The sequence below is a fragment of the Primulina eburnea genome, chromosome 9, assembly GCF_022965805.1.
Source record: "Primulina eburnea isolate SZY01 chromosome 9, ASM2296580v1, whole genome shotgun sequence".
NCBI classification, from domain to species: Eukaryota; Viridiplantae; Streptophyta; class Magnoliopsida; order Lamiales; family Gesneriaceae; genus Primulina; species Primulina eburnea.
In genome coordinates, this window is record NC_133109.1 from 31,849,245 (window position 1) to 31,958,229 (window position 108,985).

The following is a 108,985-nucleotide window of genomic DNA, read 5'->3' on the forward strand; positions in this document are numbered from 1 at the left end:
CCTAATAAATATTTTGAAACTTTTATTTGATTGGGGACCAAAACCAAGCAAGTAGGACATTAGTCGTTAAATGTTTCTGAACACTTGGTACGGCAGACAGAATGGTTTAATTACATTGGGCTCCTTTGAGATTTATCAAGTTAATAAAAAATCTCGATTTTATGTAAATATTATATGCCAGAAACTTGTGTGAGACGATCTCACGCGTCGTATTTCGTGAGATATATCTCTTATTTGAGTAATCAATGGAAAAATATTACTTTTTATGCTAAGAGTGTTACTTTTTATTGTAAATATTGGTAGGGTTGACTCGTCTCAAAGATAAAAATTCGTGAGACCGTCTCACAAAAAACATACTCATATTATATATAATTCTTTAAAATTTTTAAGAAGTAACAAATAAATCTGATAATTTCTAAAATTATACATAATTGTCAACTTCTGAAGTTGTATTTTTCTTATATTTAACATTTCAAAAAATATAAGATATAAATACAAACATGGGGATGTTTATAATTTTAGAAGCTATGAAATTTATTTGTTACCTTTCACACGCAATTTAAAAGTCATATGTAGTTTGATTTTTGACAAAACTTGTCTGAAACGGTCTGATAGATCATATTTTATAAGACAGATCTCTTATCTGGGTCATCCATGAAAAAATATTATTTTTTATGCTAAGAGTATTATTTTTAATTGTGAATATCGGTAAGGTTGACCCGTCTCACAGATAAAGATTCGTGAGATCATCTCACAATAAATCCACTCTTGATTTTTTGGTAATCATAAAAAACATGAGGGAAAATAGATACGGAGAACTAGGTTTTTTTTAAGTTAAAAATTAAAGATGTGTATAAGTGCATTATACACATCTTCCTACTTTTTTGAGAACTAAATCAATATATATTTAAATAAATAAAATACATTATTTAAAAAAAAAATGCACAAATACAGCAATTTAAATACAAAAATTTCAAAAAATTTCGCATTCAAACTATTATTAATTATTAATCATATTACTATTAAAAATAAAATAAAATAAAATAAAATAATAAGTTTTTCAAAAATTAAATCAACACATGTTTAAATAAATAAATAAATTTTTAAAAATAATAAAAAGAGTACATTTTTTTTGAAAGATAAATCAGCTAATATTTTACATATAAAGAATTTTGATTAATCCATCATTTTAAGGTGATCTATATAAATTTGCTGCAAAGTAACAGCATCTGCGGCTGCGGCCGAGAAGAAAATATGACGTCCTCTTTTATTTTTGGTGGATGGAGTTTCGTAGATTAATTCTGAAAATTTATTTTTAAAATTTATTTTTAAAATTTCAAAAACCCTAGTTTTGATACTATTTTGGAAAGTGATACCTATTTAATTATTTGTAGCAGTATACATATTCAATTTTGGACTATATATATTGAAAAGTGTGATTTCCATTTGTCTCAACTCTCTTATATAATTATATATATATTTCTTTGTTTTTTTTATAAATAACTATACATTAAAAATTTTATAAATATCTACTGAATAAAATTATTTTAATAAAATGTAACCTACGACAAACCACTGTAAAACGAAGAAAGGACAATATGTTACCGACAGCAATTAAAAAGAGTAAAATGGCGGGTAAGTTGGTAAAAAATCCTCAATCAAAATATTTTTTTGGGTTCACTCCCTATCCACAAAATTGTGGTACTATGTCATACAAAATGTGGTACACTTCATGTGGAAATGTGGTACTAAAAAATTACCCAGGGACTGAACATAAAAAAATCAACGGCTGAAGACTGCAGGCCAATTTCCCGTAAAATGGTAATCTTTATAAACCAATTTAATCCATGAAATACGAATAATTCCATTCATATGTTCGAAATTCATTGCAAATTTTCATGAACTATATTTTTTTTTTAAAATAAGAAATAGGAAAGGAAAACGATTAAATTTTGTTATTTGATCTTTTTTGGTAAGTAGACATATAAAACTAAAAAACCGACAACATATAAAACAGTAAATCAATTCAAAATCATTTAATAGCTATAGACGCGCGAAGCATCAATATTCAATAACAAAGATAAGAGTATATCTTTTATGAAACGGTTTCACTTCTTTAGCTAAGAGACGTGTCAACCATACCGATATTCACAATAAAAAGTAATGTCCTTAGCATAAAAAGTAATATTTTTTCATTAATGAACCAAATAAAAGATATGTCTCATCATAAAATACGATCTGTGAGATCGTTTCACACGAATTTTTCCCAAAGGACAATGAGTGTTCATAGTTTCAATAAAAATCATTACTGTCGATTGCAACGATACAAATGAAATCTTTTGAGCTTACCGTTGTCTTGTTAGAACGCATATTTTGATTGTTTTCCTGGCTAAAATAATTGTTGCTCCAAACAGTAAAATTTTTAGATTTTTTTTTTTTTACAATTTGAGAATTAGACTCCAAAACTTGTAGGGTAAATGTAATATGAAAATTGGGATGTGAAATCTAATTAGATCTGATTCTACGGAAAAAAGTACCTTAAAAAATATTATACTAAATTATTTTTATATAATATCTAATACACTATTAATTAAATTTAAATAATACTATGGAGTCAAATAATAAGAGTTTCTAAAAAAATTTATCATTTTATTCCCATGGTCGTAACGTAAAATACTTAATATTAACAACTATTAATATTTTTAAAATTTTAGCATTAAAGTAATAAATATAAAATTGTAATTATAGTCTTACCATTAGTCTGTTTGAGTAGGTCTCTTGTGAGACTGTCTCACGGATCTTTATCTGTGAGACGGGTCAACCCTACTCATATTCACAATAAAAAGTAATACTTGTAGCATAAAATGTAATACTTTTTCATGAATGACCCAAATAGATATCCGTTTCACAAAATACGACCCGTAAGACCGTCTCACACAAGTTTTTGTCAGTCTGTTTTGAGTTTTAGTCATGTAATGTGGATCGTTATCCGCTAACTTATATATTTGTTTGTTTTTGGTCTTTTTTGGCCAAAAGCTAGTAACTTTTTTGAATATTGTTTATTATTCTTTTACGTAACTTATGTAGCAAGAATAAATACATATTTAACACATCACAATAAATCTAAACAAAAACTAATAGAAAAAATAAAGCATAGACGTCCAATATTTTAAACGAAAGGAAAAAAAACTCGCCTTTTCTTTTTATTTTTGTTAAGAGAGATTTTAACGTGTTTAATATATGTTTTATTCTTACTATATGAGTTATGTATGACAATATCAATTTCAAATAAACAATATTTGATAGATTTAATAGTTTCACGTGAAAAAAAGACCAAAACCCTTCTTTAATTTGGTTAGGGTTGTAATTTTGTTATGAATTAACAATAATTTGGTTCAAAGTAGCTAAAAATCTTAACTTGTCCCACACAAAAAATTCATACAAAATAAAATAAATTTATATCACCTTCTATTATTTTTCTATATCAATCTTTTTTTTATATCATTTATTTATTAATCATTCAATAATCTCATGTTCGGACTTAACCAATAAATTATCAAGTCAATTTATCTGATTAAAATGACATTTTTCTCAATAATAAATAATAATTTTATTTTCAGGTTTCGCCATCAGTGTTCTATATATATTATATAGTGTATTCTTCTGTTCTCTCTTTCGTTGTCATATTGCTGACTTCATCACTCTGAACCATCACGTTCTTTCTTCCCACTTTCTTTGACTTTCTTGCGTGGAAGTTGGAGAAAAATCTTCGACTCGAAAATCCCAAGAAAGCGTTTTAACGAAATCGGAAAAAGACCACCCACAAAAGAATTATTGCAAAGGCGAGAAAGTTGGCGTTTTGGAGAAATGGCAGAAGAAGGGCAAACGCATAGTGGAGGTGGTTCTGGGAATGAGGAGATTTCTGGTCCGATTCGTGGGGTTCTTCTCATCTCTGCTGGTGCAAGTCACTCTGTTGCCGTACTCGGTGAGTTTATGTTCATATTTCATGCGTGAAACTAGGCAGCTGAGCTTTTTGTGTCTGTGTGTGTATATTTGAAGTTTGTATTTTTCGGGGAAAAATGGAAAATTTTACAAGCTCGTCGTTATGTGTTGGGCTTGAGTTTGTCCAAATCCCAATCTTAACATATTTTGCAAGATTCTGCACATGATCCATGTCAACAGGGACTAAATCCATGTTTTGAATCAGTGAAAAATTTAAAATCTTGGGTTCATGTTCACAATATATTTGGAATAATTGTAAGTAGAACTTGTTGGTATTTTTACACAGTTAAGGGGACAACCAGTCGACAAATTTGCCGTTTCGGTCCCCACTTGCTCCTACTTGATAATAAATCGTGGTATTGCATAGGTTTGTGTCCGCAATTGATCTTCGTTTGGACTTTGACATTTCATTTATTTTCTTTGATATAAGATAAGGCTTTGATTTGATGTAAGTGCTTATTTAATTCATAGATATTTTTCTTCATGGACTGGAGTACTCCACTTAGACCATCTCCAACCCACTGCACCACATTCTGCACTACATTCTGCACTACAATAGTGTAACACTAAATTCATCTCCAACCTATCTACACTACATTCTACACTAAAAAAGAATATTCTCAGAATATTCTTATAATATTAATTTTAATTCAATAATAACTATTTATAATTCCATTACACAATTATACATAATAAATATAATTATATTATTTCATTATTTATTAGAAAATCGATTAATTATTTATATTCATTATTTATTAGAAAATCGATTAATTATTTTATATACATAAAATAATTATTTAATGATACAAATATTTTATTTCAATATAATCATTGAAAACGATATATATATAAGTTAAAAAAACATTGAAAATGATACAAATATTTATTTTAAGAAATAAATACGATACAAGCACAATATTAAACATTAGAATTACTATATTCTTCCCATAAGTGCTCAATTAACGCATTTCGTAGTTCATAGTGAGCATCTCTGTTTTTTATTTTTTTATACCGAGAGAGAAATTCTTTGAATCTTGTACTTTCGTCATTGACCACCATTTCCACATCGGCAAGCGGTGCTTCTCTTGCATCTTCAATTGGTGCACTGAGGTCACGTTCATCTTCAATAATCATGTTGTGCATGATAATGCATGCTGTCATTATATCATGCAAATTGTTTTTACGCCACGAACGTGCTGGATTTGCCACGATTGCAAATCGAGATTGAAGAACACCAAATGCTCGCTCCACATCTCTCCTACACGACTCTTGTTTCATAGCAAAATATCTTTTTTTCGGTCCAAGTGGGTTACTGATAGTTTGCACAATAGTTGACCACTTTGGGTAGATACCATCTGCTAGGTAGTAGCCAGTATTATATTCTTTGCCAAAAATAGTATAATTGGCAGGAGGAGCAATGCCTTGAGCCAAATTTGAAAATATATTGGATGCCTCTAAAACATTGATGTCATTATTTGATCCAGGCATACCAAAATATGCGTGCCATATCCACAGATCATAATCGGCCACTGCTTCTAAAATAATTGTTGGAGACCCACTTCGACCTGAATATTGCCCAGCCCAAGCAGTAGGACAGTTCTTCCACTTCCAATGCATACAATCCAGACTTCCCAACATTCCTGGAAAGCCTCGTTGTTTACCAATATGCAAGAGTCGAGCAACATCGTTGGCTGTTGGAGCTCGTAAGTACTGGGCTCCAAAAACTTCCACCACTGCTCGACAAAACCGTTGCAAGCATTCAATTGCAGTTGACTCTCCTATTTTGATGTATTCATCGGTCGCATCCGCGGCCATGGCATATGCTAACATTCGAATTGCAGCTGTTGCTTTCTGATTAGTTGATAACCCTGGTCGTCCCAAGCCATCACTGCGTTGTATGAAGTAGCTATCATGATTCTTGACACCATCCACAATGTGAAGGAATAGATGACGAGACATCCGAAATCGTCGTCGGAAAATACCTTCATGAAATCTGGGATTTTCAGCAAAATAGTCGTTGAACAAATTCTGATCGGCTAATTTTAAAAACAACAACAAACAAACAAAAAAATTATGATACAAACAATAAAATTTATTAAATGATATTTAGTAATCTGGTAAACCAAAATCTCATCTGTGTACCATCCGTCGGATGAGATTACCGAAATCTAATCCTACGGATGTTACAAGGATGAGATCACCATTGGATGAGATTCCTTATCTATGCCATTGGATGAGATTCCTTATCTAATGAAATCTAATTTTATGGATGAAAAGATTTCGAGATAGGAAATCTAATCCATATTATCTTTATAAATTCTATATAAACTCTAATTCGTGGTATACATTTTTCAAACAATTTATATTAAAAGAAATGAATTCTTCATCAGGCTCATCGTCATTATCCGATAATGAAGATGAAACTACTAATTATTTGATCGTCGATAAAGCCATTGATGAGATTCAAGGAGCGATCATTAGCCATATTCATGCACGCAATACGATACTACACACCTACATCAATCAACAAGTTAACGAAGGTCCGAGAAGAGGATCCATTCCAGGTCACATTGTAATTCACCGCGATAGAGAAATAGCCGATCAGAATTTGTTCAACGACTATTTTGCTGAAAATCCCAGATTTCATGAAGGTATTTTCCGACGACGATTTCGGATGTCTCGTCATCTATTCCTTCACATTGTGGATGGTGTCAAGAATCATGATAGCTACTTCATACAACGCAGTGATGGCTTGGGACGACCAGGGTTATCAACTAATCAGAAAGCAACAGATGCAATTCGAATGTTAGCATATGCCATGGCCGCGGATGCGATCGATGAATACATCAAAATAGGAGAGTCAACTGCAATTGAATGCTTGCAACGGTTTTGTCGAGCAGTGGTGGAAGTTTTTGGAGCCCAGTACTTACGAGCTCCAACAGCCAACGATGTTGCTCGACTCTTGCATATTGGTAAACAACGAGGCTTTCCAGGAATGTTGGGAAGTCTGGATTGTATGCATTGGAAGTGGAAGAACTGTCCTACTGCTTGGGCTGGGCAATATTCAGGTCGAAGTGGGTCTCCAACAATTATTTTAGAAGCAGTGGCCGATTATGATCTGTGGATATGGCACACATATTTTGGTATGCCTGGATCAAATAATGACATCAATGTTTTAGAGACATCCAATATATTTTCAAATTTGGCTCAAGGCATTGCTCCTCCTGCCAATTATACTATTTTTGGCAAAGAATATAATACTGGCTACTACCTAGCAGATGGTATCTACCCAAAGTGGTCAACTATTGTGCAAACTATCAGTAACCCACTTGGACCGAAAAAAAGATATTTTGCTATGAAACAAGAGTCGTGTAGGAGAGATGTGGAGCGAGCATTTGGTGTTCTTCAATCTCGATTTGCAATCGTGGCAAATCCAGCACGTTCGTGGCGTAAAAACAATTTGCATGATATAATGACAGCATGCATTATCATGCACAACATGATTATTGAAGATGAACGTGACCTCAGTGCACCAATTGAAGATGCAAGAGAAGCACCGCTTGCCGATGTGGAAATGGTGGTCAATGACGAAAGTACAAGATTCAAAGAATTTCTCTCTCGGTATAAAAAAATAAAAAACAGAGATGCTCACTATGAACTACGAAATGCGTTAATTGAGCACTTATGGGAAGAATATAGTAATTCTAATGTTTAATATTGTGCTTGTATCGTATTTATTTCTTAAAATAAATATTTGTATCATTTTCAATGTTTTTTTAACTTATATATATATCGTTTTCAATGATTATATTGAAATAAAATATTTGTATCATTAAATAATTATTTTATGTATATAAAATAATTAATCGATTTTCTAATAAATAATTAATCGATTTTCTAATAAATAATGAAATAATATAATTATATTTATTATGTATAATTGTGTAATGGAATTATAAATAGTTATTATTGAATTAAAATTAATATTATAAGAATATTCTGAGAATATTCTTTTTTAGTGTAGAATGTAGTGTAGATAGGTTGGAGATGAATTTAGTGTTACACTATTGTAGTGCAGAATGTAGTGCAGAATGTGGTGCAGTGGGTTGGAGATAGTCTTAATGAAGTTTACACTTGCTTATTTTATGTGGGGACAATGATGCATTCTTGCTTGGATATTTCCTTGACTAGGCGGCACCCTCTGTTTCGACAAATATTGGGATACACATAGTAGTTAATGCTGCGTGTTGTTTCTTGGACCAGGGGCGAATTTTGAGGAGATTGTTTGGTTATAGCTCATTTTTAAATTAAAAACTTTTCAACTTCTTAGATCTGTATGATATACAATATGATTTTAAAATGGTATAATCTTTCTGGATTGCAGTGACAAATATTTAAAATAGTTATGAGATTCCAATCTTTTTGTTAGACTTTTGTAATTTTTTCTTAGATGGACTGAACCATAACTACGACTTCTTTTTTTATTTATGATTACATTACTGATAAAAGAATTTGACTTATATGTATGCGTTTGACAATTTACTCTGGGACTCGGTTACCTGTAATAGCATTTTTTTAACTATGTTCCGAAAATTCTAAGAAAGTGACATGCACAGCAAATTTCAAGTGTGCCAGAATTCTTTTCCCTGTGTGCTTGAGAAGTTCAGGATAAACATTCCGAACAAGTTTAATTTCTTAATATTAGGAACAGAGGACACGGACTATAAAAGTTGGAAAATGAAGCTGATAAAATATAGCTAATCCTGGATTTGATCTGTTTACTTACCCCTTGTGAAAATAATCTTGGGGGATCACGTATGAACTTTGTGGCTAATAGTCGGTGAGCATTGTACATGTTTTTCTTATCTGTTGAATTTGGTGTATAAGACTGGGAAGTGATGAGAAACTAAGTTATAGTTAGTTCTGTGTTGCATTAAATGGACAATCTTGATGGTAGGGACTGAATGCAGTGAAATAATAATTTTATTCATATGTTGCAGCTGGTAATGCTGTTTGTTCTTGGGGAAGAGGTGAAGATGGACAGTTAGGACATGGAGATGCAGATGATCGGTTTTATCCCACTCACTTGACTGGATTGGATGGTAAGGAAATAGTGTCTGTGTCTTGTGGAGCTGACCATACAACTGCTTACTCGGAGTCACAAAAACAAGTATACAGCTGGGGATGGTATGTCTTCTGTTGAGCAAAATGTTTGTGTTTAAAGTTTTTTGACCCGTGCAAGAATGATGTCTTTTAGTTTTCACTTGCCAGAGAACTTAACCTTCAACTATTAATCTTAGCGAGTTTCTGTTCCTTTCACTGCCCAATCTTTGGTTTCTTGGGAGTTTTGAGGCCAAGAATGCTTCTAAACTATCTTAAATTATTGCATTGATATTGGCTCGCCATACAAAAAATGTAGGGGTGATTTTGGGAGGCTAGGCCATGGAAACTCTAGCGACTTGTTTTCTCCACAGCCAGTCAAAGCCTTACAAGGCTTACAGATCAAGCAAATTGCTTGTGGGGACACCCATTGTTTGGCAGTGACAATGGATGGCGAGGTTCAGAGGTTGGTTTCCAATGTCGTGGACCCTGTGCAATTTCACATTCGTAGTACTTCTCTAGCCAGATATATCGTATTTGCTCAATACTCTTACGAGCTTAAATTAAGAATCTGAAATTACAGAAAGGTTAAATACATAAATATCGATGAGTTACAAATAACTGCAGAATTTTTTTTTAGAATCACTTCTCTATTATAGTAGGATACTCAATTTCTCTATGATAGTAGGATACTGAATTTCCTATAGGGGGGCTGCTTTCTTCCTGGATGGGATTTCAAAGCTAGAACTTTCCAAGAAAATCTTTCTTTTTACCTTCACTTTCTAAAATTTTAAAGCAAATGTTTGTCCCGACTGTACTCTTCTGAACTATGAATCTTCCGAGTGGGGAGTATTGTTTTGCGCAATGGGTAAAACGTTTGAGATACAAACAATTACATGTCGTTCTAAGTCACATATTATATTATTCCAAGCGACGTATGAAATATATCAAATTATTTAATCATTGTGATATAATTTGCAATTTTTTTACAATATGCAGTTTAAAGTACTTATCCTAGAAGATTTATGTATATATTAGTTTTGCACTTGGATCTTACTTCTACTTAACTGCAGTTGGGGAAGGAATCAAAATGGTCAACTGGGGATTGGGAACACGGAGGATTCACTTGTACCTAGGAAGATTGAAACTTTCCAGGTATTGTCAGTTAATCTCGTAAAGGAACTTTTCAAAGCATTGATTACTTTCAGGACTTAACTTTTTAATAATAATAAATTAGGAAAGCAGGTAACTGTCCTCACACTTTTGTGCAATATTATCATGTGTTAATAATTAACAAAATATTAATAATATTATTTATTAAGGATAATATTGTAATTTAAATTCAATGATTTAATTAATGTAATTACTTATATGTGACTTGAAACTGTGCCTTAATGAAAAACACACCATGATCTTAGGACTCGTTGCACATATATATTTTTTCACCTCCTAATGTTTCTTTCAAAAACTATATCTTGGGCAAGAACAAGTTAATATATTTAATGTTGCAAATAATTTGATTATTTCATTTAGAGATAAAAGAAACGTTTTACGCATTTTGTAGGGAATATCTGTTAAAATGGTTGCTGCTGGTGCTGAACATACAGCTGCAGTAACAGAAGATGGCGAGCTTTATGGTTGGGGCTGGGGTCGATATGGTAATTTGGGATTAGGTGATAGAGATGATCGTTTACTACCAGGGATAGTTTCATCTGTGAAGGTATACTGCTCTTAATATATGACTAATGTTGCCATAATTTTTTCATTCTAATATCATAAGATCTATGCATGCACATGTTCTCACCGTAAAGGATTAAGGCATAAAGAGTGTGAGAACATGCAATTCGAGAAAATCCTGTTCTTGCTAACCTTGACTCTTAGTTAGATGTTACCTCAATGTCTTCTTCCTATACGTGCTATGTTAGAAGGTCAGAAAAGGGCATACTTTTATCTCCCAGTTTCTCAGTTTTTACTTCACAAAGAAGGCGATTACTGAAAGGAAGCGAACAAGCAGAGGAAAAATTATATAATATATACCCTGTGTTATTCGAACATAGATCTTCAGCTTTGGGAAAGTAAGTGAGCAACTTGTCCATGGAAATAAGATCTGACTAATAACTTGTTGAAAGAACTAATTCTTAACAAAGCCATCAAAGTAGTGTGAGGTTCATATGCTGTGCTGATAAAGAAAAGTGCCTGAGACATAATTGCATGCCCGAAGAAATCTCTTTTGCTCATCATTTAAAGGGGGGTCTACTATAAAGTCGCTTTTCGTGGGTCAAATAACATTTTTAATTCTAAGTTTAATTGACTGCCTTTCTCTTCCTTTCCCTTACCATTATAATAGTATCACTTTGCAGGGTGAAAAGATGGTTTTGGTAGCATGTGGATGGCGACATACTATATCAGTCTCCTCTTCTGGTAGTTTGTATACTTATGGATGGAGCAAATATGGACAACTCGGACATGGGGATTTTGAGGATCATTTAATCCCTCATAAGCTTGAATCCTTGAGTGGAAATTGTATTTCTCAAGTAAGTTATCTCTCTGCCATAACTTGGGAAGCAGAACCTTTTTTTGCTGATTTGTTATAATATTCAATCTATTGTAAAATGGAAACAGCCCATGTGGATCCTTGCAGATTCCTCACATTTCTTGGTCGACTGTTGACTTGAAACAAACTATTTCTGATAGGCTTTATGGACTCATTTCCGACACTCTTGTGGCTGTTATTTTGTCAGATATCGGGAGGTTGGAGACATACGATGGCACTGGCAACAGATGGAAAACTCTATGGTTGGGGTTGGAATAAGGTTGGATATCTTCCTATTTTATGTTGCACAATTAACAAAGCTAAATATAACAATAAATAGACAACCTAGAACTTAAACAGATATACAACAATAGATAGAGAACCTAGGACTTGAACAGATATATAACAAGCAATAGATAACCTAGGACTTAAACAGACAATACAATTGATGACCTAGCACAACACTTGTTAATTTAAACATAAGCAAATACTAAGTAGATAAATGTCCTTTCTTCCCCAAAGCAATCCCATCAAGCTGCAAGATTATATAAAAGAATTAAACCAACCGAGAATAATAATCATAAAGTAATGAAATATGATCATATATACCATCACCATCACTAGGGTAATCGAGGTTATAGTCAGTCTCGTCTTTTTCATAGTACCCGGTTATTGAAATCGTGATGATTATTCCCTTTCTAAAAACTTCTCTGCTTCACAGTTTGGACAACTTGGCGTCGGCGACAATATAGATCATTGCTCACCAGTACAAGTCACGTTTCCACTTGATCAGGCATATAATTTCTTGTCTCAATTCTTTCAATATTCACTGGTTCAACTTTTCAACTTGCCATTTTCCTGAACTCTTTCAATAGTGAAGCTTTATATGGAATTCTCTTTTCATTAACTTTTCCTATTCTACTTAATTATTGCAGAAAGTTGAGAAAATCTCATGCGGTTGGAGGCATACCCTTGCCGTCACTGAATGGCAAAATGTCTTCTCGTGGGGAAGGGGTACTAATGGTCAACTTGGTCATGGAGACTCTGTTGACTTGTAATATCATATCACCCACCCTTCTATTTATTTATGTTCCATTGCTGACATTTTTTTAACTTACAAAACGAATCGAATCTTGAAATTAATAGCTGCCATATGAAACTTGTAGAAATGTTCCAAAAATTATAGTGGCCTTCAGTAGAGATGGATCAGGTGGACAACACATAAACATCTCAAAAGCGGACACATCGTCAGGTGCCAAATACACTTGCTGTTATTTATCTTTGCATCCATTGCATAATCTTGTAGTAAAGAAAGCTTTGTAGCAGAAAAATCTTCGGTTTCCCGGACAGAGAGATATGCAGTTGTTCCAGATGAAAATGTAAGTCACATGAATATTTTATGGCGTTAAATTACCTGTGTTAGATTACCTGGAGTTGCATTGGTCATGGACTTCACAGAAGTGTAGAAATCCTATTCCACACTACAACACAGAAGAAAAATGCACCACCAATCATATACACAATCGATAACTCTAAAGTTTCTTGGACGATGAAGATAGTTTCGAGAAAGTATGATTCTTGTGCAGGTTCAAGGACAGCAAGTCGGATTATTAACCGACAACATAAGTGACGTAAATGTTCCTGCCTACGACGTGAAGAGGATGAAGATATCAGATAACCAAACCAGCCGGATACACAATCAAAAACTCTAAATGTCCCTGCCTACGACGTCAAGAGGATGAAGATATCAGATAACCAAACTTTGTGAATCAAACTCCACCCTTCTTAGTAGTTGTAGCTTTTGCTGATTAATAATTGAGAAGTAAGTTATGTGCTAAAAGCTTTATCTTCATCATGTAATGAATATTCAAGGAAATGTGTTGTCAAGTTGAAATAAATTGTAGTGTGAAGTGAAGAGAAATCAATTATGAGCTGTAGTTAATTTTATGCACTGATTAAACTGTTCAATTGGTGGTGTTCTTGAAGTATTTGAGGGATAAATTTTCATTTAAAAGAATATTTTTTGTGAAATTTTTTTCAAATTTTATAAACTTTCAATATTAAGTTTTACATTGTTTCCATATTGTGGTTTGTTTTTTTGTTAGAATTATATTTGTTTTACATTGTCTTTGGTCCGAAAAGTATAACTATTTGGAAATTGTTCAATGTCTTGTTTACATGTCTATTCTTTTCGTTTCCATTTTATTTAAAAGAGGTTGTGATCATATTAATATATATTAATATTATATTATATTCCTTTTTATTATATTTAAAAGGTAAAATAAGTCTGCAATCTTAACTTTAAATCTTCAAATCTAGGGTTAGTGGTTGGTCTCTATCAGAAAACACTTATGTTGGCACTCTTTTATCCACAAAAAATATTTCTACCTACGTTGAGATCACATTTTTTTTAGGATGACAATCAGTACAAGACGTGAAAAATATGATATTGATATAGAGTATATCTCTTGTGAGATGATCTCACGAATTTTTATTTATGAGACAGGTCAACCCTAACGATATTCACAATAAAAAGTAATACTCTTAGTATAAAAATAATATTTTTTCATGTATGACTCAAATAAGATATTCGTCTCACAAAATACGACCCGTGAGACCGTCTCACACAGATTTTTGTCATTGATATATAATATTTGAATATCAATTATTTTAGATTTGATATTAATATAAAATTTTTGAACACTCAAGTGCATATAACAAGTAATGATATGTTTTCAAAAAAAAAAACAAGTAATGATATTAATGACATGTCTTCTCTCATATGAAAATATGTAATGATATTAATGACATGTCTTCTCTCATATGAAAATATGTACAAAAAATTGAAAATATGATATTTGAATATCAAATATTTCAAATCTGATGCTAATATACGACATTTTAGAACCCAAAAAAATGTAGCAGGTGTTATTAATATTTTTTTTTTCTAATTTTATACTGAAAATTTTATATTTTCTATCAGATCTAAAACATTAGGTACTCAAATATCATATAGCAATATTTTAATTTTAATGTTTTGTACAAATTTTCATCCGTGATAAAATATATGGACCAGTTACTACAGAAATATTTCTTCTCTCATAAGTACTTGAGACGAAACTATGTTTAAATTTAAGGATTTAAAAGCAAGTTACTCCTCATATAATATAATATATAGTTGAAAAAAAAATCCCAACAATTAAAAATATAGTACAAGATGCGATGTGAAATGTGAACAAGTGATGATAGAGAAGATTCCAATGAATTTTGAACTATTTTTCTGCAGGACTTTACAAAAAATCTAGAAGAAAGTTGCATGAAACGATGATGTACTAAATTATACAATTAAATTAATACATTATTTAAATTCTTGCCAGACAATAATTTCAAATAGTACACGACTGACCATAGTTTTAAGACTTAATGTTTAAAAATTACATTTACAGTTAGAATTTTTTTTAAAAAAATTGAATTACATGTACTAAGTCTTGTACTCAGTTCTACTTGATATTTAATCTTCTATTTGTCCATCTAATTAAGAACTAAGACAAATAATGAGACATCGATTAATTACACATCTTAGTTTCATATAATGTTTGACTCGATTTCTATAAAGTAATAGATATATAAATCATTATATTAATCATATTTATTGATTCATCGTGCTCATATCATAAATTATTAATCATATTTCTCTCACGAATCAACCTGATGATTAGATGATTAAACGTTTTAAAGTAAATTTTTAAAAAATAAGATAAATTATATAATTTAAGCCAATAAAATTATCTGTCACTTATCTGTATTCTAAAACCAAAGGGCCAAAGTGAACTGTCCACCCTCCTTTTTGAAGCTTCTACGTTTATACAATAAATAAATATGAGCAACTTTGTCTTAACGGCATGCAATCTACCTCACTAACAAAACCAAAATCATGCCAGACTAGTGACACGGCCCAATATCTATTCGTGCATACATAATTAATTTGATTTTATAATTATAATTATTAATGTGTAGTTATCATCTAATTATAAAATTCAATTGTTGAAAAAAGACACATCAATATTCAACATTAAACATCACTTTACATGAATCAAGACAAGTACCTACGCATCCTTAAATCATCCATTTTTGCTCCCTTGAACTCCTACATGTTTTCTAACCATGCATTGATACAGTTTATCTACGCTGTTTCGAATCGTGTCCATATCCACGACAACGACGACGGTCTGATGGGGGTGAAAGTGAGTAAACTGAGCAGATTCGTGAGCTTTCCTCATCTAAGACAACTAAAATCAGGATCATCTTCAGTGACACCAAGAGGGTATATCCCTGTCGCGGTTGGAGTGGATGATGAAACTAGGCGTTTCATGGTTCACACAAGAGCATTGTGTGATTCGAAGTTCTTGGAATTATTGGGTAGATCAGAAGAGGAGTATGGCTTCTGTAATGAAGGAATTATCAGGATTCCTTATGATGCAAAAGCTTTTGAAAAGTGGATGAACAAAGGTGCCAAGAACAAGACTTTTTTGAGGGTTTCAGCCCAAATCGAGTGAGTATTGCATATCTCATCGTTTATTTTTAAAAATAACCTGTATCACTTGTTATACCAATATTGCATTTCTCTTGGCCTAGAAAAACTTGATTCAAGCTTAAACCAGGCTGTTTTGTTTGACAAAATATGGTGTACATGATGTGTATAAGAAATTTCATTTTTGTTTTCTGATTATAAAATATAATTCACTCAAGTTGTAGATTGATAAAAAAAGATTTGAGTAAGGGATATATTTGATATAACGGTATTTCAAATTTATACTCTCTAAATTTAAATTCATGTATTAACTTTTTTATAATATTTCAAGTGCATTAACCATATATCATCTGAAAATCCATTAGCAATAGTTGAATCATGTGGAATCACATGAAATCCTCACAGTTTGTGTATTAAAGTTGAAGGGTAACTATGAGTTCAGCATAAATAAGCTGATTGTAATACCACCTAGCTTCAGAACTAGCTCCTAAACTACAAGTTCAGCTCTAAGATTTTACCATCTATTTTACTATCCGAAAAAACTTCAGATGTGAACATTTGGTTAAGATTCCCAACCCAAAAAGAGTGATGCTCAAGTCCAACTCAGAACCTCATTCCGAAATTCATCTTTCAACAAGTAGACACAGACTTATTCTTTGATATGTTTAACCTCAAGAACTCCACTTAATGTGTTGTCTAGTTGTTCTATGACTGGACCATTTTCCACAATTTAAGCTCGTCCGCAATAACAGCCATCAAATACCATCAAGTTTTCAAATAATGACTTGGGAAGGGATCCATACATGCTACGCCGGTGATGTACATGATTATCATTGACGTGGTTGAGCATGAAGGACTCATTGCTCGCGCAGGACCACATGGTCAAACGATTATAGCAGAAATAACTTTCCAAACAATAGCACGTAAAAAGACTACTCAATGATTACGAAGTCATACACTATGAACAAAAAACCTGGCGTGTAGTCAATGTACAGGCCTATAATCTTGGTGGCTACAGCAAAATATTCAAAATATGCCACCATCAAACTAGGGATATTCATGGCCATGAAAGTCAGCACTATGATTCATGAACCTACTACAGTCTTGACTTCCCTAACTAAGGATAGTCATACTTATCAACCAAAGTTCATTCAGCTTTCATCATTACACCACATCATTCGATTTCAAGATAAATAAAGTTCCTTCCAGAAATCACATCAGAGAAACAATACTTCATGCTTTCCCTCCAACTTCACTGTCAATTTCATCCACATGATCTCTAAGGATATTCCACTGCAAATATCAGGTGATGAAAGAATTTTGATGAGCTAGAGATAATAAGTTGGAAAAGATTTGGCTTCGTTTTGATGGAAGGATTTGGAAATATAATATTTCCAGTCTTTATAGAAGTTCATTCATTCTACGTGGATAAATTCAAGCCCATAAATTTAAAAGCCTCAACCCACTATTTAAGCTATATCTTCCACCATGAGAACAAGTTTCAAATTTTTTATCATGCAAGTAATTTGGAAACCATTACTCGAATTAAATCAATCAAAACTCAGCCTGATGGAATTTTATCTCTTTAGTTTTTCCCCAAGGTAGGAATACGCAAAAAAAAAAAAAGCATACCTGGTCAATGCCCAATGAAATGCCTGTAGAAGAGGGTAAAACAAATTAGCCAAAATGAAACATAATTTGATTGAAATTTAAACAACATCAATAGAAATGAGAGAACCAAGTTTCATGTGAAAGGTACGCAGGGAAAAAATGCATCAGTTTTACAATCATTTTACATTAAATACAATTGATACCTGAAGAATGAGTCATTCAGCATGACCTGCCCACATGGAGCATACATCCATATTATGAAGAAAATAAATCGATAAATCCTAACTCGAACCCATATTCTCAAACTCCAGGTGGAAGGAGAATGGGCACATTTTTCGTGAGAATCTAAAGATTGAAAAATTTACCAACAATAGCTTAAGCTGAGGAGTAATCTATTCAGTAAATGCATCCTTAGAATCCCCATGTAAGTTGTTTCTCGATTGTCCATGAGCCGAAAAACCCATTGAACACCAGACAAACCAACATATTAACCAAGTCTTATTCTTTTCCTTCTAAGTTTATTTGAATGACACTTCTGTTATTCTGGGGTAGGTACTAGGTACGATTGGGGGCAGCAGTAACGACTTCACATGCTAGGAAACACATCTAGACACTTGAAAATGAAGTATATTAAAACTTACTTTACAGTTATAATTTGCAAAGTGAATTTTAAGAACTCAAATCAAAGCTAAAAGATGTAGTCTCTCTCAGAAAGCACACCGGGAATACTGAACCTCAACCACCCATATTTATTTATGTTCTGTAAATAATATGCTGATTTTCAACAAAAGACATACACATGATAAACCCCTCCAGAGAAGACAATAGAGTTGCTCGCACAAGAGACTATCCTACAAAAGGGCAAGACTTTCTGAGGTGGGATTCAAGTCATTCAATCATCATCACGACACTATGTAATCTAATTGTCTTTCTGCTTATTCAAACCCACTCTCACACACTCCCTCTCTAGTTTGGTCATCTGGTCAGGTATGTACCTGTCTTATCAATTTATACTTCTCACTCAATTCAAAAATACATCCGTGAATGCCATCCATTTAAACTTTAAAGACCTTTATACTGTAAAAAACAAGTGAATGATAAGCTTTCATTGTTTCTCAACCGATGTTATTAGCTATCACATATTATCTAACCATTCATTTTTCAATGCTCTTTCATTTTTATTTAAGAAATAAATTCTAGCACTTGAGTCCTAAGAATATGAATTTAGAAGGAGAGAAAATAGGGGACGATGCTTTCCGGAAAAAAAGCAAAGGCCACGCACCAATTTTCACGCTCAACCATACTCAAGAAGTCTTCGAACAAACTAAACAAGGTAAAAGACGAAATTTTGTTTATCGAATAGACTTAACATTCGATACAAACATTTGCCTATCCTCTAAATTGAAAAAGGGAAAATGAAAATTACCCTTTTTCCCAGGAAATTCCTTGCCATCTTTAACATAAAACTCCCTAATATCCACCACAATCTTCCCTTGCCAGTTCCTCACCGATACTTTCCGATTATTCGACAACTATAACGAAACATACGTTTTCATGGTCAGTATCAAAGATTCTAGAAATGAACCCTGCCCACCTAAGTGCGCAGAATACATTCTTTCCATAGTCAGAAAAGGAATTGTACATCGCACTTCAAACGCAAAAATAAAACGATGAAAGGAAACCGAGCTTACATCACAGATGTGTATATTGTCGGAATCATCAGAAACGCTACCGGCGGCGGCCGTTTTCGGATTCTTCCTCGGAGGCTCCTCATTTTGGGATAGTGTTTCATCCTCGTCCCTCTTGTTTCCCCTCTTCGACATTTTCGCTATCGAAATGCAAACCCACTGAGCCAGGCGAACTAGGGAGAGTTGAAGTCGAAGGGGTGGTGTCGCCTATTTATACAAACAAAGTCGTGTTGAACCCCAAGGCGATTTTAGTTTAGGACAATAGTAATCAGAATTTTTGTAAGATAAAAAAAAGCTAGTCATATCTTTTGATTTTTTGTTTAATTTTTCTTAAAAATATTTAGTGAACTAACAGTTTTCATATCAAATTTGAATAGTTTCAATTTTACACTTGACACCATGATGAAGAGTAAATTTAAAAATAGTATAAATAGTATTTTTGAAGATCACTGCTATTAACAAACAAATATCTTGAAGACACTTTTTTTTATCGCGATAAATTTACGCACAAGATTTTATCCTTTTATCCACCAATATCAATCAAATGAATGTTTTTAAAATTAAAGTAATAACATTTACAATTTTAAATTAATATTGTATATAAAGTTTATAGTTTTTATACTTTCATGTAAGGTTTATTTGTTTTCATTTTTTTAAAAAAATATAAATAAATTGGATCTACATAACATCGACTAATAATGTCATCAACTTCAAAAATCTAAATCTAGTGAGAAAATGTTTAATATGCCTACTTTTTTCCACTAAATTCAATTGGCCTTTTCTCTATTTTTCTTTCTCAAGTTTGAATAAATAACTAAAGTATTTTTATTTTAGTTTTTAAAAACAGAAAGGTCTAAAGTCGTGGTAGCGTTCTTTGCTTCATCGCTTCTTATTTTCTTTCTGGATGTTTCATCGAGAACTAAAGTTGCGTTTCTAAATGCATCCACAGCACAAATAGCCAAAAAATGGGATACAAAACAAAAATTTGGACAACGCATAGAAACAAAATGACCATCTTCTTCTTCCAGTTACTTGAATCTCGCCTTATTTCTTGTGTGTGAAGATGTTTCCGCTGAAACTTGTGAGATCCATAGTGTTCGGTGATAGTAGTATCCCCAGTAACCCTCTTCTTCTTGGCCAAAACCAACATTTTCTTCAAAATGCCAATCTTGATGATAATGGTGATGATCCCAGTAGCACCACCATTTCAGCGCATTCGAGAAGTAGAATCCCATTGATGCTATTTGTTCCAACGCAAGAACTGGTTAAAGATACTTACAGATTGGCCAAGATTGCCAGAGATATTGGAATGGATCTCAACTTTAATCCGTCTATCTCTCACGTAATCTTTTCATGGCCGTCACCGTCACCACCACCATCATCTCAATCCTCCTCTTACTCCTCGTCGTCATCTTCGTCGTCATCATCATGTGCATCAACATCATCATCATCATCACATTGCTGGTCATTGGCAAGCGACAGTGTTCCCCTGCCGTTCCCCTCTTTCGCCACTGCATCACTCTCCCACCTTCGCCTCCTCACTAAGCTCTCCAAAGGGTGTTTCAAGTTGGTTTTCTTGAAAAATGATTGCAGCCCACTTGAAAAAATCGAGTCTTTGAGCAATAATAACTGGCACTGCACCTCACTATCACTGATTTTTACACGCACAGGTGAAAAAATAGAGTCGATGGATGGATTTTCTAAGGCGTTGCTTGGAATGGGATGGACCCTTTTCAAGACTAATAATAATGGAAATGCTTCCCAGAATTCTTTGAACAGGGAAGTTTACTTGTATAGGAAGACAGATTTGAATAGACTTTGTATTGTCAAACAGCATCCGAGTGTGAATGGGGATTCTCGGGAGAGTTGTAGAGTCAGGGAGTTGAGGTTGCCGCTGTTGGATTTCAGAAATACACCTCTAAGGATTCTGCAGTATATTCTTCTAATGACTGATGATATTTTCTACCTTGCCTAGACTACGTGAGTGGGTTATCTTGTGTGGTCATGGTTCTTTGGTTTCTGTTGCCTCCTTATTCATGTACCGGTGCATTTTATTTTTGTCTGTTATCCTGTTTATGGTGGTGATATGCATTGATGGCTGATGAAAAAAAGTCTTCCTTCTCTTTAGTGGTGGAAGTTGAAGCTTTGAGGTTGTTCAGGGAACTTATGATTTTGGGATTGAGCTCTCAAAGATTTGTTGGGACATTTGATTCGTTCTAGTTGGATTACAGGTATAAGATTTTCAGTTCTTCCCAAAATGTGCTACTTAACCATTTGAGCCTTTATGAAGAGCACATAGTTTGAAGAACATAGAGCATGATATCTGATTTACTTTTGGATTCCATTCTGTGGCTCGTAAATCATGTTCCCGCTAGTTTTTATCTCATTTGGTCCTATTGTTAATCGAACTGGTGACATGAACCATTTTACTCATGAGGATAGGGTGGTGTCGATATGGGATTGTTCGGTTATTACCTGGTGAGCGAAACTCAAAAAATCTTAATCAAGTGTATTGTATTGTACACATCCATTCAATATTCTTCTTCTCCATACCCAAATTCAGATAATGCATATTATCTTCAGGCTCTACCAAAACAGTTGTGGAACGCCAGGAAGGTGGAATAAATAGTGAGTGTCTATTATGAATTGCCATGTCTGGAAATTGCTAGTCCTTGACACTTTCATCAGAAAATGACTTGGATGATGACTTGGTTTGGATGAGGAAGCCTGTATGGGACCTTGAGAGATTATGGAGAATCTTATAGTCTCGTGCTGTTCACCTTACTAATCTACTGGCCTATGAAGTGCAATAATGTGATGAATTATGTGGGACAATTTAGAAAGCATGGCTTTAAAGGTTGCAGAAAGTGACTAACTTTTCACAACATGCCAAGGTGGCATTCATTTCTAAATTGGCTTTGGGACCAAAAAAGTAGCTCGATTGTTTAAAATACCCATTTTCCTTCTGTATGATCAAGCGGGGAGAGTCAAATACCCAAATTCGTACTCTACTCGATATTGCTTCAGCAGTCTCAGCAGCTCGACTCACTCAGAATTTAAATTTTGTTGGCTTTTAGAGTGATAAATGATCATCTGCAGATTAAGGTTAGGCTCGGTAGAGTAGGAATTTTAGATGAAACTGAACCACATGTTGGACTTAATTCTTGCTTTATTTCACATCCTTAGTTGTTAGTGCGTGAAAGGATAATGGTAGCTCTATATGTCTAGTACCCTTGTTTTCGGTGGTTAGTTTGCTTCTTTACTTCTACATCAAGCGCTCTGAACTTCAGTTATTTTCTTGTGATTCAATACAAGGTTTCAAGACAAAGATCAATCAAAGTATACCAACTTTGACACACATTCAACGTGAAGATGGACACTTTCTCGTGCTGATTCGATGCGAGTATTCGACCGTACAGAACATCAGTTTGAAGTACAGCATTACTGCAGCCTGTATATAAGTTTGGGTGGAGAACATCGCTGATGCACCTACGTGGTTGTGGAATGTGGGGATGCTCTCATTTCCAAGGGGGTCTTGGCATATGACATACGTTTAGAACTGATCACTGTGAAGCAGTGTAGATTTCTTTTCACAGCATGCAGCCGCAACTAAAATTAGTTCAAATTTCATGTGTAATAACAATTTTGAGATATAGGTTTCACCCCCCTGGCTTTTCAATTTTGCTCGTGTCCAGTAGTATTCTATTGCTCCGATCTGTGGGTATAACTGGCTTCATTACTCCCAAAAGGTTGGTTAACTGTTGAGATGTTCGGCTTTCCTATGCTTATCTTGGTTAGATTTAGGATAACACCGTCCGGCTTTGTCATGGAATCAGATGTTATGATCACATAAAAGCCAAGTAATGTTTCGTTTGAGATACTAAACAGAATGAATTTAAAAGAGTTCGAAAATTTAGCTTTTTTGGTGACTGCTGATAAGTTTACTTCAACTTCCATAAACAAATAACTTACTAGATTCTATATTTACTAATACACCAATACAAAGGAATGGATTTCACTTTAAGGCAAAAGGGGAAACGTGAGGATCACTTTGCATGAGCGCCATGCGTTCGCGAAGCCCATATCCCAAACACAAGAAACCAGAAAACAAACAGTATCGCCCAGTAGCGTGCAGGCCCGTATTTGATTCGTGTCAGCACAAACTGCAGATGTATGAAAAGAGAATGTTACGGCTTGAAGAGACGAAAACTGATGACATACCAACAGTTGAAGCAAAACTGTAAAATGTAAATTTTGACAAATTTTAGAATCTACAAAACAAAGTAGCATGTTTGGGACATTGCCTTCTGTTTTTTGATTTTTGAATCGAATATTCCTTTTGTTTTCATTGTTCAGCCAGAGGATAACCTCAGAATAATGAATAAATCTCAAACGCAATGCGTTTTATTGACTCCTCAAAGGGTAACTTTATTCAAGAAAATAAAAGGTGCATGAACTTACAAAACGAAAGAAAACCACCACTGTCAATGCACAGATGCCTCCGAGAAGAATATGAAGGCCATTTTTGGCAGTTTTCTGCAAAATATGTGACAGAAAGGAGAAACAAGGCGGTCAGCTTGAATTGTCATATCAACAAAATCCAATTGAGAGCCACCATGATAAGCAGAATTAGTGACATTCATAAAGAAAAAAAATTATTTTGCTCTAGCTGACTCATTTTTTATGCATCAATTAATTTTCAACAAAAATGCGAAACTATTAATAGAACTATTAGCAAAACTTAGTATTTGCCAAAAGAAAATCTAAACATCACTTTGGCTTAATGAAGTTCACAACCATTGTTTGTGTCCGACTGATTGCACAGGCAAAACCTAATTTATCAAGTAATCGGACTTCAGAGACACCTGCCCACAAACCTGTCAGCATGGCACACAATGCATGGAGCAAGAATCTTAACCACTGAATTGAGTATTAGTAGTCTCAAGCGTGATTCTACTCAGTTAAACTATAAGATGTAACACATACACATGCATACAACCAGCAGACTCGGAGTTCTAAATCATGCTCAATCTATCATGTAATTAGCATCAGGTAGAACTAGCAATTAGAATCATAATATGGTGCAGGAAAAAATAAATATAAGAAAAAAAACATAGTTTTTCAGAACCCTAGGAAGGTACAGCCACTCCACCAATCACCTTTCCAACATGAGGAGCAATGAGCCATGCAAGTGTAACAGTCAGTAGGCCGGTAGCAAGCAGGATCCCACGACTACATTAGAAGCTGCAGGCTGTTGGCTGACCACCTGAGATGTAGTGACAGAGTAGCTATTATGAGGATTGAACCACAGAGAAATTTCACTTAACCTTTGCCTTCGAATAGCAGCAACAGCATCAGGATCCACACCCAAATGTGTTTGGGATGGTACTGGATTAGGTTGCCCATTAGCAACCCTTTCCATCAGAGCTTCATATTTTTTTAGAGAAACCAATATCCTTTTGAAGTCCGCCAATTTTATGTTTTTTGCCAAAGATCCACAAATTTCACACACTGTTGATCCATGGTTGATAAACCACTTGAGTGCACATGCATAATGCGCCAGGGCAAGGTCACTTTTGCAAGAACATCCAAGATCAACGAGTCTGTCATGAAAGTCATCAACACCCATTTCTACATCAGCTGTACAGAGAAAAACCTCTCCACTTGGGCTAATAAATTCAACCAACTCAGACCCCTTTAAATCATTTATGCAAGAGCGATTGTTTTCAGTATTTTTTATGCCAACTTTGAGATTAGATTTCACCTCCTCGTTGACATCATTTAGTTCACGTTGCGGAGGGTAGATACCCAAAAATTCTAGTGCAGCACTTCCCCTTCTGTCTGGTTCAACACATTGACAAACTCGACAAGTTCCCAAACCTACATCCTTATCTACTCTATGATAGGAGCCACTGTCCCTCGGTTCTTCATTCTCTATTGGCAAACAAAATTCTGTACCACCTTCACCAGTTTGACGGGACATTATTTCGTCTATAACCTTACAAGAGGTTGTCCAAATAACACATCTTAATTCCTTTCCCAACCAGTACGATCTTATAATAAAAAATGTGGATAAGGTGAACTCTGCAACTCACATATATCACTGCATAGGAAAGCACCAAAGTCCAGTCCAAACAAAGTTTTTGTTCAATTTCAACTTCAGGAATATAGGCAGTATAGCAGCGAGGAAAGATCTCCTTTGAACTTCGCAAAGAACTTCATTCAATCTCTTCCTCATTAAGAACAAAAAGTTAAGGTGCAGCCCAAAAAGTAGAGTTTCTTAGTTCTAAACCCTTGTTGATTTTAATAGTGCTAGAGAGACGACATTTATCGTTGCATACAGAGTTCCCTGGCTCAAGCTCTTTGAAAAAAAGGACCATCAAGGACTGTTCAGAAAAGCAAAGGCTGTAAATAAGAAAAAATTTACCATTAGCAATGTTCTAAATGGAGGCCGCCTTGGCGGGAGGCGACCATCGACCACGCCACCTTTGCCTTAGGCAGTTCTGTAGGCGGTAGAAGCCGAGCAGGGGAGGGTGAAGAGGTCAAAGTCAACAAAATTTTTAAAAAAACATAATTTTAATACACTTACACACTTTCTCCTCCAAAACATAATATCCCCACCATCCCAGTCACCCACAACCCTCGCATTCTTCTGCCTCGAACCGCCCACCAGCGCCGTCGCGAACCGCCCGCCACCAACCCACTAGGTTAGCTCTTGTATATAAAGAACAAATTCTTGTTCTAATTTTTTATGTTTATTTAATTGCTAGAGAATTATACGGAAAAAGAGGAACAACCGAAGGTAGAATTGAAGCGAACATCTGTCATCTAGGCATATATATTTGCACCTTATATAAATTGTATTGTATTGTATGAACTGTGAAACTTACTTATAGATAAAAATCATTTAATTACATAAAGAATGGTGTCTTTTTGTAAGTGTATTGCATGATTATATATAATTATGTATAAAAAATAGTTTAAAAAAAATCAACCACCTAAGCACTTAAGAATGATGGTTTTTTGTAATTGTATTGCATGATTTATAAAAAAAATAGTAAAAAAAAATCGACCACCTAGGCTAGGCAGTGCCTAGGCGGCCACTGACCGCCTACCGTCTTTTACAACATGGACCATTGCTGTAGGCTGTGTAGCTGCCAGGCATGCGATTAAGTCTTACACAACAAATCAAAAGCCGAAAATTCTAATGTTCTCTTAAATAGCTATAGATCTAGGTTAAAAGTATGAATTAAATAAGTAATTTATAGATAATAAATCAATTTGCAAGACATGCAAATGGTCCAGTCATGATGATGATCGATCCCACTGTTAACATTTAAAAATTAAAAGTGAAGTTAATTATCACTTCAATGTCATACACAACTTCCAACATCAGTAATTTCCTTCTTTTTATTACTAAATCTGTCAATCATCAAGAATCAATTGCTTCAGAAGATAATCAATCGTCTTTACTTCGAACCAAACATCTACCTCCTCACAGAACTATAACATATGTTAGTTGTTATTGGTGCAGCTCAAACCTTTTAGCCGTTTAATCATTCAGGCACCATGTTCACTAGAACTCAACATACCCAGAGTCAGATGAGGGCGATAGTGATAGAATACAAATATTTTAAACCTTACAACAAATTATGCATCGTGTTTCAGTCACTCTCCCACATCTATAATAGTAAAAGATAGTCGAGGCCAATTGTTGCTTACGCGGAACTAACAATCTATATAATGGCTAATTCGGTGCTCAGATAGCAACAACGATGGCTACTTTGTCCTCGCAGCCACAAATCTTTGATGGGACCAAAGTGCCAAACCTACAGAAACACTCCAACCACAAAGCAAAACCGTTTGGTCCTCTTAAAGCAAGATGATATATGATATCTAGATCCATTTAAAAGAATAGGACACAGTTAGGATATGAGAATCTAACCCACTTAATTTGGTTGCTAGGAGAAGCTCAAGCGAGACAGCACAAACACCTCGACAGGGTCTCACACCATAAAACTAGAATCTTCACTATATTCTAGAAGTAATTACAAACAAAACCCATGAATTAAACCTTTAAAAAAACGCTGACAAGAACTGAATGCAACCTATGAGAGATTTCACACAGTATATTACAGTAAAACTTCAGCAGCGTAAACTCGCCTTCTTATTCCAAGCCTCATAATTGCCCCATTTCATCAAATCAAACCCGATTGCTCAAGAACAAGGAAGAAAATACTCTCCACGAATATAAAATAAGCACACATACACACAAAAATTAAACAAGCCCAGATACACAAAAATTAGTGTAAAAATAAAAGCGACAGAATTAAGGAACCTTCACTAATTCAGTAAAGCAGAGAGCAGTTGCGTGGAACTTAGCTGAGCAGATGAGTGGCCAAGCAAAGTGTCCATCTCTCTCTCTCTCTCTCTCTCTCTCTCTCTCTCTCTCTCTCTCTCTCCCCCTATAATTTTGGATTTATTATTGACCTAAAATTGATTCCTCTGCTTTTTCTAAAGAGGTGCTCTTCTTTTTTCCTTTGCCTCAACTTTTAGGCTGTGTTTCAGGTCGCAGATATAATTTTTGATAAATAATTTATTTTATCTTTTATGCTTAGCTAATTTGACGACAGAGATATTGATAGTTTATTTCAAATCAAACAAGTTTTTTTCACTTATGGACTTTCCATAAATATGGAAAGGTCATGCCAAAATCTTGTCTCACGGATCGTATTTGTGAGACGAATCTCTTATTTGAGCCACCCATGAAAAAGTATTACTATTTATGCTAATAGTATTATTTTTTATTGTGAATATGGATATGGTTAATCCGTCTCACAGATTATGATCCATGAGACGGTCTCACATGAGACCCACTCAAAGATCATGACCCTTCCTCAAAAGTAGGGGTGTCAATCCGTAATCTCTGACTCGAATTTTATTTATATTTTTTTAAACAATTAATGAAATAAATTCGAAAAAATAAAAAATAATAATAGTATTTTAATTTAAACGTATAATAACAAAATTTCTGATTTAAATTTGAAAGTTTAATTGTAGAAAATTAAAAGTATATATACTAAATCAAATAAATAATTATTAAAATAAATAAATAAATATTAAATGATGAAAATTTATCATATAAATATATAATAAATTTTGTTCAAACATACAATATATAAAAATGTAGATAATATTTTCAAAAAAAAAATTCGAGTCAACCCGTGACTCAACCCGAAACCAGTCTGACATGGCACCAACCCGAACCCGAAAAACCCCTGCTTAAATGTCGGATTGACGGATCGTGTTGTATTTTGACACCCCTGCTCAAAAGGCTTCCCACTTGGCTCTGAAACGTTTCATCCACACGACCACATGGTTCCCACGTGGCACTGCCACACAAGCATATTTTTGTCCTAATGGCACTAACGTTACAATATATTTATTATAACTGAATCTCTCGCCTCTGAACTTGACACTATATGGAAGTCTTGTTCAAGAGCTCCCTCGCTTGATTCTTTGAAGATTTATTTTTAAAATTTAAATTGATATAATACATCATTGATACATAATTGACATGAACATGTTTATTATAAAATGTGAAGCAATTGGATTTGATTTATAATTATTGTGAAAAGTTAACATGGATATCATAATATAGTAATGTTTTTGTGCATGTCTCCGGCGGCCGTGGCGGCAGAGGAGGAGGGGAAAAGGTTTTGACTTTGGACCGTGCGAATTTGTCCGACGTCGTATCTAAACATGATTTCGTCGTCGTGGAGTTCTACTCTCCTTGGTATATCATACGCGTGGATGTGGATGTGTTTTTGCTCGTGTTCTTTTTATTGATCTTGATTTTTGTTTTTCACTGTCTCTGTAATCGGATTGATGCTTGTATCAGAATGCTTTGATTATGTGTTCATATTCCTTTCCTGCACTTCTGTAACAGGTGTGGACATTGTAAGGCTCTTGCACCGGAGGTAATTATTTCTGCTGCTGCAATTTTTTTGCTCCTGTTTTCCCTTTTTTTTTGCTGAATTTTTAGCTAATTTTTATAACCTCTTCTCGTTGATCATCTTTTTTTCAATACGAAAATGCGGCATCTGTTTTGAGCAGCCACGAGCCCCCCATTGTTCTTGCTAAAATTGATTCTAGTGATGAAGCAAGTAGGGAATTAGCCACTGAATACTAGATCCAGGGTTTTCTTACACTTAAGATCTTAAGAAATGGTGGGAAAAGCATTCAGGAATATAAAGGCCCGCGTGAGGCAGATGGCATTGTTCGTTATTTGAAGAAACAAGTTGGTCCTGCATCTGCTTAAATTAAATCAGTGGAAGATGCTGGAAGTCTTATTGATGACAAGAGTGTTTTCATTGTATATCTCTTTTCCTAATAGATATCGTTTTTTGGGGTGAAGGGCATGATTCTTAAATCTTTGTTAATGGCTACTAGGTTGGGTTCCCAAAATTTTCTGGGGAGGAAGGTGCTTTTGAGGTTGTCACTCTATCCATACAATACACCTTTTGGCTCTCCTTTTCTTATTGCATAAGCAGTTAATGAACTTATTATCATATTCTGGATGGCAGTACTTTGGACTTAAGGTGGAGCAGGCACCTTTGCTTATCACACAGAAAGGCAACTGACAGAAGTATCTCAATGCAAACATAAAACCCGGTCAAATTGGGTCATGGGTGAAAGATTATGCGGTATATGTTTTGCCTTTTGGTGGTAGAAACTAGAACTTATTGTGATTGAAAGCTGGTTTGGATTGGGATCGCCACCTCCTTGCGTATATCAATAATCACTCAGTGAATTTGAGTGTTGAATTAATACTTATGTTTTTTCCCTTCCAATGCTGATAGAATGGGCTAGTGAAGCCTTTCATCAAATCAGAGCCTATCCCGGAAGTCAATGATGAACCAGTCAAGGTGGTTGTTGCTGCCAGTCTAGAGGACATGGTTTTCAACTCTGGAAAGAATGGTTCGTATCGGCATCTAAATTGATTTTCATACTACTATTGTTTCATACTAGCTCTGATTCTCAGAGGAAATTGATTTTGCCATCTAATTCTCATTTGGGTTTGATTCATTTCTTGCATTGAGGAAATGCCGTCCTTGCTAGTTTGAACACCACCTAATCCCCTGGGAAAAGAAAATATTCCTTTCAGAAACAAATGAGCAATTTCCCATGGTCGGATATCATGATGAGCTTGAGCTTTTTACTACAGTGCTGCTCGAGTTCTATGCACCTTATGTGGACACTGCCAGAAGCTGGCTCCAATTTCGGAAGAAGTTGCTATTTCTTTTGAGAAGGATCCTGATGTTCTGATTGCTACATTAGTAAGATCCTCCCGTCGTACCTTGTACCTGTTTGTCCAAGTATGCCATAGTGTAATGGTTTCATGCATGGGCTCAATGGCAATCACTTGCCAATATACCCTGGGAAAATGGGAGGTTTCATTTTTTAAAGCTTTCTGATTCATGTAGGTTCAGTATGAAAAAAGCGTTCCATGCTTGCTTGTAAACACTTCCTAAATTTTTCCAACCTTTTTAAATGGTGAAGTTAGTTCAACATCTACCATAATTGATTCATCCATGGTCTCTTCTCCGGATGCTACAGCTAATGATGTCCCGAATGATTCCTTCGAAGTCCTAGGATTCCCTACTATATACTTCAGATCAGCAAGTGGTAACCTGTCGCAATATTACGGGGGTAGAACAAAGGAGGACATAATACAGTTTATCCAAGAGAATCGGGATAAGCCTGCTGAATCAACTTCCACTGAATCACAGGCTATCAAATCTGAGTCAGTAAAAGAAGCTGCTGTCAAGAATGAGTTATGAGAAGGTACCACTTTGATCTTTAAGCAAGCAATGCATGTTCAGTGGGAAAAATATATATTAAATTTCATTGTGGTAGTTCTGGGCTTCGTTTGTTTTGAGATTTTGACGAATTCTGAAAGAATTTCTTTTATTTGAAATCTCAGGTAATGGACATAATTTATCATCAATGATAGAGAACCTCTATGCATCTTCGGAATTTCATTATGGCTTAAAATAGAAAGCTTTTTTAATTTATTGAAAAAAGGCCGATTTTAACCATTACTAGGACAGCTTAGTTTCATGTTACTGGGCATGTTCTAATAAAAAAAACCAAGAACTTCATTTTTGCTAACAGCTGAACAGCAACCAACAGTTCTAACCAAAACACAACCTCAACAACTACATTCTGCAATTTTGCTGTAGATTACCATTCTAGGGAAAAACTGCGAATCCTAGCACATTACGTATTACTCATCCATACATCTACCTGTTCTCATCGCCTAGTGCTCCTGGCTGCTACCAACTTCTCTCCGCTGCTGATTTCTTGAATCCCGCCTTTTCCCCCATTCATGGAGCCTTAAGTGCAACTCCGCAGCAGCAATCAAGAAATGCACACCCTGTTTGGGGCTCAGGACGCCAATTATGTCTTTCAGAGTTTTCAACCTTAAGTTATCTGCTCTCTGTAGGATTCTACCCAGGCCTGCCTCCTTAGGTGCCAAAGTCGCATCGATGCGACCCTCATCCAATGCACTTCTCCCCTCCCTTATTAGCACTGTAGCAGAATGAGTTAACTCGACCATAGTTGAATCAGCCACCGTCTCCTGCAGCTTAGCTTGCTTCTCAGTTATCTCCTTCTCCTTTTGTATAGTCTCCTGCTGCAATTCATTCACTCGTTCCATCTGACTTGTCGAAAGATCGCCCAAGTCACCGGTACGGAGTCCTCTCATCAGTTCTTCGAACCTGGCCTCGAACTGCAACCCGGACTTAGAGTACAGCAAGTGGAAAGCCATACTAGGCCTCCACCCGCCAATCCACAGGAAAGCATCCTCAAGACTACTTCTCCACGACGGGTTAAACATCGCCACCACGTCGAGTTTCGCCCATCTCTCTTTAGCCGTGTAGTAATGCTCGTAATGTTGGATCACTCGTTCAATCACAGGGCGTAGAATCCTCTCGTCATCCCCTCCTCGCATCCCTGGCGGGATATTTCGTTCCCGCCCCTGCTGCTCGTGCTCCCTCAAGGCGGAGACAAGTTCTTCAAGATGCTGGCTTTGCTGGACGAGCCAACACTCGAAGAACTCCTGGAAATTATGGTATTCTCGGTTTATGTTTGGGAGGACATTTGCTATGTGTGCCCTGCTGCCGGTCGGGAATGACATGGCGACGAATGAATACTAAAGGTACAGCTGGTTCTTGGCCAACCACCAAGTGGCATACTCCCCTCGAGGGAACCAGTTTCCTCGACTATTTATAATCAGCAGCGAGGGATCGTTTACTTATGCATGAAGGTAAAGAAACTACGCATTTACCTTACTCGCTTCATCCATTTTTTTTTAATATCGAGGAGATATCATCATTGTAATTCTTCAGAACAGACGGTGTTCGGTGCTGATAACTTTTGAATATAATATCTATTTTTTCCCAGATACCGTATAAATTCGTGTAATAATTTAATGTAATCTAAGAGTTCTAGTTTTACACATCCACTTGTGCATTTTTCCCTCAATATTCACACTTGTGCCGATTTTTTTTTATATTTTTTTTGCACGTACCCATTTGTGCAACTGGCTTTGAATTGAGTTGAAAATCATTTACTTAGTTATTGAGTTCTATTTGATAAAACTATTTCGTAGGTGGTCTATGGTTTGTATTTAAAAAGGTGTAATAAAAAAAAAATGGTTTTCCCATATACCCATTTGTGCAGTCGACACCTTGAATTGAATCGAAAATAAATTGTTTTTTTAGAGGTCGCAAATATTTACTTCGAGTTCTATTTAATAAAATTATCTCACAGGTGTTCTATGGTTTGTGATACTTTATGGATGGACCCGCTACCCCTGATTTATAGCCTAAATAGAAGACAACTCATCAAGGGCAGCACCCTTAGCTGCTCCCCTTATATACTCAGTCTCTGACTTGAGCGTCGGAAGGGTTACGCCGGGACACCCTCCTGACCTCCTTCTAACGATCTTCTTCGTGATTTCAAGTTCATGATAAATTCGAAACATGCGTCTGGACTATTGACACTTGCTGGAGTCGGACCGTAAATTTCCTGTAAGTATCCGTGTGTATTTTAAAAAAGAAAAAAAAAAAGAGAATGGAAAAATTCTCCACCAATAAATATAAACTCGTCATTGGTGAAGTTTATCCCAGCACCGTGGCTCAGCTCCACAAGTTGCCAAAATTGCTTGCGCTGTTTGCATTCAAATACCAAGGCGGTGGGCGAGCCGTGTTGCTCTGCTGGCGGAAGCAATTTTTAAATGTACAACTGTGTGTTTGTGTATGGAGTTCATAACCCCTATGTTGCCTTATAGGTGTGTAGATTAAAATAAGACGTGAAAAATATAACTTTGGAATGTAATAAGAAGCTCATATATTCTCGATTATTTCATTTTATGATGTTAGCAATGTATAAAGGATCAAAAAGATTATTTTTTTATCGGGACCTGTTACTTTTTCTCATGTGTATATCGTTCATCATATTTGAAATAGTTGTTATTCAAATATCATATATCAGTATCATATTTTCAATGATTTGTTCTAATTTTCATCCAAAAAAACAAAAATTTCGTGTCATTAATACTAATTAATACATATTATATATGTTTGGGTACTTAAAAAATCATATATTAATATCATATCTGAAAAATTGATACTCAGATATAATATATTATGGCAAAAACTTGTGTGAGACGGTCTTACAGGTAGTATTTTGTGAGACAGATCTCTTATTTGGATCATCCATGAAAAAGTATTACTTTTTATGTTAAGAGTATTACTTTTTATTGTGAATATCGGTAGAGTTGACCCGTCTCACAGATAAAAATTCGTAACACTCTCTCACAAGAAACTTATTCATATATTATTATCATTTTTTAATATTTTGTATCATCAAAGAGAAAAGATATATAAACTCAGAGAATGCAAACACATAATTTTCCGATAAAAATCTCATACAAATTTGAAACAAAATTACCCTTTTTCCAATTGCATGGAAATGGAATTAGAGGTTCAAAATTTCTAGGTGGTATAAATGTGTCGAGAATTGCAAACCTTTGTTTTGACGCGAAAGACAGAGTATTCCAGTAACGCAAGCATATCAGAGTCGGGCCCGCCTTTGTGGATCTATATCTCAATTCTCACACCAACTTCGAGGCTGCATTTACATTCCGCATTTCCTAATTTTAGCAAACATATAAAATTACCATTATTTTAAGGATTTTAATGAAAATATCTTTTAAAAAAATTGTTTATGAAAACTTATCTCCTAAGTTTTAAATTTTGTTACCATGTTAGAAAGGATGGATTAGTTAAAATATCAAATTGTGTGTTGTATTTTTCACTCAATAAATGAGGAAAAATATAGAGTTATGAGTGTATGAAGATTTTTAAATTAATTAGGTTATATAAATATAAGATTCAAAACATATTAAATAAAAAAATTCAAACCAAGAATTTATGTGAAGTTGTCAAGTACAAACTTTTCTCGTCGATTAACTGGTAGAACACAGAAATTCTTGTGAAAAAGTTTTAAAGGTTGGTTTCATGTGTTTGATCTCTAACTCGACTCAATTAATAAAAAATATTACTTTTTATGTCAAAACAAGTATCACTTTTAATGTTAGGTATAGTCAGGATTCGATCGACTTCATAGATATAAATTCATAAAATTGTACGAGGAAAAAACAAACTAGAGACTGATCAATTGTAAAAAAAAAAAAAAAAAACTAATCGATCTTAGATTCATGGTAGAAGAATACTTTTTTTCTACCGACTTTTACACGAAACACAGATCGCTTTCTACATCCATTGATTTCTTCTCATTTGACGACAATATTTTGAATAGGATTTGATTAAATTCTTTGACATCATATTTGGAAAAGGACAAGACATTCAATATTTTTATACATCTTTAATTAGATTAAAAATTCTAATTAATTCATCAATATCAAATCCAATGCTGATTGGATTCCAATTCATAGATAATCCTATTTTCATTGAAGAATTAAGTTGGATTTAATAAGGTAACATTATAATTATAAATATTTATATAAGGGTAAAATTTTTTAAAGTATCAAAATACATAAAGGTAAATTTGATATTGAATAAAAAGACACACCGAGTTGTTTATCTTTGTCAAGTCCAAATTTAATATAAATAGTATTGATATAAAAACACCAGTAAGTTTCTTGTGAGACGGTTTCACGAATCTTTATTTGTGAGACGGGTCAATCCTACCTATATTTACAATAAAAATACTCATAGCATAAAAAGTAATACTCTTAGCATAAAAAATAATACTCTTTCATGGATGATCTAAATAACCGGTGTTCACAATAAAAAGTAATACTCTTAGCATAAAAAATATTATTTTTCATAGATGACCCAAATAAGATATATGTCTCACAAAATACGACTCGTGAGACCGTCTCAAACAAGTTTTTGCCTCATTAATCTATATCTATATAAATATACCAATTGAATTGTGATTTTACTCAATTGTCCTCAATCCTCATTAATTTTCCTCATTAAAATTGTACACATTGACACTTTGTCCTCCTCCTCTTTAATTAGTTAATTAATCTTCTTTAATTGAGCTTACTATTTTACCATTATATTTGTTTTACAATTTATCATTTTCTATATCTATATCTATATAAATAAATCTATATCTATATCTATATGAATATATGGATTGAATTGTGAATTTCCTCTATTGTCCCTATTGAAATTGTATTCTAATGACACTTTGTCTTCCTTTTATGAAATTAGTTAATTATTATTATTAATCCATTGACTAATTATTATTTATTACTCTTTCACTCACTTTTTCAAGAAAATCACTATTATAAATAAATACATGTTTATTTATTTTTTCATCTACTCATTTAACAATAATCATTAATATATTTTTATTGTTAATTTTAAAACTATTTACTTTAATATTTACATTGACATCTCACAAAAAATCACTATCATAATGTTAAAATTTTAAATAAATTGTTAATCTATACTAATTCACAAAAAATCACTATCAAAATGTTATAATCTATATCTATCTATATTTATATTTTATATAAATATACGGATTGAATTGTGAATTTCCTCTATTATCCTTATTAAAATTGTACTCTAATGATATTTTTTCTTCTTTTTATGTAGTTAGTTAATTATTATTAATCCATTGACTAATTATTATTTATTACTCTTTCATTCACTTTCATGGCATGACTACAAATAATATCAAAGTATTTATTCAACAACTAATGATTCGAATCAATATGTAATAATATTATTTATAAAATTAATTGATTTTGTGAAAATACCTTACAAATAATAATAATAGTGTTATACATTCTTTAATTAAAATAAATAATACAAAAAATTATGCTAACAGAGGTTTCGAACTTATTTTATAATTTATGTATTGATTATATTTTTCATAATCTTAGTTTTTTTACAAATAATACAAAAAAAATTATATTTAACAAAACAGCAAATAAGAAATTATAAATTTATATGTCGATATTTAATCTATATTTATATCTATATGCTAATACTAATCTAAATATATGAATGTGAATTGTGAATTTACATAAATATCTGTATCTTCATTTAATAATAATAATTTACATAAATATCTTTATTTCATTTAATAATAATCATTAATACACGTTTTCTTTTTCATATATTCTTTTAATAATAATCATTGCATTAATACATTTTTTATTTTTAAATTTAAAATTAAATAATTTAATATTTATATTGACATCAAATTCACAGAAAATCACTATCATAAATACATATTTATTTTTTGTTTGTTTATCATCTATTTATTTTATAATAATCATTAATATATTTTTATTTTTAAATTAAAATTAATTACTACATATTTTCTTTTTCATATATTCTTTTAATAATAATCATTAATAATTTTTATTTTTAAATTTAAAATTAATTACTTTAATATTTACATTGACATCAAATTCACATAAAATCACTATCATGATTATATATATATTTTTTTTTTTTCATCCATTCATTTAATAATAATCATTAATATATTTTTTTAAATTTAATTATTTACTTTAATATTTACATTGACATCAAATTCACAGAAAATCACTATCATAATGTTATAAATTTAAATAAATTGTCAATGTTACGAACATTAATGTAATAATGGGAAAACAAATAGAGATGAGTATGATTGAATAAAATTAAATTATTAATAAATATTAAGTTCATATAAAACATTTTTCCCCATTTAGAAGGTAGATATATATAGATTACTTATGTATCAACAAAATACGTGATTGAGAGAAAATGTTTGTATGTAAGTGATTTCATTGCAAATATTTAAGTTATTTAATCAATTTTCAATATATGATGCTAAATACATATTACTAAATAATATAATATCTATTAATTAATCTATTAAATATATGACTTTCATTTGTGAGCTTACTATTATATTATTTTTTTTTTGTTTTACAATTTGTCATGTTAATGTTGTTATTTAAGTCATTTTTTATCTTAGTTTAATAAGATCATTAATAGTGTATTTAACTCAATCAAACTAATTATTATTTTAATTTACTTTTAAATTTAATTTTAATTACTTAGATTTATATATTGCTGTCAAATAATAATAGGAAGACAAATGGAGATGAGTCGGACTGAATAAAAATAAATTATTAATAAATATTAATGTCATACAAAATTTCTTTCTCCCATTTAGAATAAAAATATTTTCAAACTCTTTATGTGTCAATATAGATATGTGATTGAGAGAAATGTTTGTATATAAGTGATTTCAAACACTGTTTTTAAGTTATTTAGTCAATTTTTTTATAAATGCTGCTAAATAAATATTACTAAATAATATGCTCCATTTGATCATTTTGTGTTCTTGCAATGAGAAGTTTTTTTTACCATAGCGTTAACATGTTTGATTGTTATATGTCATTTGTATTGATCATGTAATTGTTTTTGGATTGTTTATGTGATTTGTTTGTTTGCACGAAGAAAAGAGAAACAAAATCAAATATCCAACAAAAATGGTTATTTTTCAATTTTTATTGTTGAGATATTTTGTTAATTTTTAAACACATAATGCATGTTTTCTGTTTACTTAGATTACTTATATTATTTTTGTAATATTATTTATTATGAAAATAATAGGTGAACTACAAAATTTAGTAGGTCTAAGAGTCCTCTGATGAACGACAAATATGAATAAATTATTAAAATATATAATATCCAGTAGATTTTTGGCATGCGATTTTGTTCTAATTCAATGATTATGCATGATTCTAAGTTTTAATTATATCACAAGTTAACACATGCTTTGTTGTTGCTAGATATATTTTGTCAATAGTATAATATTTTTCTGTGGTTTAAGAAAAATTGTGTGACTTTGTATTATATTTTTACGGCTATTTTTCTAAATAGTTTTCTTATGATTTCAAGGCACCATTTTTCATTTGTGTTTTTTTAAAGAAGTGGAATGAATATCTATAAAACGATGACATTAATAAGGCGTCTTCTCTTTATTTGAAAAAAATATTGGAAAATTTATACAAATTATGAATAATATGAGTTAATATTTAATTTGAGAGTGATTTATGCTTTTCATTGCTCGTATATACTTCAATTTCTTTGTTATTGTACTAAATAAATTATTTTTAAACTTTGAGTTATCATTTTTTTTTCTTATCGAGGTTGTTTGTGTTATGATTTTTTTATTCGTTTTGGTTAGTATTGTTAGCGGTAATTGATTTTTCTGATATTATATGATGTGTCTTGTTGTTTATAAAATAAGTATGAGAGTATACCAATCAAAGCCACGTATTTTGGGTATTCTGTTCTACGAAGAGAATAATAAATGGTTTCTGTGAATTATATAATTTTTTGGTTTCTCATACATATTGTCTACGAAATGCGTCAAATTTTAAACAAAAAAATTAAGACAAACATAGTGAATGAAAAAAAAAATAGACATGTTAAATAAAAAAAAAATGTTGTGTATTACTATGTTGGGTGCAATAATTGTCCCTGCTTGGTAGAGCGGTCAAACCGTGGTGCTTGAGCTACTGTGCGGTTTAAAAGATTTGAGTTGCACCATTACTACTAGCTATAGCTTTTGGTAAAGCGGCAAGCGCTCGGCCCTACAATTGGTATCAGAGCCAAGGTCACGGGTTCGATTCCCATTGATTGCGAATAGTGCAATTATTGAGAGGGAGATTGTTGGGTGCAATAATTGTTCCTGCTTGGTAGAGCGGCCGAACCGTGGTGCTTGAGCTGCTGTGCAGTTTAAAAGATTTGAGTTGCACTATTACTACTAACTATAGATTTTGGTAAAGCGGCAAGCCCTCGGTCCTACATACTATGTCCTAATTTCTGTATGATATAATTCAAGCACATTTTTTTATAGATATTTGAAATTAGGTTCAACTAAGTAACATGAAACATATACATATATATTAAATCATATTTAAAGCAAAATATTAAGATCAAGAATGATTCACATTTAAATTTAAACAAAGCACAATGAAGAAGAAATTGAAGAATTGTATGTGTACATTAAGTGTTATATAATGATTATGTTGTTACTTCATGGTTGTCCGACATATGAATGTCATATAAAATGTCAATATTTCTCAATAAAATAGTTTTTCAAAAAGAAAAAATTCTTCATTCAGAAAAAAAATACATACAAAACAAATTGTGCATAATTCTCATTCTATTTATAATGGTATGAGAACAATTCTAAAACTTTGTTGACACAATATAATAGATCAATTTTGTGCATTTTATTGAGACATTAAGCCAGTTTCACTTTATTTCCTCCAATATTATCTCGATATATTTCGATGTGACTACGAGATTGTTTTTGTCTTCTTTTTTTTAGTCAAAGTGTCTAACCACTAATTCATAACATATATGATGGTAGCATAGAAAACTCCTCGTCCATGAAATCTAAATGGTTATATTATTAGATGAAATATTGAATAAGACAAATACTTTGACATATATTTGAATGATATCTCATATGCATATCTTAATTACATTATCGTATCTCTTCTCAAGATTTTTAAAATACAATAATTAAGTTTGTATATCGTTCCACGAGATATAAAATATTATAAAACAAAATATAAACTCGATAGAAGAAAATTTATTTTGTATCAATGAATAATATAATATTACGTTCTAAACGCAACAAATGAGATTGAAACTATATCATCCTCATGACATGATGCACGTAATCATTATTTCAAAGCTTCCAAAAAATGACGATGACTTTCTTGAATTGCGTCAAATTAAATGAGGACACAATTCAAAGATATAACCATTTGAAGAGATTTCAAGTATTTTTCTCACGGTGATTGAGAAATAGTTGTTAAAAATTTATTAACCTTATAGCTATATATTTATAATATCGATACTAAATATATAAAAATGATATCACAAATATCACAATATTTGAAGAAGGTGCAACACCATTCATTGGTTATGTTGTTGAAGAATATATAAGTTAATATTATCAAAATTTCGCACTTATATTTTCAGCAGTTTAAGTTTTTACGTGCAACGCACGTGCATTTTTCTAGTGAAATATAATATATCTAATAAGTGTAACCCATATAAGTTGATATCCACATAAATGTCCACAATGAATACTGACTATATCAAAACACATATATATATATATTTAAAAGGCGTTTTCCTTTGATGGTAAAGATTCAAAAACATTTTTGAGTACCCAATAACATTTTTGTTGATAATCAAAATTTTTTGAAAGCTTCACCAATGAGACAACTCTTGAATCTGATACTAAATAACCAATGAAATCAACACAATGTTCGCCAAAAAACAACATCAAGACATATTTATTTACTCTTGATAATAATAAAAAAGAGAAGACATTTTTACACTTGAATATACCAAAATGCTGTCTATTTTCTTGCTCATATCATATGCACATTTACAATGCAAAATAAACAGTACACATAAACATTATTTCTAGAGATGGAGACTTGGTATTTAGAATGAAGAGGGCATTTATCTTGCTTTGAGGATGCTTTAATATTCTATAAATTTATGTAAAAATTTTAAATCTTTTTATTATAGGAAAGAAATGACTGTATCTGCTTATATATGTTATAATCATATCAACTACTTCTCCACATCCACTTGTGAATGTTCTCTACAAGCACATCTCTTCTTGATGCTCTCACTAGCCTCCGTGAACCCGAACAAGTTTAAGAACATCCTTCTAGGATAGATTTTATGTGCTATTTTTACGAATTTGGCCCGGATTATTGGATCTAATATGTTTCTTGGGGACTTATAACATCAGTAGAGGTCAGCATTAAATCTTCGAATGTGGCAAGAGATTTCAACTGCAAACCAAGAGAAGCAATAGTCTTTTGGCACGCGGAAAATTTAGTCGCAGCAACAACCAGTTCTTTGTCCTGCAAACAATATGATAGCCTCAAGAACAACTTAAAAAGGATGAGGTTGAATCAAACATTTAAATTAACAAGACAAAAAAGAAAGGTAATTGGTCTTGTAGATAAACAATGTAGTTCTAAATGAACCTGATTGATTCTGAACTCTTCAGCTATCGTTGATCTCTGAAGTTGAGAATCAACTTTCAATCTTGAAATCTCAGTTTCTAATATGGCACATTTATCAACAGTGTCTTCTGAAAATTTCCTTTCCTTTTCGACATCATCTTGCAGGGTAGAAATTTTTGCACGTAAAGTTTCTTGTTCAAGTTCCATAACCCTGAGTTTGGACTCTGCTTCGGCTTTCTTTATGTTGGCATCCTCAAGCTGCAGCCCACACATGTTCTTTGCTTCATTAGCAATGGCCAACTGATTTTGAATGTGTACGAGTTTTACCTCAGCGTCATCAAAACGCTTCATTGAGTTTTTAAGCCTTAATTTAGTAACTTCGACTTCTTTTTGCAAGGCTTCCTTGGCTTTGTTAGCCGAAGACAGCTGAGAACTATGGTCGATCAACCCTGCCTCAATTCCTTTGAGTTGATTTTCGGATGTCCTAAGCTGATTTTGACACTTAGTCAGAGCTAGCTCCAAGTTTACTTTATCGTCATACACTTTCTCTAATATTCCTTCAAGCTCAGCCGTTCGGTTAATCATGACTTCGAGTTCACTTCTTAAAGGGTTTTCTCCAACTTGTTTTTCCGTGTTTCGGGTGCCTCCGCTATACATCTCTGGTGAGGCTGCAAGCCGCTCCATCTCGAGAAAATCATCCATTAGATTAATCTCATGAACTGAATGAATGGTGATACTTCGATCAACAGTCACTAAAGATGATGCCCGAGAATCATGGTGGCATGGCCCATAATAAATCATATCCAAACCACGATTTCCCCAGCATTCGTTTTCTATAACTGATATCCTCTCTCCATTATCCGACTGACTATCCGTGAAAGATTTAACATAAACAGATGGTGCAGTCACGGACTGGTTATCATTAACCATTGCCACTTTGCGTGCCACCATCTTTAGCCTGTTACATTCAGCCTCAAGCTTGGCTACCTTTTTTATGTTGTCAAGATGTTGTTTGCTAGCAGTTTCAGCAGCACGAGTACCGAGGTCTCTCTCGAAAATTCTTTGTTTCAATTCTTCAGATTTGGAAACAAGATCAAGCCTAAGATTCAAATTCTCTTTCTCCGCAGAATCAAGATTAGAGAGGGCACCTGTTTTCGCATTCAGTATCTGTGAATGGAGCTCACTGATCTGGCTCTCAAGTTCTGTCCTTTTTAAGTCCCACTCATGCGTTTTCTTGGCAATAGCTTCATAAATCTTCTCTTCTTTATGTTCTCTTTCTTGTCTCAGTTGTCTCAGACACTCCTTAAGTGCTCCATCAAGATGACCAATACGTTCTTCAAGTGCCGAATTCTTCAGTGTGAAGGCATCAACTTGTCTCTTCAGAAACAACACTTCATTTTCAGCCCTTTCCCATCCTGGTATTCAAGGCCAAATTCAGATTCATTTAGAGACTGGATAGCAAAGAATCCTATCAATAAAATTTGACATCTCCTAATATTTAACTAATTAAATACCCGAGACAGCTTCCTCCGCAACTCTTGCATGCTCCGCAACCAAATCTTCCTCGGAGGGAATATCAAGAAGAGCTTCAGATAGGTTCTCTGATACAGTCTTCAAATTATCATCGATTTTTTCGTCACTAAACACAGCTCTTGACGTCACTTCAGGGGACTGCGTGTTATGATTTGACAAAGACTGTAGCAACAACAAATCATTCATGATCCATATGGTCAGATTTAAAGTTAGTTGAAACATTTGAAAATTCATGAGCCACACGAGCCGGTTAAACTCACGAGTCACTTCAGGGGACTGCGTGTTATGATTGCTCACTCTTTATTTTCTTTAAATTGAACTGTTAAGTGGACGCGTGTTTATTTTTATCCTATGATTCTATCGATAACTCCAGTTTCTACAGTTTAAAAGGACCCAATTGTTTCACTAGCTGCTTAGCTACAGAATCAGTGACATATATTAATATTTACAGGTTTGTCTCTATCCCTTCCACCATTGGAGAGTTCAAGAAGTTCCATTTTTCCTATAAGAAAATCCACGATCTAGCACCATCTCCTCAATAGCGTTACTTAAGGAATATAACGAAATCATAACATATTCATACGTTCTTCAGAATTAGCACCGTGGATTCTATAAGAGGAAATATTTAAGAGAGTTTACATATCAGTAGCCACATGTATGGCTTATGCTGATGCAGAGAGACAAAGCAACAGGCTAAGAAAAATAATGAGTTTTCGAAGGATATGCAGTTCAATAATTGCAGAAGATCAGCCAAAGAGGCAGCTGGCAACAATGCTTTTCGAAGACTAAAAAGCAAAGTGGCTCTCAGTTGTGGTCCAACCACAGTTTTATCCACACATAGTGGTTTAATTTGTAAGAAATATGAATAATGACATGTGAATTGGGATTTTTGTCCTCGATCTAGACAACATGGTTTTCGAGGTTGTGAGTAAGACTTGAGTTCCAGAAGTTTTATGCATTCAAAAGTTTTAATTTTGATCGTGCCAACCACCAATTAACTCGGCGGCCTGGTAGCTAGTTTCCATTAGTTAAGTACCAATTAAAAATGCTTGATCATCGATTCAGCATGGTGAAAATCCGATTTAAAAGTATCCATTTCTGTCGAATTTATAGCCAAACACCTGAAAAAATAAAGCATATACGCGTGACCTGAGGATTAATAAACAAGAAGTGCTGTTTAGTCACTCTACTTTTATGTCTATCAAACCACATTTCCACATTAATTTTAGTTGAGTTAAGGATGCAAACCATAATCGTCACCCCATCCGTAAACATAAAAGGAAATGATTCTTAAGAACTTCAAACACGATTCCATGGAACATGGATCTTTATGAAGTTAAGTAATTCTGGCCTCACTATATTTCTCATGAAGTTCATTGTACTACATTGCAAGTACAAAAATTCATTTTTTTGACAAAAATCTAACATTGAAGCACCTTCAATGAGATAAAAACTTTCCGGTGAAAGACACATTATTTCCAAAACATAAAAAGAATCTGCGCAAGATGATGCTCAATTGCTCACTGCTAAGGATGCATACTCGATATCCATTAAATCTCAACCCCAAGACTCCTAATTTGAGAGACACTCATTTATAGAATGCAAAAGTATGAGATTTGAACCAAAAGTAACCAACCTGATCATCCGATAACCTTTCTGAACGTAATGAGATCGACCCAGAGCTTTCTGTTTCACCATCAGGACTCTTTTTTCTTCTCCACAGCCAACTTCTTCGGTCCATATAAGAAACACTTGCACGTTCTTTACACAGACTTCATCTTCACTTGTAAGTTGAAATTATGCATCAGAAATCAAGACATCCTCCATTTTTACATCAATCACCTTTAAATTTTTCGAAACTCATGAAAGCCCGTAATCGTTGTCTGAAACCAATTTTCTCAAGGTCATTACTTGACAAGTCATTTAGGAATGTAAAACAGAAACATAGTAATAAAGTAACTTAAAAAACTACTCTTCATCATCCTACATGAATTCACTTAAAACATAGTGATGGAATCTCCATGAGACCAAACGATTTCAATATCTGCACAAGATCACTGATCCAAAACTCTTCAAGAACTCATTCACAAACCGATAAGAAATGCTAAAACATTTAGCCTAACGCTGCAAAAGGCGGACCCGAGAGCAAGATTTCCTTAGAATACCCACCTTATCCCAAACAACTTTCAAGAAAAAAAAAAGCTAATTGATAAGAATCTGATAGATCCATTTGAAACCAGATACAAGATTCTAAACGCAAAATACTCCGGACAACAGCCCACGCATATATCTCAACAAAACCTAAGAAATAAAGGTGACCCACTTCCACGTAGCACGTATCTTCCATAAATCAAAGACCCATAAAAAATAACCATGCAAAAAAGCTACCTCAGTTAAAAAAAAAAAAAAAAAAAGCACGTTTCTTGGTAGTTCCAAACCCCATTATCGCACACAAAACGCACGCAAATGTAATGCTGAAACAGTACTCCAGTAAAAATCAATACCTCAATAAAAACACAGACAGCAGTCAGTAGGATTTCAGATTAATGCGTTACCCCGAGCAGACAGTGACCATATTAATTATTAACCATCTTGACACAGATTCTTGTCGAAATTTCTTATATTGGTGCGGGATGATTGTCGTGAATTTTGTATTATTCTTCACTCTCGTGGGGTTGAGTACAGACAGCGACAATGGTTGAAATTAGAAAGGAGATTTGTTTTTGTTTTCGGAACCAAGATTATGACATTCCCGCGCCTGTTAGATTCCAAGACCAACCGCCGGGAATCTGGTAATTATCTTCATTATTAGTGCAAGTTACCTGTCGTCTTTCTTTATTATTATTATTATTATTATTATTATTATTATTATTTGAATTTGAATTATGTCGACATTAAATAAAAACAATTAGAAAATGACGAGCTCCATTTTAATTTTATAATTTCAAATTTCAAATTTTTATTTTAAATTTGAAATTATATAATTTTTGTTTTAAAAATAAGTATATTTAATAAATAAACAATTAAATATCTAATAAATTCTAAAATTACGAAAGAAATTATATATAATAGTATACGAAGACAAAAACTTGTGTAAGACGATCTCACAGGTCGTATTTTGTGAGACAGATCTCTTATTTGGATCATCTACGAGAAAATATTATTTTTTATGCTAAGAGTATTATTTTTTATTGGAATATTGGTAGGGTTGACTCGTTTCACAGATAAAGATTCGTGAGACCGTCTCATAAGAACCTACTCTAGTATTAAAATTTCAATTTTCGATAACACAAGAAAGAAAGCTTCTCACATAACACAAGAAATTAAAGAAAATGAGTGATCAAGGGGAGCCGACGCAAGAATAAGACTCAAAAGCGCCTTTCCTCCGCCGTTAACAGTCATCGGAGAACGGGACCGCTACCAATGGGTCCCGTCCAAAGTGTTCTTCTATGATCTATCCATTAGGGAAAAACTCAAAACAGTAGTAGATCAGAGTCGTCTTCCAAGGACTTGTTTATAGCAGCAAGAAGTTGTAGACGCATCTTCTACCTTGTTCTCATCGAGCAAGAGCAGTCAACAAGCTAGTGTAGTAGGCAAAATAAGAGAAGTATACCCCATTAAATTACATACGAAGTCAACGTGTTACTTCGTACTAGCATTGAAAATCTTGCTCCCTCTGTCACATGGAACCCACAGACCAGGGTGATAGTTAAACAAGAAACAGTGATCGATGAGTTTTACTTGTTTACAAGTCATGATAGAGCTCGAGAAATAAGCTCGAGTAACAGCAGCAGAAGAGGGGGTATTCGTTCACCCAAACCACATCATGAAGGGGGTAGTTGGATACGAAAATCAGGCGATGGTGGAGACCTAGAGAAAGGAAAAGGAATGAGGAAGAACCTGACGGACATGTTGGCTATTATTTTCACCATTGCTATCCTTCTCCTAGTAATAAAGACGATCATGTAAATCGTTGATCAAAGATGAGCAGCAACACATTTGTACAGAAGATAAACGGGAAAAATTTTGTTTCAAGAAGCGACTATGAAGCATATGCTCGAAAGGTGGTTGAGAATATGGGAAATTACATAGTCCATTACAGAAAACAGAAGGATTATTTCCATGGGCTCGTAGGAGGTTTCTCGAGGCATTTTTGGAGCTCCAGTAGGTAAAAAAAATAGCAAAAGAGACCACTACTAAGAAAGGTAAAAAGCAACTGGGAAGGAAGAAGGCTATGGAAAAATCATGGCGGTGGAAACTGGCTGCAGAGGAGCCAAGTTTCTTAATAAACGCGAGTGAAGCTTGAATTTGGTAAGAAGAGAAACCTTTTAAACACGTCCCAATTCAAAATAAGATTTTAGCTTCAATTCACTTTGACTATGATTTCTCCCGGGGAACACTAACACCAAATTATGCACAACAGTGATGGTAAGAGAAGATGATCTTGTTCCATATACAATTTGTTCCTGGTAATTTGATTTATTGAGGTAGACTGCCAAATGACAAGGCTGTGGTTGCATGCTTTTGTGGAACCATGCAAGTACCACGGGAGTGCAAAATTTCGATTAAATCGAAAATGAACCGAATTAATTCAAATTAAGTTTGGTTAAGTTGAAAATTCGATTTTATTTTTTAAAAAAAATCGTTTTGATTTTGGTTCATTATGAAAAATCGGTTAAACAATTTAGCTGGATTTGTATTTAAATAAAATACATTTATTTTTCATAATAATACAATATTTTTAAAAATTTAAATTTCTTTCAGCTACCTAATACTATTGACAGCCTCCCTATGAAAAATATCGTTAATTTCTTATCAAGAATATTCGGGAAATGAAATTTAAATTTCAATTATTCAGGTCATACATAATCTTGTAAGAAATGAGAACCAAAAGTTGTTGATCTTAAGATAAGTCCACAATCATTTATAAATGAATTGATTTAACTCTAAACGACTGTACGATCACAAAAGATATGCACATGGCTGCTGGCTGCATAAGTATCTGTGCTTCTCCTAGCCAACATGTTTGGACAAATAAAACATGCGATAACAAAAAGTACAAGGTAATATGTAACAACTAGAAGCCAGGAGATGACACAAAGTTGAAGATCAAGAACTCACCATCACGCATCTCAGCTTCTGTAATTTGGATTCGTCCAAAGAGGAAAAGAGCCTCCAATCCGTTGTCCGGCCACATGTTGCTGAGCTCCTCCCCAACTTTCGGCCACAGGTTGCTGAAATCCTCCCCAACTTCCGGCCACAGGTTGCTGACGTCCTCCCAAACTTCCGGCCATAGGTTGCTCAGTTCTTCCCCAACTTTCGGTCACAGGTTGCTGAAATCCTCCCCAACTTCCGGCCACAGGTTGCTGACGTCCTCCCAAACTTCCGGCCATAGGTTGCTCAGTTCTTCCCCAACTTTCGGTCACAGGTTGCTGAAATCCTCCCCAACTTCCGGCCACAGTTTGCTGACGTCCTCCCAAACTTCCGGCCATAGGTTGCTCAGTTCTTCCCCAACTTTCGGTCACAGGTTGCTGAGTTCCTCCCCAACTTCCGGCCACAGGTTGCTGACGTCCTCCCAAACTTCCGGCCATAGGTTGCTCGGTTCTTCCCCAGCTTCCGGCCTGCTGAGTTCTTCCCCAACTTCCGGCCACAGGCTTATGTACTTCTCCCCAACTCAAAGATATAGGTTGCCGAGCTAATCCACAACTTGCGGTCGCTTGTGGAGTTACTCCCCAACTCCCAGCTGTAGCTGGCTGAGCTCCCCCGTGACCTCTGACCATAGCATACTGAGTTTCTGTATAGTCCCCATCCCAGCCTGCCATATGTCGCTCTTTAGTTCTTGGCTTAAAAAGAGTAGCATGTTGAGTTTCCAACACAGGTTTTTTCTTTATTATGACTGTAGTTTCTTGTTTTCTTTTCTTCCCAATTAGCACCGTTCTGCTCAGATTTGATTGAGAGGCATTGCCCGGTAATGCAGCAAATTGTTGTAATTTTGGAATACCATTCGCGACTGGGTCTGGGGCTGAGAAAGGAGTGTTATCACGGCCAAACAAGAGTTCTCTCAATTCACCACCTTCAATCTTTCCATCCAAGAACGAGAAGACATGCAAAACTGAGATTTTGATACATTTATAGATTCGCTTCACTTCTGTTTGTCCCACAGCCCTCGCAACATTTTGAGACTTATCTGTAAAATCCTCGACCTGTCAAGATTGACGAGCACCATGTCATCAACGCAAAAAAGAACATAAAAATTTGATGCATGAAAAAGAAGTGCCATTACACTGATACAAGCAACTTTAGAATCCCATGTTTTGGATATCCAAGATCCCTCACATGTGCTTGCGCAGATGCCTTTCTGCCACAAATTTTCAACAGAAAATAACTGCAGGAGAAACAACTGAAAGACATGTTTATCTCGACACAAAGATAAGAAAGGTAAAATCAAAATTTCCGAGACCCACACGTCTAATGCAACTGAAGAATAACTCATAATGGATTCTCCCCTGCTGCACACTTGGGAAGAATCCTTTTCTGAGCCATTGCATCTCCAAGTGAGAGCAATAACATGGTATGAAAAGTGTAACGCTTGTGCCAATAAATAAATCCAAAAGCAAAAAAACTCGTGTATAAAACAAAGAGGGCAGCATACAGTGAACACTACCTTGATCAGTAGAGTGAAAAAGAGCTCAGCCACAGATTCTTTGTTGCTTTTTCCGTAGTTCATAAAATTAGCCATTGACTTCATCACTGAATCAGGATCAGTCCCATCTAGATGATAAAAAAGCACATAAGAATGAAGAAAAGACGACCAAACAAAACCAAGCTGCAGCATATGATATGCATTTCGTTCTAAAGAAAAGGTATTGCAAATTTGCAACCGGAAATCAACATAATCATACGAGTAATTAGGCCAAATCCATCAAAGTTAAGAGTCATGGACAAATTTATCTCAAATGTACTCAAATATAGATGTCCATGACTATGTCACATGATAAACACCTGGAACATTGAAAGCGGAGGCATTACATGCAGAAGAGAAGGAAACAAATTCAGTCTCACTACCTTTAAGTATGGCAGAAAATGGAGGAAGAACGGGTGGATTTCGAGTCTGCAAAGAAAGGATGATCTTAGGAATTGAGATAAGAGTGGAATATAGTAATCAAGGCGTATCCTGCTTGTCAAAAAGATGACATGTTAATTCTTAGAGAACAAAGCCCTTAATCAGTAAGCAACGCAAGCACATCATCAGAGTCACAAATATTGGAACTAACCGTCAAATCGAAAAAATAGAAACAAAATACTAACAGACATGCGTGCTCGGGATTCATACCTGCAAGTGAAAAGCAACAAGTAGTATTATTGAGAGAGAATTCAAGGTTTTTTCCTTTGAACTGTTGATGTTATGTGCTTTTGCCCAATTTTTCATCTGCAAAGAGACATCAGTTTAAGAAGCATAAAAAGTAGGCTGGTAATATCCCTACCCAGGAATAATAAGCAATTGTAGAGATCCCATTTTCTTAAATGGTCCTGGTCCTAGTGGTTTTACTTCAATTTTCGCTAACAATTTGCTAGATCTATTGTAATCTTAAACTGAATTCAGTTTCCATTCTTTTGTTGATAATTTTTCATGGATTATTCATTTTCCCATCCCACGGTGTTCATCATAGTAGGATGAATGAGGAGGTAGAAACACACAACAGAAATGGTTGGCAAAGAGAAAATGTGCAAAGAGACAATGCGAAAATTGGAGTTGCAAGATAAAAGAACTACAAGCTGTCAACTTTTCAATTACACCAAGGAAACCAGGTAGAAATTCAGTAACATGGTGCATGCATGGAGATAGTCCATGACTGTTGCCAGGGAGAAAATAAGATGACACGGCCTTTCTAAAATGTTTGGTTAAAAAATTTTCATAGTGCAAATAAAAGACATGAAAATGGCAACTTTACCAAAAAGCTTAGCTTATGAAATCTTTCATCAATTGATGAGATAATGTGTATAATTTGGGATTTCAAAATCCCGTCCCTATTTTCAACCGATATATCACACTCAACTCCAGTTCCACGATCAAAAACTTTCACAATAGGCACCTTGGCTGTGGTAATGGGAAAGACCCCATAAACATGTCCTTTACCTAAAACAAAGGAATTCATACATGAGACATATCCAAACTTCAATTCTCAAGTTTTATGGGGAGAAAAACAGCAAATCTTGCATCACAGGATAAAAGCAGAATCTAGAAGGTGGACAGAATGTAGTCTTCAGCGACTTCGACAACCACCTCAACTCTTACTCGATATGTAACACAACAGATTTGCGGAAAATTCACAAATACCAAACTAAAGCAATGACAGCTTAAGATCTTCCCACCAGCTACTTGACAAACTCAACTGAACTATGTTTTCCATCTCTTACTTATTTAGAAGAGATTTGGACAAAGTACAAGAGAGGTAAATCACTGCCCAGAGAGGGCATCCAGAAAGCCTTAAGCATGTAAAATTTAAACAAGATATTCATAAATCACAATGCAGAAAATGACATCCATCCTTAAAACAACTGCATAGCTTTTATACCATAAAGTGCAAAGAGAAAGGGGTATTTTTTAAGAAACAAAATGTGTTTGCACTATAGTAAAAAGTATGGTCCTGGCATCCTGGAATTAAAAAATTCATTCTCATCAAATCCCTTTACCAATTGAATTTTCATCAGCTTATGTTAATTCAAAGACAACCATAGTTCGCCAAGTTTGAGCAAATCCAAAAAGTCAATGCTCATAAACAGTATCTTAGCACCCGAACATAGACATGACAATAGCAAATGGAGCATATTATACACGGTAACTGAGGTTAAATGAAACAACAAAGGTGGGGCCAGGTAAGACTCACCCACATCTTCAACATATATTTCCTTGCACCATTATCCGACTTATTTTTCAGGCATTCAAAGTTAAAAACTTGTAATTTCGTTCAAATACCAATTTTATGAGTTCCTTTGTCTAAAAATAATCTCTTTATCATTCACCTAAAATTGAATGAAAGCTACAACTAATCGATAGTGGCATAAAGACATTGTGGAGAACCTAAATAGCAATCTGCCATGATGAATAAAAATTTCTTCTACCATGTACATACTATATGTATTCTGAATTGGTTGTGAGTGTTTCGTGAAAAATGAATTATACGTGACAAAGCCATTCCAACTAAAATTGGGGGAATTGACAAAAACATAAATTACCTTGTTAAAATGGATTTACATTTGGAAGTCAATGGATCTTAAGGGTCACTATTGCTTCTTTTTTCTAAACAATGCTCAAAACTTCTCCTTCGTACATTAAAAATGGGAGAAGGCAAAGATTTGTTGGTCTTACTGATTAATTTATTAGGTTAATACATTTTGCCTTGATTTCTTTATTCAACTAAAACCTAATTAGAGGCTTGTATCTCAAACTGCCAAAAAAAAGTTTACAGACTTCAAATGAACAAAAAAATGGTATGTCCATCACCTTAAAGGAATGTTAAGTTCAAAAATAAAATAAAAAGAAAATCGGTAAAGTTAGAAATGTTTACTCTGCAAAGAATATAGCTTTTTAGCAAACTTTCTTAGAGTTTGAATCTTTTTCTCTCGAGGGAAGTGTGCATTGGTATTAAAATTGACGGAAAGATCAAGATCACTTGTTGCACTGAAAAGATCCATCACAAAAGAACCAAATTCCACCACAACAGGGGCCTTTTTCGAATTTCCTGAAAATATAAAAAGGAAATAGTAGTAATTGGATGATAATGCGAACAAGTAGGTAAGTAATTAAGGAGGACCAATAAAAGAGCTAAAGAGGAGAATGTCGGAACAAGAGTTCACGAGGTAAATTTATTACCATAAATTTCTTTTGCAATTTCATTGAAGACACTAATCAACTCTCTTCTAACTTTGTAATCATTTGCTTTTGGACGGCGAATGACATAAACATCTTGGAGCAGTGATTCAAGAGCAGAGATACGTTCCTTGGTTACTTTATGAACCTCCAACTGCTTCGCTTCAAACTTTTCTGCTTTCTTCCGCAGAACTGAAATCAAGGACTCACAAAAGCAAAGAAACAAATTCATACTATGCTGTGTGAGTGTTGGACTTTATTCCTCAAAAAATCTATCAAAAATATTATGTTACTTGCCTACATTTACCAAGCAAGAAACCAGAAAAGGGGAAGAAGAAAGAAAATATATAATGGAAGGAAGGGAGCCAAAAATAAATTATATATAATTTAGTTTCGTGAGTGGGTCGACAATTTAAATATCAATTGTAAGAAAAACTTTTGCAGTTGAAGATTGATAGCAATTATCATGCCTAAAAGAATGCAAGTAATATGGAACAATTCTACTAAGACAGTTTCGCGAGTACCTTCTATAAGTAGGAGGAGAAAAAATTGTCAAATTATTAGATATTAGAATTAAATTTAAACTTTCTTAAAAAAAAGAATTAAATTTAAACAGAGGAAAACGCAATTGTACGCGCCATATCTCCAATGACTGCTAGGCTGGTAAGATAAGCAAGTTCATGCGGCTGTCTTAAATGAAACTCATGATTCTAGTTAATCTCGCTGTTAGTAACAAGATGATATCAAATATGACAACATATCACAAGTGCTATTATGTCTGAATTATTTCGGGTCTTCTATAGGTTTTGAAATGCTTAAAAGAAAACTACAGCGCAAACAAACAAATAAGAGAATGGTAAAAGCAAATAAATCCACCTTCTTTACTCAGTGATGCTAAACCAAGAATTGCACAACTGAAATTCATAAAATTCTTCCTGTATGCTCGGTCTATCTCAGCCTAGTAGACCAAACAACTTTCTCTTACTTTTGCACACAGCTTCAAATTTTCTACTGGTTTCAATCTAGCCAACTCGGACATAGTATCCCATTGTTCCTTCTTTATACTAAAAGCTATTAAAGAAAACCTAAATAATTGCTATCCGAAAATGGAATATAAACAAAAAAAGAAACTTTCAAAAAACATCCAACTGCTACATTGTGCTGAATTACACTCCATAAATAGGCTCCCTGCAGAACTTGGATACATCATTATCACAATTAGAAAACTAAAACCCCACATTTTCATAAAAAATTATAACTGAAATTTCCATCAACTTCTCCAATCACAACCCTTCATATCTTCATTTACACAATTGCATCCACAATAACTAGAATCCAAAGAGTTCTAGCAAAGGCGCGTGAAAATCACCACAATTTGTCAACAAAAATAAATTTACGTCACAACAAAAAATTTCTGCAAAATCATAACAAAAAAATGTCACCTTTAGCGCGAAGCGCCATGTCTTCGGAAAACCCTTAAAAATAACCCAACGATTCAGGAAATTAAGAAAATCAATCAGTCGATATCAATCGGTAATGATGAAAACCACTGGTTCTATAAAACTTTTACGCTGAGCGGTTGTGATGGCGGATTTCTAACGGTTGTGATGGCGGAGAAGATGAATGAAGAACAGGGACAATTACGCGATTCGACCCTTTCCGACTTAACGCCTAAATTATAGAGTAGATGTAAATTTGACCCTTTAATTATCCCATATTTCATAATTTATAATTAAGTATTATAATATAATTTTAATTATATTAACTAATACTAATATACCAATATAATAAATAAATAAGGGTGAGTCTTATGTGAGATCGTCTCACGGATCATAATATGTGAGACGGGTCAACCCTACCCATATTCACAATAAAAAAATAATATTTTTAGCATAAAAAGTAATATCTTCTCATGAATGACCCAAATAAGAGATTCGTCTCACAAATTTTTGCCAATAATAAATAGATTCTCAATTTTAAGCTAATAATAGATTTTTTGGGAAGAAAAAGCAAGGGAGAAGTATTTGGACTTTTGGGATTTTATTTCTTTCGGTAAAAGTACATATAAATAATATTAAATTATATTTTTATTACATCTCTTTTTCAAGAAATGAAATGTTTCATTCTTTAAATTTACCACCAAATATTATGGTTTTTTAATTGATCTCACACGTATCGATAAATATTCAATTCAACTGTAAGTTAAAATTAATATCTAATTAATCGAGATGACATTAAACTGTATATCATAAGAAGCTATTGTGAAAATTTGACATTGGCAATTGGTTTCACCATTATGTCAATCTTTTACTCTCTTAATTTATTTATCATTTAGTTTTATTTTTTCCACAATTTTTTGAATATCAATCTCGTCAAAAGCATACTAAAAAAAGTAAAGTTTATGGTATTTTAATTATTATTATTAAATTGTTTTCAAAATTTTTTTATTATTATTAAATTTAGATATTCTCTAAATCGAAGCCCAAAGAACAAGGATGTACACTCCACATGGGCCCTTAATATGGGCCACCCCCTCTAGCATAAACAAGTTAACTGCACGGGGGAAATTAGAAATGGTAACATCGTTTAAAAATTCAAATGTTTGGATACAAATCAAAGAAAATGTTTTTAATATTTTTTGAAAAGTTGATAGAATAGTGATAAATAATTTTTTATAATATTTTTCTATTAAACGAAAATAGAGTAATTTATAATTTAGTATGCTTCTTGTGAGACGGTCTCACGACTTTTATCTGTGAGACGAGTCAATCCTACCGATGTTCACAATAAAAAGTAACACTCCTTAGCATAAAAAGTAATATTTTTATGAATGACCCAAATAAGATATATATCTCACAAAATACGATCTGTGAGACCGTCTCACACAAGTTTTTTTCATTATAATTTTAGAAGGCTATTGTTGGTATTTTCAAAAATTGATCATGATACCAAAGTTAGTTACGTCAGCCACCTCAAACTTAATAATAGTATTTATATACACATATATGACTGTAGTGAAATAAAATCCACTGGTTTATTATAATTAAATTTCTGGTAAAAACGACAATCTTAAAGAAAGCGAAACAAAATGATCATCGTATTAAATAGCAAAAGATAAAAAAATGTCACGTGCCGTGCTTTTATGTATGCGTGCTACTCTTAGAAATTGGAAACTTACCCAATAGCCTCTGGCATTGTTTTTTGTCTTATTTCTTGGAAGCTAATCATTTTTATTCCCACGTTATATTTTGAAAACTCGTTTTTAGTCTTACATATTTATTTATTTTTATTACATTTTAATTTATGATATTGTCATATTTTAGTTTATATTTTACAAAAGAAAGTGACAATAGGAGGAAAATACCAACAATAGCCTTTTTAAATAGCCTTTTGTCTCATTTTTCTAGTAAATAATTACAAAAGGAAAAAACAAAAGAAAGTGACAATAGGAGGATTTTGCTCTATGTCGTAGAGTTCTCTCTCATATTTTTCTCATTTAATTTCTTTGTATGTATTGCCTTGAAAGAAAAAAAAGTATGATTCAATGATTATTCGTTCGCAAAAGCCAGAACCTATAAAAACTCGAAAGAATATCTAAAGTATTATCCACATAGTAGATCTCTTGTGAGACGATCTCACGGATATTTATATGTGAGACGGGTCAACCCTACCGAGATTCACAGTAAAAAATAACACTCTTAGCATTAAAAATAATATTTTTTCATAGATGACCCAAATAAGAAATCTTTCTCACAAAATACGACCCATGAGACCGTCTAACACAAGATTTTGTCTTATCGAGATATTTGCACAAAGGATTCTTGAAGATATAAGATTTAAAATTATTGGTGAAGACAAAAAACTAGGAGTAATTGAAGATAGAGACTATGCAAATTCAAAAAATAAATAAATAAATTTTGTTTTGCATGAAGAAAGTGACATAAGGGGGAGGGATAAAGGGGCGTAGGCCTCATTCGTCTCAGCTGTTGATAATCTTCGACTATCCCAATGGACGGCCTTTGGCATACTCTCTCTCTCTATATATATATATAGATATATACTCCTCTCCCTGTCTGTCTAATTCTTTTTTCGATAAAATCCTAACTTAATACGTAATTTTTGTTTTTAGATAAGAATATATATTCATTCAATCCTCGAGAGATTTCAATTATTAGTCCCAATTTTGTCACTTTTTTTAATGATTAATTAGGGAGTCGTAGTCATGCTCAATTGTGTTTATAGATTGTGCCATGGTAGGACTAGCTAATAGGGATAATTAATGACATACTATAAATTTTAGTATAAAATCAAACATTTGATCTTTTACTCAAATTACATTTCAGATCAATTTTTTTTTATCACATGGTGGGTGTAATAATTGTTTTAGCTGATGGTGTTCGAGTTGCTACATTGTTTAAAAATTTTGATTTGAGTTACATAATTACCAACCATTATAGTTTTTAGTGAAGCGTCAAACGTTCGGTTATACATCAGCGATGCTATTATTTTCACCCCACCAATCATCTCTTTGAAACTAAAATGAGTAGTTCTCTTGTGAGATGGTCTCACACATCTTTATACGAGTCAACTACCGATATTCATAATAAAAGTAATATTTTTAACATAAAAAGTAATATTTTTCATGGATGACCCAAATAAGAGATCTGTCTCACAAAATACGATCGTGAGACCGTCTCACACAAGTTTTTGCCAAATAAAAATCTCACTCGAGAAAAACTTTATTCATACTATAAATACAATCATTCCAACTTCAAAACCCTTCTACTTATGAACCAAGATGGATTCAAGTGCCTCCACCCTCATTCTCACAGCTCCCTCACTGAGCCTCAAAACCAATATTAGAGATCAAAAAGAATCCCTACTTTTTGACACATTCCTTTTGGAAAAACAACCAAACTTCCCCACACAATTCCTCTGGCCACATGAAGACTTGGCCTTTGCCTGTCAAGATGAACTCAAAGATCCACCAATAGATCTAAGCGGCTACTTCAAACATGATCAAGAATCAATCGGTTTCATGGCCAAACAAATCAGACAAGCATGTCTGAAACACGGCTTCTTCCAAGTCGTCAACCACGGAGTCGACGGGCGTCTGATTCGAGCGACGTATGAACATATGGATGCCTTTTTCAAGCTCCCTTTAAGCAAGAAACTTGATGTAAAGAGAAAGGAAGGTAGATTTTGTGGCTACTCGGGTGCTCATGCCGATAGATATTCGACCAAGTTGCCTTGGAAGGAGACGTTCTCTTTTGAATATAAGCATGCAAATGCCCCCGGGTGTGATGTTGCCAACTATATTTACTCTGTACTGGGAAAAAGTTTTGCAGAATCAGGGTAATATCTTAGATAAGTATATTAATAAATATATTTTTTGCATGATATATATGAAATAGATTAATGCAATACAACCTTCTTCTTTTTCATTTCTTTCTCAGGTTGGTTTATCAGAAATACTGCGAGGCAATGGAAAACTTGTCCCTCACAATCTTGGAGCTGCTCGCGATCAGTATAGGGCTAGAAGGGTATCACTATCGCGATTTTTTCGAAGACGGGAACTCGATAATGAGGGGAAACAACTACCCACCTTGTAAAGAAGCCGGCCTCACCTTCGGCACGGGGCCTCATACCGATCCGAATTCGATAACAATACTTCATCAAGATCAAGTTGGAGGGCTCGAGATCTTCGCAGACAACAAATGGCAGACCGTTCGGCCTCGGCCCGACGCCTTTGTTGTCAACATTGGCGACACTTTCATGGTAAGCACTTCGATGCTACGTGGGATAAAAATTAAATTTCTACACTTGCCTTTTTTGGAATTATTATCATTATATTAACATGCATTCATTGTTTAAAATGGATTGATTTGGTAATCCAATAAAAGTGTCTCACAAAAAAAAAGTATATTTTTTCATGGATGACCCAAATAAGATATTTGTCTCACAAAATACGACCTGTGAGACTGTCTCACACAAATTTTTGCCGATTAGAGGATGGTAAAAATAATTTTCCAAGTTTTGTTTTGTTTTTTTTTTAAAACCAAGGGTTGAGATGAATGGCATGAGAAACATGAAAATATGCACAACAATAGCAAGGTAAATGGCTTGTATCATTTCTAACCATGAGTACCCTTCACTCGCTCTCATACGTGAAGGGTATTTTAGTAATTTCACCTGTGAACGTGCCGACGCCCTGCAAATCTTCTCCTCTAAAAATTACGATAGTGTATAATTATTTAGAATTTTTTTTTTGTAAAGTAATATCATGATGAGAAGAATGCATCTAGATTTATAGACTAATTAAAATTTGTTAAAAATAATCACTTAAACAAAGATTTGAACTGGTTTTTTGATATTTGGGTGAGCAACTTAAGGCTCTGTAAAGTACTTGATAGGTTAGAATTCAGATATAGTGGAACTGGTTGTTGTGTTTTAAAAATAATTTATTGAACTGGTTTGTTGTGTTTTAAAAAATAATTCAAATATAGTGGAACTGATCTTAAACAAAGATTTGAACTGGTTTGTTTGTGTTTTAAAAAAATAATTTATTTTAAAAAAATATTTATTTTTTTAAAAAAGTATTTTTTTCCCCGAATATGGTTCATGAACAAATATAGAATTTCTTAAATTTCTTTTTGGAAACATACTAATTTTGTTTGTATTTTTATGAGTTTTCAATTAGAGTAGGTCTCATGTGAGACCGTCTCACAGATCCTAATCTGTGAGGTCGATCAACCCTACTCATATTCACAATAAAAAATAATACTCTTAGCATAAAAAATAATACTTTTTCATGAATGATCCAAATAAAAGATGAATATCACAAATATGATCCGTAAAATCGTCTCACACAAGTTTTTTCCTTTCAAACTATTATTAAAGATATCAATGGCTTGTAACTCAATTAATATCAAGATTATAAATTTAGAATTAAATCTCCGATTCGAGATCCAAGAGTGGCAATTCTCAAGCCCAACTCAAAAATAATATTAAAGTAGCCGTGTATATTGCTAAATTATTATTGCCAAAGACTAGTTTTACAAGATTAGGTGCTACGAGACAACTCTTCAATATTCACTAACATTGAGGTACATAAACTTATTTTTATCAGTTTTTGGAACTAAAACCCGAGCTCACTCAAATAGCCATGGAAACGAGACTCTATGTGCTAACCGAACTCGACCCCATACGAGATACCCAAGTTTTAGCTAGCTTTAAAGCATTTCCAACATTTAGTTCAGCTCCACTCGTTTATCGTCCTCCGCGAGGTCACAATATGATGGCCAAACAAAGCAAGCATCAAGACATATTGATTCAGTAAAATATCTGAGATACATATAACATTTGCATAGATTCACGATAGGAAGACAAAATCTGTAAAGAAGAATCTCAGCAGTTTTGATTTCTGGAGTGTTAACACTTTGAAGTGTGTGTAAATGGCTATAATGATCTACTAGTAATACATCACAATGAAACAAACCTCAAAAAACGAATGCAGAGCACTACTACTACAATAATTTGCTCGAAAACAATAGGGAAAATACAGTTATTACACATCTACATATGTATCCATACGAAAAAATACCTAAACTCCATGGCTGGCGGCTAATGAGATTCTAGAATTTCGCCCAATGTATTTTCTAGTTCTTTAAGCAATGGCATATTGAACAGTCTCTGCTTCTTTAGGACGCCACGTGGTCTTTTGGGCACACAAGAGTCCTTCTTTGTCTTTAGAATACGTCATACGAATTTTCCACTGCATGGACTTGAAGATGTTCTCAAGTTCAGTAATGATCTCAACTGTGTCTCGGACTATAATGTTTCCTTCGGGTCTCAAAATACGATCAACCTCAGCTACAAAGGCCATGAAGTTACACCTGTTGGAACCAAGATGAAGAAAGGTAAGGAGAAAATTGTAGAGGACAGATAGTGATAAAATTATATCAATGGAACTATGGAGTATGGAATATGAGACATACCTCTTTCTGATCTTGGAGAAAAGATGATCTGCATGGAGAAGATCGTACGATCTTGGATACGTGCTGAATGATTCACACCAATTGTGATAAATTCCAAATAGCCCTCGCTCGTAAATAACTGGTAATGTATCAGGAGCATCTACGGAGACAACGTTCATGACCCACAAATTCATATCTTTCATAGCAGCAGCAAATCTGAAAATGAGCCATCGATTAGCACAAGCCACGGCTAGTTTCAAGAAAATGGTAAGTGGGAGACAAATGGGTTTATATGTTCCTCGGCAAAATTACAAGTGGATATTTTGTTTACCCTCCATAGACGGATCGCATGTCCATGACATTCCTGACTGTTGACCAGTTTATCCCAAGTCCATTTTGATATGATTTGCTCACAACACGTTTCCAATGTTCAAAATCTGCAGCAAAGTCTTCCGGAGCCGGTTTTCCATAAACTCCAACTTGTGAACTCAACAACCAGTAAGGTGGTTTTCCCACTCTAGCAGGCCACTGTTCCGGCCATTGAGACCCACGGTCGGATGGAGCAACAGGCACTTTGTGCATGCAAGCTTGTAAAGGCACGTTCCTGAACATATCAAGATAAACTAAAATCAAACTTGCCTTGTACAATCCAACCGCTATTTTTTAATCTTTCTACTTATCATATAGTAGGAATAGCATATGAATAGACTCTTCCATCAATTTGACCAATCATGTTATAAAGCAAGAAAGATCACGAAGTAGTTACCACCAAAGCATATTTTGGATAGTCTCTTTCGCACAAATGCCAGGATTTGGGTGGGCCATAATTTAATGGATAAATTACCAATTACAAAGGAAAGCCAGAAGGGTTGTATTACTCATCCCACATCAAATTGCGGGAAGTGTTTAAAGGGGTTTATAAATCTACACAGTGGAGTTTGCTAGTGAAGCATATCTGGTAGTGTATGGGCCCAGGGCTTGACAAATTTTAAGTCTGCACAACAATGAATTATTACTAGTTGATGCAGTGTTGTAAGATTTTCTAATGATGGCATTGTAAAATTTTCGATTTTCAACAGCAAGCTTTACGATCAGAATCTTTCAAGAAAAATTTAGAACTTCGAACATACCAGGCAGCATTTGCATCATCAGAGTCTTTGCACAGTGGAGGATCATTGGATGGCCTTTGTTCATAGCACTCATTTGAAGCAGGCTTCTGATACACGGCAACTCCTACTCCGTTCACTGTGTCTTTGGTGATTGAAACTTCTTCCCAGCACATGGCTTTTGTCAGTTTCTTCATGGCTGTCAATATCACCAATAAAATGTACAATCTGTAAGAACCAATATACCACATCAGCATCAAGGGACAGAAGATCGTAGACTGTACCTTCCCAAATCTCTACATCTTCAGGAAGTTTCTGGTAAATGGGAGTTGCGGACCAAACAAAGAAACCACCAGGCCTCAGTAGTCGATTCAGCTCCAAGAGAAGTTTACCACCTAAACATGTGATATGTCAAAGCAAAAAAAATAATGATATCTACAAAGATATCAAAAAGCTCTTTATTCTCAAAGTAACGCTTCTATTATAATTTTCTCATACAAATTTTAATTCAAATGCTGTGGAATAGTCCAATGTTTTTAAACTAAAGTAGCAAGAATATCTGATGTACCTTCGATATGCCAAGGGACTCTACAACGTGCACAGTGGACAATGTCAAAAACTCTCCCAGGGTACGGAAGTCTCTTTGTACCCATAACAGCAGAGATAGCAGGTATTCCTCTTTCAAGTGCAAATTGAACCTGTGCTTCATGCTCGTCTTTTGGAGCCAATGACATGGTCAGGGCGCCCCTTTCAAAGAGAAATCCCCCAAAGCTAGCAACTCCACATCCAACATCCAATATGACTCGGGAGCGGTTTCCCCATGCGACTTGGGGAACAGACTATACAACAATCAATAATCAAGAATAAGACAACTACTTCATAAAAATTAGCACTCCATCTATCATACGATGACTAATTATAACAAATTTGACAACTGTCATATTTGATACAGTAAGTGAAGAGGGTACAATGTCGTTGAATTACTTTTTCACACAGACAACAGAACCTATAAATATGCCACAAGGTTATATTTAGTCTTTTTAGCAGCCACAAAGATTTCAAACAAATGCCAGATCCAGGACACTTTTAGCATTTTACCTGTTGTATAAAGTCGATGTAGTGAAGTGCACCATGCTTGAACTGAGTTCCACCACCAGGGAAGGTGAGGTATTCACCACTAACCTTAACCCAATTCTGGTGTCCTTTAATTTCTGCGAGCTTGGTGTGAGGTACATTATGGTACCAAATCTGTCGAATGGAGTAATGAAGTATGATTAAGGATGACCAGAAACTAATGACCAGAAACTAGACTATGAAGCGAGAACAAACACTTTGCTACTTTACCTTCTCACGACTGGTTGGCCACGCGATAGGGCGCTGGTATCCTTCAGGAAGTGGAACAAGGCAGGTTGGAGGATTTTCGGGGCAGTGCCTCTCCCTGTGTTCATAGTGCTTGGTTGATGGAAGTTTCCTAATGGCTGCCAAATTATCGAGGCATGGAATGTAATCCGTCCCAGCTGTTGTGTTGCACAGTTTCCAACCATAACCATTTTGAATCTCCGGCTCAGACAAATTTTGAGCTTCTTTCTCATTCTTTGACTCAGTTGACTGAGTTGAAAATGACCCATTTTGGGTTGCTGATTCATTCAAAAGCTCTGATTGAGCTCCTGATGGAAACACCTCACTTGGCTTATCCTTCTTCTCAGCGGAATCTTGATCTAATTCATCTTTATTTTGATCATCTCCCTTTTCCTTATCGTTGTTCTCACCTGAATTTTCTTCAATTTTTTTCTCATTATCATCAGAATTACTTTCGTTGGTCTCTCCCGCTTCAGGGTCTTTATTCTCAGTCTGAGATTCCTTATTTTCTTGATTTTCATCCTCATTTTCCGACTCCTTATTCGATCCATCATCCTTATTATCTTCTCCACCGTCTTCTTTGGTTTCCTCGGCAGGCTTTTCTTCCGGTTTGTCTTCCTGCTTCTCCTCAATCATCTTTTCGCTATCTTTCGATTGACTGTTATCTGTTTCCTCATTATTTGAAGTCCCATTAATGTCACCTTTAGTCGCATCGTCAGGTAAATCACCGGGATTGTCCTCAAATTGCTTCGACTTCCCAGCATCAGTTGTCCCGCTGTCATCACCTGAATTGTTACTACTCTCGTTGCTAGTATCACTGTTGTTCTCAATATTGGTTTCAATATCATTTGTCTTCACGTCATTCTTGTTCTCCTTTGAAACATCAGTGTTCTGAACAGGGACAACAGATGATGATGTCATCATCCATACCCCAACTAAGCAAAGGGCTACAAAAACCACTATTGTGACCGTTGAACAGTAGCCTGATGCTGATTTTCGACCATCAACTCTAGAATATTTTCCTAAAGCCATTCTTGAACTGGTACGCGTCAATCAGCCAGTTTGATTCTACACCTGTATGCGTCATAACAAATTATGAGATCGGATCTCATCTTGTATTCATAATATTTCAAAGATTAGTTATCACTAGGCTTGTCAAAGCAAGGCAAATATCCTTTGCATTGATCAAGTCTGAGAAGTTTTGCTAGACAAAATGATAAAGATTAAAAACCATCGCCTGTAATCTGTAAAATATTTTTCTAAGATTTAAACACATCACGAGTGGCAGATCAAACTCGAGATGACATTACCAATCCAGGTCTGGTCAGCATAACTAACATGCACCAAGAAATGACTATAACTCCCGACAGCAAGGATGATCTCATTAAAGCAAGTCAGTATAAAATGCATCATTTTAATAGACATAAACGAAATAGCAAACAATACCAGATCATCACAAGATCAAATCATCACAAATGGGAGAAAATGAAAATGACAAACAAAACAAAACAAAAAAGAAAGTTGTTTGGAATCAGACTGCATTTACTTCCAATCTTGCCGCTTAAAGATCCCAGAGCTAAATCTACATTTCTCTCTCTTAAACATCTGAAAATCAAACCAATCTTTTTTAAAGAACATCAAACTGATCAATACCCCAGATCAGAAACACACATCACACTTTATTCAAGAAATCAATCAGAACACAACCCAGAGAACAAGATCTAATAAAAAATCTAACAAAAGTGTGCCACAAAACATTAACAGATTCAAGATTCACGCGACGAAGGACGAACCCAGGAAAGAATCAGCTGCAGCAGCTGGGATTTCAGTTACCTTTCTTTTTATCCTCGATACGAAATCCAATTCAGCAACGAGAACTTCGATCACTGACCCATTTTATGCTTACAACAGGCACAGCGTTCACTAAGATCAACGGATTTGCTTACAAGAAACGTGTGCAAATCATGGAAAAGTGGATGTCTGTCTGTGCGTATCAATTCTTAAACATACATACATAAAAGAAATGCGCAAGACACAGCAATAAAGGTTGGATCTTTTGGTGGGTTTCCCTTGTTTCATTCAATGCAGCTGTATAGTTTTTCTTTTCTTTTCTTTTCTTTTTCTATTTTCTTGAGAGAATGGAGAAATGAAGGACCAAAGGAAACCACAAGAATGCCGTGAAATTCTCACACAGTGAGAGCGTGTATATATGCATATGCCAGGATTAAACAATAAAGAAATGAGAGGTGATGCAGAGTGATGGCGCATATGAAGGGATAAAGTGAATAATAAATAAATAAATAAAATCCCAAAATATTTAGTTTTTATTTCTTTAAATTCAAAAATTCCATCAAAAAATTTCAATTATAATTAATTTTTATTATTATTAAAATTAAATATGTAGGTGTGAAATGTGGGAAAATTTCATGCTATTTTTATAAACATTTTATATTTTAAGGTGAAAATTTATCGTATATATTTAGTAAACTATTTATTTAATTTATGTTGTGCATTTAATGCATTAAATAATTTACTAGATTTTTATTTTTATTTTACCAAATTTATGATCGTAAGTTTTTTAATTTCTAATTTTAAATTTATTTTTCTTCTGTTTGGATATTTGATTTATTGGGATTTCAAATCTTTCCCCTATCTTAAACTTTTGTTATTAATAAATTATACCAGATTCCAGATTTACCGACATTGATATCTTTTAATTAAATTATATAGGAAAAAACTTGTGTGAGACGGTTTCACGGACTGTATTTGTGAGACGAATTTTTTATTTGAATCATCCATGAAAAAGTATATATATTTTATATTAAGTGTATTACTTTTTATTATGAATATCGATAGGGTTAACCCGTCTCACAAATTAAGATCCGTGAGACTGTCTCATATGAGACCTACTCATAATATATATATTAAGGGTGTGTTTGGTTGAGTGGATTAACTAAGGATAGATTAATAGTCCAATATTTATCGTTAAAATTTTAAGTTGTTTTAATAATCATTTTGACCCGGTTTAAGATCCAATTTTATGGATAATTATTTGATTAATAAAATTGGATCTTAAATCGGGTCAAAATGATTATTAAAACAACTTAAAATTTTAACGATAAATATTAGACTATTAATCTATCCTTATTTAATCCACTCAACTAAACACACGTATTACTTTGTATGTCAATGAATTCCATTGAGTTATTAAAAGTCCATAGAAAATTTGAATACCTGTAGACTTTTATAGAGTTTATAAAAGTCAATGTTGAATATCACTTGACTTTTTAAAACTCCATGAAAGTCTATTTTGAATATCACAAGACTTCTATAGAGTATGCAAAAGTCTTGATTGAATACCTCTAGATTTTTAAAATCTACAAAAGTCATTAAAAGTCAATAAATTTCTCACATTGAATACACCCCTTTAATTAAATTAAAACCCTTTGATTTCAATGCAACAAACAGATTGGTTATAAAAAATTCAAGAGTAGTTTATCTGTGAGACGAGTCAATCTTATCGATATTCACAATAAAAAGTAATACTCTCAGCACAAAAAGTAATATTTTTTCATAGATGACACAAATAAAAGATATGTCTCACAAAATATGATCTCACACAAGTTTTTACAGCTACCTAAATGTGTAAGATGGGCAAAAATTATCAATGCTATAGAAAATAGAGTAATTAAAATTAACTTGAAACAAAAGTATGGCATGTTATACCCATTAAAAATATTTGTGAATAAGTTAGCAGTCATTTTCTCAATAAATGGCTCTTTTTGTTAAACTAATTTTTTTTAAAAAAAAGAAAGATAATAATAATAAAACATTTCAGGGAAAACCGCGTTGCACAGCTTGGCTGGTGGAGTTTCGAAATATACGCGTCGGTGCATTTTTTTTAATATTTATTTATTATTTTGAGAAATAAACATTAAATTAGAAATTCAAAAAACAAGTTTTAATCATGGGGAAAAAATATTTTCAACTTTGATAATAATAAATGTATATAAAAAAAGTCCAACGATGCTCGGTGTATAGTGACAAGAGTGAAACTTAACAAGCTAAGATGTTTGAGTATGTATTTGTTTGATCAATGATCAAAAGTTCGATATCATTTATCAATATTTTTTCTAATAAACTTTTTTGCAAGTAATTAAATTAATCTGAGGATTTACTCAGTATACATCAAAAAATTACGATTGCGAATTCTCATATCTCTGAAGAAATATTGAAACCCATTATCTGTACGAGTTGTTGAAGTAGACGAAAGATGTTAAGGTGCAATGGCAAGAAATTTAGAGATGTAAACGAATCAACATGTTCGTGAGCTATTCGAAACTCGATTTGATAAAAGTCTTTTAATAAGGCTCGTTAAGATAAACAAACCAAACTCAAGAGTTAAAGTATTCGGCTCGTTAGCTCGTGAACATGTTCGTTGGTAAGTTCATGAGTAATCTTTTAGATAAAAAATAATAATAGTTTTGTTATTTGATTTATTGATTTTGCATATTATTTATGAAATATGTAGAAAATTTCATTAAATTTATTTATTATAACAAATTTACAAATTTTAATAAGAATAATATATTTTTCTTTAAATATATAATTTATTTTTTAATTAATTTAATAAAATTTAAATATATAATTCATATTTATTAAATTTGTTTAGGTTCGATAAAAACTTAAATAAGCTCTGAGTCATGCATATATTCGTTAAAAAACTCGAGCTCGGTTCGATTATAAACGAACCAAGCTCAAATATTCAAGAATTCAACTCGGCCCTGATCAGAATGAAACCGGAAGATTGAAGAAATTTTGGATTAAAAAAGGAGAAGAGAATAGAGGTCAACGTCAAAGCAAGATCTACAGTCCATGTTGATTTAGACAGATTGATTGGCATGTTACGTTTGCATTTATTGTAGTAATTATTAATTAATAAATTGGTCTGCTTTTCCACCGTCTTCACACCAAAATTCTTTTATTCTTTTATAATTTTTTAATCCACCCGTCAAAGCTTCACTAGTCTAATTTTGAATTAAAAAAATTTACGTGAGATTGTTTCATAGATCGTATTTTGTGAGATAGATCTTTTATTTGGATCATTTATGAAAAATATTAATTTTTATGTTAAGAGTATTACTTTTTATTATGAATATCAGTAGAGTTGACACGTCTCACAGATAAAGATTCGTGAGATCGTCCCACAAAAGACCTACTCATTTTGAAAATAGATAACCTTCCCTCTTAATTCACTGGCTCGTTAATCCAAGTACGATCACAATTTAGATATCGAGTCAATTTTATGAATATTTAATTTATGTTTGAAATAACTGAATTCGAGCTAAACTTTAATAGATCAATTTGTTTTAACGAAATTTGATATAAAATTATTTTATTCGATATTTGACTGCTTCAAATATAATGTGATTATATATTAAAAAAATATTTTTTTGTTTTCTATTAGTTCAAATAGATCGTAAGTATATGTCGAATTGTTCGACAGAATTCAAAAGAAAAATTTAAATTATTCGATCAAACTCGCTTAATATTTGCTTCACAAATTCACAAATTTTCACTTTCATATCTCATCTTGAATATTATTACAATTTTTATTAAAAAATTAGTTAGAATTTCTCAACCTTAACAAATAAAATATTAATATATCCACCGAAAATGGAATTATAATAACCCGACCCAGATCAAGAATTTGGATGATGACCCGACCAAATTCAACTACTTTGCCCATACTTTCTACGTGTTAGGTTCCGTAGTTCCATACACATCATTCACGAAAAGGAGCCAAAAGGACACAAGTTTGGAATTTTTGGGCAGATCTAGATTCATTTTGAATCGCAGGTAATTTCCAAATACGCATGCATTTGAATGTAGACGATTGTTGTCGAATTCAAAGCCTGCATTTTCATATTTCGCATTCGATTTTTGTTTTAGCTTTTGGCTTTTTTTTATAGGATGGATGCAGCTCGTGATGTGTTTGTTTGGATTTTATCTTCGTACTGTCGTTTTCAGGCTATTATTGGCTGTAATTTAAATTAGATTGTGTGGAGTGATTTTTTTTTTCCGGTGATAGTAATTATGGTGATTAGCTTCTCTTGGTGATTGCTATTCAAATGTGGAATTTTCCCAGTAGTTTTTTTAATTTTCTGAAGTGTAGAAAATTGAGAGCCTGGTTTTTGGGCCGGCATTGCTATTTGTTGAGAGGAACAGTAACAATTGCACCGCTCCCTCGAACTCTTCTTTTTATGCTTATTTCTCGAAGTAATATTGATACGCTTGAACTTTTCCATACTCAGCTTCAACAACTCGGAGAAGCCAACATGTATAGAATTGATATCTCGTGAACGGATAGTCTACATGCTCAAGTTTGCTGCAGAAAGGTGCCATTAGGGCTTGATTCGGTGTATTTTTTTTCCGGAGTGTGCATAACGAGATGAAGGGCGGAAAGTTGGGTAGATTTTGGGGAAGGCAGTTTTCGTTTATTGTGGCTGCTCTTGTTTTCACCACCATATTTTTTTGGTCTTGGGAGAGTAATCCAATCCTTATGGGCCTGTTATCAGCACCAGAGCAGTTTACTACGCACACATCAGGTATTTACAGTTCACTTACTTCTTGGTAGAATTTGTCACCCTCCGACGCAGCATTTGCAATCTATGACCCAGTTGATTACCTTCGCAAGTAGCTACTGATTTGTATGGTATTTTTCTATGTATTGAACCCCTCTTCTAGGTTAAAAACTTTGTGGACTCCAGTGTGCTAGGAAACATTTTGTGGTTATTTAGATGTGCGTTGGCCTGTTTCAGACTAGGGTGAGGAGGTGTAGCTTAACTGCAGATATACTTAATGGTAGCAATCTTGTGACTTTCTATCATTGTGGCACACATATTATGCGAAAACTAATATGGTCCATAGAATTATCATTGTTTCTTGGTAAGAATCTTGATCGTGAATCTGTTGGATATCTCAGCCTTGATCGAGGAGCTACGTTACGCGCCTTTTCCATCGAACACTATTTGAGTAGAACTCCCCTTCGGTTTTCTGGTTGCCTTTTCTCTATTTTAATTTGTTTTATTTCACAGATCTTTTTGTGGAGGATGCTGCTGTTTCTTCAATGTTGTTGAATTCCAAGGAACTGCTGACGGAGGAAGATTCACATTCAAAAGTGGTAGAAAGCACAGTATATGACAAGACTACAGAAAGTTCTGAAAGAAAATATGAGAACAAGGTGAACTCTTCTTTTGAGAAGCAAGGTATGCCATCATGTTTTCCACCTATCGATTTAAATTTTTCTCACTTTCCCTAGAGATAATCCTATGTGATAGGAAGCGAATGTCAGTGCTGAAAGCTGCAAGATTTGAAAATTTGTCCAGTGGGGACAAAATTTTCTTTAGGATTAATATGAAAAAATTTATTCCATTGCGAAGGAGAGAAGATGGAAGTTGGCTTTTGATCAAGATGCAAGTTAAGAAAAGGCAACAAAAAGAAATCCCAGTGACATTAATTACATAAATGAAAATAATATATTCATATTATTCAGAGTTAGATTGGATGCCAGAAAATTTGAAAATCCCAGTGGAGCCAGGTGCCCTAACCTGTTTGATCATGCATGATCTGGAAAATTGGATATAATTTACTGTTAGGCTCTTCTGTGGAATTTATGCCAAAGTTTTGTTACAGATTTCATATATTCGAGTGTTATCTGAGAATTTAAACTCTAATATATGCTAGTGTGATTTAATAACTGCTGAGTTTTATCTATTTTGTTACGATGTTTTTCTCATGTCATAATTATAAACAGACGCCATTAAACTCTTCTTAGTACGGAGCCTACAGACTACTTTGTTAGAAACCAGAGTTCGAGAATGTTTTCTTTGATTTGTAACAGAAGTTAAGTATTGTGCTTAATATCTTCTGGTTTTTTATTCCACAGATTGTGATTATGCTAAAGGAAGATGGATTGCAGACAGTCGGAGACCTCTGTATTCTGGGTTTGGATGTAAGCAGTGGCTGTCAGATATGTGGGCATGTAGATTAACCCAACGAACTGATTTTTCTTATGAAGGTTATCGTTGGCAACCCAACTAACTGTGAAATGCATGAATTTCAAGGTGCTGAATTTTTGAGAAGGTAAGTTCTGTCTTTGAATACTATTAATCCTTACAATTTATCAAGTGTTTTTTAATTTTACAATAATAGGTTTTTGAGCCACTTAATATTTAAGCTTTTGATGCTAAGAGTTTAATTAGTCCTTATATTTATAGTCTTGTACTATTGAACATACTGTATGCTATGAATTATCATTATGTACCTTACTGAACAGTCATTAATATTTTTGGATCATTGGATTGCGAAAGAAAAAGAAAAAGGAAAAGGGATTTCCAGATACTGAAGAAAAGAAGCGAAACTCATCCAATATTTCATGATCAAACAAATAATAGCTATTCTGAAGCTGTATCAGCTAAATATAACCACATTAGAGTCATTTTGTTCGTAATAGACTGTTGTTTATATTGATGAGCTTAACATATCTTCATTTCAGAATGCAGGACAAAACCGTTGCATTTATAGGAGATTCGTTGGGTCGACAGCAATTTCAATCTCTTATGTGTATGGTCACTGGTGGTGAGGAGAAGCCAGAAGTCGAAAATGTGGGCTGGAAATATGGCCTTGTCAAGCCACCTGGGGCCATTCGTCCTGATGGATGGGCTTATCGATTTCCTGATACCAATTCCACTATTCTATATTACTGGTCAGCAAGCCTCTGTGAAATTGAGCCAATCAACGCCACCAATCCAGCCACTGAATTTGCCATGCATTTGGATCGTCCGCCTGCATTTTTGAGCCGATTTCTCAATCACCTTGACGTTGTTATCCTTAACACAGGACATCATTGGAACCGGGGGAAGTTCAGGGCAAACAGATGGGTGATGCATGCAAAAGGAAGGCCTGTCACAGATCGGAAACTTGCAGAAATGGGGAATGCAAAGAATTATGCAATACAAAGTGTTGTCAGATGGCTTGATTCAAACATTCACTTGCGTCCACAGCTCAAAGGTTTTTTCCGAACAATATCACCCAGACATTTTTTAAATGGGGATTGGAACACAGGAGGTCACTGTGATAACTTGACTCCGCTGACCAATGGAGGCGAAGTGTTTCAAGAAAAATCAAGTGATCCCATTATCGAGTATGCCGTCGAAGGCACAGAGGTAAAGATTTTGGATATTACTGCGATTTCTCAGCTGAGAGATGAGGCTCACATATCTCGATACAATATAAAAGCATCGGTAGGTATCAACGACTGCTTGCATTGGTGTCTTCCCGGAATTCCTGATACATGGAATGAACTACTTTATGCACAGCTGTAGGATCTGTTTCATTTCTGAGGATGGCCTTACGTGGTCAAATGAAAGAAAGTTTTATAGAGTATATATCTTTGCAATCCTCAGTCACCCTCTTTCACATCAGATATCTTGTGCTCTGGATTTTCCTTTGGTACACGAATTTTTGAGATGTGATGGCGGTTCAATTGAATATGATCACCAACAAGATGGTGCCAGAATATGTGCAAAATTGTGCACGTAGATAGTTCTAGTAAACTGTATCCAATTAGCATATGATTGATTATAGCATTTATTGGCAGCAGGAAATGTACTAGCAGGCGATTCTTGCTTTACAATGTAACTGTGGCATCTGTAAGTGAGGAGCCTTTTGAGCGTTAAAAATGTAAAACAAGAACCTTTAAGTTTCTATGTTTAATACATACAATTGATAATATAGAGGCAACTGAATTATATAATATGTGAGGTAAATTGTTATCAACAGATTTCTTCTATTGAAGGAGTTGGATATGATACAATATCCAAAGAAGCACAAGTTACAGAAGATAGAAATGAGGAAAATTTTAATTAACAGCTTTCTTCTCCTCTTTGTTATTCTCATGATAATTAACTTTGATGTTTGTGTCTCTGGTCTCTCATTCAGAATAGGCAGCCTCTTTGTCAACTTGCTTTATGTTTCTTATAGCTGAATGGCCATCCACAAAATATCAAGGTACGCTCCATCAATCTGCATTGAACAAGGGTTTTTATTTAACATTTAAGTCATATCTAAGGCTCATGACTTTAAGGTCTCGAGAAAATTACTCTGACATCTCTACAATCTGGTCCAGTTACATGAGCACTTCATGAGAGATTTAAATAATTATTGTGAGGCTGTGCCCTTTACAACAAGGGGAAAAATTCAACATTGCCTAAAACTTCAGGGAGGGAGTCTCCTAATTACCACTTTTACGGGCCTGATAAACAAAATGGAATCAGAGCAAATACAGATAATATTGACGCAGAAAGTCACGTCATATATGAATTGGAGAAGATCTGCATTGTGGACGGAATGCAACAGGGTTGTCATGTGTCCCCAACATGGAGGTTTTCTTTTAAAAAAAAAAAATTGAAAACAGTAGACTATTTTAACAAATTGAATCATTGCTCCGAACAGCTGAAAACAGATGTGAAGAAATGATTCAGTTGTAGATCCTTAACCCCATAGTCGTGGAGAGTGACTTGGTGTTTATATAACTAGACAATTCTTCACTGCTGTGGTGCTCTGAAGTTCTACTATCAGAGTTAAGCCAGTGCTGCATACCTGCTTTTGTTACTACTGATATCACTTTTGTCACTATTTATGTTGTTTCGGTTCTTATTGTCATCAACACCCAGAAATGTAATCTTCCACTAATCTTTCCCACGTTGTCTCTCCAACAAAGGCTGGCTACGAACTTTTGAGCTCTTTTTTGACTTGGACTTTTTCTTGAAACTCTGTGCTCCAGGTGAGTGCATCTTCAACAAGAAAACTCCACTCTCCATGTCTTCATTCCTGCATAGTTTATTTCCTTTATTTATTTTGACCATTCTGTGGGATTCTTGTTTCTGACTTAGGCATCGCTTCCTCTTGTTCGAATATTACTTCCTTTTCTTCCATGGACTTCCTTACTTTTCTCATCAGTCAGATATTTCAAAGAGAGTTCATATGAAGATTCAGGCATGCCATTAATCTTTTCAATGAGCTATTTTCACCATCCAAGATAACCAGTGAACGAGACGTTGGCGACAGACAACCATTGTTGTGATCGTATGGCTGCAATGGAGAAGCTTGAATTTTCTTGGGAATTCTTGGGATCATTTGATCTTTCCATCATTCAAACACAAGATGAAAGTATCGCAGATTATGAATGTAGTGATGTAGTGAAAGATTGGAATGATTGTATATTTGTGGGAAGACCAGGTCAATGTCAAGTCTTGCCATGGATAATAGAGCGTCTTCCATTTTTGCCACTTGTTAATGCAAAAATTCTTCGAGTCCAAATTTCCCATCTCCACTGTCTAATCATATTCCAATAAAAAATTTAGGATTATAATAAAATAATATAGAATACAATGATTTCGTCTTGCAAGCAAATTATAAGATCAAAATAATGTTTTTAATAGGATTATAATAAAATAATATAGAATACAATGATCTCGTCTTGCAGCAAATTGTACGATTCAAAATAATGTTTTCAATAACAACTCTAATATTGCTGATTTCGTTCTCAAATTATACGGTAAAAAGTAATGTTTTTAATACAACTCTAATATTGTTGATCTGACACACAAATTATACGATTCAAAGTAATGTTTTTAATAACACTTTAATATTGTTGATCTGACACACAATTATATGATTCAGAGTAATGATCGATGTTAATAACAACTCTAATATTGTTGATCTTGCACACAAATTATACGATTGAGAGTATCGTTTCAATAATAACTCTAATATTATGTCATAACGGATAAGGAATCACGAAAGATATATTTTTATGCTATCTCGTACACAATGGAGCCAGAATCAGAAAAAGGATAGCAGACCTTTCCGAACTCTTGAGTTTGGTGTATATCTCGGGAGTGTTACTCCTAGTGCGGCATAGCATAAGATGAGCTGAACTCTCGAAAACTTTTACTAATTGTTGGTTAAAGCAACACTACTACGACGAGAAAACAAGAGGAGAAGAAAACCTCAAATGAGTCCACTAGATCATATCTTAATCTGATAATTAAACTAGCGCATTCTGAAAACAATTTCTTTATTTAAAATACAAAATATTTTGTAAAAATCCTCATTTATTTTGGAGAGAGTATGTCTCTTATGAGATGATCTCACGTATTTTTTTTTTTGTAAAACATGTCAAACATACCTATGTTTATAATAAAAAGTAATATTTTTACATGAAAAATAATTTTTTTAACATGTGACCGTGTGTTTCGGAGAAATCTCTCTAATAGTTGCAACTTACAACAATAAATGTTTGACAATTATTTTTCTGCCGTCAACCAAAAGCCTATTTTTATTTTCAGAACTCATATAATTTGGTTAACACGATGACTTTAATACCTTATTTTATAAAGTAGAAAATTTAAAAAAAAAATCTAAATAGTTTAGATTTTAGAGCAACCAAGTATTGCACGCACCAATGACCATGCAAGGTCTTTTAATGAAATGTGTGGGAAATTAAACTTTTTCAAACTTTATAGTTTAGGCCGCAATTTTTTAACACGTATTGTCCACACGTTAAGTAGACCTATGCCATTTTGATCCGACTTTAGGAGTTTGGTATCACATTTAGGCAGGGCACCTCTATTTTATCTACTAGCGGTCCGATACACGCGTTTTGTACGTGAAAAATTTAAGATAAATCCAAGTCGTAAGTATATAAGACGGTTGTTATTTCTATTTGGATGAAATATTGAAAAGATTTGAGCTAGTTTAATTAATTAAGACGAAAAATTGAATATGAGGTGAGTGAAGGTTTAATTACATTTGTAATATATTTGACTTTAAAAATGCGATTTTTTTTTTTGACTCGATTAAATTAAATTGAGACTGGGAATCAAATTGAAAATGTTTTAAAAATAGGATTGACCAGTCTTATATTTATTGAGCAGCTTGCAACTTGGAACCATCTAAGACCATTAAGGAAAGATTTTCAAGTTGCGTTTGGATTGAACTTATTTAAAATGAATTTATATGAAATTTTCAATTCAAAGTCCATTTTCTCCTACAAATAAATATTAGTATGAATTTTAAAAGTATTTCAAATTACTTCAAACTATATATCAACACAAATTCATGGATTTTTTTTATGCATGAATATGTGTCTTGTTAGACGGTCTCGCGAATCTTTATCTGTGAGATGGATCAACCCTACCTATATTCACAATAAAAAATAATACTCTTCGCATAAAAAGTAATATTTTTTCATGGATGACCAAAATAAGAGACGTGTCTCACAAAATACAACTCGTGAGACCTCTCATACAAGTTTTTGTCTTTTTTGATACATTAATGGGATCAAGGATTTTTTTTCTAATTAAACAACTCACACAATTTCAAAAAATCCCGTCCGAACGCGTCTTTAAAATTTGATAAAGATCGGATTTTTAACCTATAATATGATAAGTTAAATGCAAAAACTTTTGAAAATTGGAGATGCAATATTAAGTTGTTTTAGAAAAATTAGATGACAATATTTTTTATTTTTTTAAATAGTTGAATTCTATATTTCAAAGGAGGACTGCATTAATTACACGCTGTGAATCTTGATTCTCACTTGGGACATTATTGTTAGAAAATAAAAAACTCAACTTTGTAAGATGTTGTCGATTTGGACAGAGCGTATGTCTATTGTGAGACGATTTCACGAATCTTTATCTGTGAGATGAGTCAATCCTACCGATATTCACAATAAAAGTACTATTCTTGGCATAAAAATAAATAATTTTTCATGGATGACCCAAATAAGAGATCTGTTTCACAAAATACGATATGTGATATCGTCTCATACAAGTTTTTGACTTGGACAAAAGTATCTATTTCTTTTAGCACAAACACTTTTTTTTTTAAATTAGCAACGATTTTTGTTGAAACGTTAATTAAACTAAATATATGAAAACCACGTCGTGACTAGCAAGTCGGCCTCTGTTTTTTTTTAAAAAAAAATTTTTACGCCTCTATTTTTCTTTAATTCCTTTTCACATCAGAATCTCGAATCTATAACATAAAATAATAATACTACATGGGATCTAATAATTTATATTCATTTTCAATTAAGCCGCTCGAGTGAAAAATGGCGTTGGAAGACCGGCACTGGCATTCTAATATTTTAATGTATAAAATACAACAAATAATGTTTGACCTTCCTATTACAATAGTTTAAGTAAACATGAAGCAAAGAGTACTCAATAAACAATTGGTATTTTAGTCAAAAAATGCTCAAATTCAATGAAACTGGCAAATTCTTGACTTTGAAAGATATATATAGAGATAAATGTGCATGCGTAAAAGTAGTACTTGGATGCGTAATCTCTTAGGAAGTTTTCACGCGTCAAGCTACTGACGTTGTGCTACTTGATTTGATTGACTATGTGAGCGATAAAACAATACTGTCATATCTTAACGGATAATACAGTGTTTACTGGAGACATGGCTGGTAATAAGAAAATGCTAAAACCGATATTTAAGTGGTACGAGACAGTACCGGCAGATAGACACGAACCTCCCTAAACTCATGGGCCTAACAACCTGACCTATTAGTACTTAAGTAGGTGCACTTTGGGCTGTCGTGAGTATAAGATAATAAAGTTGCACACTGACTAGCAATTATAGCTTTTAACCTAGTGATAAACGCTTGATACTAAAAATAAATATACACCTAATTATTAGAAGGTGGCAACTAGCTAGATACTTAAATAGGGATCGTGTATATATCGATTGTGCTGCTGATTAAATCTCCCGAGTCAAAATAGGGTTTTTTGAGTTATAAATAACCCTTCAAACCAAATATTGAGGAGTACCAAAAAAAGCATGGCATTTCTTGAAATCTTGGTGGTAGTTATACTTTGCGTTCTATTCCTTGTTTTTGCCCCCAAAGAAAGCCTCCCATGGAATTGGCCATTCGTAAAAATAATGCCCACCATGTACCTCGAAAACCACAAAATATACGACAAAACTGCGCAAATGTTGTCACAAAACAATGGAACAATATTGTTCAAAACATCATGGATTTCGAGCGTTGATATCTTGGTCACTTCTGACCTTGCCAATGTGCAACACATCATGAACTCGAAGTTCTCGATCTACCAAAGGGGATTAGCATTCAAAGACGTGTTCGATTTTCTCCGCGACGCGGCGTTCAACAAGACTCTTGATGAGTGGAAGGAAGAAAAGAAGATCACTCATGCATATTTCAAGCAAAACGACTACCACAAGACTACTCCAAAGATTATTCATCACACACTCGAGAAAGGCCTGGTCCCGATTCTTGATCACGCCGCAGAACTGGATGTAGATATTGATTTGCAGTCTTTGTTTAATCGATACATGCTTGATGCAACATGTATCTTGGGGACGGGATTTGATCCGGGGTCACTTCGAATTGGATTCCCTGAAACTCCATTGTTTAATGTGATGGATGACATAGCTGAGGCAGCGTTTTATCGCCACATATTGCCTGAGAAAGTGTGGAAGCTGCAAAGGTTTCTGAATATTGGAACGGAGAAGAAAATGGCTGAGGCTTCGGAAACGTTCAATGGAATACTCGAAGATTATGTATCCAAGAAACAAGAATTATCAGCTAATGGTGGAGAAGACGGAGACGATTTCGACGTTTTGAAGTTTTATATGGATGAGACAGCTAAACAAGAAATGAAAAAAGGATTAAACAAGCATTTAGAAAAGGCATTCTTGGCCTCAAATCTGATGGCCCTTTTATTTGCTGGAAGAGACACATCTGGTGCACTCTTAACTTGGTTTTTCTGGCAAATTTCAAGAAGCCCTTTAGTGAAAACCAAGATTTTACAAGAAATCAATCAAATTTTCCCTAAAATAGCATCCCAAAAGCATATTTTTTCCGATGTAGATGAATTGAGCAAACTAGTATACCTCCACAGTGCCTTGAGTGAAGCCCTGAGACTTTTTCCAACTGCACCATTTCTCCTTAGAGTACCAAATCAAGAAGATGTGCTTCCAAGTGGCCACAAAGTGAATCAAGATACAAAAGTCATGATTTGCTCATACGCCATGGGGCGAAATCCGGAGATTTGGGGCGAAGACTGCTGTGAATTTAAGCCGGAGAGATGGGTTTCTGATAAAGGAGGGATTAAACATTTTTCATCGACTAGTTTCGTCGTGTTCGGTTCGGGGCCCTGGACTTGTCCTGGTAAAGAACTAGCCTTCACAAGAATGAAAGCTGTCGCTGCTACAATTTTACATAATTTCCATGTTCATATTTCTGAAGGGCAAACCATTATTCCGGGTGTTTCTGCCATTCTTACCATGAAGCATGGCTTGAAGGTTACAGTTTCAAAGAGATGTGAGTAAGTTGTAATAAGAAAATATATATATATATATATATATATATATATATATATATATATATTGTGACTTTAGATCCATCTAACCCTCTCTTACATTTTATATATCTCCGGGGAAAAAAAGGTGATGTTCATAATTTAGAATTGTTTTATTTATTTATTCCCTCGAAAAGTGTGCATTTTTGTGATTTACACACTATAAAGAATTTTATTTAATTTGCCAACAAAAAGTAATCACGACGTTGAATTTTTCAATGGCATACTGAATAATTTTCAATTTGAAAAATGATGGAAAAAATGGTGAAGAAGGAAAATGATTCTATTGCAATTTCTCAAAAGTAAGAATTTTTGTGATTTTTATAATATTACTGTGACAAGAAATGACGAGAAGCAAAGAAGGCGAGTTCTGTCTTCAAAGCATATTTGCTTAATAATTAAATTATTAAAGATTTAGGTCATTTGTAGCAAGGGAGGTTAGTTTTAATTAGCTATTGACTTTTTCTTATTTTAGAAAACGGTGTTGTTTTATTAGTGGAGATAATTACATGATTTTATTGAGTAGGTCTAAAGTGAAACAGTCGAGATATATTCATGAAACGAGTTGATCCGATCTACAACGACGATAAATAATAATTTTTTTTATATAAAATATAATACTTTTTTTTTATAAGTTGGATTGCATCGGAGAATTTTCACACAAAATTGATTCTTGAGACTATATTATAAAAGTTTTGTGTATTTTATAGACAAATTTTAAGTCTTATATTTAAAAAATTTTTAGTAGAGATGTCAAAACGAGTTAGGCGAGAGAAAGACAAGCGTTTTAGGCAAAGCGGGTTGGGAACCACTTCCATCTAACCCACCTATTTTAGGTGGCAGAGCGGGTCAACCTAGTGGACTTACGTATAATTTGATGGGTTAGGGTAGTCCAGCCCAAAATCTTCCACAACTTATCATTGGGCTAGGCGGGGCGGGAAGGTGTTGCCCACAATTTGGTGGGTTGAAAAATTGATGACACAACTCAAATATTTTATATGATAGACAGATTAATCTGATAGATCTAACTCGGTTTGACATCTCTATCTTTTAGCGATAAATTATTTTGAGGGAAAAAAATTCATCTCCGATCACGGCCCAAAAAAAAAAATGTAGCTCTATTCCTAGCAGTAGTGCTTGTACGACAGAATTGTAATGTTTATTACCTACGTTGGGTTGCGAATATAAAGGAGTTGAAACGTGTCATTCTTACTGATATTCACAATAAAAAGTAAAATTTTTAGCATAAAAATAATAATTTTTCATGGAAAACCCAAAAAAGATATCAGTCTCACAAAATATTACATGTGAGACCGTAATTATATCTCAGTTTGATTTTTAACAGAAACAATAAGCAATTGATCCTTAATGTGGCAGATGCCTTGGTATGATATCTCCAAATATAATTAATTTTCGGCTATATTGCACTCACATGCTGAATTTATGTTATAAAAAGAATTTACTTTTGATTTATTTTTTAAAAAAATTATATTGTATTTTATTTATACGTAATGTTTGGTGCGTTTAATTTATAATAATTTATACGGATGAAACTTGTTTGAACAAAGTATAACATAATTTAAAACACCTAATGAAGCATACAATATGAACAAAATCTCACGATATAATTGTTATAAATATCGTCGTACGATATATTTGATATATTTTTAGCTTTGTAAATAGTTCAACGAATAAATTTTTTTCCAAAAATAATACAAGTTTTACTTTTCAAATATATTGATAAATGATTGATCGCGATTTTTATTTCTCTTTGTTAATTAAGTAATTAATCTTGCTTTGGTCAACAATTGTTCTATGGCAAAAACTTGTGTGGGACGGTCTCACGGATCGTATTTTGTGAGACGGATCTTTATTTGGATAATCCATGAAAAAGTATTACTTTTTATGCTAAAAGTATTACTTTTCATTGTGAATATGGATAAGGTTGACTCATCTCACATATTGAGATCCGTGAGACGGTCTCACATGAGACCTACTCTTGTTGTATTTCCTACAAGGGTATCATATTTGCCGCACAAGTTATCAGACAAGGCACCGTTTAATTTGTTTCCGAGGTTAAAACATTATATTACAAAACATCATTGTTTATATAATATTTGACTCAAATTTTACAAATAATTAGATCTAATCATACATCATTAAATATATATTAATTTTTCGATCTCTATATTATGCTTTCTCCGTCATCTCGTCCCATGAATCAAACAGTTCATAAAAAGATTTAAATTAACTAAGAAGATGATTTTATTCGACAATGTTAGCAAGAACATGAACATAAAAAAAATGTGGTGAGATGTTCATCAGAACATCGTCGAAACATTTATGATAATCACCATATACTGCGAAAACACCATTCTTTTAAATCAACAAAATTAATTTCAAAAGTAAATATACATAAAAATCACAAATTTTCTATTTGTTCCTAAATTGACAAACTTAGATTATGTAATATGAATTAAAAAATAATCATACTGGACAATTAAAATATATTGGTACGATGATGATTCTCCTAAAATTAAAACATGATTTTATAAATTTATAATTGAAAGTCTTTTGAAAGAATCAGTTTAGTCGTCAAATGGAAAGAATATTAAACAAAATAATATTTTAAACAGGTTCAAAAAGTTCGCGAGTTGACTCGATTCATTTACACTCTTAGTGGAAAATCAATAATCTCAAGAAAATGACGATATTCGAAGTTATACATAAAAACTTATTCTACAAAAATCCATTTATTTAAATTGAGGGTTGTTTGTCAAATTAAACAGGGAAACATGCACTTGACCACTACTATATATTTTATCAGACAACTTAAATTCATTGCAAAGGTGGGATTTTATTAAAAACACTATCAGTAATGAAAACATAGTTATTTTTCTAAGCTACGAAACAATGTCAAAAACTACTAATTTGCAATAACATTTCATCGAAAAAATGGATGAACAGTCAAATAATTAATTATAATCAGTATTTGAATATTTGATACTTCATCTTGCATTAAATAAAACCTTTGTGTCCACTCAAAATGATATTTGTCAAATACTCGATATCTTGTTTGTAGTTAAATACATATCATTTTATCAAAAATTATAATCGATGATAATAATTTACACTCGTTCCAACCCTATCGAACTGTTATTGAAATCAAGAAAACAAAAGAAAATAATTTTGTTGAGTTTTGGTCTCTTATGTTTTATCATTGAAGTAGAAATAGAATGTTTTGGTACGGATGAAACTATAAAAAAAAAATTCCACATAATTATCTTAGTTTAAATTATAGCCACGTAAATTTGCTTTCTTGAAATTAAATATGATTTTATTTGAGTCACATATAACATGATATCATGAATTTTTTTATGTAACACCAGTTGATCTGATCCATAATTATAATAGAAAATTCGATATCAAAAACAATATTTTTTCCTGGTGAGTCGAATCGATGAACTGTTTCACAAAATTGATATGAAACGATCTCACAATTTTTTTTTAAGATTATCAAACTCTTAACAAAAGCTTGAACTTAGGATAAAATTGCCTAAATCATTTAATTTGAAACACATTTTATAGATTAATAAACACATCAAAGTCCACAAGCAACTCTATCAAATATCCTTAAAATTGCTTTTATAGTTCAAAGATTTAGACAAGTATCAAATTTAAATCGCTTTTGTTAATAGAGAACATCAATTGCAAATCATCGGAATAAGCTTCTTACAATGGCTCAAAATCTCATATGACAACAAAATATACATTTTTATTGTTAGCAAAAAATAAAGGGCTTTCAAGCAAGGTGGTTCTTGATTTTCTTATCCCACAAAGAGTCCGGTGCGGTTGAATAAAGCAAAACCGCAGCCCAAATCAATACACCAGAGAGTGCACTCACAGGGATGATGCTTTCTCCTTGATGGATTCTTGAACAGCTTTCAACAGAGAAGGCATCAACTTCTGATTTGTGACAATGATTCCCGTGTCCAGATCGAGATATCTTCCTCTGGAGAAGTCCAATGGGTTCCCGCCGGCATCAGTTGCGATGCCTCCAGCTTCTGCAGAATCAATATCAAGATATGGTCATTTGGTTAATGTCATCAATTTCGAAACTTATTTTGACATAACCGTTTGATCTGCATATGCTGTTTGACAAATAAGTCGTTACGGAAATAAACAAAAGCTTTCATGCAAATGAAAAATTAAATGACGGGAATTATTGAGTGACCTGCGACAACAATATATCCAGCTGCATGATCCCATATCTTTTCTCGATAACCTTTGTGAGGGAATCGCAGATATATGGCTCCATCTCCTCTAGACAAAGCACCATATTTAGCTTGGCTGTCTATCCTAACAGGTGGTGCTTTAACACCAAGTTTCTGTCAATAAATTCCGCATCATAAGATTTCACATCGAAATGATACGAGAGCACAAGCAAGCAAGGACATAAATAACGATGAAAGTACCCTCGCTATCATGCTAGATAAGTCATGCATCGAGTGTGCAGCTTCAAAAGATTCGAAGAATGATGCTTCTTCGGGGTTATCAGTAGAACTCACGTGCACCTTAACAAATAGGAAAATCAGATATAAATGTCAGTCCTGTTATCTAACTTGAATGTTCCCTTTTTTCAAATTTTGGGATATCAACAAAATGAAAATATACATTCCACATTAATCCCCAATTGAAAGTAATGGTTTGCCCTTTAACCACAACTTTAGAGGGTAAAAAAGAAAACATGTTAAAAATTTTCAACTTATAACACTCATTTTAGTTTTCATAGTAATTTTCGATGATGAGCTTAGAAAGGATCAGGAGAAGTATCAAGGGATAAGGAGAAGGAGAAGTATCAATAAAACTACGTCGCTGCATGCTCAAGGACGACAGACCTTCGTTGTAGAGGATCCATCAAGGCTCTGAATATATGTTCCAGCATCAACCTGAGCAAAAAATAAGCAACCAACTTTGCTTTCAGGGTTGTGCTGGTCATGGCAAGCAACAGATCCTAAAGGAAGATTCGGGCAGGCTAATACACCAAGCACAACTTTCCCTTCATCTAGCAATGCTAATGCAATAGCATATTGATCTCCTCTTAAAAATCTGCATTCTCAGGCGAAAGTGGTGAGTTATTGCCAACCAGGGTTTACGAGACTTTAAAAATCAAATAGAATAAAGTTTTTCATACTTCAACTTTGGAGAGTAAAATAAAAATTTGAATCCAGGAACTCCAGACGATCTCTTTGTCCTTTTTTCTTTTATTCAGCTCTAATTCATAAATCTTTCAGATATTCACTTCCTCTTCCATGTTTATAAATGAGGTGAGTTGTGAGTGGGACACTAAGCATATTCTGGTGCATTAGCATCCATAAATAAGTAGTAAAATTATTTGCCAGCTATGAGAAAAATCCAGGCTCTTCATTGCTGTGATCTCTCATGCCTCATGTAAGATTAATGATCGGAACAAATTGTGCCAAGCATTTTATTCAAGATTTAAATTTCTCAAATACCATATCTCTAAAATATCAACATATCAAAGAAATCAAAGAAAAGTAGGAACATGTTCAAGAATCGAGCCCCAATGGCATGCTAGAATCATATACTTACCCTTTGGTACCATCAATAGGATCCAAAACCCAATGCTGGCCATGGGGACCCCCTTCAGATTTTCCTTTGTCGATGGCAATAAGTATATCTTCCTCCGAGAGAGGTGATATGTCAGACGTTCCATCACCAGCAAGGGTCTCATTCACAAGCTCTGTTATGCGATGCAGTGTTTCCTTGCTTTCTTCTTTTCTGAGGTCTCCTGAATCCTAAAAAATGATAAACTTTACAACTCCCAATCAAGCAGAACACAATAATTAACAATTTGATAGGAGAATAAATTCACACCTAACATATACCCAAAGAAGAAGGGAACGGAAGAAAAAATCCAATTTATATATTAAAATGATCGAAGAGAAGCCAGAACAGAAGACTTTTAGAGATTCACCGGAAGACAAGAATTCTAAGACTACCTCTTCAGCAACTAGGGAAAATGATACCGATGGCAACTCCTTTTCCAATATTAAGCTAACAATAGCTTGTGAACCTACAAAATAAATGCAAGCATCAGTAAAATGAAACTACTAATTCTTGAATCGTGGCTTGGTAACTTCAAAGCTAAAAATCAATAAGCTGCATTCACATCCGACGCTGGATTATTTTTGATGATCTGATACAAGCTTGATGGCTCCAGCTTCCAATAGTACTTTAAAGTTCTAAAGAATTCCCATGTCAGAACTCAGAAGTAAACATTTTGCAAACAGCTGGTGGCTTACTAGGTTTCGTCTCTTTGCAAGTACACTAGCAGAAAAATACGTCATAAAATATAAAACTACAAACTTTCTATTCTCAGGATGACCAAATAATAAGGTTTTGGAATGAAATAAAATGAGGGAAAAGGGATCCTATTTGTGTGAGAACATATCATACAATTGCTTCTTCCATTTCGCGACCACTCTTTTTTATCAAAGAAAAAAGAAAGCTGCAAATGTGAATCCACTCACGTCCATTCACGTTTATACAAAGCAATGCACTCACATCACTGCATGTAAACTTATTATCAGTATGAATGTTATTTTTGCAGAAGACAAAATGAAGAGAGACAAAAAAAAGAAAATATGTTCCTGCTATAGTTCAGATGGAAGATAAGTCACATGAACGTGAAATTTATTCTGAAGCAGGTAGAAGTAGAACAATAACCAATTAAGTTAGAGGTTCTCAAAGTACAACAATCAACTCAAGTTGTGTCCTAAAAGGGAACCAGAGAAGATATGGACGGTTCTGAAATGAATTAAATTGATGTGAGTTCATCCGCATATGCAGCTTTCTTTGTCTTCGGTCAAAAAGAGTGATCACAAAATGAAGGAAGAAAGCATTTGATTCATTTTCACATGAGATGGAGCTCCCAATGAATAAAGATCTCCTTCCACTCATTTCATTCTATCCCAAAACCTTCTCTTATTAAAAAGAAATCAAGTTGTTTTATTCTTATATTATTGAAAGGCCATATGTCTTCTCCTCCTTCGGACCCTTGTTTGATTGGCAAGTGAAATCTTTTCCATCTTGTAAGTGGTTTTGACCCTAACTTGTTTAGGGGTTGACCACGTAATATTATGGTATACTTTTGTTTTTATTTTCATAGTACTATCTCTTGTTATCGTATTTGGGACCGATAGCGTTCTCCTCCATATCGGTAACTAATTTAATGTGGAACACCACTCCAAAAGATTCTAGACATGTTTTAGGCATAGATATAAGAATAATTTAAAATCTTGATTTAAATTGATCGGATATGATCAAGGATGATCTTCCATTTACTGATGACACAATTATTGAGTCGAACCATTTGAAAACTCGACTCGATGCTTGTTAGATAAACAATTTAACATCCCAGATGAACTAATATGCATTGAGATAGCATACCATAATCAATGGACATCCCAGATGAACTAATATGCATTGAGATATCATACCATAATCCGCCACGGTGACAGGACTTTTATCAGATTTTGATTGGACATCAGACTTCAACAATGCCTTTTGCACCTTCTGCGAAGAGAAGCAGCGGCGCACAACTTAGTCACATTTCATGTTAGAGAAGTTAGCAAGCTCACTCAAGTGACGGCGTTTCCTCTTGAATCTTAATCAAAGCTACACTCTCCGAACAAATCAAGTAAATGGTACAAAATAGACACCGATACATGAACATAGTTAGAAAATCGTACCTTCCACACACACAACAAAAAAGACAAATCAACATCTTGCATACGGTCAAAATTTTATCTGTGTAAAGAGAAATTCACCCAAAAAAAAACAATCTTTTCCATCTGGGTGACCCTAAAACGACACGAATTTGTTTATGCTGCCAAAATATAAAAAACACCAAGGGCCAGAGGTGCGTTTCATTTCAATAACCAAATCCAAGAAAACGGGCTAAAATGCACAAAAGAGAACCTGACACAGGCGCGCGGCAAGAGACGCAGATTTCTTGGCAGCATCAAGTTGTTTATCATAAGACATGGAAGCAGCAACTATTCTCCTCACCTGTGGAGTTGTAGAATTGCAGTGAGAGGGAGAAGAGGGAAGGGAGAAGAGAAATGAAGGCTTCGATACTGTGTGTTGTAGAGAGTGATTTGTATGGAAGATTCGTAGCCTTAATGGGGTCTGGGAAATTGAATTCATTCTCCCCTTCCACCAGGGCTATGAAAGGGGGATGGCAACATACATATTTTTTTTATTGTAAATATATTAAATAGAAATTTACCTACAATTTACCCATTGTTTAACTTCATTATAACATGGTGTAAAAAAAAAAACTTTATTATAACATGAGAATATTAAATTATATCATATAAAATAATACAAGAAGAATTTGATTAAATAACATCGGTCAATTTTTTTTTTACAAAAATGACCTCCTCAACCCATTGTTTAACTTCATCATAACATAGTGTCAAAAAAAAAACTTTATTATAACATAAGAATATTAAATTATATCATACAAAATAATACGTGAAGAATTTGATTAAATTACCTCGATCAATTTTTTTTAAATAAAAATGACCTTCTCACTTAAGGAGGTCATTTTCTTAAAAAAAAAAATTTACGAAAATTAAAAAATAAAATACCCCAAAATATGAAGAGAGTGAATATTAGTTACAATTTTTAATAAATTATGATGATTACCGGTTGCTATTATTATTATCTTCTACTATATCTCTTAATATATTATTAAAAATATGTCTAAATTAATTAATTTTTTATAACGCATTGGGTATTAAACATTACATGTTACTATTATAGTGGTGGGAGGTTTGTTATAATTAAGTATCGAATCCAAAAAGTCGTTTCAAACGTATTGTAGGATAAACTATATTTTACACTTTAAAATTTTTGTTAATCCTCTATCCCAACTTGCTATTGATAATTATTTCATTTTCTAAGTCGCCAAAATTACGTGCTTCCTCTTTCACCAACCTTAACCAACAATAAATTGAAAAAAATTATTGTCGAGGGAGGTACAACTTCAACTTTAGTGAACCAATTAATATAAAATCAGAGGTGATAAGCACTCACAAGTTATAAAAATTCACATAAAAGTGCATATTTGCTATAGCTATAGACGATAGTAACAACTAACGAGTACGAATTTACTACCGGGAGGCAATACTTGGGGATATCAAACTGACCTTGTTTCCCCAAAAAATTCACTTAAAAGTGCATATTTGCTCGAGCTATAATAGTATCGGGATTTATCCCAATAAAAGATGAAAACTGGACAAAAGAGAGACCAAAGGTGTGATTTCATGCTAGATCAAGCAAGAAAAGCAACTCTCTCAATGACATGAAGTAGCAGTTATAATATAGCACCGTGTAGCAGTAGCAGCACTCAGCTATGTTTAGGCCTCATTGGTCAAGCAACAAATTTCAAGCAACGGGTATCGTTGTGTATATTCCGGCATCGAATTGAACAAAACCGCATTCCACACTGCACACACGTATAGTTAGCAGAAAACCCACAAACTGTGCAAAAATGGCGACGGGCACTACTACTTGGAGGTCCCACAGCCGCTCTCAAGTAGGTGGGTACATGTGAAGGCGATGATTCCAGATTGGCCTAAATTGAGAGTTTTCTTGTCAGGACTGATTAGAGCATCAGCAGTAGCTAAATATTTATTAGGACTTGGAAGCAGAAAGAGAGAACAACCAACCTCCTAATTCTTAAACATTTACCTCATGCAAGAGCTCAAGGAATGTTCTTGGGGCCTTCTTAGCATTTTCAAGCGCTTTAGCCTGACGAGTTTTGCGTTTTGTGCTTTTGTTTTGCTTCTTCTGATATGCTACACAATAGAACACGTTAAATGCTCTGTTGAAACAATAACGTGGATATACAGAGAAAGCCCCACCACCACACAAAAAAAAAAAGACAGTCTCAACAGATGTTTATGATCGCAAGAGAATATTGTGAAGGATAAATGGCTTGATACTGTTACCATTCCATGAGAAGAAAGTCAAGAGAACTGACAAAGAAGCCAAAATGTAACCTTGGTCATCGTCGTCGAGAGACGCTTCATCATCGTCATCAACTTGTACAGTCTCCAATCCAGCATTATCATTTTCCAAAGCTTCCAGACGAGCAAGCATAGCCTACTCAGTTACTTATGGAATCAACATGGGTTACAGAAAGCCAAGTTCCAAACTTGTCCAATGTGAAACAGGAGCAAGAACAACAAAAATGTTAATGATGAATGGACAATAACAGGAATATCACTAAGACAAACCTGAGTCCGATTATCAGTGCTGGAAAGGGCTGCCGCCATTTTAGGGGCAACCTTTCGAGTTCGCATGGACATACGTCGTAGTGAACTGGGCATCTCTTCGTCCATTGCTGAAAATAAAAAGGGCCAATAGACGTCAATAGTTCATACAGCCAACAGATGCACGTAAAATCAAATTATGCAAACGAATAAACAAAATTTCCTGCGTGCACAAAAGCAACTTTTGAACACCAAAACCCCACAATCTTAATTCAGCAACATTTGAACACCAAAACCCCACAATCTTAATCCATCAAATCCCCACCCCCCCCCCCCCCCCCCCACCGGCATTTCATCGAACATTTAACTTACAATCAAGACAGAACTATATGTTCCCGCACACTCCTCACAGAAATTAAATGCTCAACAAATTAGAACGTAATTAAAAAAAATTTAATGCCATAACAGTAATCAGTATCTCCCTGAATCCGATACCTATAGCGCAGAGATTCAGCTACTCGTGTTTGTTTTCTTCCTGTACTTTCTTCTTTTTCCAGCTGAATTTTCGAAATTTTCAAGTCAACAGGGCATATAGGGTGTCGGACTCAACCCGTCGGTATTCTTCAGAAAATAAAGGAGCCCATTAATTAATTGGGCTATAAATTGAGCCCATTAACTAAATGGGTTGGTCCCCCTAAATATATAAAAGAATATCTTGAATTGGATCACCATGGATGTAATCGCTTCTTTTTAAGAATTTATTTATTTTTAAAAAGTATTTTTTATTATAGACAAATTATTGTAAATGATTATTGCGGTAATATTTATATTTTATCATGTTGTTAATTATTTAAACTCTGTAAATATGCTCTATAAATAAATGTCTTAAATAATGAATAGAATATTCCAATTCATTCTCTCATCTTTATATTTTTCACGATTCATAACATTTTTTTCATTATGATTATATTAAAAAAATTATATAACAATATCACATAAAAAAATCACTTAAATTGCAATGGATTTTAAATCTCAGATGATTAATTTTTAAGTCATTGTGGTAGATTTCAAATTTATCTTAACATAAAATCATTACGAATTATCTGCTCAAATACTTCGTCAAATCCAATCCGTTGAATCGAAACACAATTTAAGATATATAAGTTGCCTCCGTTAATATAAAGGCAAAAACTTGTGTGAGACGGTCTCACGGGTCGTATTTGTGAGACAGATCTCTTATTTGGGTCACCCATGAAAAAATATTATTTTTTATGCTAAGAGTATTACTTTTTATTGTGAATATGGGTAGGGTTGACCCGTCTCACGGATTATGACCCGTGAGACGGTCTCACATGAGACTCACTCTAATATAAATATCTTATTGTCAACACCCTTATGGCCATAAACCTCTCTCAATTAGAGATGACAAAGGGTCAGGGAGGGGGCGGGGGCGGTTTTGCCATCTCCATTCATGTCTCTTAATTTCATCCTCAGTCTCGTACATGTCTCGATCTCCGATTTTTCGGGTTCGGAGAATCCCCTAACACGAAATTTCGGGAATCAACTTCTCATCTCCGCCCCCATCTCTGTTTCAGAAATATTAATATGTCAAGACGACGATGGATTCGGAGATTTTCTCAAACTAAAACTTATTATTATCTATTATTATTAGTGATAATAGTACTATTAATATTAATAAAAATATTATGATTAATATTTTAAAAAATAATAATATTATTATATTATTGATACTAATAATACTATTATTTTATTAATGATATCATTTTTGGAGTGGGTTCAAGGATGGAGATATTAATCTCATACTCGCCTCGAACTGCATCGGGGATTTAAAAAAATCCCCGAACTCGAAAAAATCAGGGATCCTCATCTCCATTTCGGATTTTCTCCGTGGGGTCTCAAATCTGTGGAGAAAGTTGTCATCCCTACTCTCAATAGTACAAATACATAGATACAAATCCACATTATAAATAACTCACTCTCATTTATATAAATATAAAAAAATTAGAAAAATGATAAATGCGGGAGAAATCACCCTCCTCTCTCCATTTTTTTGGGGTAATTTTGTGAAGAAAAAAAAATGTTTAAATTTTATTCATGTTAATAACATTTTATTTATATTTTTATATTTTGTCTTGTAGCTTTGGATTTGGTTTTTCAACATTTGGTCAGGGGTTGCTTTCTTGGTATTTAGATAATGTTTCATGCAACTCATGACTCGTACGACTAAGGCCAATACATGAAAAGGAGTTCTATGTTGTCCTTGGTAGAGTAGATGCTATCTGTGGGAGCAATGTCCTCACAGAATCTCAGCCATTGATTTTACATGGTGATTAAATCTGGGTCTTTGATCACCTCATGTGGGCAGTGCCTCACAAGGTAGGGTGAAATAAACCGTTGTCCCTTACCTTCTTTCCATGATTAATTTACTTTACATAAATTTTTTTTAAAAAAAAACTTTAGTATATAATTGTGTTTCATCTCGTATTTATGTATGTAAGATAAAATTTTGTAATTTTTTTAAAATATTTGAGTAATATTATTATCGTCTTTTTTAGATTGTTTAGAAGATTTTGACCAATTGATATATAGCTACTAAAAAAATATGCACGTTTTGCGAAAATTTCTCGTCGTGTAGTAATATAAAAATTGAATGGGTATTGATGATGATAGATTAGTTGATAATAATAAATCATGAAATTAATTGTTTTGAACACACATCATGTGTATTAATTGTTGAATCACATCTTGACTGGTTACTAGATAGACCAATAGATATACGCTAGTGTTCTGATACACGTGTTGCGTGCGTATACAACTTTTTAATTTATTAAATTTTTTCTTTGGATTGTAATCAACTCTGCTGTAGTTAGTTTGATTTATATCCAAAAATAAAAACAAAAAGACTTGAGAAATGAATTTCAGATCGTCGTATTTATTTGATAAAGTGTGTTTTTTATGAGATGATCTCACGAATCTTTATCTGTGAAACGGGTCAACCTTATCGATATTCACAATAAAAGGTAATATTATTAGCATAAAAAGTAATACTTTTTCATGGATGACTCAAATAAGATATCTGTCTCACAAAATACGACCCGTGAAAGATGACATATATAAAAGATCTGTCTCACATAAGTTTTTGTCTATTTAATATCGTTTACAAACTCATATAATTATTTTATTTTATTTTTTTGGGGGAAAAAAACTTATTCCCCTTGCACATGGGGTATATAGTGGGGCACTCAAAAACAATTGATTCTTGTCCTTTTGATTTAAATTCAACTATAGAGTTTGGTGCATTCAAACTTGAAATTAAAACAATTAGTGTCTTAGGTAAGTCAGTTTGACTGGCAAATGTAGGCCAGCAAATAGTAGGTCCCTTTTGTAATATGCACTATTTATTAATTCTAATCCATGGGGATAGGCCTAAAACAACACCCCCAACTTTGTGCTCTTTTTTGTTGTTTTTGTATGTTTGTATGTGTGGTTGGTTTTCCTCTTGCAAATTTCCACTCCTTCCACTAAGATTTTTTCACCAAAGTCCCCTCTTATCTCCCACTCATAGATTTCGGGACGAAAACGAAATTTTCGGTTTTCGAAATTATTATAAATAAGATTTGAAATTCGATTTTTCTCGTCGTCTTCTTGGGGTTATTTTTCAAATACTTCATTTATTCCATCGACTAGTATTTTTATCCCCCGCTCTTTCTCTCGTCTTATTTAGGACTAGATCCCTAATTTCGGGTACGAATCTAAATTCAGATTTTTTTAATAAAAAAAATTTGAATTAAATTCTGAAAAAAGGGCTGCCCTGTTCTATTGGGTCTTGCCCTGCATGTGTTGTTGTCAGTTTAAAACTACAAATTTGCGAACAAAATTTGCTATTAAAACACCCCACCTTTTATCCATTAAGCAATCACACACAAACATCTTCTTGTTCTTTTATACATGTTCTGTCACAAGATTACTCACAATTATCTTTTCATCAATTTAGTTTCTTCCCAGAATTTTCAAGTTCCATTTTTTCTTTTATTATTTATTGAATTTTGATGAAGGGTGGAGCAGAAATGGCAGTTCCTCCTTTATTCACATGCCCCATAAGTTTAGACTTGTTCAGAGATCCTGTCACTCTCTGTACTGGATTAACATACGACAGATATCATATCGAAAAATGGCTTGCCGCGGGGAACTTGACGTGCCCCGTCACAATGCAAAAGCTCGACGACCTTTCGATTGTGCCGAACCGCACACTTCGCCATTTGATCAACCAGTGGCTCCAATCCAGCACCCAAATTCAGCAAGTTTGCGTTGAGCTTACTGATGCAGACCCTTTGTTTGATTCGATGAAGCAAGTTATTGAGTCAGATGAATCCACATTGAAGAACAGGCTACAAGTGCTAGAAAAGATCGAATATTTGTTCCAAGAAGATCCCTTCAGCAATTCTTGCCTGATCAGATTAGATTTCTTTGGACTTTTACTTGAACTTGCTTTAGGAAATGCCAAGAACTTGCATATTCAAGAAAGTCTCATTCTTGTTGAAAAATCACTGATTTGTGCCCTGAAGTTGATGCCTTTTAGTGAAGTAGTAGGTCTCAACATATTGAAAAAAGTCTCCAAATTTGAAGGGTTCATTCATTTATTTGAGCAAGGGAGCTCTTGCATCAAGAAAAGCTTATGTCTAATAGTGGAGGCAATTTCAACAAGACTAGATAATCGAGACCTCTGCGAAAAGATCGGTAAATCGACAAAGATTTCGACAGCAATCGTCCATCTCATCCTTCAAGAATCCGAGGAAGTAGCAGCTGGGATCAGGGCAATGTCAGCACTATCCAACCTCGAAGCGAACCGCGAAAATCTAGTACTAGAAGGTGCGGTTCAAGCGCTGATATCCTACGTATCGAACCTCGAAAAGCACGAAAAGAAGTTAGCATCAATCGCAATCTCGACAATTGAAAGACTTTTATCAGTGGAGACTGCAAAAAGAGTCGTGATAAACCATCCGTTCGGAGTCGAGTCGCTCGTGAAGATGGTTTTCAGAGTGTCGAATCACGAAGGCAGCGAAAGCGCGGTGAATACGCTCCTGATCATATGTTGTGATTCAAGAATCGGTAGGGAAAAAGCCATTGTTAATGGGATTATAACTCAGTTGCTGCTGCTCCTGCAGAGCCAGTGCAATGGGAGGACTAAGACCAAGGCCAGGATGTTGTTGAAGTTGCTTAGATCCATGTGGAGTGAAGACTCTAGCCATGTGTTGTAGCCTTGTGTTTGATAATATCTTTCTTTTTTCTCTCTGTTTGTGTACTATAATTGTAAATTTTAATTTATTTTTCGATTTTTTGGGGGCTTAGTTTGATTTACAATATCTGTTAAACAATTTTTTTTCCAGTTACACAACCTTATGAGATATTTTGTTTAAAACATACAATCTCGAGTATGAGATTTGACTCATGAAATAGAGTTGTGAGACAGTCTCACGAATCTTTATCTGTGAGACGGGTTAACTCTATCGATATTCATAATAAAAAGTAATACTCTTAGCATAAAAAATAATATTTTCTTATGGATGACCCAAATAAGAGATATGTCTCACAAGATACGACTCGTGAGATCGTCTCACATAAGTTTTTGTCCGTGAAATAAGACGATGAAAATTATGTGATACATGGATTATATATATATGTGTGTGTGTGTGTGTGTGTATGGGCGCGCGCATGAATCATAATGATTTATATCTATAATACCTAATAGAGATGTGTTGTCAACTAATATCTTATCGTTTTTGTTCACACCAAACGACGCTTGAGAAAAATTGTACATATTATAGACTGTGTTGAATGATAAATATTTTTTTTGTGTTGTAACAATGTTAAATTCCTTTAAATATAAGAATGGATTTTCCCCCTAAATGTAAAATACAAGGATTTAAAAAAAAAAATCAGGTGGAAGATTATTCTAAGTGAGATTGATTTAACTTGAATTTTCTAAGATAAATGTTAATCTCCACATAATTATTTTTAAAAATGATTTTGTAATAATTTTCAAATAACCAATATTTAATTTACGAATTGGTTAGGCCAATCTAACGTAACATTTTTATTTATTCCATGCAAAAATAAAAAAAGTGGAACATATGTTCATCTTTTAGTCACTCTTTCGGCCTAAAAGTGAATATCCCTGGACCACAAATGTTTGCTTTATGACTAATTTTCAGGCGGAAAATTCAGTAGGGAAACACCAACACATTTTTTTTTTCCCATTATATATGTCACATTATAATATATAAAATTTTAAAATAATCCATATATTTATACTCGTTCAAAAAGGGACAAATGTAATTTTTTTTTCATATATTCACAAGAGTTTTTTCGATTTTTTTGTTCGTTAGGACGTAAGATAAGATAATTGAATGTTTAATAAGATATATGATTGATAAATAATGATGCGTAATATATTATGATTATTATATTATGTTTGGTGTGAGTTTTAAAAGTGAGATAAATTAATAATTATTTAATTTCTGACCAAAATATCCTCACATTTAAAAAAAACAGAATGAATTCTTTCATCTTCACAATATTTAGAAATATTTTGTTCAACAACATAAACTCTCTAGAGCTATGAAACCAGTGACCAACTATAATAAAAATCAACCTCATTTACACCAAAAGTCACACGTTTGAGACGATGTTTATGTTCAATTGTAACAAATCTCTCTCTCGAAGAAAAAAAATATAGAAAAAAATAAAACGTGCCAAAATAAATCGTAAAATTGCTTTTTAAAATAGCAATAATTTTGAAAATTAGAAAGCTGTAAAGTGGAGATAGGATGGGTGTTTTAATTAGGAATAAATGGTGCCGGGATTCTTGAATAAAGCATTCACACTTTTGTCGTCTCGGTCAAATTCTTAGAGCTCCTATAACTTCCCCATTTTCGGCTATTTTGCCTCCCCCCAAATCTTATTACTAAATTTAAAATCTATTTTATATATATATATATATATATATATATATATATATTATAAAATTTCAAACAACATATTTTTCGGATTAGTCTATGCTACAACGAGAGTGTTTCTTTCATATTCCAATATCATTAGATTATGTGGGTGATCAGATTTTTATGGAAGTTGGCGGTGACTAACATTTGACCACATCATAAGAGAAGAAATATTTCAGATATAACATTGAATAATCCATATTTTGCAATCTTATAAACTCTTGAATTTGAAATTCTCGGAATCTATATATTTAAAAATATCCAAATAATTGACATGGATTTGAATTAAGAATCTGAAGATGCAAATCACCAAAATCCTCCCTTCCAAAAACAACAATGGCAATTGCAATTTATTTGAACCCAATTTATTGGATCAGGATTCACGCGCATCCTTTCCTATGGATGGCTCAATCCGGGCCCAATAACTGGGCCTGGGCCTGATAATTGCCTATACAATCATATCATTTTAAATGGTTATCTCAATGTGATATTCATCTATTAGACGTGATGAAACATGTTTAAATTATATACATACTATGTGAATGTCATCTTAGCAATCACACAAACGTGAGCACGTTTGATAAACAACATATCAAAATTATATATATATATATATATATATATATATATATATATATATATATATATATATATATATATATAAATATATAAAATTTGAGACTTGGAGTTATATTTTCTTTATAAAGTGATATCTCGACGTGTTTAAAAATTATGTAACTAAATTAAAAATAGATTTAATTTTTTGTCTAATTTCAATATTGGCAATATTACAAAAAATAACGTGTGATTATTATTTTCTTCGTCAAAAAGGTGAACAGTGGAATCGCCCACACTGGATCTTTTCTCCCACACGGGACAAACGGGATAATGCTGTTCTTCAACTTTCTCAAGGAAAAGAACTTTCCATTTCCACATTCATCATATAATAATAACAAACAACAAAAATACGAAAAAGACAAGAGATTCATATTCAATTTATTCCTCCAAATCTTCTGTTTTTACACGTAATTTCACCAGAAAGTTCCCTCAAATCTCGATAAACAAAACCATTTTCAGAATCCTCGTGCATGAGTTGCTCTGAATCTGTAATGCATGAACACCATATTCTGATCATAAAACTGTAGAAAGAAACTTTTTTCTTGATTCCCTTTTCGGGAAATCTCGTCTGCAAATCAATTTTCTTTTCGCAGCCGATCAAATACTCATGAAATACCCAGATTCGATTCACTCGTTTTAAAGATTATGCGCCAACACTCGATCACGCAGAGAGAAAACATAGGACAAAAAGATCGCGAATCGGTCTCCGATCATGCTCGTGTTCAAACGCGTGTTCGATGAGTGTGAGAGGCCAATATTCAACACCACCACCAAAAAACCGTCCTGGGTATTCGTATTGCTCGTTATCTTCACCACTGCTACGATTCTAAGCATCCAAGCGACCAGAAATCCCATCGTACCGCCGAAGCGTGCTTCGGATCGGGAGGTTCTATCGGGACCCGATGGAACGAGTAGTTGTTCCGGGTTCTTCTCTTCCACGGCGCAGCCGCGGATTTCGGTGGTGAAATCAATATCGGAGTTTGGTGGGGTGGGGGATGGGAAGACCTCCAACACGGCGGCGTTCAGGAGGGCGCTGGAGTACATGGAGCGGCGAAAGGGCCCGGGCACGGCCCAGCTGAATGTTCCGAGGGGCCGGTGGGTCACAGGAAGTTTCAATATTACCAGTAATTTCACACTGTTTCTTGAAGATGGAGCTGTGATTTTGGGATCTCAGGTAAATTAAATTAAATTAAACTAAAATCTACTGCTGTTTTTGTATGTGATAGAGTAAACTTCAAAAATATTTTTAAAATTTATACATAATTTTACATGGTTTCTGTAATTACTAGACAAGAAATTTTAATAATAAAATTTGATAGAATGTATTTTGGTAGTAGGATCCAGAAGAATGGCCAATCATAGAGCCTCTGTCTTCATATGGAAGAGGAAGAGAGAGGCCAGGTGGGAGACATATTAGCCTCATTCATGGAAATGCTTTGTCCAATGTTGTGATTACAGGTACTACTATTTGTTCTTTTTTTAAATAAATAAATAAATATATTTAATTGATTTGTTAATAATGATCTGGGAAGTTGACTTTATTTTAAGGATACATCTGGACATTGGACTAGGAAAAATGCCTTGAAAGTGTGCATCTTTGTTTTGTTTATGATTTTATCCGTTGACAGCATTAATTGTACTGGTTGGTTACTGTATACTTATATAGCACAATATATTAATTCAAAGATTTTTTTTTTCAATGTAAGCTAAATCATTTTATATTTGAATACGATAATTAGAGAAATTCCTTTTTATTGTTTAAAAGAAAAATCTCTGAATGTCCAGTTTGTGGCTCATCCATAATTTCAATCTTTTTAGAAAGTTACTAAATTTAAGTAGTGTTTACAAATACTGGAGAAAAAGTTATCCATTTTTCTTTACAAAATTTTCAGCCATCCAACATAAGACCATCTGGGAGTCCTGCATAAAAATGCACTGAATCTTGGAGAAAAGATTGTTAGACGCGAGAAGAAAAACATAATCTAGTTGATTGAATAATCGTTTTCGCTATTATTTGCAGGGAGTAATGGAAGCATAGATGGTCAGGGGAAGATGTGGTGGGATATGTGGTGGAACAAGACTCTTGATCACACAAGAGGCCATCTTCTTGAACTCATTAACTCAACCAATGTTCTCATTTCCAACTTGACATTCCTCAATTCTCCATTTTGGACCATTCACCCTGTATATTGCAGGTTCATCTCACTATTTCTGCACAAAAAGTCCTTGCCCCCTTATTTTTTTAGAAGTAGAAATATTCTTTGATCTCTTGATGTGACATATGGTACAAGTAAGTTGAATGAAATTTTGAACTTAGAATAATGCAACTTGAAATACACACACACACGTGAGTCATATTCCTTTGTCAGTACTCAGCTTGTTCAATATTTTAAGGCAGAAAAAGACAAATACCATAAGATCTAGTGTCGCCATGTTAAACAATAGCAACACAGCTGTGTCCCTAGTGTTGTATTATTAGCCAAACCAAGGTAGAAGAAAAGATAAAAGGAATCAACTCTCAGTACAGAAATCTTGAGAAATCTGTCTTTCTTGATATGCTTCACTAAAAAAGAAAACTAATTTAATATTTCCTAAGTGACCAATAGTTTTTTTGAAAGGCACGTCCGAGACTCAGTTTATTTTAAAGGGGTGTATGAGTTTGAGCAGGGTTGCTGTTCTTACGAGCCCCGGACGCTATATTGGCCATTTTGAATATTTCGATGGAGCGAAAATGGCTGTATAATCTAAATGCCTGTAATACTGAATCAGTTGGATACGAGAAATAAAGCATGTTTTTCTTGTATTTCTTCTTTTTCCTACAGAACAAAAATGTGAACAGTAGTATTCCTAATCTTTCATCATTTGGTGTCCTCTTTAATTGCAGCAATGTTGTGATCAGAAACATGACTATTTTGGCTCCTCTTAATGCCCCAAATACTGATGGTATTGATCCAGGTACTTCAATCCTTAAAATTTATGATTCTTTAAATAAAACAAAATCCAATGGTACATAGATTGGAAAATATATCTTAATTGAGCTTTCTGACAGATTCAAGCACGAATGTTTGTATCGAAGATTGTTACATTGAAAGTGGCGATGATCTAGTAGCTATAAAAAGCGGCTGGGATCAATACGGTATAAGCATGGCGAAACCAAGTGTAAACATAACCATAAGACGAGTTTCAGGCACGACTCCAACGTGTTCAGGTATTGGGATCGGTAGTGAAATGTCCGGTGGAATTCGTAATGTTTTAGTAGAAGATATGTATAGTCAGAGATTCAGCAGCAGGGGTGAGGATCAAAACTGATAAGGGGAGAGGAGGATACATCAGGAATATCACTATTCGAAACATAAAAATGGAGAGAGTTAAGGTACCGATACGGTTTAGCAGAGGTGCCAATGACCATCCAGATGAAAAATGGAACCGTGAAGCGTTGCCAGAAGTGAGAGGGATCACTATAAGTGATGTAGTTAGTTTGGACTCAAGAAAAGCTCCACAGCTCATGGGTATCAAAGGGACGATGTTCACTGATATTTGCTTGAAAAATGTTAGCATACTTGGATTGTTTCCATCAATGAAATGGAGTTGTGAATTTGTTTCTGGTTTTAGTGAAGGGGTCACCCCGATGCCATGTTTGGAACTGCGAAAAAACGGCTCCTCATCTTGGTGTTCATAGTGTCGAGCATTTGATTTTACCAATTTTGATTTGTGGTATCAATTTTACTAGTAAATGGTACATGATTATGACCATAGAGAGGGTAAAATAGGAGTTCTTGAAGGCTGCTGGAGGGAAAGTTGAGTTTCTTGATAGCTAACTCGATTTGCCGCAGAGTAGGGGATCTTATACATTTGTACAGACAATATTTTTTCGGTGATTTTACAGATGAATCTTTCATATTACTTGATCTCTCTCCTGATTTTACAGATGAATCTTTCATATTCTTTGATCTCTCTCTTGTTGGGTCGATAAATCAGAGATATAATTATTGATTTTGTGCTTCAGTAATATCAATTAATTTGAGAGTACAATCTTATTCTTTTAGTGGAATAGAATAAGATTAATAAATTATTTTGATTAATCATGATTTGATTGGATCAAATTAATTTATTGGAGCTTAATTTAATTGAATCCGACCAGTTCTCTTGGGCTCTAATATAAACTCGGATAAATTATATGAGTTATAATTTATGGTATATGTGGGATAAATTTATCTAGACTATTTTATTGCATGGAAGTTTATCATCTAATCTTCTAGATATGGTATAATATATTCTATCCATTTAAATTTATATTTAAAAGATATTGTCATTATCTTTTATGTTACAAGATAATACAATATATTACAGTGACCACACAATCCTACGTTTGAGAGAACACCGGAGAAGGCTTGGAGGTTTGGAGTGTAGATCTGGTGCAGAGAAAGATCGAAAACACGCTTGAAGGATAATCTCTAATTTCTGTGTGTTGTAATTAATCAATTCGTGTTAAATACGTAGAACAATCGATCCTATGAAAAAGAAGAGATGATTGAAATCACAATAAATTAATTTTTGTGATATGATCTTCTCGATCTTGGCTAACAAACTCTCCATCAACTCATTCACAAAAGAAACACCAAACCGCATGACATTCGAGCATGAATGATCAAGAATCAAGAATGATGTGTCTTCAACTGAAAAGTGGATACGTTTATTCAGAAAACCGGTATTTGGACTTTACATTTGATCACCATTTCCAGAACACATTTGAACCACACTTGTATTTATCCTTCCCTTAACACTCCAACTCCAAATCATCTGATAGATATGGCACTTTCTGCGTCAAACAAGCCAACTAAAGAATCAGCTAAAGCCCTGAACTAGATTCACCACAGGACTACATAATCATGCAACAGGATCAAATCTTTTGCTTCGCAAGATCTTGGCAGCCAGTAAAGTTCTCAGGGAACTTGCATGTTCCGAACTGGACCGTGTATGCTAGCGCGAAGTTAGCCCCACTGGTGGCCAACCTCTTCTTGTCATTGAACCCCTAAATGCATCATGTTTTTCAGTGTTTTAACATCCGTTTCTTGATATGTTACAAGTGAAAATTGTTATTTTTCAATTATCATTCCACTAACCTTTTTGGGTGACATTTTGGATACAAACCATTGACAAGTTATGCTCATTTTGTGCACTAATTTTTGTGGTGAAACTTGATCTTGGGACCCCTTTTTGTATTTAGTAGGGAAACGCTTGTAATTTTTTATTTTTTTTAGAAAACAACTATGATATTGTTTCAGACTACAAAGATATAATATAACTATCTTTACTATTGAGAGGACTTGAGCATGAACTCGAAACTTGGTTATCTCGGACAAAAAAATTACAAAAAAATAACAAAATATTTCTAAATAAAAATAAGTTCTAAATTTTATAAACTTATTTCCTTCTTTAAATTTTTAAATACATGCATATTGCTATGAATGCTATTCACCATTATAATATTATTATAATTATAACTATTATTATTATTATTTGATGGAATAGCATTATTATTTAAGGAACGAGTAACTTTGTAGAATATTTACAGTAAATTTTGTGGACTTAGAAATTTTATATCTTTTCGTTTTTTTCGAATTTACTAGCTAATAACTTGGATCCTACCAATAATTTTTGTAAAGTCTGCAATTTTATTTTATGTACTTAACTAATTTTAATTATTACATAAAATATTTATAAACTCTTGATATTTATGTGGACCCTGAAAAGTGAAAAAGCTTCCAACAAAAGGAGTTTAAAGTAATAATTAAGCTAGAGAAGTCCAATGTATACTTTATACTTTAGTAATTTCACATATTATTTCATTATTTATTTTGATAATTGATTCAATTGTTGTATCTCAGATATTGTTATAAAAACATATAAATTTTATTTAATAATTTCTCGATAAGGTTAGTTAAACCATATAATTGATGAGTGGGTCTCATGTCAGACCGTCTTATGGATCATAATCTGTGAGATGGATCAACCCTACTCATATTCACAATAAAAAGTAATACTCTTAACATAAAAATCAATAATTTTTCATGGGTGACCCAAATAAGATATCCATCTCGTAAATATGACCCGCGATACCGTCTCACACAAGTTTTTACCATAATTGATTATATGAATTTAATTTATATGTGTCATATGAATGGTGTTATAAAATAAATAAATAATCATAAAAAATATTTTGTATAGGATTTGATAAATCTTAGTAAAGTATTTAAAGTAATAAGTAAAAAATAAAAATTCAAAAATCTCAGATTTATTTCATTAATTTATGGTGATGATTTTTTCAAAGATTTTTTTTATGAGAACTATAGCATAGGTTACTGGATAATTGCTTTTCAAGTATACAGCAACAAACTAATTCAGGCAAGAACAGGCTTGCCGTTTGAGTACGTACATTCACAGACAAAACAAATCAACCATTGAACCACGTTTTCATAGAATCACAATCTAGAAAAACTAAAGATGCCTTTTTATTCTCCATTTCCAACCCCCAAAAATCATCCACAGATTTCTCTCTTTTCCGAGGCAGTACCAGTGGATGGACTCCGAAGGTGCAGCAGATCTTGCATCAGATGCTATTGAATTGGGACTATGGAGATACTCCCAAGATTCACGCTTCATGGAATATCATATCTCGCAGTGAAAATATTCTCATCCCTGCCATTGACAGAAAAGAAACCAGGACCACAGATTGGATTCTTAATCCCATCAGTCTCGGATGTCAAGCAAGGAAAAACTAGAAATTTGTGAACCAGTTGCATAAGTTGATTCACGTCCTCGTTTGCGTCTGTACTTACAAGTTTTCTCCGTGAATGGAATTGGATTAACAAGCATGTGTTTCTCATATTTTACGGTATTTATCTTCTGGGTTTCTTTTATTTTTGTTTTAGAGACAACGGGGTTCCCCTTGTTTAGATAGAATTATTTTTTGAAAAAAACGAAGTTCGTTCGTAACTGAAGCATTTAAATACCAACATCCCGTTTATGGAAATGACACGAATTTGAAAATGTCGAACATATAGGCAAATGACAAAATCGGGGAGAGAATTTTTAAGGAGCATGGTTCTCCTCTGCCGCAGCCTCAAATGTTTCGCCAGGAACAAGGTCTGGCACATCATCATCGTTGTCCTCTGTTGCTCCGGTAGCAGATGCACCTGTACCGGTGGGAGGGACTTGCTTTTGGAACTGCTCTGCCAATTTCTTCAAATTCTCCAAGTTATCAGGACCTGAGTTTTTGGCATTAACTTCTATTATGAGATTATGACTTTTGCATTACAATAAACAAAAAAAAATACCACAAGCAGCACTTACCCAATTGGTGGATAATCTGTGGGAGTATGTCTTGCAATTCTGAACCAAGCATCAAATGAGACGTGTTAAATCAAAGAAACAAATAATGAAAACAGAAGCAACACAATTCAATCAAGAAGTCCCATGTTCTTGCCAGAATAACAAATTAGTATTGGTAAAGAACAGCAGAAGTCCATGTAAGGAGTCTAGAAATATACAGATAAAACCTTTAAGTATTGAAAAGGAAAATGATAATTTCTCAAAAAGAATATATAAAACCACTGTCTAACACGGAAAGAACTACAGAATCACTTCAAATCTGCTAAGAACAGAAAGGGAAACATACTCTTGGTCTGAGGAGAACCACTAACAACCCAAGTGTTGGCAGCTATAGATGCTTGAACTGAGCCACAAAAAAAAAACAACAGTGAAGATTGAAAAAAGGGCTGCGAAGATAGATGTACCGTGGGCTAAATTGAACATTCAGTAACGTGATTCACCTTTAGGGTTGGTGAACTGAATTACGACATCCTCCTTGAAGATATTGACTTCCTCAATTGCAGGTATTGCATTAACTCCTATTCTCTTCAAGGTGCTTTGAAGCCTTTTATCATCTGTTGTGGTTGTTTTGTGAACCGCCTTCTTCTTTCTGCAATGGATGACAAACATCTATTTAATACCAAAGGATGACTGACAAAAAACTTTCCCTGTAATACAACATAAGGCAGTTCTGTTACTCTTCTTTTAAGAGCACTTATGTGGCTCATATTAAAAAAACATGGTCAAAATACAAAAAACGGAAAAAAAAAGATTTTACCTTCTCATGGTGCCCTTCCCACCGGTGCGGACCGAACCGGCCATCTTCTTTAACTTATCCACATTCATCTGAAAATAAACCAGACTAAATGTTGAACGGAAACTCCAAAAACTTATGAAGTGTCGCAAAGACTTTCAGAGATGCTTCCCCCCAACATAAAAATTACATAACGAAAACACCATTTCAAAAGATCTTAATCTGTACACCCATAAGCAGGTAACTTTCCTACAGCACTAGCAGGCAGCTACCATATAACAACCCTTCTTGGATACGGGCTAACATTAAACTGGTCGTTTCAATACCCTATTAGATACCATTACAATTACTACAACAACAAAAAACAAGCTCTCATCCCCAGATTGCGCAGGCAGCTGCAACAGAAAGACGTGAGACACTCTTTCTGTAGTTATAAGCCATGTATGTCACAAGTATAAGCACAGTCATAGCACACCAAGAATTACAGCTCGTCGAAAAAAATCCTCAAACCAATCAGATACGCTCCCGAAAATTACAGAGTAATATAAACAATGTTTTCGAAAAACACACCGAAATCCATCAATTGCAATTTGGCGTAACAATAAACAGATAAACCTGATTTCCATAAACAAAAAAATCCACAAAAATCAAGTACACCGATACAATGAAGTTAAAAACCTAGTGAGATGAAAATCTTCATGATAAAACATCCCTTCACATGAATTCTATCATAAATCAAGATTTCACATGAATCCCCAAAAATCACCTCTGCCCGCGGTTAATGAGCTCTCAGCTGTGGAGGCAAACCGATAGGAAGAAGAAAATATGTGAGGTGAACGCGACTGATACGGATAACGAATAAAATAAAAACCCTAGTGTCAGATTGCAATATACACAAGTGTCAGGGGTCTTAATGGATAGAAACTCTGACTAAAATAGCCGAGAAACTTTATATATACTTAGCTATTTTACACACGCTTGTGCATGTGTGTATAATTTTTTTTATAATTATTTATAGATTAAAGTGAAATTAGACAAATTATCGATGGACTTAGTGTTATTTGGATAGTTGTAATTTTAAAAAAAATAAAAATAATGTTTTTTAAATTTAAAAAAAAATGTAATTGTGATATAAAAGAAGGTCAAAATTGAGAAATCAAAAAACAGACCAATTTTTTTTATTTCTATTAGAGTGATATTTAATATAATATATATATATATATATATATATATATATATATATATATATATATATATATATATATATATATAAGTAAAAGATGCAATATTATATGTATTATTAATATAGATAAATGAACAAGCACATCCCATTCACTTAGCCGCTCGATTTAAGCTCGGCCCGATCTCGGTTATGAATTGACTTTTCATATTTTTCTATTAAAAACTATTACATATCACTTGCATATAAAATCTACTAAATAAATAATTTTGATTTTTCAAACTATTAACTAATGTTGAGTATAATAATAATATGACGTTGATATAATTTGGTCATATCAATAAATAATTGTGGTCTGAATCTTAATATATAGTATAAATATATTAATATTATTTTCCATATAATCATTTAATTTTATAGATGATAATTAGTGTTCTATACAGCCATTTACCAATAATATGGCAAAAATTTATGTGTTAGATTTCTTAGTTTTGGTAAATATAAATAATAACTTATTATATTAGATCAAGTGATTGTTTGTTATTTATTACAGACACCCAAACACTTTAGTATAATCCTTTCAACCGGTCTTGTAATACTGAGCTACTCAACCGCTTCCTACACATCAGTCTACGGCAAACTACTCATTTGTTTACTATATCCAATAATACTTATAAACAGTCAAGTCAACACAATTTGCAATGATCTTATTTATTTTTCACAAACGTTGGTAGACTAATTATACACAACAAACAGGATGTTGGAAGCTTTCAACAAGCCTACGCGCAGAGTTGATTACTTTAGTATATTGTCACTTGCCGGTTTTTTTTATCACATTTGGTACATGTATCTGTTCATTAAACAAACGGTACAATAAAACAAGAAAGGATGACAACAACAATGTCTTTATAAAATCAAAGTCTTCTCGTAAAATCATTCTCCAGTGGAAGAAGTGGTGACGTATGAGCTCAAGTCTCTGAACATACATAAACACCACTTGTGTCATTTTTTTGTTGTTATTTAGTCATAAGATTCATCGGACCGTTTTTCGCACAATTTGTGGTCTGACCGTTTCTTTTGAATTTGAGAAAATCTGATATTGATATTTAATATCATCAAAATCGATCGCACTATTTGACAGTGTTAAAATTTTAAAAGAGCTTATTTACATTCTTTATAAACTCTAACTTGATTCTAACAATATGGTATACAAGAAAGTGTTATCTCACTATTTATTTAATAGGTGTGTACAAAATTCAATTTAATTATATCACGAGGTCGAACAATGTTACTTTTTTTTTATTTAATTTCGTTATTTTAATAATCGATAATT

The 108,985-nt window shown here is 33.7% G+C and overlaps 15 protein-coding genes, 1 long non-coding RNA gene and 2 pseudogenes across 31 annotated transcripts; 8 read left to right on the plus strand and 10 right to left on the minus strand.

The window, feature by feature from the left end:
- Nucleotides 1-3,670: 3,670 nt before the first annotated feature.
- On the plus strand, nucleotides 3,671-13,635 carry LOC140841705 (ultraviolet-B receptor UVR8-like). Its single transcript, XM_073209333.1, has 12 exons — nucleotides 3,671-3,985; nucleotides 9,006-9,192; nucleotides 9,425-9,571; nucleotides 10,179-10,260; nucleotides 10,670-10,825; nucleotides 11,466-11,639; nucleotides 11,847-11,918; nucleotides 12,360-12,431; nucleotides 12,574-12,692; nucleotides 12,805-12,890; nucleotides 12,965-13,017; nucleotides 13,225-13,635. Exons 1-12 carry the CDS (start codon nucleotides 3,868-3,870, stop codon nucleotides 13,348-13,350), a joined length of 1,392 nt encoding a protein of 463 aa, XP_073065434.1. The 5' UTR covers nucleotides 3,671-3,867; the 3' UTR covers nucleotides 13,351-13,635.
- Nucleotides 13,636-17,109: 3,474 nt separating this feature from the next.
- On the minus strand, nucleotides 17,110-19,648 carry LOC140841706 (RNA polymerase II transcriptional coactivator KIWI-like). The gene is made up of 4 exons (XM_073209334.1): nucleotides 19,472-19,648; nucleotides 19,207-19,312; nucleotides 17,802-17,824; nucleotides 17,110-17,462 (listed from the first exon to the last, which is right to left on the minus strand). The coding sequence occupies exons 1-4, from the start codon at nucleotides 19,601-19,603 to the stop codon at nucleotides 17,403-17,405; spliced, it is 321 nt and encodes a 106-aa protein (XP_073065435.1). The 5' UTR covers nucleotides 19,604-19,648; the 3' UTR covers nucleotides 17,110-17,402.
- A 775-nt stretch (nucleotides 19,649-20,423) lies between these two features.
- Nucleotides 20,424-23,631, plus strand: LOC140841712 (uncharacterized). 6 transcript variants are annotated; one of them, XR_012120255.1, is made up of 2 exons: nucleotides 20,424-22,678; nucleotides 22,784-23,631. XR_012120255.1 is itself a non-coding variant. In XM_073209348.1 (2 exons), exon 1 carries the CDS (start codon nucleotides 20,532-20,534, stop codon nucleotides 21,441-21,443), a length of 912 nt encoding a protein of 303 aa, XP_073065449.1. In that variant the 5' UTR covers nucleotides 20,424-20,531; the 3' UTR covers nucleotides 21,444-21,448; nucleotides 22,784-23,631. The 6 variants fall into 6 exon arrangements, 1 of the variants encoding a protein (XP_073065449.1); XR_012120256.1 differs by having other exon boundaries at nucleotides 20,424-22,573; XR_012120257.1 differs by having other exon boundaries at nucleotides 20,424-22,362.
- LOC140841711 (uncharacterized) lies at nucleotides 23,405-27,998 on the minus strand. The gene is given in 5 exon segments (XM_073209347.1): nucleotides 23,405-23,631; nucleotides 23,930-24,004; nucleotides 24,628-24,704; nucleotides 24,707-27,506; nucleotides 27,807-27,998. Coding segments are annotated over 4 exon segments (1,014 nt in total). The 5' UTR covers nucleotides 25,452-27,506; nucleotides 27,807-27,998; the 3' UTR covers nucleotides 23,405-23,514.
- A 1,558-nt stretch (nucleotides 27,999-29,556) lies between these two features.
- Nucleotides 29,557-31,448, plus strand: LOC140841708 (uncharacterized). The gene is made up of 5 exons (XR_012120254.1): nucleotides 29,557-29,962; nucleotides 30,055-30,174; nucleotides 30,331-30,448; nucleotides 30,696-30,807; nucleotides 31,088-31,448. It is a non-coding gene; the product is annotated as an uncharacterized lncRNA (long non-coding RNA).
- Nucleotides 31,449-31,458: 10 nt separating this feature from the next.
- LOC140841707 (protein DELAY OF GERMINATION 1-like) lies at nucleotides 31,459-32,924 on the minus strand. The gene has a single exon (XM_073209336.1). The coding sequence runs from the start codon at nucleotides 32,667-32,669 to the stop codon at nucleotides 31,791-31,793; it is 879 nt and encodes a 292-aa protein (XP_073065437.1). The 5' UTR covers nucleotides 32,670-32,924; the 3' UTR covers nucleotides 31,459-31,790.
- Nucleotides 32,925-41,460: 8,536 nt separating this feature from the next.
- LOC140841709 (filament-like plant protein 3) lies at nucleotides 41,461-46,404 on the minus strand. Of its 5 annotated transcripts, none has more exons than XM_073209341.1 (5): nucleotides 46,184-46,404; nucleotides 45,265-45,511; nucleotides 43,610-43,790; nucleotides 42,117-43,510; nucleotides 41,461-41,990 (listed from the first exon to the last, which is right to left on the minus strand). In XM_073209341.1, the coding sequence occupies exons 2-5, from the start codon at nucleotides 45,367-45,369 to the stop codon at nucleotides 41,844-41,846; spliced, it is 1,827 nt and encodes a 608-aa protein (XP_073065442.1). In that variant the 5' UTR covers nucleotides 45,370-45,511; nucleotides 46,184-46,404; the 3' UTR covers nucleotides 41,461-41,843. The 5 variants fall into 5 exon arrangements, with proteins under 5 accessions (XP_073065442.1, XP_073065440.1, XP_073065441.1 ...); XM_073209339.1 differs by having other exon boundaries at nucleotides 46,133-46,404; XM_073209340.1 differs by lacking the exon at nucleotides 46,184-46,404 and adding an exon at nucleotides 45,798-45,967.
- Nucleotides 46,405-48,531: 2,127 nt separating this feature from the next.
- Nucleotides 48,532-55,187, minus strand: LOC140841710 (uncharacterized). Of its 4 annotated transcripts, none has more exons than XM_073209345.1 (9): nucleotides 54,942-55,187; nucleotides 53,503-53,691; nucleotides 53,198-53,371; nucleotides 51,581-51,765; nucleotides 50,962-51,057; nucleotides 50,694-50,739; nucleotides 50,293-50,399; nucleotides 49,912-49,986; nucleotides 48,532-49,831 (listed from the first exon to the last, which is right to left on the minus strand). In XM_073209345.1, the coding sequence occupies exons 1-9, from the start codon at nucleotides 54,958-54,960 to the stop codon at nucleotides 48,761-48,763; spliced, it is 1,962 nt and encodes a 653-aa protein (XP_073065446.1). In that variant the 5' UTR covers nucleotides 54,961-55,187; the 3' UTR covers nucleotides 48,532-48,760. The 4 variants fall into 4 exon arrangements, with proteins under 4 accessions (XP_073065446.1, XP_073065445.1, XP_073065443.1 ...); XM_073209344.1 differs by having other exon boundaries at nucleotides 49,912-50,013; XM_073209342.1 differs by having other exon boundaries at nucleotides 49,912-50,028.
- Nucleotides 55,188-58,265: 3,078 nt separating this feature from the next.
- On the plus strand, nucleotides 58,266-59,393 carry LOC140840572 (gibberellin 20 oxidase 2-like). The gene is made up of 2 exons (XM_073207752.1): nucleotides 58,266-58,854; nucleotides 58,956-59,393. Exons 1-2 carry the CDS (start codon nucleotides 58,298-58,300, stop codon nucleotides 59,353-59,355), a joined length of 957 nt encoding a protein of 318 aa, XP_073063853.1. The 5' UTR covers nucleotides 58,266-58,297; the 3' UTR covers nucleotides 59,356-59,393.
- A 1,501-nt stretch (nucleotides 59,394-60,894) lies between these two features.
- Nucleotides 60,895-66,186, minus strand: LOC140841713 (probable methyltransferase PMT26). Of its 4 annotated transcripts, none has more exons than XM_073209352.1 (9): nucleotides 65,774-66,186; nucleotides 63,926-65,008; nucleotides 63,680-63,829; nucleotides 63,150-63,420; nucleotides 62,866-62,976; nucleotides 62,606-62,780; nucleotides 61,807-62,079; nucleotides 61,497-61,691; nucleotides 60,895-61,394 (listed from the first exon to the last, which is right to left on the minus strand). In XM_073209352.1, exons 2-9 carry the CDS (start codon nucleotides 64,970-64,972, stop codon nucleotides 61,166-61,168), a joined length of 2,451 nt encoding a protein of 816 aa, XP_073065453.1. In that variant the 5' UTR covers nucleotides 64,973-65,008; nucleotides 65,774-66,186; the 3' UTR covers nucleotides 60,895-61,165. The 4 variants fall into 4 exon arrangements, with proteins under 4 accessions (XP_073065453.1, XP_073065450.1, XP_073065451.1 ...); XM_073209349.1 differs by having other exon boundaries at nucleotides 63,926-65,014; XM_073209350.1 differs by having other exon boundaries at nucleotides 63,926-65,014; nucleotides 65,734-66,186.
- A 3,491-nt stretch (nucleotides 66,187-69,677) lies between these two features.
- On the plus strand, nucleotides 69,678-73,737 carry LOC140841715 (protein trichome birefringence-like 14). Its single transcript, XM_073209353.1, is given in 6 exon segments — nucleotides 69,678-69,799; nucleotides 70,255-70,548; nucleotides 71,038-71,208; nucleotides 71,889-72,040; nucleotides 72,042-72,085; nucleotides 72,498-73,737. Coding segments are annotated over 5 exon segments (1,353 nt in total). The 5' UTR covers nucleotides 69,678-69,799; nucleotides 70,255-70,391; the 3' UTR covers nucleotides 73,327-73,737.
- A 5,054-nt stretch (nucleotides 73,738-78,791) lies between these two features.
- On the plus strand, nucleotides 78,792-80,419 carry LOC140840573 (alkane hydroxylase MAH1-like). The gene has a single exon (XM_073207753.1). The coding sequence runs from the start codon at nucleotides 78,860-78,862 to the stop codon at nucleotides 80,372-80,374; it is 1,515 nt and encodes a 504-aa protein (XP_073063854.1). The 5' UTR covers nucleotides 78,792-78,859; the 3' UTR covers nucleotides 80,375-80,419.
- A 3,612-nt stretch (nucleotides 80,420-84,031) lies between these two features.
- Nucleotides 84,032-88,675, minus strand: LOC140841716 (3'(2'),5'-bisphosphate nucleotidase 1). Its single transcript, XM_073209355.1, has 8 exons — nucleotides 88,408-88,675; nucleotides 87,927-88,002; nucleotides 86,427-86,500; nucleotides 86,017-86,222; nucleotides 85,302-85,512; nucleotides 84,879-84,977; nucleotides 84,638-84,791; nucleotides 84,032-84,467 (listed from the first exon to the last, which is right to left on the minus strand). Exons 1-8 carry the CDS (start codon nucleotides 88,633-88,635, stop codon nucleotides 84,304-84,306), a joined length of 1,212 nt encoding a protein of 403 aa, XP_073065456.1. The 5' UTR covers nucleotides 88,636-88,675; the 3' UTR covers nucleotides 84,032-84,303.
- A 797-nt stretch (nucleotides 88,676-89,472) lies between these two features.
- LOC140840574 (SWR1 complex subunit 6) lies at nucleotides 89,473-91,313 on the minus strand. The gene is made up of 5 exons (XM_073207755.1): nucleotides 91,206-91,313; nucleotides 90,735-90,841; nucleotides 90,498-90,600; nucleotides 90,187-90,293; nucleotides 89,473-90,070 (listed from the first exon to the last, which is right to left on the minus strand). Exons 2-5 carry the CDS (start codon nucleotides 90,837-90,839, stop codon nucleotides 89,867-89,869), a joined length of 519 nt encoding a protein of 172 aa, XP_073063856.1. The 5' UTR covers nucleotides 90,840-90,841; nucleotides 91,206-91,313; the 3' UTR covers nucleotides 89,473-89,866.
- A 2,870-nt stretch (nucleotides 91,314-94,183) lies between these two features.
- On the plus strand, nucleotides 94,184-96,062 carry LOC140840575 (U-box domain-containing protein 26-like). The gene has a single exon (XM_073207756.1). It carries the CDS (start codon nucleotides 94,781-94,783, stop codon nucleotides 95,987-95,989), a length of 1,209 nt encoding a protein of 402 aa, XP_073063857.1. The 5' UTR covers nucleotides 94,184-94,780; the 3' UTR covers nucleotides 95,990-96,062.
- Nucleotides 96,063-98,663: 2,601 nt separating this feature from the next.
- Nucleotides 98,664-102,265, plus strand: LOC140841717 (probable polygalacturonase; annotated as a pseudogene).
- An 811-nt stretch (nucleotides 102,266-103,076) lies between these two features.
- LOC140840899 (photosystem I reaction center subunit N, chloroplastic-like) lies at nucleotides 103,077-103,485 on the minus strand (annotated as a pseudogene).
- Nucleotides 103,486-105,332: 1,847 nt separating this feature from the next.
- Nucleotides 105,333-107,379, minus strand: LOC140841718 (nascent polypeptide-associated complex subunit beta-like). The gene is made up of 6 exons (XM_073209356.1): nucleotides 107,239-107,379; nucleotides 106,497-106,564; nucleotides 106,180-106,328; nucleotides 106,026-106,082; nucleotides 105,701-105,739; nucleotides 105,333-105,615 (listed from the first exon to the last, which is right to left on the minus strand). Exons 2-6 carry the CDS (start codon nucleotides 106,562-106,564, stop codon nucleotides 105,440-105,442), a joined length of 489 nt encoding a protein of 162 aa, XP_073065457.1. The 5' UTR covers nucleotides 107,239-107,379; the 3' UTR covers nucleotides 105,333-105,439.
- Nucleotides 107,380-108,985: the final 1,606 nt, after the last annotated feature.

What these genes read in the sequence shown, in the direction of transcription:
- LOC140841712 (XM_073209348.1), top strand. Translation starts at nt 20,532, where the DNA reads ATGTTTCCGCTGAAACTTGTGAGATCCATAGTGTTCGGTGATAGTAGT.
- LOC140841706 (XM_073209334.1), bottom strand. Translation starts at nt 19,603, where the DNA reads ATGTCGAAGAGGGGAAACAAGAGGGACGAGGATGAAACACTATCCCAA. An exon ending in ACAATATACACATCTGTGAT is followed by an intron (nt 19,313 to 19,471) that starts GTAAGCTCGGTT and finishes GTTTCGTTATAG; the next exon opens with TTGTCGAATAATCGGAAAGT. An exon ending in TTTCATTGGGCATTGACCAG is followed by an intron (nt 17,463 to 17,801) that starts GTATGCTTTTTT and finishes TGATATTTGCAG; the next exon opens with TGGAATATCCTTAGAGATCA.
- LOC140841718 (XM_073209356.1), bottom strand. Translation starts at nt 106,564, where the DNA reads ATGAATGTGGATAAGTTAAAGAAGATGGCCGGTTCGGTCCGCACCGGT. An exon ending in GGGAAGGGCACCATGAGAAG is followed by an intron (nt 106,329 to 106,496) that starts GTAAAATCTTTT and finishes CATCCATTGCAG; the next exon opens with AAAGAAGAAGGCGGTTCACA. An exon ending in TGGTTCTCCTCAGACCAAGA is followed by an intron (nt 105,740 to 106,025) that starts GTATGTTTCCCT and finishes TGCTTGGTTCAG; the next exon opens with AATTGCAAGACATACTCCCA.
- LOC140840572 (XM_073207752.1), top strand. Translation starts at nt 58,298, where the DNA reads ATGGATTCAAGTGCCTCCACCCTCATTCTCACAGCTCCCTCACTGAGC. An exon ending in AAAAGTTTTGCAGAATCAGG is followed by an intron (nt 58,855 to 58,955) that starts GTAATATCTTAG and finishes TTTCTTTCTCAG; the next exon opens with GTTGGTTTATCAGAAATACT.
- LOC140841709 (XM_073209341.1), bottom strand. Translation starts at nt 45,369, where the DNA reads ATGGACCGAAGAAGTTGGCTGTGGAGAAGAAAAAAGAGTCCTGATGGT. An exon ending in TGCGGAGGAAGCTGTCTCGG is followed by an intron (nt 43,511 to 43,609) that starts GTATTTAATTAG and finishes CTTGAATACCAG; the next exon opens with GATGGGAAAGGGCTGAAAAT. An exon ending in AAGAGTTCAGAATCAATCAG is followed by an intron (nt 41,991 to 42,116) that starts GTTCATTTAGAA and finishes TATTGTTTGCAG; the next exon opens with GACAAAGAACTGGTTGTTGC.
- LOC140841716 (XM_073209355.1), bottom strand. Translation starts at nt 88,635, where the DNA reads ATGAATTCAATTTCCCAGACCCCATTAAGGCTACGAATCTTCCATACA. An exon ending in CCTATTGATGGTACCAAAGG is followed by an intron (nt 85,513 to 86,016) that starts GTAAGTATATGA and finishes CTGAGAATGCAG; the next exon opens with ATTTTTAAGAGGAGATCAAT. An exon ending in ATGGATCCTCTACAACGAAG is followed by an intron (nt 84,978 to 85,301) that starts GTCTGTCGTCCT and finishes CTATTTGTTAAG; the next exon opens with GTGCACGTGAGTTCTACTGA.
- LOC140841707 (XM_073209336.1), bottom strand. Translation starts at nt 32,669, where the DNA reads ATGTCATTCCCGACCGGCAGCAGGGCACACATAGCAAATGTCCTCCCA.
- LOC140840573 (XM_073207753.1), top strand. Translation starts at nt 78,860, where the DNA reads ATGGCATTTCTTGAAATCTTGGTGGTAGTTATACTTTGCGTTCTATTC.
- LOC140840574 (XM_073207755.1), bottom strand. Translation starts at nt 90,839, where the DNA reads ATGGACGAAGAGATGCCCAGTTCACTACGACGTATGTCCATGCGAACT. An exon ending in GCACTGATAATCGGACTCAG is followed by an intron (nt 90,601 to 90,734) that starts GTTTGTCTTAGT and finishes GTAACTGAGTAG; the next exon opens with GCTATGCTTGCTCGTCTGGA. An exon ending in TCTCGACGACGATGACCAAG is followed by an intron (nt 90,294 to 90,497) that starts GTTACATTTTGG and finishes TCTATTGTGTAG; the next exon opens with CATATCAGAAGAAGCAAAAC.
- LOC140841713 (XM_073209352.1), bottom strand. Translation starts at nt 64,972, where the DNA reads ATGGCTTTAGGAAAATATTCTAGAGTTGATGGTCGAAAATCAGCATCA. An exon ending in ACATCGACTTTATACAACAG is followed by an intron (nt 63,421 to 63,679) that starts GTAAAATGCTAA and finishes ATTGTTGTATAG; the next exon opens with TCTGTTCCCCAAGTCGCATG. An exon ending in ATGCGATCCGTCTATGGAGG is followed by an intron (nt 61,692 to 61,806) that starts GTAAACAAAATA and finishes GCTCATTTTCAG; the next exon opens with ATTTGCTGCTGCTATGAAAG.
- LOC140841705 (XM_073209333.1), top strand. Translation starts at nt 3,868, where the DNA reads ATGGCAGAAGAAGGGCAAACGCATAGTGGAGGTGGTTCTGGGAATGAG. An exon ending in CAAGTATACAGCTGGGGATG is followed by an intron (nt 9,193 to 9,424) that starts GTATGTCTTCTG and finishes CAAAAAATGTAG; the next exon opens with GGGTGATTTTGGGAGGCTAG. An exon ending in GGATAGTTTCATCTGTGAAG is followed by an intron (nt 10,826 to 11,465) that starts GTATACTGCTCT and finishes ATCACTTTGCAG; the next exon opens with GGTGAAAAGATGGTTTTGGT.
- LOC140840575 (XM_073207756.1), top strand. Translation starts at nt 94,781, where the DNA reads ATGAAGGGTGGAGCAGAAATGGCAGTTCCTCCTTTATTCACATGCCCC.
- LOC140841710 (XM_073209342.1), bottom strand. An exon ending in TTTTCACTCTACTGATCAAG is followed by an intron (nt 50,029 to 50,292) that starts GTAGTGTTCACT and finishes CATGTCTTTCAG; the next exon opens with TTGTTTCTCCTGCAGTTATT. An exon ending in CTAAAGTTGCTTGTATCAGT is followed by an intron (nt 49,832 to 49,911) that starts GTAATGGCACTT and finishes CAATCTTGACAG; the next exon opens with GTCGAGGATTTTACAGATAA.